General features: G+C 57.8%; 9 protein-coding genes across 16 annotated transcripts in view; 5 read left to right on the plus strand and 4 right to left on the minus strand.

Moving 5' to 3' along the window:
- Positions 1-4,287: 4,287 nt before the first annotated feature.
- On the minus strand, positions 4,288-14,017 carry PRCC (proline rich mitotic checkpoint control factor). Of its 3 annotated transcripts, none has more exons than XR_009420139.1 (8): positions 13,347-14,017; positions 11,898-11,945; positions 9,976-10,545; positions 8,645-8,740; positions 7,643-7,786; positions 7,321-7,386; positions 5,261-5,733; positions 4,288-4,667 (listed from the first exon to the last, which is right to left on the minus strand). XR_009420139.1 is itself a non-coding variant. In XM_059490447.1 (7 exons), exons 1-7 carry the CDS (start codon positions 13,794-13,796, stop codon positions 5,647-5,649), a joined length of 1,461 nt encoding a protein of 486 aa, XP_059346430.1. In that variant the 5' UTR covers positions 13,797-14,017; the 3' UTR covers positions 4,288-5,646. The 3 variants fall into 3 exon arrangements, 1 of the variants encoding a protein (XP_059346430.1); XR_009420138.1 differs by having other exon boundaries at positions 4,288-4,783; XM_059490447.1 differs by having other exon boundaries at positions 4,288-5,733.
- Positions 14,018-18,272: 4,255 nt separating this feature from the next.
- HDGF (heparin binding growth factor) lies at positions 18,273-27,155 on the plus strand. 2 transcript variants are annotated; one of them, XM_059490226.1, is made up of 6 exons: positions 18,273-18,559; positions 24,412-24,488; positions 24,574-24,712; positions 24,802-24,978; positions 26,602-26,772; positions 26,883-27,155. In XM_059490226.1, exons 1-6 carry the CDS (start codon positions 18,473-18,475, stop codon positions 26,907-26,909), a joined length of 678 nt encoding a protein of 225 aa, XP_059346209.1. In that variant the 5' UTR covers positions 18,273-18,472; the 3' UTR covers positions 26,910-27,155. The 2 variants fall into 2 exon arrangements, with proteins under 2 accessions (XP_059346209.1, XP_059346208.1); XM_059490225.1 differs by having other exon boundaries at positions 18,285-18,559; positions 26,602-26,792.
- Positions 27,156-28,404: 1,249 nt separating this feature from the next.
- On the plus strand, positions 28,405-31,239 carry MRPL24 (mitochondrial ribosomal protein L24). Its single transcript, XM_059490227.1, has 6 exons — positions 28,405-28,540; positions 29,438-29,628; positions 30,274-30,369; positions 30,460-30,563; positions 30,638-30,768; positions 30,857-31,239. The coding sequence occupies exons 2-6, from the start codon at positions 29,449-29,451 to the stop codon at positions 30,991-30,993; spliced, it is 648 nt and encodes a 215-aa protein (XP_059346210.1). The 5' UTR covers positions 28,405-28,540; positions 29,438-29,448; the 3' UTR covers positions 30,994-31,239.
- A 53-nt stretch (positions 31,240-31,292) lies between these two features.
- METTL25B (methyltransferase like 25B) lies at positions 31,293-34,568 on the minus strand. The gene is given in 8 exon segments (XM_059490223.1): positions 31,293-31,499; positions 31,573-31,760; positions 32,544-32,947; positions 32,949-33,239; positions 33,322-33,384; positions 33,456-33,743; positions 34,066-34,193; positions 34,420-34,568. Coding segments are annotated over 8 exon segments (1,599 nt in total). The 5' UTR covers positions 34,466-34,568; the 3' UTR covers positions 31,293-31,308.
- Positions 34,569-34,914: 346 nt separating this feature from the next.
- On the plus strand, positions 34,915-39,620 carry ISG20L2 (interferon stimulated exonuclease gene 20 like 2). The gene is made up of 4 exons (XM_059490224.1): positions 34,915-35,619; positions 37,498-37,698; positions 38,182-39,245; positions 39,329-39,620. Exons 1-3 carry the CDS (start codon positions 34,915-34,917, stop codon positions 38,293-38,295), a joined length of 1,020 nt encoding a protein of 339 aa, XP_059346207.1. The 3' UTR covers positions 38,296-39,245; positions 39,329-39,620.
- Positions 39,621-44,707: 5,087 nt separating this feature from the next.
- Positions 44,708-57,474, plus strand: CRABP2 (cellular retinoic acid binding protein 2). Of its 3 annotated transcripts, none has more exons than XM_059490427.1 (5): positions 44,708-44,836; positions 48,316-48,398; positions 51,891-52,075; positions 55,598-55,720; positions 56,944-57,474. In XM_059490427.1, exons 2-5 carry the CDS (start codon positions 48,329-48,331, stop codon positions 56,992-56,994), a joined length of 429 nt encoding a protein of 142 aa, XP_059346410.1. In that variant the 5' UTR covers positions 44,708-44,836; positions 48,316-48,328; the 3' UTR covers positions 56,995-57,474. The 3 variants fall into 3 exon arrangements, with proteins under 3 accessions (XP_059346410.1, XP_059346411.1, XP_059346412.1); XM_059490428.1 differs by having other exon boundaries at positions 44,775-44,841; XM_059490429.1 differs by lacking the exon at positions 44,708-44,836 and adding an exon at positions 44,855-44,870.
- A 7,170-nt stretch (positions 57,475-64,644) lies between these two features.
- On the minus strand, positions 64,645-69,660 carry LOC132084884 (dnaJ homolog subfamily A member 1-like). Of its 2 annotated transcripts, XM_059490165.1 has the most exons (8): positions 69,608-69,660; positions 68,254-68,406; positions 67,986-68,184; positions 66,642-66,746; positions 66,341-66,568; positions 66,032-66,262; positions 65,439-65,539; positions 64,645-65,344 (listed from the first exon to the last, which is right to left on the minus strand). In XM_059490165.1, exons 2-8 carry the CDS (start codon positions 68,383-68,385, stop codon positions 65,117-65,119), a joined length of 1,224 nt encoding a protein of 407 aa, XP_059346148.1. In that variant the 5' UTR covers positions 68,386-68,406; positions 69,608-69,660; the 3' UTR covers positions 64,645-65,116. The 2 variants fall into 2 exon arrangements, with proteins under 2 accessions (XP_059346148.1, XP_059346147.1); XM_059490164.1 differs by having other exon boundaries at positions 67,986-68,406; positions 69,608-69,650.
- Positions 69,661-84,489: 14,829 nt separating this feature from the next.
- NES (nestin) lies at positions 84,490-96,578 on the minus strand. Its single transcript, XM_059490072.1, has 4 exons — positions 95,747-96,578; positions 94,153-94,277; positions 93,016-93,089; positions 84,490-90,056 (listed from the first exon to the last, which is right to left on the minus strand). The coding sequence occupies exons 1-4, from the start codon at positions 96,566-96,568 to the stop codon at positions 84,490-84,492; spliced, it is 6,588 nt and encodes a 2,195-aa protein (XP_059346055.1). The 5' UTR covers positions 96,569-96,578.
- An 8,354-nt stretch (positions 96,579-104,932) lies between these two features.
- The window catches only part of BCAN (brevican), a 33,527-nt gene continuing 2,803 nt past the window's right edge, over positions 104,933-135,656 (plus strand). Inside the window, exons 1-14 of one of the 2 annotated variants that reach the window (XR_009420113.1) lie at positions 104,933-105,068; positions 113,153-113,245; positions 113,336-113,731; positions 115,576-115,750; positions 117,335-117,462; positions 119,201-119,494; positions 122,020-122,265; positions 123,225-123,341; positions 123,495-123,854; positions 127,481-127,588; positions 128,779-128,937; positions 131,906-131,988; positions 133,863-134,007; positions 135,356-135,538. Coding sequence is in view for 1 of the 2 variants with exons in the window: in XM_059490198.1 (XP_059346181.1) it covers positions 113,161-113,245; positions 113,336-113,731; positions 115,576-115,750; positions 117,335-117,462; positions 119,201-119,494; positions 122,020-122,265; positions 123,225-123,854; positions 127,481-127,588; positions 128,779-128,937; positions 131,906-131,988; positions 133,863-134,007; positions 135,356-135,538 (2,632 nt within the window). In the remaining variant the exon portion in view is untranslated. Of the gene's footprint in view, positions 105,069-113,152; positions 113,246-113,335; positions 113,732-115,575; positions 115,751-117,334; positions 117,463-119,200; positions 119,495-122,019; positions 122,266-123,224; positions 123,855-127,480; positions 127,589-128,778; positions 128,938-131,905; positions 131,989-133,862; positions 134,008-135,355; positions 135,539-135,656 lie in introns of both variants that reach the window. The other variant, XM_059490198.1, reaches the window with a different exon arrangement.

Here is a 135,656-nt window from a genome sequence, read left to right on the forward strand (position 1 = left end):
CAGAGAGATCCTGGGAGATCCTAACAGACCCTGAGAGGTCCTGGGAGATCCTGAGAGACCCTGAGAGGTCCTGAGAGACCCTAACAGACCCTGAGAGATTCTGAGAGTTCCTGGGAGACCCTGAGAGATCCTCTGAGAGCCCCTGAGAGGTCCTGAGAGAACCTGAGAGCCCTGAGAGACCCAGAGATATCCTGAGATCCATCGAGAGCCCCTGAGAGATCCTGAGAGACTCTGAGAGCTCTGAGAGAACCTGAGAGCCCTGAGAGCCCCTGAAAGATCCTGAGAGAACCTCTGAGAGAGATCTCTCTCTCAGGAGAGATCCTGAGAGCCCCGAGAGCCTCTGAGAGATCCTGAGAGACCCTGAAAGCTCCTGAGAGACCCTGAGAGCTCCTAAGAGAACTTGAGAGCCCTGAGAGATCCTGAGAGCCCCCGAGAGCCCCTGCACATTGAAATATTACCAATCTAGCTGGACAGGACGTGCTTGAGCTTGTCTGGCCCTTGGTGCCGAACCAAAAAGTGGCAAACTGTGGTGTTTCACCCCAGAGACACTTTGGGCTGGCTGGGTGCTGCAGTTGGCGCTTGGAGACAATTCCAGGCCTGCAGGAGCTCTGGTGATGGTGGGATGGATCTTCCCCCATAACAGGGTCTCTTCCTTGGGATGGATCTTCCCCCATAACAGGGTCTCTTCCTTCCTTATCTCTGCTGGACAAGCTTTAAGGTGATGGTGAAGGAAAGGAGTCGGTTCTGATGGAGGGTTGGGATCCAGAGCTTTATTCTCTGAATGCAGCACCAGCTCCAACAGAACTCCCTGAGCCCGTGGTTGCTGCACCTTTAACCCCAGGGAAGGGGCAGGGAGCCACCAAGCAGGGACAAAGGGACAAAGGACACCTGGATGGCCCAATGCCCTCCGAGGTTTGAATGTGCCAATCACTCGATTCCTTCTGGAATTCCAGGACTGACAGACAGCGCTGGGAGGGGGAAGGAGAAATGATTGATAAACCTGGCAGGGAATTATCAGGGGAGGGACCCGAGGGACACACAACACCTGCAGCCACCCGGAGGATTTTCCCAAGGGAAACCCAAGCATCACCAAAGCTGGGGTTGGCGAGCAGGAGCACGGAGCCAGCGCCCAGCTGGGTGTGCCCTGAGCACGCACCCATCCCGACAGCTCTCTGCTCTCCCCGCAGAAAGAGGAGCCCCGAGGGCGGCCACAGGGTGATGCTGCTCATTCCCCAGCGAGCCAAGCAGCGCCCACGCTCCCGGAGCACAGCCCCGTGTCCCTGGACACCCCCAGAGCCCAGGTAATGGGGCTGGGGGGATGGAGGCACTGACACGGGACAGGATGGGGCAGCGACACCCACTGCCAGCCCTCACCTGTGCCAGGGAGATAAAAACGGGCAGGAGAAATGGAGACACTGCACAAGGACAGGATGGGAGGGATGGGATGCAGTGACACCCACTCCCACCCTCACCTGTGCCAGGGAGGTAACGGGACAGGAGGAATGCAGTGACACCCACTGCCAGCCCTCACCTGTGCCAGGGAGATAAAAACGGGCAGGGAGGATGGAGGCACTACCCAAGGACAGAGGATGCAGTGACATCCACTCCCAGCCCTCCCCGAGGGAGATAACAGGGCAGGGGGATGCAGTGACAGCCATTCCCAGTCCCCATCTCCACCAGGGAGACAATGGGGCAGGGGGGTGAAGGCACTGCCCAAGAACAGGATGGGAGGGATGGGATGCAGAGGCAGCCACTGCCACCCTCACCTGTGCCAGGAGGGATGGAGGCACTGCCCAAGGACAGGATAGGAGGGGAGGGATGCAGTAACACCCACTCCCACCCTCACCTCCAGTCTGTCCCATCTCCTCCCAGGCTCCACCGTCTCTCCCTGCCAAGAGCAGCTCCCGGGGGGCTGCTCGGGGGCTGCAGAGCCCCTCCAGCAGCACCGCAGCCCCTGAAGCTCCCTATGCCCAGGTGCAGAGCCCCTCCCGCAGAGCCGCAGCCCCCGAGGCTCCCTACGCCCAGGTGCACAAGGAACCCGCCCGCCCCGAGCCCCCCGAGGCCAAGTACCAGCAGCTCATGTGCTTCCACGTCTACGCCGAGCCCCGCGAGGAGACGGACCCCAGCCCCATCAAACCCCAGGAGCCCATCCCAGGGGGACCCCCCAACCCTGAGGGACCCCCCATCCCCGAGGAGCCCATCCCGTTCTACGCCATGGCCCGCGGCTGGAGCCCTCGTGGCAGCCCCGAGGAGAACATCTACTCCGAGGTGGCTCTGGCTGGGCAGGGTGTGCCTGCCCGGCCCCCCAAAGCCCCCCAAAACGCTTTCTCCACGCTGCCCCCCAAAGGCCGGCCCCACCGGCGGCTGTTCCGCAGCGTTTCCAGCCAGGACTGCAGGAGGAGGCAGCACTCGGGGGCTCCCAGCAGGGACAGGGAGGACAGAGGAGCTCCCAGCACGGGCACACAGGTGGGTGCATCCCCAAGGCAGCTCCAGAGCTCAGCCCCAACACGAGTGAAAGCTCCTGGAGTCTGGGGGATCGGAGTTTGCTCCACACCAGGAGCACGGGGAACCTGCAATGGTTCGGGTTGGAAAGAAGCCCATCCTATCCCACCCTCTGCCAGGGGCAGGGACACCTTCCATGATGCTCCAAGCCCTGTCCAAGCTGGCCTGGAACACTTCCAGGAATGGGGCAACCACAGCTTTTCTGGGCAACTTGTGCCACGGCCTCATCACCCTTACAGAGAGGAATTCCTTCCCAATATCCCATCCATCCCTGCCCTCTGCACTGGGAAGAATTCCTTCCCAATATCCCACCTATCTCTGGCAGTAGGAGGCCATTCCTTCCCAATATCCCACCTAACCCTTCCCTCTAGCAGTGGGAAGAATTCCTTCCCAATATCCCACCTATCTCTGACATTGTGAAGAACTCCTTCCCAATATCCCACCTAACCCTTCCCTCTGGCACTGGGAAGAATTCCTTCCCAATATCCCACCTAACCCTTCCCTCTGGCACTGGGAAGAATTCCTTCCCAATATCCCACCTATCCCTGGCACTGGGAAGAATTCCTTCCCAATATCCCATCCAACCCTTCCCTCTGGCACTGGGAAGAATTCCTCCCCAAAATCCCGCCTATCCCTGGCAGCAAGAACCATTCCCCCTTATCCTGTCACTCCAATTCCCTACAAAAACTGAGTCCCTGTCCCAAAGCCAAGGGCTGGGAGGGTGAAACACCAACCCTGTGCTGTTTCCTGGCTCTCAATTCCCTCTCCCTGGGAATCCCCCAGGCTGTGCTGAGCCCGGAGCTGGAGCTGGATGACCCCGTGTACAGCAGGAGCACCCCCAGGGACCTGCAGCCCACGGCTGAGAATGTGTATGAGCAGCTGCCTGGGGACTGCTCCTAAACCACCTGGACAGCACCTGGATCCTTGCAGGAGCAACCCCAGCCTCCCCATCACTGCAGGAAGCCCTTAGCCCTGGGAGGAGCTCCAAAGCTGCTGTTGGCCCCAGCTGGCAGTGCCAACCTGCTCCTCCAGCTTCCCAACCCCGCTGGACAGCACAGGGGGAGCCTGGCCTTACCCATGAACACATTCCAAGAGACTTCTGGTAATAAAATGAGGGGAAAAGGCTGTTACAGGAAAAACAGGGATGATTTTGGCACAGTTGGTGCATGCACTTGGATATTAAATTGGCCAGAAACTGGAAAAAAGGCTACAGGTAAAACAGGGATGGGTTTGGCACTTGGATATTAAATTGGTCAGAAACTGCAGTGATGCCACACTGAACCTCCCCAAGCCCTGCCTGCTTCCTCAGCCACAAAATTTGGGATGACACCACTGTCCCAGGGCTGTCCTGTGGGGCACAAACCCTGGAGAGCCACAGTGGAGCTGGGCAGTGCCAGTGGTGCTCCCAGAACAGGGAGCCAGGATGGCCAAACCATGGCTTGGAGGGAAAAGGAGGGTTGGGGGATTGCAGCTGTTTTATCTCTGGGACAATTCACTTCTGACCTTTCAGAGACCTGAATTTTGTTGGTCTCAGAGGGCTGAAAGTGGAACAGGAGCCCTTGGAACTTCCCTTGGTGCTAAAGCCAAGCCATAACCCCAATGAGAAATGGAAAGGGGAACGTGGCAGCTCCAGCCCCCACAGTGCAAAATCCCCTGGTCAAGAGGGTACCTGGATGAGGATCTGAGCCCCTGGTGATGGAAACAGGGCTGGGTGGGTTCATTTAGAAATATATCCCTTCAGCAAATCTCTTCTGGGAGGATTTCACTGTACATACAAGATAGGAATAAATTACTCAACAGTAACTTTATTCTGATCATTCAAATACTCAAAACAGGCTCTGCAAAGTACTAAACATACAGGGAGCTAAACTAAAAAATGAGATTAGTTTAAAATGTTCTAAGAAAAGACTTCAGTCATGGGGGTTTGCCTGTTTTTAAGAGGTAACATGGGAGAAAAACCACCTCTTGGGAGTTCTTCTTACCAGAATAACAAATATTGGCCATTTGAGCCAAATAAAACCCAGATTGGTGGGAATATAAGTTAAATAACCAGGCCAGCTCTCTGCTCCCTTCAGCATCACCAAAGTGATGCCACAGATTTGGATCCATGGATTGGGCCAGCAGAGCTGCACAGGATTTGCAGTCGCATCACCTTGACAGAATTCCTTAAATAAAAATAAAAAAAAGGTTTGATTTGAAGAAATTAGGGCTGGGCAGTCTCCTCTTCCCAGCCAGGAGGGTAAAGTCAACACTTAATTGAAACAGAATTGATACAAACAAGCTGGAAAAAAAAAAAAAAAAAGATTACAGTTGGCAGCTCTCCTCTGTGTGTGCCCAGAGGAAAGTGCAGAGCTCAGCCCCAGGCAGCCACATGAGGGACATTCACTTTGATGAGTCTGAGAACAGCCTGGGGCAGGACAGGAGGCCTTGGGCTGGGGGAGAAGGAAAGAGGAGGCAAAAGGAAGGAAAATATACATGCACACATGGCTCAGGGTAACCCAAAGCCCTGAGTGTGCCAGGCAGAACCTCCCCTCCCTCCACGTGTGGTGCAGGTCAGGGGTGCCCCCTCAGCAGGGCTCAGCCTGTGGAGCCCAGAGCAAAAACACCCAATTAAAAACCAGGATATCAAAATTCTTCAAAATTATTGACATGAGAGGAGTGCTGGAGCAGCCCAGACATGAGGAAACAGCTGTGAGGACACCTTAAAGGTAAAGACCAAACTAAAAATTCCAAAGCCAGGCTTGCTCTTGGAACTCACCGTGTTTTAGAAAGGAAAACGACATTCTCAATGCACAGCAAGTCCAAGAGAGGAGCAAAGTGGGAACTGGGAGTTTATTGAGCCTCTGCTGAAGGGTCAGGAGGCCCAGCCTGTTCCCTCAGCACAGGAGCTGCAGCCTCACACCCAGCACGTTCCCCGTGGTGCCTCGGGACCGTCCTTGGCCGCTGGGAACCTTCCACATTTACAAGGAGGGAGGGGAAGGATTTACAGCTGGAGTTTCAGGACCTGCTTGCAATACCCCTTCTTCTGCCAGGCCAGGGAGTGCAGTGTCCTCCCAGCCCCGTGCTGGGGCCTGGCTGATCTCCAGGAGCCCAGCAGACCCCGGACACAGCAGGTGACAGCAGCCAAAAAGCAGGACAGATGTGTCAGAATCCGTACTTGGCTTGAGTCTGCCTTCTGCTGAGCTTGTTTTCAGACCATGTGTTTTTCAGTTCCAGCTCCCTCTCCTTGGCCTGCAGAGATGGAGAGGATGCTGTTAAACCCTCTGTGTTTCAGTGACTCAGCAGCATTCCTGCCTCATGTGGATTAGGGAGCCCTTCAGCCCAGAAGCCTCGTTACAGGGCTCTGCACAATCATCCTGACAGAAGCCTGGATTAATTGGGATGCACAGGCATTTCATTGATGCTGAAAAGCAGCTTCTCGTGGGGATGGGCTCAGCAGCCAAGCCCGGGGCAGAATCCAGGACAGGATCCCAGGGCCTCAGAACGTGCAGGGAGGGAAAAGCAAAGCTGAAAGCTCAGGACTGGGATCCCCTCAGCTGAAAACTCAGGACTGGGAGACCCTCAGATGAAAGATCAGGACTGGGAGACCCTCAGATGAAAGATCAGGACTGGGAGCCCCTCAGATGAAAGATCAGGACTAGGAGCCCCTCAGATTCAGTCCCGGGCCAGAATCCAGGGCAGGATCCCAGGGCCTCAGAACATGCAGGAAGGGCAAAGCAAAGCTGAAAGCTCAGGACTGGGAGACCCTCAGCCCAAAGCTCAGGATGGGAGCCCCTCAGATTGAGCCCCGGAGCAGAATCCAGAACAGGATCCCAAGGCCTCAGAACGTGCAGGAAGGGAAAAGCAAAGCTGAAATCTCAGGATTGGGATCCCCTCAGATGAAATCTCAGGACTGGGAGCCCCTCAGATTCAGTCCCGGGCCAGAATCCAGGGCAGGATCCCAGAGCCTCAGAACATGCAGGAAGGGCAAAGCAAAGCTGAAATCTCAGGACTGGGATCCCTTCAGCTGAAATCTCAGGACTGGGAGCTCCTCAGATGAAATCTCAGGACTGGGAGACCCTCAGCCCAAAGCTCAGGATGGGAGCCCCTCAGATTGAGCCCCGGAGCAGAATCCAGAACAGGATCCCAAGGCCTCAGAACGTGCAGGAAGGGAAAAGCAAAGCTGAAATCTCAGGATTGGGATCCCCTCAGATGAAATCTCAGGATTGGGATCCCCTCAGATGAAAGCTCAGGACTGGGAGCCCCTCAGATTCAGTCCCGGGCCAGAATCCAGGGCAGGATCCCAGAGCCTCAGAACATGCAGGAAGGGCAAAGCAAAGCTGAAATCTCAGGACTGGGATCCCTTCAGCTGAAATCTCAGGACTGGGAGCTCCTCAGATGAAATCTCAGGACTGGGAGACCCTCAGCCCAAAGCTCAGGATGGGAGCCCCTCAGATTGAGCCCCGGAGCAGAATCCAGAACAGGATCCCAAGGCCTCAGAACATGCAGGAAGGGAAAAGCAAAGCTGAAATCTCAGGACTGGGATCCCCTCAGATGAAATCTCAGGATTGGGATCCCCTCAGATGAAAGCTCAGGACTGGGAGCCCCTCAGATTCAGTCCCGGGCCAGAATCCAGGGCAGGATCCCAGAGCCTCAGAACGTGCAGGAAGGGCAAAGCAAAGCTGAAACCTCAGGATTGGGATCCCCTCAGGGCCAGGACTCACTTCTGACCCCATTGGGTGTCACCAGGGGGTTCTCAGGGCCAGCCCCTGGTCCCCAGCCTTGTGCTGCCCTGCAGTGCTGCTGGATCAGCTCACACAGCACAGGGAGGGCACTCACCTGGTGGATCAGGTATGTGATCTGGTGTTTTCTCCTCTGCTGTCCTGTGGGCTGATCTCCTTTTTTCTGGAAAAGCAGGAAGAGGTGAATTGTTCAGCCTGGAGAGGTGCCTGCACAGAGCCATCCCAAGCATTTGTTCCCCATTAAACTGCAGATTCCTGGGGCTGAAACACTTCCTGGCTGGCCCTCCCCACCCACATGCTGTGTTCTGAGGAACTCCTCTGCTCTCACATGTCATCATTTACCCTCCCTGGTGAGTGCCCAGCACCCAGCACAGCTCCAGCAGGATTTGGGCACTGAGCAGAGGCTCCCTCACCCTCACCTTGCTGAATGACTTCATGGTCTTCTCCTCTGTCAAGGATTTGGTCAGCCACTGCTGGGCCCCGCTCAGCTGGTCGTCACCTTTGATGTCCACAAAGTTGATCTCCTCCCTCCCACGATTCCTCTTGCCCTGCAGACGTTTGAACTGGAGGAAGAACACAAGAGCTGCAATTACACCCAGCACTGTCCTGACACCAGGCACAGCAAACACTTTTCCAGCTGGGGTTTTGATCTTTTGGAGATTTTCAGCGTGTTGTACATGAGAGTATCTAAAATTACTCAGCATCAAGGTTATAATTTCATTTTCCTATGCAGAAAGCAGCATTTGCTGCTGTTTCCAGACAGTGCCCATCCCTTGTGCTGGCATCTCCAAGCCTAGGGTTAGTTTGGGGCCTCTCATGACAAGAGATTGAGGAGCTGGAGCATGTCCAGAGAAGCAAGCAAAGCTGGGGAAGGGGCTGGAGCACCAGGAGAGGTTCAGCCTGGAGAAAAGGAGGCTCAGGGGGGACATTCTGGCTCTGCACAATTCCCTGACAGGAGGGGACAACCAGTGAGCTCTGCTCCCAGGGAACAGGGACAGGACAAGAGAAAATGGCCTCAAGTTGCGCCAGGGTTAGATGAGGTTGGATATAGGGAAAATTCCTCCACCCTGAGGGTTGTGCAGGCTGCAGTGGTGAAGTCCCCACCTCCAGAAGGATTTAAAAGCCACGTGGATGTGGCACTTGGGGACATGGTTTAGCGCTGGGTGATTGTCTTGGAGGCCTTTTCCAACCTCAACAATTGATTCTATTCTGTATTTATGGGCCTGCAGACCCAGCTGGAGCAGGACCCACACATGCCCACAACACAGCACGAGGCCCCCCAGAAAAACCACCCAGCCCAAAGCCCTGGAAACCCAGGCAGCGCTGGGGGGCAGGAGTGGGGCTGCCAAGAGGCTCCTGAGTTCTGGCAGAGCTCAAAGCCAAACTGCACAGGATCTGGGGACAGAAAATCGGGTGCCAACCGCTTCGTCGTCGATGAAGGAGGAGTCAGTGCTGGTCTCCTGTGGTGAGGCCTGGGCTGGTTCCACCTCAGGGTAGTACCCACTGCTGTAGTAATCCTGGCAGGGAAACAGGGAAATGGAAACCAGTTTGGCATGAGAGCAATCCTGGAGTGGCACCAGGCACAGACTGCCCAGTGGGCTGATTCCATCAGAGGGACAAAGCAACAAACACCCTGAGGGGCTTCTCACAAGGAGTGACAGGACAAGGGGAATGGCTTCCCACTGCCAGGATGGGATATTGGGAAGGAATTCTTCCCAATTCTGCCCTTGCAGTGAGGTCCTGGCACAAGCTGCCCAGAGTAGCTGTGGCTGCCCCATCCCTGGCAGGGCTCAATGCCAGGTTGGACAGGGCTTGGAGCAACCTGGGATAGTGGAAGGTTGGAACCCTGGGACTGGATGGGCTTTAAGGTCCTTTCCAACCCAAACTAGTCTGGGATTTATTAGAATTTATTAGAATTCTATTTACTATAATTCTATAAACTATAATTTTATTTATTAGAATTATTAGAAACAACCAGAGCTCAGACACCAGCTCCAGTGAGCCCTGACTATGCACCCTCACATGCAGGGCATTTTCACAGGAGTGCAGCTGTCAAACATCTGTCCAGCAAAGAACATCTGCAGCTCTCATGCTGTAGGAATCCCCTTGCGCCCAGTGCTGTGGCTCCCTGTGCCAGATAGCTTGGGCTAGATTCCCTGCCCTGAGCCCCAGGCACCTCACACAGGCTGCATTCCCTGCTCAGGTACCTCACACAGGCTGTATTCCCTGCTCAGGTACCTCACACAGGCTGCATTCCCTGCTCAGGTACCTCACATAGGCTGGATTCCCTGCTCAAGTACCTCACACAGGCTGTATTCCCTGCCCTGTGCCCCAGGCACCTCACACAGGCTGCATTCCCTGCTCAGGTACCTCACATAGGCTGGATTACCTGCTCTGTGTCCCAGGTATCTCCCAAGGGCTGCATTCCCTGCCCCAGGTATTTCACAAAAGCTGCATTCCCTGCCCTGTGCCCCAGGTACCTCACACAGGCTGCATTTCCTGCTCCATGTCCCAGGCACCTCACACAGGCTGCATCCTGTGTCCCAGGTATCTCACAAAGACTAAATTCCCTGCCCTGTGCCCCAGGCACCTCACACAGGCTGCATTCCCTGCCCAGTTTGCTCTAAGGACTGCATTCCCTGCCCAGGCACCCCACACAGGCTGCACTCCCAGCAGCAGCACCCAGTACCCAACTGGAACCACCCAGTCACCTCCTCAGAGCCCTCCCCTCCCCTCTGGCCAACAAACCCACCTGGTAGTACCCCCCAGGCTCTCCATAGGCAGAGGGGAACTGCCCATAGGGCTGGCTGCTGTAGTCCTCAGTGGCTTTGGGTGCCCAGCTGTGCTGAACTCCACTGGAGCCCACCCCTGTCTTGAACTCCAGCGGGGCGTTCGCGGCCGCGTCCTGGAACTGCGGCTGCGGCTCCGTGCCAGGGGGAGGCTCCTCCGAGCCCGGGTACAGGTAGGGCTCGGTGCCCACGGTGCCAGGCTCGCTCCTGTCCGACAAGGAGAAGTAGTTCTCTGGCTGCAGCTCCTCGTCGCTGTCCTCCTCCTCCTGGGTGATCTGCTTGGTCACCTGCAGCGCCGCGCTCTTGGCCGCCGCCTTGATGGCCGACGGGGATGGAGTGGTGGGCACGGCCGGCTTGGGCACGGCTTTGGGTTTGGAGGAAGAGCTGGGGGGCTTGGCAGGCTTGGAGTCAGAGGAGTTTTCTCCTGCTTTCCTGGAGAAGGCGTAGGGCAGGAGCAAGCGGTTGGTCTCTTTCACTGGCGTGTTTTTGGGCTGAGGGAGCAGAGCGGACAAGCCGGAGCCCTCGCTGCGTCCCTGGTGACGTCCATGCAGGACAAATGGATCAGAGAAAGGAGAGAGGGAGATTATTCACTCTTCACGACTTCCTGACAGTTATCCCACTCAATTCTAACACTTCTTGTGCGTTTCTCACTGCTTGGCCACTCTGAATACACTTCCTCTTTCACCAAGACTTAAACTGGTGAAAGTGCCTAAAGAAAGGACTTGAAAGCCACAGGATTTCAGGAATATCCCTAAAGCCACCAGGTGATCAGAGTGGATGATTTACACAAAGTGATCAGTGTGGACAAATGGATACCAGTAAGAAAAGAAGGAGATTATTCACTTTTCATGACTTCCTGACAATTATCCCCCCAATTCTAACACTTCTTGTGGGTTTCTCACTGCTTGGCCACTCTGAATACACTGCACAAAAAGCCAGGGGGATTCTGAGGGGAATTGTTGCAAATATCTGCCCAAGGTGATCAGTGTGGACAAATGGATACCAGTAAGAAAAGAGGGAGATTATTCACTTTTCATTACTTCCTTACAGTTATCCCACTCAATTCTAACACTTCTTGTGCGTTTCCCACTGCTTGGCCACTCTGCCAAACCATCAGGGTTTTGAAGGGAAATGTAAATGTTGCAAATATCTGCCCAATTCATAAATTAGTGCCTCTTTGGCCAAGACTTAAATTGGTGAAAGTGCCCAAAAGAAAGGACTTGAAAACCCACAGGATTTCAGGAATATTCCTAAAGGCATGAGGTAATCAGTGTGGAGAGTGTGGACAATTTACACAAGGTGATCAGTGTGGACAAATGGGTCCCAGAAAGAAAAGAGGGAGATTATTCACTTTTCATGACTTCCTGACAGTTATCCCCCTCAATTCTAACACTTCTTGTGGGTTTCTGAATGCTTGATCACTCTGAATACACTGTATAAAAAGCTAGGGAGATTCTGAAGGGAAATGTGAATGTTGCAAATATCTGCTCAATTCAAGTATCTGCCCAAGGTGATCAGTGTGGACAAATGGATCCCAGCAAGATAAGAGGCAGATTATTCACTTTTCATGACTTACTGCCAGTTATCCCCCCAATTCTAACACTTCTTGTGGGTTTCTCACTGCTTGGTCACTCTGAATACACTGCATAAAAAGCCAAGAGGATTCTGAAGAGAAATGTTGAAAATATCTGCCCAATTCCCAAATTAAAATGCCTCTTTCACCAAGACTTAAATAGGTGAAAGTGCTCAAAAGCAAGGACTTGAAAACCCACAGGATTTCAGGAATATCCCTAAAGCCATGAGATGATCAGAGTGGATGATTTGCACAAGCAGTCAAACACTTTTTCCCATGACAATTGTTTAACCAAGTGCCCTTGTTATTTACCTGAAGAGTATTTTTTTTCTTTGCTGGTTCATCTTCCTCTGAATCTGACTGAGAGAGAAAAACCAGAGCTCAGCATAACTTGAGACATCAAACTAAACAAGTCATGCTAATAAATCCCAGGAAAATAAACCCAAAGGGAGGGAAGAACTGCAGGTGCACAGCTGCAGGTCAGGGACAAACAACAACAGAGTTACTGGAGGGGAAGCACAAACCACACAAAGGATGCAAAGTTCCCTGCAGGGATACAGAGAATTGTTCCCAAAAATGCTGAAATTGCTAAATATCTGGTTAAAATTTGTGTGGAAAGCCTGGTTGGCAGCAGAAAAGGTATCTTTATCCTCTCCTCCTCTTTCTGTGACCCCCCCAAACACAGCACTGAGTTCATCTGGGCTCCCCCAAATGCTGCCAGGCCACTTTTCATGGACAATGTTTATAAATCCACCAGTCCCCATGGAAATTACCCCAGTTCAGCTCTTCCCACAGGCACAGGCACTCCTGTCACACCAAAACCAGTGACACAACCATCACCTCCACATGGCAACAGGCTGGGCTAGTGCAAGCTGTCCCTGCCTGTGGGCACTGTGAACAGGGTGAGTTTTAAGGGTCTCTTCCAACCCAAACCACTCCAGGACTCCAAATGCTGGTTTAGGTGAGATATTAGAGAAAAATTATTCTGTGAGGGTGGTGAGGGCCTGGCACAGGGTGCACAGAGAAGCTGTGGCTGCCCCTGGATCCCTAGAAGGGTTCCAGGCCAGGTTGGACAGGGCTTGGAGCAACCTGGGATAGTGGGAGGTGTCCCTGCCCATGGCAAGAGAGTGGGGCAAGACGGGAATTAAGGTCCCTTCCAACGAAACCATTCCATGACTCTGTGACAGTGCTGTCCCAAAGGAAATTCATCCTCTGTCCTCAGCAGTGGGGAGAGGATGAAACCTCATCAGCAGGGATCCCAACTTAAAAACCAGATGGAAATAGACCTGCCTTCCCCTGCTCTCACTGCCTGGGTTCACAAGCCTGCAAGGCACAGTAATTACAAAAAAAAATCCCACAAAATGAGAGGGAAATGGTCACCAAAAAGTTTAGAAGACGCCTGAAGCCTTTAGACAAATAAGCAATAAACTGGCTGAAAAATCCACCACCTGCACAGGAAACAAAAGATGGTTTTGGGCTACAACGCCCTTGCAGCTCCACATCATCAACTCGTTAACTCCAGGAATAAGAAGGGTGCAGATAATCTGGGTTTGGCTGCATTCTGATTATAAATAAGGTTTCTATATCAGTTTAATTCTGCAAAGCGCTTTAGCACTAGGGCAGGCAGCCAGGACAAATCTCCCCGAGGATGACACAACAATAGATCCCGGTACACCTCGGTGTGACAGAGCGAGGGAAGAGCCCCGCTGGGGGAGAAGTTTCACCCCCGAAGGGAAGGGCTCGGGTTCGATCCATACTCACATCCCCCTTGTGCAGCTCGGGCGCCGCGATCCGCACCGGCTCCGTCCTCTTCTTTGGCTTGGGGAGGCCCAAACCCGCCCCGGGGGAGGCAGCGGGGGGCGGGCCGAGGGGGGAGGCGGCGGTGCCCGCGTTCCTGGGGGGCGGCAGGAGGAGCCCCCTGGCCCGGGGGGGCTCCGTGGCCCCGTCCCCGCTGGCAGCCGGTTCTGGGGCGCTCTCGGTGCTGGCCTGGCCCGGCGGGGCGCTGCCGAAGCCGCTCAGGGTGGGCGGGGGGCCCATGAGGAAGGCCGGGGGTACCGCGGGGGCTCTGGGCGGGGGCAGCGCGGCGAAAAGCCCTCGGGATGAAGACTGCTCGGCTGTGGATGGAGGAGAGTCGGCGGCTTCCTCCTCCTCGCCCGCAGGCTCCTCGGCATCGCTGTCCTCCTCGCTGCTGGCGTAGGCCACGAGGGACATGGCCCCGGGGAGGGCGGCCCTTGGCGGGCAGCAGCCGCTACGCGAGGCCGGGGATCCACCCTCCGCGCTAGGCCGCGCCGCCGCCGCGCCTTCAGCGCCCGCAGCGGGGAAGAAGGGGCGGGCGGGGGCGAGGCTACGCCGCCATGGCGGCCCCTCCCCGTGCGGCAGCGGGGCCGCGGAGCGAGGCAAAGCGACGGCGGCGGCTCCGCGCTCCCGGTAATGGCTGCCGGCAGCGCCCCGCTGCCCGCGCTGCAGCCGCGCAGGACTACAACTCCCAGCGTGCACCGCGAGCAGCGATGTGCCCGCCTCCTTGTGTGCCCCGCCGCGAGGCATCACGGGAAATGTAGTCTGTGCTGCCACGCGGCGGGACCGGGACAAGGCCGCGTTGCCATCCTGCCCTCTTGGCACGGTTTGGGCACGATCGGTGCTGCCAGCCCCAGCAAAAGCCTGGCCAGGAGCTGGGTTATCCCCCTGGCACTTTGCGGATTTTTGGTTTGATGCTTTTGGCCTCCTTCTAGCTCGGTCTGGCCTTAAATAAAGTAATAAACCAGGCTGGAATTTGGGTCCCCAACACCCAGCAGAGCTACTGTAAAGTAGCAGCACCAAATAATTGTTATAGGTAATAAATGAAAAATCTGAATTATTATTATTATTATTATTATTATTATTATTATTATTATTATTATTATTATTATTATTAATAATAATAATAATAATAATAATAATAATAATAATAATAGTAGCCAAACAGAGATAAATGAGGAGTGTAGCCTGAACCCTGCGTGGTTTGGAGCACTGTGAAATCCAGCCCCGTCCCACCCCTCCTGGCCTGAGGAGTGTTAAAAATACAGAATTAAAAATAGGCATGGAGGCCTTGGGGAGCATGGGAGGATTCCAGGAGCTGGGATACACGAGTTCCATTTTCCTCCATGTAAAAAATGTGTATTTTGATTGGCTTTTCTCAAATATTAAAATGAATATTGTATGTGTTATGTTAGAAAGTTATGCTGTATTAATTTGCTTAAGTAGTGTGTTAAATATAGTTTTAGGTTATAACATAATGTTAAAATAGAAACTATGCTATGTAAAATACTTCTTGAAAGAGAAAAATAAAGTACACCAAAATAACAGCCACAAAACACTTATATCTTTAAAAAATATATTTATTGCTCCATTATTAGAAAAAACTAACTTCTTCCTACCTTGCTCAGCCCTAAAGACACTGTCAAGATTAAGAAGAAGTTAACACTGACCAAACAAAATCCTTTGTTTAAATAGAATTTATATATAATGTATGAAATGTATGAATATGCAACAAACTATTACTTTTAAAAGTTGATCCTCTGTTAACATGTGTCCTTTTTCAGGCTTATTTTACCCAAAAAAGGTACCTGAACTGTCCATAACTCTTTATTGTCTCATCATAACCCTAATTGTCCAAATTTTTATTACTCTAATTATATTTCTATTTTTATAACCCCTTTATTAAACTTTTCATATTTTAAAAACAAGTGCCTGGTGCTTTTCACAAATCCTCATTTCCCTGGGCCTTTGTCCATTTTTCCATAGCAGGTGGAGATTCCTGGGTTCTGTTCTCACCCCCAGAACAGGATCCTGCTGTGGATTATTTATTTGTTTTATTTGCAGCTCGTTAGGAGAAATTAAGCCAAGGAAAGCACAAGGAGATGGAAAAAAAAAGAGCCCAGCCCAGGAACCCCGACTGCCAGGGCAGGGTGGAGGTTCTGGTTTTAGAAAATTTAATCTGAATTTAAACTCAGGTTTGGTTGGGACAGCAGCACCCAGGTTTGGTGTGAAACAGGGACTAAAATGACAATTTAATCCCAATTTATTGGGACTAAGGTGACAATTTAATCCCAATTTATTGGGACTAAGGTGACAATTTAATCCCAAATTATTGAGACTAAGGTGACAATTTAAGCCCAATTTATTGGGACTAAAGTGACAATTTATTTAATCCAAATTTATTGAGATTAAAGTGAAAATTTATTTAATCCCAATTTACTGGGACTGAAGGTGACAAGTTATTTATTCCAAATGTACTGGGACTAAGGTGACAATTTATTTAATCCAAATTTATTGAGATTAAGGTGACAATTTATTTAATCCAAATTGATTGGGATTAAGGTGACAATTTATTTATTTATTCACAATTTATTGGGACTAAAGTGACAATTTATTTAATCCAAATTTATTGAGACTAAGGTGAAAATTTATTTAATCCCAATTTACTGGGACTGAAGGTGACAAGTTATTTATTCCAAATGTACTTGGACTAAGGTGACAATTTATTTAATCCAAATTTATTGAGATTAAGGTGACAATTTATTTAATCCAAATGTACTGGGACTGAAGGTGACAATTTATTTAATCCAAATGTACTGGAACTAAGGTGACAATTTATTTAATCCAAATTTATTGAGATTAAGGTGACTATTTAATCCCAATTTATTGGGACTGAAGGTAACAATTCATTTAATCCCAATTTATTGAGACTAAAGTGACAATTTATTTAATCCCATTTATTGAGATTAAGGTGAAAATTGATTTAATCCTGATTTATTGGGACTGAAGGTGACAATTTATTTACTCCAAATTTTAGGGATGCTGCTACACCAGGTTTACATCATTTTATGCTGGGTTTTCACTGGTTTTGCACATTTTGCACTGTTTTACACGGTTTCACCATGTATGTTGTTTTTTTACAGCAAAATTGACATCTTTACACTGTTTTTTTTACTGTGTCACATAGAGTTTGCACTGTTTTGCATTGGTTTAAAACCAGTTTTGAGCTGGTTTATATATCTTTATGCCAATTTTGCACTGGTTTACACAATTTTATGCCAGTTTTGCACTGTTTTACACCATTTTATGCCAGTTTTACACTGTTTTACATGGGTTTTACACCATTTTGGTGCTGTTTTACACTGGTTACTTACAGTGTTTTACACTCTTTTACACCTGTTTTTCACATTATAGTTTTGCACTGTTTTACATATTTTTTTACACCACTTTTAGTGCTGTTTTACAATGGTTATTTACACTGGTTATTTACAGTATTTTACACTGTTTTACACCTGTTTTTCACATTCTAATTTTTCACTGCTTTACACATTTTTACACCATTTTTGTGCTGTTTTACACTGGTTATTTACAATGCTTTACACTGTTTGACACCTGCCTTTCACATTCCAGTTTTGCACTGTTTTACACATTTTTTACACCATTTTTGTGCTGTTTTACACTCTTTTTGAACTGTTTTACACCTGTTTTTCCCATTACCATTTTACACTGTTTTACATGTTTTTTACACCATTTTTGTGCTGTTTTACACTGCTTATTTACAGTGTTTTACACTGTTTTACACCTGTTTTCCCCATTATAATTTTGCACTCTTTTACATGTTTTTTACACCATTTTGGTGCTGTTTTGCACTGCTTTTGCATTCTTACACTGGTTTTGCATGAGTTTAAAACCACTTTTGCACTGTTTTACACAATTGTGTGCCAGTTTTGCACTCTTTTACATGTTTTTTACACCATTTTGCTGTTTTAAACTGGTTATTTACAGTGTTTTGCACCTGTTTTTCCCATTATAGTTTTGCACTGCTTTAGGTATTTTTACACCATTTTTGTGCTGTTTTACAATGGTTATTTACAGTGTTTTACACTGTTTTACAGCTGCTTTTCACATTATAGTTTTGCACTGTTTTACATATTTTTACACCATTTTTAGTGCTGTTTTACACTGGTTATGCACTGTTTTACACCTGCTTTTCACCTTATAGTTTTACACTGTTTTACATGTTTCTTACACCATTTTTGTGCTGTTTTACACTAGTTATTAATGGTTTACACCTATTTTTCCCATTGCAGTTTTGCACTGCTCTACACATTATTTACACAAATTTTTGTCCTATTTCACCCTCTTTTTGCATGTCTTTACCCCCTTTTTCCTCTGTTTTCCATCCATTCTGCCTGCTCCAACACCCAACTCCCCTCGGTTCCACACCGAGCCCGTGGCCCTGCTGTCCCTCCCCGTCCCCTGGTGACACACCGCGGTTGGTGCCACCCGCAGCGGGCACATTTTGGGTATTTTGAGGTATTTTTGGGGCATTCTGAGGTATTTTTTCGAGTATTTTGAGGTATTTTTGGGGTGCCGGGAGCGCGCACGGCGCTGTGGGCGGGCGGTGCGTGAGCGCGCCCAGGCAGCGCTGCGAGCTCCGAGCGCATCCACCGGCAGCGGGAGGAGGAGGAGGAGGCGGAGGAGGAGGAGGAGGAAGGGGAAGGGTGGCCGGGGGGGTGGGGGGGGGTGGCCGAGGGAGGGAGCAATTGAATTTCAAACACAAACAACCGCATGGGGCTCGGGCCCTCCGCCGCTGCGCCGCGCCGCCGCTGACCCCGGCCCGCGGGGGCAGAGCAGCCGCTGCCTCTCCCCCTTCGCATTTGGGAGGGTTTTTTTTTTTTTTTTTTTTTTTTGCTGTTGTTGATTTTTTTTTTTTTTTTTTTTAGATTTTTTTATATTTATTTGGCTAATCCCCTGCCTGGCTGGGTTTTGCCTCCCAAAGTTCATCCGTAACCCCCCCTCCTCCCCTCCCCCACCCCCCCTTCCCCCCGCCCGCTCCCCCGGTCCCGGGAGGAGCCGCCAGCCCAGCCAAGATGTCCCGGTCCAACCGGCAGAAGGAATACAAATGCGGGGACCTGGTTTTCGCCAAGATGAAGGGTTACCCGCACTGGCCTGCCCGGGTAAGGAGCTGGGCATGGGGTGGGAGGGCGGTGGGACACCTCGGTGCTCTCCCGGTTCTCTCCCGGTGCTCCCCGTTGCATAACGCGGGGGGATGGGGCGCACCGGGGTCAGGCTGCCCCGGTGGAGCGGAGCGGCGGGGGAAGGGGGTGTCCGTACCGTGGGTCAGGCTCTGATTTCCCCCCGGATCTTCCACCGGGGCCGGGGTCCAACTTTGCCGGCTCCTTATGTAAGGCCGGGCCCGGCGGACTCGGGGGTTATTCGGTACCGAGGCTTGCGGAGGCGCTTTGGGACATTTCTTTGGGTTTTAAGGGGGGTTTCTTGTGTTGGAAACAACATCCCGGGCTCCCCCAGGGCCCTTTTTGTGCTGTTTATTCATTTCTCTCCCAGTGGAACGGAACGGGAGGGGGGGATCACGGGTGGAGACCGCGTGGCTTCTGGCACCGCGTGTGGGAGCGGGGACCCCCCGGTACCGGCAGCGGAGCACGAGGCTGGGCCAGCCCGGGGTGACCCCTCCATCCCCCGGTGCCGGTACCGGGGGGGGTCCCTGCTCCACGTGGGGCCGCTCCATGAACCCTTCCCGCTCATGGGAAGGGCGAGCTCGTCCCCTTTGCGCTTCACTGATGATTTTGGGGGGTTTCAACCAAACCGGCAGAGCCCCGAGCTTGTCCCCCCGGCTCTCGGTGGCCTCAGGGGTGCCACAGAGGTGGCAGTGCTTACGCCGGGAGTTTGGCTTTAGAAAATCGATAGAATTATTGAGGACTTAGGACGGGGGGAAGGGACCGGGGGGTTGCAGGCCCCACCATGTGCCAGCCCCGCCGGTGTCCCTTGAGGGTCCTGGGTGTCCTTAAAGGGGGTCATGAGCCCGGGACCCCCGCGATAAACCCCAAACCATGGGGCCCGTGGGCAGCTCTGGCTGCACAACACGGCGCTGGTTATTTTTAAGCGGTTGATGATGCAGTTTAAAATTTCCTTGGAGTGTTTTTCACCACCCCCCCCCCCCCCCCCCCCCCCCCACACACACACTCTCTCCCCTCACGGCCTTGCTGCAAAGGGCACCGGGGGCTGCCTGCAAACCCTAAAATGAGCGGAAAAAAGGACGGAATGGGGGCGATAGGGCTTTAAAGGCCGAGAATCCCTCCCCAGTGCCCCCCTTCCCCTGGCGGATTTGAATAACTTTTGTTTGGTTTGTCGGGTTCTGGCGGGGAGGCCGGGAGGGGGTTGGGAGCCGCTCGGATTTGGCACCGGCCCTCCCAACGCGCATTTGAAAGCGGCTTTGGGCGAGGAGGAGCCACAGAGAGGATCCCTGGGAGCTTCCACCCCGCCTGCTCTTCCTTCCCTCCCTTGGGGGGAAAAGCGATGCTGCCCCGGCTGATCCATCCTCCTGCAGCCCTCATCCATCCCAATGGGGTCCGGGGTGATGCCAGGTCGGGGCTTCAAAGCCTCGTGGGCTCAGCTCACACTCATCTCATTTCACGCCCCACTCATCTCATCATTTGACCCCCACCATCATTTTTAGGGCAGGCAGGGAACGGTTTTTTGTTTTTTTTTTTTCCCTCTCTCTCTGGTTGGGCTCCCCAAAGCCAAGGGGGTTTAGAAGCAGAGCCCTCCCCACCGTGACTAATCAGGCAGGGCTTGCCCGTGACTAATCAGGTGCTGTGATGAAACCTTAGCCAGCCACGCGTGGCGTTCCATGGGGTGTTTGTTTCCAACCAGGTGTGGCTGGAGCTCAGAGATAGGGCAAGAAATGGACGGGGGAGGGGTTGTTCCCTCCCTTTCTTCCCCTGGGATGGCACCTGGTGCCGTTCTCCAGCACCAGCAGCTCGGTGGAAAGCTCTCCCTGAGAGGGGCAGTGTTAAACAGGGGGGAAACTGAGGCACCAGAGTGGGAGATGAGTCGCTGGCACTGGAGGATGATGCTTGCCTCGCTTTTCCCCTCACCCCTTCTCTGCAGGGTCCCTTATGCCAGGCTCATTTTTGGTGCTTCCCTGCCAGATCTGCAGCCCCTTTTCATACGGAGCTCTGGGACAGCAGGGGAGCAGGGCGGGGGATGAGGCAGGAGCAGCACATGGGATCCTGGCACCCTTGACACCCCCTTGGCACCCCTGACATCTTCCCTGGCCCCTCTGACACCCCCCTGAAACCTCTGACATCCCCCTGGCACCTCTGGTACCCCTGACATCCCCCCGACACCCCTCTGACACCCTCCTTGGTACCCCTGGCACCCCCCTGGCGCCTCTGACACCCCCCTGACATCCCCCCTGGCACCCCTGGCATCCCTTTCCTGAGCATCTCCGTTCCCCTGGCTGTGCCATGGGGTCAGGATCCTTCTGGGCCATTCCCTCTGGAATTTGGTGCCTGTTGCCAGCCTGGTGCTGGGATGGGGCCCAGTGGTGCCCCCAGGGCTGAGGGGAGCACCTGGGTGGCACCCATGGGACTCAGGGGTGCCACCCAGTGCATGTGCCCCCCTCCCCCATGTGCTTCATGGACCGTGTGTGACCCACATGAGTTAATTCCATTAATTAATTAATTCCTGTGCCAGCCTTGTCCTGCAGGGGGGAAACTGAGGCAGGGAGGGCAGGGCAGGCTGATCCAGTGGAGCAGTGGCAAAGGTGAAGAAGAGCAGAGGTTGGGGGCAGAGTCCAGCTCAGGGGTTTGTGCCCGTCCCTCCCTCCCTTTGTGCCACGCTCCAGAGCTTGGGGACATTCCCAGCCCCTTTCAGACCCCTGGGCGCTGCCCCTGGGCTGTGGCACCGGTGCCATTGGCAGGGGGACAGCAATGGGCACCTGGACTTTACCCTGGCACTGCAGCCGTGTGTCCGTCTGCTGCCACAGTCCAGACAGACACAGGCTGTGACAAAGCCTATCATGGAGCAGTTTGGGCAGTGAGGGCTTTTTGGGTGGGTTTGCACTGTCTGCATTATCAGTGTCCCCAAAGGGGTGCCACCCTCCTGCCCTGTGTCCCCGCACCCCAAAATCCCTGCCTGGCCCTGCAGATAGAGCCCGCACATGCTGTGGGGGTGCAGGAGGTGCTGATAAAGGGCTGGGAGGGGTGGGCAGGGCTGGAATCCCACTGCCAGGGGGTCCCAGGTGTCCCATGGGGGGCTGGCAGGGGATCCCAGTGCCAGGGGGGTCCCAAGTGTCCCATGGGGGGCTGGCAGGGGATCCCAGTGCCAGGGGGGTCCCAGGTGTCCCATGGGGGGGCTGGCAGGGATGGGCTGGGCAGGGATCCCCACTGCCAGGGGGCCCCATTGCCACGGGGGTCCTGTCTGTCCCTTTGGGGGGCTGGCAGGGCTGGGCTGGGGATCCCATTGCCAGGGGGTCCCATTTGTTCCTTGGGGGGCTGGCAGGGCTGGATTGTGCAGGAAATCCCACTGCCAGGGGGTCCCAGCTGTCCCTTGGGGGGCTGTGCAGGGATTCCCACTGTCAGGGGGTCCCAGTTGTCCCATGGGCTGGGCAGGGGATCCCACTGGGCAGGGATTCCCATTGCCAGGGGGTCCCAGCTCCATGGAGCCCCTCAGTTCCTGAGCTGGGGACACGGTGACACGGCGCAGCCATCCTGGAGCTGCTGCCTTTCCTTGGGGAAGGAGATTTGGGAACTTGCTGGGGGATCTCCAGCAAGGTGCTGGCACTGCCAGGGGCTGTGGGGTGCCTGTGGGTCCCTGTCCAGGCCTGGCATGGGGAGGGTCTGTGTGCCAAGGCTGATGGCGCCTTTGGCACACTGTGACCTGCAGGAACGTGGCCTGGGGGAAGCTTCCCTGAGGGCTGGGCCGGGCCGGGCTGGTGGCCACCCCTCTGAGTCACATCATCCCCTCCTCCACCTTCGGTGCCACGGTGCCACGCAGGGATGGAGCTGCTGCTCCCAGCTGCCACCATGGGCCAGGGACCCTCTGGGAACTGTCCCTGCTCCTGGAGTGTCCCCTGGTAGCACTGGGGCATGGCAGTGCCAGGAGCCCCAGGGCTGTGGGTGGGAGCGCTTCAATAATCCTGAAACACCCCCTGGATCCTGGTGCAGGACCTGTGTGCTCCAAACCATGCTTGGGCAGTGGGGATGGCACAAAGGCACGTGCCACCCAGGAGTGGGCATCACACCGACCCTCCACCACATCCTGGTGCCCCTCCCAGTGCCCCATGCCCTCCATGTGCCCCAGGGCTGTGCCAGCACTGCCCCTCAGCACAGGGACGAGCATTGGTGCCATCCCCAGCTCTGTGAAGGAAACCAGGACAAACTCTTGGCCAGGTCCACCCTGGCCAGGAGTGGGACATCACAGTGACCCTCCACCACATCCTGGTGCCCCTCCCAGTGCCCCATGCCCTCCATATGCCCCAGGGCTGTGCCAGCTGTGCCTCTCAGCACAGCGTTAGTGCCGTTCCCAGTGTTGGTGCCATTCCCAGCTCTGTGTAGGAAATCAGGACAAACCCTTGGCCATGTCCACCCTGTGACACCACCCTGGCCAGGAGTGGGACATCACAGTGACTCCACCACATCCTGGTGCCCCTCCCAGTGCCCCATGCCCTCCGTGTGCCCCGGGGCTGTGTCAGCATTGCCCCTCAGCACTGGGACAACCATCAGTGCCATTCGCAGCTCTGTGTAGGAAACCAGGACAAACCCTTGGCCATTTCCACCCTGGCCAGGAGTGGGACATTACACTGACCCTCCACCACATCCCCAGTGCCCCAACCCCTCCATGTGCCCCAGGGCTGTGCCAGCACTGCCCCTCAGCCCAGGAACCAGCGTCAGTGCCATTCCCAGCTCTGTGAAGGAAACCGGGACACACTCTTGGCCAGGTCCACCCTGTCGCAGCACCCTGGCCTTGCTGGCTGGGGAAACTGAGGCTGGGCAAGCTGTGGGGGTCACAGTGACTGAGGGAAGGTTGTGCCATGAGTCAGCAGAGCACTGGGACAGGAGCTGGCACCCCGGCTGCCCGGTGACAGTGACGTGCTGGCGCCTGCCCCGAGACCCCCACCCGCATCCTCCTTCAGCTCCTTGCACCTCCCTTTGAGGTTTTCTCGGGGAATTTATGGCTGCTGGCTGCAGGGGGGGTTATTTTTAGCTGCTATAAAAAGCAGCCGGAGTTGCTGTCGCTCCCTTCCCGCTCGGCGCCTCGGGATTATTCACGCTCGGTGGAGCAGCACCTGCCTGGGGCTGGCACCGGCTGCTGCCTGACCCCAGAGCCCTGCCAGGCTGTCCCCTTGTCTGCTGACCCCCTTCTGGCCAGGCTGTCCCCCCCTGGCACCACAATCCCCGCGGCTGGCCCAGGATGGGGGCGATGCCTGTGGCACTGCCTGAATTTGCTGAGTGTGTCTGAGCTGGTCTAGATAAGAGATTAGGGGGGGAAAGGGTGGGAGAAGGGGAGCCCTGCTGGCCCCCACACCTGTGGGCACCCCTTGTTCTGCTGAGCACTTCAGCAGAACAATTTAATTGGGGAAATTCCCAATTAATTTTCTTTTCCTGAGCTGTGCCCATCCATAGGATGCTGGAGGGGATGTCCTGGGAACATCTGAGGAGCTGTGGCATCACTGGCAGCACCTAATTTTGCTGAGTGTGTCTGAGCTGGTCTAGAGTAGAGCTTGTGGGAGAAGGGGAGCCCTGCTGTCTCCCACCCCACACCTGTGGGCACCCCTTGTTCTGCTGAGCACTTCAGCAGAACAATTTAATTGGGGAAATTCCCAATTAATTTTTCTTTCCTGAGCTGTGCCCATCCATAGGACACTGGAGGGGATATCCTGGGGACATCTGAGGAGCCCCAGGGAATGTCCTGGGGACATCTGAGGAGCCCCAGGGAATGTCCTGGGGTCTGAGGAGCCTCAGGGGTCTCTGCCCTCTCCTCTCACCCCGTCCTTTGTGTCCCACAGATTGATGAGATGCCAGAAGCTGCAGTCAAATCCTCCTCCAATAAGTACCAAGTCTTCTTCTTCGGGACCCACGAAACGTGAGTGGGAGCTGGGGCTCACAGTGAGTTTAGGAGGGGTGAGACCCCCTCTACTCCCACCCCTCACTGGTTTCCCCTGGCACAGAGCATTCCTGGGCCCCAAAGACCTCTTCCCCTACGAGGAGTGCAAGGAGAAGTTTGGCAAACCCAACAAGCGGAAAGGCTTCAGCGAAGGTTTGTGGGAGATCGAGAACAACCCCACGGTCAAAGCCTCCGGTTACCAGGTGGGTCACGAGTTTGGGGGGCTCCATCCCAGCTCCCCCCACCTTTCCTCCCTCCTGGGAGCCCCCTGTGAACCCCTCCATGCCCACAGCCCACCCAGAAGAAGAGCTGCCCCGAGGCGGCCGAGCGGGAGCCCGAGGGGGACGGGGACAAGAAGGGCAACGCCGAGGGCAGCAGTGACGAGGAGGGGAAGCTGGTGATCGACGAGCAGAGCAAGGAGAAGAACGAGAAAGGAGGCAGCAAGAGGAAAGCTGAGGATGCTTTGGAGGTACTGGGGGTGCTGGGCAGGGCTGGGGATGTTGGGGACAAGGGTGGGGATGTTTGGGACGGGACAGAGGATGGGAATGTTTGGGATAGGGGCTGGGGATGTTTGGGGCTGGGGATGTTTGGGACAGGGGATAGGGATGTTGGGGACCAAGGCTGGAGATGTTGAGGACAGCGGTGGGGATGTTTGGGACAGGGGATGGGATGTTGGGGATTGGGATGTTTGGGACTGGGGATGGCTGGGACAGGGGATGGGGTTATTTGGGGACAGGGGATGGGGATGTTGGGGATGGGATGGAGATATTTGGGACAGGGGATGGGGATGTTGGGGACAAGGACTGGGGATGTTTGGAATAAGGGCTGGGCATGTTGGGGATGGCGCTGGGGATGTTGGGGAGAGGGGATGGGGAGGTTGAGGACAGGAGTGGGGATGTTGGGGACAGGGGATGTTGGGGACAGGGATTGGGATGGGATGTTTGGGACAGGGGATGGGATGGGATGTTTGGGAGAGGGGATGGGGATGTTGGGGACAGGGGCTGAGGGTGGGGACAGGGGATGGGGATGTTTGGGGATGGGCTGGGGACAGGAGATGTGATGGGATGTTTGGGAGAGGGGATGTTGGGACAGGGAGTGTTTGGGACAGGGGATGGGGATGTTTGGGATGGGAATGTTTGGGACAGGGGTGGGGATGAGGGTGGGGAGGTTGGGGACAGAGATGGAGATTTTTGGAACAGGGGACGGGCTGGGGATGTTTGGAATAAGGGCTGGGGAGGTTTGGGACAGGGGATGGGGATGGTGGGGACAGGAGTGGGGATGGTGGGGACAGGGGATGTTTGGGACAGGGATTGGGATGGGATGGTTGGGAGAGGGGACAGGGGATGTTGGGGACAGGGGCTGGGGATGTTTGGGACGGGACAGGAGATGGGATGTGTGGGATGGGGGATGTTGGGGACAGGATGTTTGGGACAGGGATTGGGATGGGATGGTTGGGAGAGGGGATGGGGGTGTTGGGGACAGGGGATGCTGGGGACAGGGAATGTTTGGGACGGGATGGGGATGTTTGGGATGGGGGATGTTTGGGACAGGGCTGGCGATGTTTGGGACAGGGATTGGAGATTTTTGGGACAGGGGATGGGGATGTTGGGGACAGGGGCTGGGGATATGTGGGGACTGGGGATGGGGATGTTGGGGATGGGATGGAGATAGTGGGGACAGGGGATGGGGGTGTTTGGGACAAGAACTGGGGATGTTTGGAATAAGGGCTGGGCATGTTGGGGAGAGGGGATGGGGAGGTTTGGGACAGGGGTGGGGATGTTTGAGACGGGGATTTTGGGGACAGGGGTGGGGATGTTGAGGATGGGCTGGGGATGTTTGGGACAGGGGATGTTGGGGATGGGGAATGTTTGGGATAGGGGATGCTGGGGACAGGGCTGGAGATGTTGGGAAGAGGGGTGGGGATGTTTGGGACAGGGGATGTTTGGGACAGGGATTGGGATGGGATGTTTGGGAGAGGAGATCGGAGTGTTGGGGACCTGGAATGTTTGGGACAGGGGATGGAGATTTTTTGGGACAGGGGCTGGGGATGTTTGGCACAGTGGCTGGGCTGACCCGATTTCCCCCCCCCCAGGACTCCCCCAAACGCCCCAAGGATGCAGAGGGGCAGGAAGGGGACAAGAAGGTGGCCAACGAAGAGGCTCCCAAGGAGGAGCCCAAAGCCAACCCAGGAGAGGGGGACAAGAACAGCGACGCCGCCGACACACCGGCCACCAACGAGGCCAAGCAGGAGGGCAAGGAGGAGGTCAGAGACCACAAGGAGAGGTGAGGGGGGTGCTCTGAGCCCTGTCCCCACAGCCCCCCGGTTTTGGGGGGTTCTGACAAGAGCCTGGCTCTGTTCTTGGCCCCTCACAGCCTGTAGTGGCTTCCCTGGCGAGCTGATCCTTCCCCCTGGCTCCTGGTGCTGCCCCACGCCGGCTCGTCGCGTCTGGAGCTCCAGACAAGGAAATTTCCAAAAGAAAACAAAAAAAACTACAAAAAAAAAAAGAAAAGAGAGGAATGCAGAGCAGCTGGGTCCTGCCCCTGAGCGCTCTGTGCCTGCCCTGCTGTGGGCACACGCTTTGTGTTGGCGATTCCTCGGGGCTGAGCTGTTGATTTGAAATAAAAGCGAATCTTGCCTTTTTAAAAGTGCTTGTGGGACCTGGGTGAGCCCCTGGAACCCCTGAATTGAGGGGGTTTGGGACCCTTTGGGGCTGCCAGAGCCTCTCTGGCAACACATGGATCACGGGGAGAGATGGGGAAGGGTTTGGAGGGAGCTGAAATAGGAATTGCAGAATCACAGAATGCCCTGAGCTGGGTGAGATACAAAAGGATCAACTCTTACTGCTGCCCTCAAAATCCCAGCATTGTCTAAACACTCCTTGACCTTTAGGATCATGGAATATCCTGGGCTGGGAGGGACCCACAGGGCTCAGTGAGCTCTGGCCTTGCACAGGACACCCCAAAATGTTCCCAATCCCAACCTCCTAGAGCACTGTCCAAGCACTCATATTTTATGCTGGAATACTGGAATATCCTGAGCAGGGAGGGACCTGTCAGGATAATCAGGTCTTGCTGTGGGCCGTGCACAGGACACGCCAAAATGCTCCCAATCCCAACCTGCTAGAGACTTGTCCAAGCACTCAGCTTTTATGCTGGAATAGTGGAATATCCTGAGCAGGAATAATCAGGATAATCGTGTCCTTCGTGCTCTGGACCCTGCACAGGACACCCCAAAATGCTCCCAATCCCAAAATCCTAGGGCCTTGTCCAAGCACTCATATTTTATGCTGGGATAGTGGAATATCCTGAGCAGGAAGGGACCCACAGGGTTCATTGAGCTCTGGCCCTGATCAGGACACCCCAAAATGCTCCCACTCCCAATGTCCTAGAGCCTTGTCCAAACACTCATATTTTATGCTGGAATAGTGGAATATCCTGAGCTGGGAGAGACCCACAGGGCTCAGTGAGCTCTGACCTTCCACAGGACACCCCAAAATGCTCCCACTCCCAATGTCCTAGAGCCTTGTCCAAACACTCATATTTTATGCTGGAATAGTGGAATATCTTGAGCAGGCATAATCAGGATAATCGAGTCTGGCTCTGGACACCCCAGAATCCCATCCTGTGCCCGAGGGCTGTGTCCAATTGCTCCGTGAGCTGTGTCAGGCTCGGGCCGTGACCGTCCTTGGCCGCTCTGTCCCACACGCACAGCCCGGCCTGGAGGGGCCGAACCGGGCCAAGGCTCCCTGCACAGAGGACAGCAGAGACCGTCCCCTGCTCCTGAACCAACGCCGAGGGCAGCGGCAGAAGATGGAGCCGTGACCGGACTACAGCTCCCGGCAGCCGCTCACCGTGGGCCGGGGCTGAGGGCCGGAGCGACATTGGGACTACAGCTCCCGGCGTGCCCCGCGCTAGGACCACAGCTCCCGGCGTGCCCCGCGCTAGGACTACAACTCCCGGCGTGCCTCGCGCCTCCGCAGCGCCGCGTCTTGGCCACGCCCCCGGAGCGCGGGAGCGGCGCGGCCCCTCAGGTGAGGGAGGTCGGGACCGGGACCCCCGAGGGGGCTCTGCGGGGCTGTGCTGGGGGAGTTTGATGGGGTTCGGGGCATTTTGGGGGCGGCCGGGGCTCAGCGGGTGTAGTTCCCGGCGGGGGGGAGGGGGAGTGTGCTCTACGGGTCCCCTTTGGGTGGTGGTGGGGCTTTGGGAGCCAGAGGGGTCATTGGGAGTCAGGGGGGGCTCTGGGAGTCAGGGGGGTCTTTGGGGTATCCATGGGGCCCTTCGGGTGTGGGGGAGACTCTGCCCGTGTCCCTCTCTGGGGGAATGAGCTCGGTGGGACCCCTGGGTGCTCCTCGCTGGGGTCTCTCCCCGTGTGTGGGGTGCCCGTGTTCCCCCCTCATCCTCACCAGGGCCAGGTGTGACCCCTCGGTTCTCCTCGGGGCGTGGGGGGCTCTGCAGGTCCCCTTTGGAAGGAGAGGGTGCTTTGCAGGACACTGGGGTCCCCTTTGGGTGTGGGGTGCCCTGTGGGATCCCTGGGTCCCTCTATGGGTGAGGGATGGCTGTCCAGTACCTGGGTCCCCTTTGGGGGCGTGGGGTGTGTGAGAGTCTGTGGGATCCCTGGGTCCCTCCATGGGTGAGGGATGGCTGTCCAGTACCTGGATCCCCTTTAGGGGCGTGGGGTGTGTGAGAGTCTGTGGGATCCCTGGGTCCCTCCATAGTTAAGGGATGGCTGTCCAGTACCTGGGTCCCCTTTGGGCTATGGGGATCTGTTTTGGGGGGGTGAGAATCTGTGGGATCGCATTTGTGGGGGGCTGCTCTGCCAGACGCTTCCCTCCCTTCAGAGTGGGCTCTGGGTGGGTTGGGGTGACTCTGCCGGACACATTGACCCTGGTGAGGATGAGGGGTGTCCCCAGAGCTCCCTGCCCTCCCAGCCCGCAGCACCATGCGTCTGTCGGTCCTGCTGAGCGCGGCACGGCCGCGGCTGCCCCCGGGCTACCGGCACGGCACGTGGCCCCCGGACTCCACCACCGCCCGGCTCCGCAACCCCCCGGGGCAGCGCCGCCGCAAGGTCTTCGTGGAACCCATCGCCAAGGACGACTGGAAGGTGTTCAAGGGTGACACGGTGAGGCCCCCCCCCGTGAAAAATGCATGATTGGCTTTTCGCAAATACTAAAATGGATATTGGATGTGTTGTGTTAGAAAGTAATGCTGTATTCGTTCTCTTAAGTACTGTGTTAAATGTAGTTTTAGGTTATAAAAAATGTTAAAATAGAAACGATGCTATGTAGGATACTTTTTTTAAAGAAGAGACTTGCAGTGAGATAGCAGCCACAGGACACTTAAATCTTTCAGAGAAAGAGAATTTATTGCCCTCTTATCAGCAGAAACTAACTTCTTCCCACCTCAAAGGCACTCTCAGGATTCAGAGGAAGAAGTTGACAATGACCAGACAGAATCCTGTGTTTGAATGGAATTTATGCATCGTGCATGAAGTGTATGAATATGCAACAGGCTGTTGTTTTTAAGAGTTAATCCTTTGTTAACGTGGGTCCTTTTTCAGGCTGGTGCTGCCCAGAAAAAGGTACCTGGTCATCCATAACTCTTTGTCTCTATTGTCTCATATTGCCCTAATTCAGTTTGTCCAAATTATTATTACTCTAAGTGCATTACTATTTTTATAACCATGTCATTACTATTAAACTTTTCAAATTTGAAAAACAAGTGACTGGCGTGTTTCACACACCTGTGCCCCTCTCCCCACCCGCAGGTGCAGGTGCTGGCCGGGAAGGACGCGGGGAAGCAGGGCTTGGTCAGCCAGGTGGTGCAAGCCCGCAACTGGGTGGTGGTGGAAGGACTGAACACGGTGAGGCCACAGCAGGGAGGGCTGCAGGAAGCCCTGGGGAGGCTGAGGTGGCCACAGGGCCATCAGTGACCCCACGGTGTCCCCTCACAGCACTATCGCTACGTCAACCGCACCGCCAAGTACTCGAGCACCTACATCGCCAGCGAGGCACCTCTGCTGCTCAGCCAGATCAGCCTGGTGGACCCTGAGGACCGGTAAAACCTGGGTGGGGGGCGCTGAGGGGTCCCCCACTTTGCTCCTGCCTGTCACCAACGCCGTGTGCCCGCAGGAAACCCACGGAGGTGGAGTGGAGGTTCACGGAGGAGGGCGAGCGCGTCCGCGTGTCGCTGCGCAGCGGCCGCATCCTGCCCGTGCCCCCGCAGCCACGCAAGGATGGCGTCGTGCCCGAGCAGTGGATCGGTGAGAGGGGTGCCACAGGGGGCTGGGAGCACGGGGAAGGGCACGCAGAGGGGACAGGAGGGTCAGCTTTGTCCCCCTGCCCGCACAGATGGCCCCAAGGACACGTCAAAGGAAGACGCGCTGGCCAAGACGTACCGGCCGTCGTTGAAGACCTTTGAGGAGGAGATCATGGATGCCATGGGCATTGTGGAGACACGAAGGGCCAAGAAATCCTACTGGTATTAACTGGGGGAGCTGGGAGCCCACTGAGGAAGGCCAAGAAATCCTCCTGGTATTAACTGGGAGAGCTAGGAGCCTAGAAATCCTTCTGGTATTAACTGGGAGACCTGGGAGCCCCCTGAGGAAGGCCTAGAAACCCTCCTGGTATTAAGTGGAGGAGCTGGAAACCTAGAAATCCTCCTGGTATTAACTGGGGGAGCTGGGAGCCCCCCAAGGTGGGCTCTGCAATAAACACCCCCTCCATTTGTTGTGTTTGCAGTGTGCGTTGCTTTTAGTGTGGCACCAACTCACAGCCAGCCCTGGAGTGTAAAAATCCTGGGTTTATTGGTGGTTCTGCCCCTCCCTGGGGGTCTCTGCTTCCTCCACATCCTCATCCTCGCTGCTGTGCCCATCCTCAGTGTCCCTGGCCAGCCCAGCCAGCGCTGTGGCCAGCGGGGTCCGTGCAGCCACCAGCACCAGGTTCCGTGGGGAGAACCTGGGGTTGAACAGGGGCACGAGGGCACAGTGGAAACCTGGGAAAAAGGAGAGCTGGGAGAACAGAGAGAGAGAGGAAACAGCAGGGGGAGGATCTGTGCCCATGCCCACCTTGCTCCCGCAGGTAGAGCAGCCGGTCCAGCAGGATCAGGGTCTCCACAAGGGGTGCCAGGAGCTGCCCCAGGGTGCAGAATGCCACCACCTTGTGCTGCTGCTCCAGCATGGCCCCCACAGCCACCGAGTCCAGTGGGACCCCCTCTGGGTCCAGTCCTGCCAGGGGCAGCCCCAGCTGGGCGTATCTGTCATGGAAAGGGGGCACGGGAGTGCCAGGCAGGGCTCCCCCAGCCCCAAACTCATGAGCAGGGGCCTAAAAGGGGGTTCCCCCCCTCCCCAATCTCACTGCAGGGTCAGGGACACAGGAGGTTGATCCCACTCCCCACTCATTAAGAGGGTCCCAAAAGGGAGTTGCCCCCTCCCCAAACTCATTGCAGGGTCAGGAGGAGACACAGGAGGTTGATCCCACTCCCATACTCATGAAGAGGGTCCCAAAAGGGGGTTCCCCATACCCAAACTGTTTCACTGCAGGGCCAGGAAGGGCGCAGGAGGTTGACACCACTCCCTACATATGAAGAGGGTCCCAAAAAGGGGATTCTCCCTCCCCAAACTCACAAGGAAAATTCCAGAAATGGGTCCTCCATCCCCCAACTCAGGGAGGCCCAGATCTCCTAGAAGGGGCTCATTGGTGCCCACCAGGGGATGCAGAAGGAGATCCCAATGCCCAGACCCACTGGTGCCCACCAGGGGATGCAGAAGGACATCCCCATGCCCAGACTCACTGGTGCCCACCAGGGGATGCAGAAGGAGCATTCCCCATGCCCAGACCCACTGGTGCCCACCAGGGGATGCAGAAAGAGCATTCCCCATGCCCAGACCCACTGGTGCCCACCAGGGGATGCAGAAGGACATCCCCATGCCCAGACCCACTGGTGCCCACCAGGGGATGCAGAAGGAGTATTCCCCATGCCCAGACTCACTGGTGCCCACCAGGGGATGCAGAAGGACATCCCCATGCCCAGACTCACTGTGTGAAGCTCAGGCTGTGTGCCTTCCTGCCAGGCTGCAGCCCCAGGTGCCTCTTGCCGGGCTCAGCGGCGCGGATCAGGCTCTCCAGCACGGCGCGGTAGCAGTGGGCACGCAGGTGGGCACTGCCCTCTCTCAGCCGTGCCTGGTACTCCTCCAGAGCGTGGCACGCCGCCTCCCGTGCCCGGTAGGACAGCTGGTGGCCCGGCAGTGCCACCACCGAGGTGCTCAGCGGGTACCCAAGGTGCTGCTGCTGCTGCTCTGGGGCGCTCGACAGCTTCATGTAGCAGCAGCCCACCAATGCCACGGCAGCCACGGCGGGGCTGCGGGCAAAGTGGCACAGCAGGGCAGGCCCGAGGTCCCCGCAGGCGTGCAGCCCTGTCACCAGCACCCTGTGCCCGTCCTCGCAGCCCCCCGGGGCCCCCCAAAGGGTTGCGGGCAGCAGGGCCAGCTCCCGGCGGGTCGGGGGGCAGCAGGAGCTCCCCCCAGGGGGCTGTGGGGTCCAGGCGGCCGGGGATGTGCTGGGGGGCACGGGGGGGGCACGGGGGGGCTCCCCTGTGTGCCAGGGCTCTGGGTTTGGCCAGCTCCTGCAGCAGCTCCTGGTCAAAGCGCTCGGCCAGGGCCGACAGGCGGGCATCGCTCTCCACGGCGGTGACCCTGAGCCCCAGGGCGAAGGACAGGAACCGGGACAGGTGGCCCTGGGGGGGACATGGGGGGGAAACAAGGGTCAGCTGGGCTGGGGGATCCCCAGGACCCCCCTCCCTGTCCCCCTGCTCTCACCTGCCCCGCTCCAACATCCACCACGTGCTCGCAGCCGGTGGCGCGGCTCAGCCTCCGCAGCAGCTGTGGGGAGAGCAGCTCTTAGGGGGCTCTTGGGGGGGCTGGGTGCTCAGGGCACGGCTCGGGGCACCCACCTTGCCCAGGCGCTGGATCTCGTGCTGCTTTTTGGGTTTGACGTGGCGGCGCAGCAGCGGGGGCAGGCGGCAGCTCTGGCACGGCGGGCGCGGGGCCGGTCCCGGGCAGCCCCGGGGGAAGGCCAGGGCACGGGCAGCGGCCCCGAATGCCAGCAGGGACAGCGGCCAGGCCGCCCCCGGGCTCCCCCGGCCCCCCAGGAACCCGGCCAGCTGCTCTGGGGTGGCACCGGCCAGGGCAGGCTGCCAGGACGGGGGCAGCTGGGACCACAGGTCCTCCGTGAAGAAATCCTGTGGGGACAGGGGGCAGCGTGGGGGGGACAGATTGGGGTCACAGGTTGGGGGGACACAGCTTGGAGAGGGCGCAGCCTAAGGGGACAGTTCAGGGGTCAGAGCTCAGGGGTCACAGCCTGAGGGACACAGCCCTGGGGGTCACAGCTCACTGGGCACAGCTCAGTGGGCACAGCCCAGGGGTCACAGCTCAGTGGGCACAACCCGGGCACGGCCCAGGGGGGTCACAGCTCAGTGGGCACAACCCGGGCACCGCTCAGTGGGTACAGCCCAGGGTCACAGCTCAGTGGGCACAGCCCGGGCACAGCTCCGGGACACTCACAATGACGAAGGCGTCGAGCAGGGGCCGGTAGAGGCTCAGCAGGCGGATGATGTCGGCGGCTCTGCGCTGCTCCGGGCTCTGCCATGGCGGCTCTGGGGCAGCACGGGGCGCGGCCGCCGTGGCGGCTCCTGGGGGACATCAGCAATGGGGGACATCAGCAATGGCACCCTGATGCCACCCTGGCACCCTGAGGCCACCCTGGTACTCTCACCCCTCCCCGGCTCTGCCCACGCCATTCAGCACCCATATGGCGTCACCGTGCAATGACGTCACTCACGAGTGCGCCCCGCCATTACGTTACGCAGCAGTGACACCACACCCCCTCCCACACCGAGTCGCCATGACATCGCTCACCCCCGGGCACCCGTGACGTCACCGGCCCGGCCGCCACACCGGGCATGTCGTCGCCGATGTTCTGTGACGTCGATCTGACGTCATCACACACGTCACGCAAACGTCGCGCGGCCGCGCGCGTGTCCCTCAGCGCCCGGCGCCGCCGAGTTCCCGCCGCGGCGCGTGCGGATGACGTCACTGCCGGGACCGGGCCGGCCGCGTGTTTCCCGGGAACTTCCGGTTCCGGGGGGCGGAGGTGAGCGCGGGTACGGGTGAAACCGGGGGACTCCGGTACCGGGGGTCGGGGATTGCCGGGGCCGGGGAGTCCCGAGGGTCGGGTATTGCCAGTACCGAGAGTCCCGGGGGTCGGAGATTCTCGGTACCAGGAGCTCCAGGGGTCGGGGTTTCCCGGTACCGGCGGTCCGGGAGTTCCCAGTGCCAGAAGTCCCGGGGGTGGGGTGTTGCCGGTCCCGGGGTTTCCGCTGACCCCCCTCTCCACCCCGCAGCGTCCCCGCCATGGACGATCTGATCCTCAACGTTGACTTCTCTGCCCCGGAGCGCCGCTCCAAGAAAGAACCGGGGAACCGAAAGCACCAGAGCTTCGTGCGGCGCCGCCGGGAGCTGGAGCGCCGCGGGGTCCTGCGGCAGAAACAGCTCCCGGCAGCGGCACCGGGAGCGCCCCGGCCGGGCCGGGCACGGCGTGGAGGGGCCAAACGCTGCCCCAAGGAGAACGGTGCTGCCACCACCTCCCGGTGCCCTCCGGTATCACAGAACGGCCCCAAGGACAAGGCTCGGGGGGCGCCACAGAACGGTGTCACCGGAGCCAAGGACGAGGCTCGGGGAGCAGCTCCTGCAGCACCCCCGGTATCCCAGAACGGCCCCACCGGTACCGGAGCCCCCACTCAGAGCAAGGCCAAGGCTCGGGGGGCGGCCCAGAACGGCCCCACCGGTACCGGAGCCAAGGCCAAGGCTCGGGGCGCTGGCACTGCCCCCCCGGCGCCCTCCAAGCTGGTGGCCCTGGACTGTGAGATGGTGGGCACGGGCCCCGGTGGGCGCACCAGCGCCCTGGCGCGCTGCAGCATCGTCACCTACGAGGGGGACGTGGTGTACGACCGGTACGTGCGGCCCGAGGCGGCCATCGTGGATTACCGGACCCGCTGGAGCGGCATCCGCCCACGGCACATGGCACAGGCCGTGCCCTTCCGCCGGGCACAGCAGCAGGTCAGCCTGCATGGCACACAGAGAGGGATGGGCACAGAGGGGGGGACATGTGGGGCTGGGCTTGGGGGACACGGGCATGTGGGGTATGGGGTGTGGGGGACAATCCCTGTGTGCCTGGGGACAATTTCTGTGTCCCACAGGGCAGGAGGGGACAATCCCTGTGACCCAGGGACAATCCCTGTATCCCACAGGGCAGGAGGGGACAATCCCTGTGCCCCACAGGGCAGGAGGGGGACAATCCCTGTGACCCAGGGACAATCCCTGTATCCCACAGGGCAGGAGGGGACAATCCCTGTGCCCCACAGGGCAGGAGGGGACAATCCCTGTGCCCCTAGGGACAATTTCTGTATCCCACAGGGCAGGAGGGGACAATCCCTGTGCCCCTGGGGACAATTTCTGTATCCCACAGGGCAGGAGAGGACAATCCCTGTGCCCCTGGGGACAATTTCTGTATCCCACAGGGCAGGAGGGGACAATCCCTGTGCCCCTGGGGACAATTTCTGTATCCCACAGGGCAGGAGGGGACAATCCCTGTGCCCCTAGGGACAATTTCTGTATCCCACAGGGCAGGAGGGGACAATCCCTGTGCCCCTAGGGACAATTTCTGTATCCCACAGGGCAGGAGGGGACAATCTCTGTGCTCCAGGGACAATCCCTGTGCCCCACAGGGCAGGAGGGGACAATCCCTGTGCCCTGGAGACGATCCCCACAGAGCAGCAGGGACAATGCCTGTGCCCCTGGGACAATCCCTGTGTCCCACATGGAAGTTGGGGACAGTGCCTGTGCCCTACAGGGCAGGACAGGGACAATGCCTGTGCCCAGGGGATAATCTCATGGCAGGGCAGGGGACAATCCCTGTGCCCCACAGTTCAGGAGGGGACAATCTTTGTGCCCCACAGGGCAGGGACAATCCCTGTGCCCCACAGGGCAGGGAGGGACAACCCCTGTGCCCCTTGTGCCCATAGGGCAGGCAGGGACAATCCCTGTGCCCTATAGGGCAGGTGGGGACAATCCCCAGAGGGCAGGACAGGGACAATCCCTGTACCCCTGGGGACAATCCCTGTGCCCCACAGGGCAGGTGGGGACAATCTCTATGCTCCAGGGACAATGGGGGCCTCTGGGGCACAGGGATTGTCCATGGGGCACAAGGATTGTCACCCCCTGCCCTGTGGGGGGAACAAGGATTGTCCCAGGGCCACAGGGTTTGTCCCATCCTGCCTCTGGGTCACAGGGATTGTCCCTGGGGCACAAGGATTGTCCCTTCCTGCCCTGTAGGGCACAGGGATTGTCCCTGCCCTGCCCTATGGGGCACAGGGATTGTCCCTGGGGCACAAGGATTATCTTCTCCTGCACTGTGGGGCACAGGGATTGTCCCAGGGGTACAGGGATTGTCTCTCCATTGCTCTGTGGGGCACAGGGATTGTCTCAGGGGTACAAGGATTGTCCCCACACTGCCCTATGGGGCACAGGGATTGTCCCTGGGGCACAAGGATTATCTTCTCCTGCACTGTGGGGCACAGGGATTGTCCCAGGGGTACAGGGATTGTCCCTCCATTGCTCTGTGGGGCACAGGGATTGTCTCAGGGGCACAGGGATTGTCCCTCCATTGCTCTGTGGGGCACAGGGATTGTCTCAGGGGCACAGGGATTGTCCCCACCTGCCCTGTGGGGCACAGGGATTGTCCTCCCTTGCCCTGTGAGGGGCACAGGGATTGTCCCTCCATTGCCCTATGGGGCACAGGGACTGTCCCCACACTGCACCACCCCCACTCATCCCCACAGCTCTGCCCCATGGGGCTGCCCCCATTCCTAGGGGGGTAGAAACTTCCCCCAGAGCGGGGCTGGCCCTGCTGGGCTCTCACCCTCCTCTCTCCTGCAGGTCCTGCAGATCCTTGCTGGCAAGGTGGTGGTGGGCCACGCCATCCACAACGACTTCAAGGCTCTGCATTACTGCCACCCCAAAGCCCTGACCAGGGACACGTCGCAGATCCCGCTGCTGAACCGCAGGGCTGGCTTCCCTGAGAACGTCAACATCTCCCTGAAACGCCTCACCAAGGCCCTGCTCAACCAGGACATCCAGGTACCCTGGGCAGCCCCTCACCACCCCAGGGGACAGTGGGGAGGGAGCGGGGGAGATCTGAGGCACCCTGAGGTCAGCCATGGCTGCCAGTCCTGGAGTGAGGCTGCCCCGTGCCTCAGTTTCCCTTTCCCTGTCAGCTCAACCCCTGTAGCCTTGGGAGGTTTTTTTCCCTTTATGCACATCCCACAGCTTTGTCTGCACCTCCCCAATTTTCTTTGTATCCCCAAATCTCCCTGTACCCCCCTAAGCTCCCTGCACCCCCCTAAGCTCCCCACATCCCCCCAAATCTGCCTGCATCCCCCTAAGCCCCCTGCACCCCCCAGAGCTTCCCGTACCCCCAAATCTTCCTGCACTCCTTAATCTCTGTACAACTTTCCACAGCTGCCTGCACTCCCTAATCTCTGTACATCCCCCCCAGTCTCTCCCAGTTGTGGCTGCCCCCCCAAACTGGGAGCTGTGGCCACTTTGTGTCTGTGCCCACAGGTGGGGAAAAGCGGCCACTCCTCGGTGGAAGATGCCCGAGCCACCATGGAGCTCTACAAGGTGGTGGAGCAGGAGTGGGAGCAGCACCTGCAGCAGAACCCCGAGCAGAAGTGACACCCTGGGGGCTCAGAGTGACACCCTGGGGGGCTCAGAGTGACACCCCTGGCCTCTGCGGGGGCTCAGAGTGACACGCCCAGTCTGGTGCTGCCTTTTTGGGGGTCCCACAGTGATGCCAATAGGGCTGGTCCTGCCTCTGAGGGGTCCCACAGTGACACCCCCAGCCTGGTCCTGCCTCTGGGGGGGGCTTAGAGTGACACCCCCAGCCTCTGGGGGGACCCAGAGTGACACCCCCAGCCTGGTCCTGCTTTTAGGGGGTCCCAGAGTGATGCCAACAGGGCTGGTCCTGCCCTGGGGGGGCTCAGAGTGACACCCCCAGCGTGGTCCTGCCTTTTGGGGGGACCCACAGTGATGCCAACAGGGCTGGTCATGCCTCTTGGGTGGGCTCAGAGTGACACCCCCAGCCTTTGGGGAGTCCCACAGTGACACCCCCGGCCCGGTCCTGCTTTTGGGAGGACCCACAGTGATGGCCTAGGCCTGGTCCTGCCTCTGGGGGGGCTCAGAGTGACACCCCGGGGGTCCCACAGTGACACCCCCAGCCCGGCCCTGCCCCTCGGGGCTCCCCTGAGGCGCTGCCGTGTCCGTGGCTGAGGAGGAGCCCGGTGCGATGTCCCTGTCCCCAGGCCTGTCGTGCCTTGTGCCGCTGTCCCCATGGCGAGGGCAGGGCCCGGGCCGGTGCCTTCCCCCCAAGGGGGGGTCCTCTCGGAATCTGCACCCCCAAAACGCTTTGGGGCTGCTGGAGAGACTTTGGGCGTGCTGAGCACACCGCCCCCATTGCTGGGGTGTGGGGAGTGGAGCAGGCTCCATCCTCCTCCCCAAACTACCTCTGTGAGCACCGGGAGCTGGCTCGGGGCTGCGGCTGGGATCGCATCCCTCTGCAAAATCCCTGCTCTGCTCCGGGAGGTGGGATCGCATCCCTCTGCAAAATCCCTGCTCTGCTCCGGGAGGTGGGATCGCATCCCTCTGCAAAATCCCTGCTTTGCTCCGGGAGGTGGGATCGCATCCCTCTGCAAAATCCCTGCTCCGGGAGGTGGGATCGCATCCCTCTGCAAAGTCCCTGCTCCGGGAGCCGCTTTAATTGGTGAAATTCCACTTTCCTCATCATCATGCAAGGCGCGGGATGAAGCCGGGCAGGGCGAGCAGCATCGCCCCATCCTGCCCGAGCCCCCCGCGCTGCCCCGGGGGTGACCTTGGGGGTCCCGGGGTGAATTCCCCCCGCGCTGCCCCGGGAACACCCGCGGAGGGCAGCCCGATCCTTGTCGGGAACCGCTTTGAACTGAAAGCTTTATGTGCAAAATCCTAATTAAAAAGAAATGATTGAAGAGCTCTTCCCTTGGCTGGCGGCGGGAGGAACCCCCGGCCCCGGTGGGCGGGAGCGGGGGGTCCCTTACCGGGCCATCACCCGGCCCCCTCCGCCATCTGCTCTTCCTCCACCTCCTCTTCCTGCCGGAGCCGAGCTGGCCCCTTCCCGACCCCCCCGAGCCCCGTTTTCTCCCCGGTGCCGCCGTTACCGGGAGCGGTGCCGGTGCCGAGCCCGCAGCCGCCCCCGCCGGGCTGGCCGCGGCCCCGAGCCCCCGCCGTGCGTCATTTTTTCCAGCTTTTCCTCGTGTTTACGTGGCTGAGCTTGGCTCGGGGCGCTGGAACCCGAGGGAGGCTTTTGGGGTACAGCAGGAGAGGCCATTGCTCATTTTTTGGGGGGATTTTGCTCTCCCCGCAATGCTGGGGGCCGAGCGTCCCACGGAGCTTGCGGGGTTTTGGGGGTTCATCTCACCCGGGTGGGGGTCGGAAAAGCTGTGCGAGCCCCAAAATGCGGCGGAAGGTGGGAGGGCGGAGGAGCAGGCGGGAGCCTTTGTGTCTGCGCTGGCTCCGGCGGTGATTAGGGGCTTTACAGCGGTTATAAATGGCCGGTCGTTAAAGGCCTTTATGGCCCTGGAAATGAGAAGCAGCCGGGCGGGCCCCAGCCCCCGGAGGGTGCGGGATGCGGGGCAGGGTCCGGGACATGGCTGTGATATCACCTTGGGGTCCCTCCGGATGGGGCTGGAACGGGGTGGGGGCTGCCGGGGCTGAGGAAGGGTCCCGGGGCTGGGCTGGATCAGGGTCTGGGGCCAGGGCAGGGTCCTGGGGCTGAAGAAGGGTCCAGAATCAGGGCAGGGTCCTGGGGCTGAGGAAGGGTCCAGAATCAGGGCAGGGTCCTGGAGCTGAGGAAGGGTCCAGAATCAGGGCAGGGTCCTGGAGTTGGGTAAAGGTCCAGTACCAGGGCAGGGTCCTGGAACTGAGGGTCCCAGACCAGGGCAGAGTCCTGGAGCTGAATAAGGGTCCTGGGGTTAAGGGTTTGGAACTGGGGCAGGGTCCTGGAGCTGGGTAGGGGTCCTGAAGCTGAATAAGGGTCCAAAACCAGGCCAGGGTCCTGGAGCTGAGTGAGGGTCCTGGAGCTGAGTGAGGGTCCAGAACCAGGGCATGGTCCAGGAGCTGAGTGAGGGTCCAGAACCAGGGCAGGGTCCTGGAGCTGGGTAGGGGTCCCAGGGCTGGGCTGGATCAGGGTCTGGGTCCTGGAGCTGAGGAAGGGTCCAGAACCAAGGCAGGGTCCTGGAGCTGGGTAGGGGTCCTCGACCAGGGCAGGGTCCTGGAGCTGAGGAGGGGTCCTGGAGCTGAATAAGGGTTCTGGAGTTAAGGGTTTGGAACCAGGGCAGGGGTTCTGGAGCTGAGGAAGGGTCCAGGGTTGGGCTGGATGAGGGTCCAGGGCCCAGGCAGCGTCCTGCAGCTGAGGAAGGGTCCAGATCCAGGACAGAGTCCTGGAGCTGAGGAGGGGTCCTGGAGCTGAGCACGGCTCCCAGCCCAGGGCAGGGTTCTGGCCCAGGGCGGTGTCCTGTAGCTGAGTGAGGGTCCCAGCCCAGGGCAGGGTCTGGAACCAGGGCAGAGTCCTGGAGCTGAGCACAGCTCCCAGCCCAGGGCAGGTCCTGGATCTGAGGAGGGGTCCTGGAGCTGAGCACGGCTCCCAGCCCGGGTCAGGCTCCCAGCCCGGGCGAGGGTTTGGAACCAGGGCAGGGTCCTGGAGCTGAGCACGGCTCCCAGCCCGGGCCAGGGTTTGGAACCAGGGCAGGGTCCTGGAGCTGAGCACGGCTCCCAGCCCGGGCCAGGGTTTGGAACCAGGGCAGGGTCCTGGAGCTGAGCACGGCTCCCAGCCCGGGCCAGGGTTTGGAACCAGGGCAGGGTCCTGGAGCTGAGCACGGCTCCCAGCCCGGGCCAGGCTCCCATCCCGGGCCAGCCCCCGCTGGCGCCGCCCAGCAGAGCTCCGGGGCGCGTGTGCTCCGTCCCGCCGCACAGCCGGGGGTCGCAGCGGCCGCGGGGCCGGGCCGGGCCCGCTCTCGCCGTCCAGCTGTGTTTCCAGCTGTGTCTCATTTCCGCAGCGGCCGTGGCCAGAGGCGGGGGGTGGGGGCCGCGTCCCGCCAGCTGCCGAACATTTGTGGGGACGTGGGGAGGGGACGGCGGTGACCTGCCCTTGCTCAGGCTTCACCCCGCACACGGAGGAGCCCGCCGCGTTCTCTCCCAAATTGGGGTGACCCCAAACAGCTTCAGCTCCTTTATGGGGTGGGGGTACCCGACAGCCCCTCCCAGCGCTGAGGAGGGGGAAGCATCCCCAAGCACCCCCCGATCCTCCCAGGAGGGGCTCTGGGGCACCGACAGCATTTTGGGGGGGGGGGTCCCAGAGCAGCGATGGAGCCCAGCCCGTGCTAGGGGGGGTTGCACTGGGGATTTCTGCGGTTTGCGAGGATTTCTGCCGGGAAAAGGGGGGTGGACGGTGCCGGATGTTTCCGCAGGCTGAGCCAGCTGCGGCTGCTGCTGCTGCTGCCCTGGCACCGGCACAGGGACTCCGTGCCCTTCCCGGGGGTGGCCGCCGCTCCGGAGGGGTTGTTTGGGGCCAGGCCTTCACCGGCGTGCGAGAGAGGGAGGGAGAGGAGGGTGCGGTGCGAAGGCTTCGTCCGCCCTTCCCGGCACAATCCCTTCCAGATGTGCGGCTGGCGCTCCCACCCCGCTGGGTGATGGCACCCAGTACGGGGTCCCTGGGGGTTTGCAGGCAGATCCCACCCCAAACCCGCCACCCACTCACCCCGGAATGGAGATGATTTTATTTCCCCCCCTAGAATAGAGATGATTTCCCCCCCCCCCCCCCGCTGGAATGGAGATGATTTTTTTCCTCCCCCTAGAATGGACATGATTTTTCCCCCCTAGAATGTAGATGATTTTTTTTCCCTCCTCCAGAATAGACATGATTATTTCCCCCCCTAAAATGGAGATAATTTCTCCCCCTCCCTCGGAATGGAGATGATTTTTCCTCCTGGAATAAAGATGATTTTTTCCCCCTTGAAATGGAGATTATTTCTCCCACCCCTGGAATAAAGATTATTTTCCCCCCCCAATGGAGATGATTTTTTCCCCCTAGAATGGAGATTATTTTTGTTTCCCCCTTGGAATACAGATTATTTCCCCTCCCCTGGAATGGAGACGTTTTTCCCCCTTGGAATGGAGATGATTCTTTTCCCCCCTGGAATAAAGATGATTTTTTTCCCCCCCTGAAATAGAGATGATTTTCCCCCCTGCTGGAATAGAGATGATTTTTCCCCCTTGAAATGGAGATGATTTTTTCCCCCTAGAATGGAGATTATTTTTTTTTTCCCCCTGGAATAGAGATGATTTTTTCCCCCCTAGAATGGAAATTATTTTTTTCCCCTCTGAAATGGAGATGATTCTTTTCCCCCCCGGAATGGAGATTATTTTTTTTTCCCCTAGAAATGGAGATGATTTTTTCTCCCCCCCTGAAATGGAGATGATTTTTTTCCCCCTTGAAATGGAGATGATTTTTGTTTCCCCCCTGGAATGGAGATTATATTTTTTCCCCCCTTGAAATGGAGATGATTTTTTCCCCCTAGAATGGAGATTATTTTTTTTTTCCCCCCTAGAATGGAAATTATTTTTTTCCCCTCTGAAATGGAGATGATTCTTTTCCCCCCCGGAATGGAGATTATTTTTTTTTCCCCTAGAAATGGAGATGATTTTTTCTCCCCCCCTGAAATGGAGATGATTTTTTTCCCCCTTGAAATGGAGATGATTTTTGTTTCCCCCCTGGAATGGAGATTATATTTTTTCCCCCCTTGGAATGGAGATGATTTTTCCCCCCTAAAATGGAGATGATTTTTGTTCCCCCCCCCTAGAATAGAGATAATTTTCCCCCCCTGGAATGGAGATGATTTTTTTTCCCCTGGAATGGAGATGACTTTTTTCCCCCTGGAATGGAGATTATTTCCCCCCCCCCCTCCTGAAACAGAGAAGATTTTTTTTCTCCCCCTTGGAACACAGATTATTTTTCCCCCCTTGAAATGGAGATGACATTTTTTCCCCATGAAATGGACATGATTTTCGTTCCCCCCCCCCCTTGGAATAGAGATTATTTTTCCCCCCTTGAAACGGAGATTACATTTTTCCCCCATGGAATGGACATGATTTTCGTTCCCCCCCTAGAATAGAGATTATTTTCCCCCCCTAGAATGGACATGATTTTGGTTCCCCCCCCAGAACAGAGATTATTTTTCCCCCCTTGAAATGGAGATGACATTTTTCCCCCCATGGAATGGACATGATTTTCGTTCCCCCCCCTAGAATAATTTTCCCCCCCTGGAATGGAGATGATTTTTTTTCCCCTGGAATGGAGATGACATTTTTCCCCCATGAAATGGACATGATTTTGGTTCCCCCCCCCAGAACAGAGATTATTTTTCCCCCCTTGAAATGGAGATGACATTTTTCACCCATGGAATGGAGATGATTTTCGTTCCCCCCCCTAGAATAATTTTCCCCCCCTGGAATGGAGATGATTTTTTTCCCCCTGGAATGGAGATGACATTTTTCCCCCATGAAATGGAGATGATTTTCGTTCCCCCCCCTAGAATAGAGATTATTTTTCCCCCCTTGAAATGGAGATGACATTTTTCCCCCATGAAATGGACATGATTTTCGTCCCCCCCCCCATTAGAACAGAGATTATTTTCCCCCCCTTGAAATGGAGATTATGACTTCCCCCAGATTTTGAGCAAACCCCAGCCACTCCACACGGGGGGGAGGCCTCTCCTGCACCTCCGGAGTGACAGATTCGGGGTGCAGCACCCCCTCCCCAGCCCGTCCGTCTGTCTGTCCGTGCCGGAGCCCGGTGAGCAATCCTGTTCTCCAGGGGATTAGGGATGGGCAAGCCGCGACTTGGCCCCAACCGGAGCTTCTGGGGGGACGTGACCACGAGCAGGGGGGGGCTCTGTGAAACCTTTGCACCCTAAATCACTGAAGATTTCCTCTCTCCTTCCATCCCGGAGCTCCTGCTCAACCAGAAACGCCACTTCTGGCTTTTCTTGCCCAGAAGCGGCCCCGAGGCACAGCCTGACCTTCCCAGGGTGGAGAAAGCTCGGAAAAAAAATCCCTCGGAGGGAGAGGGGGATCCACCTGCCCCTGGCAGCTCCAGCGAGCGCTGACCCGGCCGGGCCTTCGGAGTGAGGTTTGGTGGGAGTTCTGAATTTTTGTGGGAGTTTGTGAGTTTATATCTGAATTTTTTGTGGGAGATTTTGAGTTTTTGTGTGAATTTTTTTGTGTGAGATTTTGAGTTTTTGTGTGAATTTTTGTGTGAGTTTTTGCGTGAGTTTGTGAGTTTATATGTGAATTTTTTGTGTGAGACTGTGAGTTTATATGTGAATTTTTTGTGTGTGTTTTGGTGTGAGTTTTGAATTTTTGTGTGAGCTGTTGTGTGAGTTTGTGAGTTTATGTGTGAATTTTTTGTGTGTGTTTTGGTGTGAGTTTTGAATTTTTGTGTGAGTTTTTGCGTGAGTTTATATGTGAATTTTTTGTGTGAGTCTGTGAGTTTATGTGTGAATTTTTTGTGTGAGATTTTGAGTTTTTGTGTGAATTTTTGTGTGAGTTTTTGCGTGAGTTTGTGAGTTTATATGTGAATTTTTTGTGTGAGTCTGTGAGTTTATATGTGAATTTTTTGTGTTTTTGCGTGAGTGTGTGAGTTTATATGTGAATTTTTTGTGTTAGTCTGTGAGTTTATATGTGAATTTTTTGCGTGTGTTTTGGTGTGGGTTTTGAATTTTTGTGTGAGTTTATATGTGAATTTTTTGTGTGAGATTTTGAGTTTTTGTGTGAATTTTTGTGTGAGTTTTTGCGTGAGTTTGTGAGTTTATATGTGAATTTTTTGTGGGAGTCTGTGAGTTTATATGTGAATTTTTTGCGTGAGTTTTTGAGTTTATATGTGAATTTTTTGTGTGAGTTTTTGCGTGAGTTTTTGTGTGAATTTTTGTGTGAGTTTGTGTGCGAATTTTCTGTGAGTTTGGGAGTGTTTTTGTGAGTTTGAGTGTGAATTTTTTGTGAGTTTTTTGTGAGTTTGTGACTTTATATGTGAATTTTTGTGTGAGTTTTTTGAGTTTATGTCTGAATTTTTCTGTGAGTTTGGGAGTTTTTGTGTGAGTTTTTGTGTGAGTTTTTGCGTGAGTTTGTGAGTTTATATGTGAATTTTTTGTGTGAGTTTTTGTGTGAGTTTGTGAGTTTATATGTGAATTTTTGTGTGAGTTCTTGTGTCAGTTTTTGATTTTATGTGTGAATTTTTGTGTGAGTTTATATGTGAATTTTTGTGTGAGTTTTTGTGTGAGTTTGTGTGCGAATTTTCTGTGAGTTTGGGAGTGTTTCTGTGAGTTTGAGTGTGAATTTTTTGTGAGTTTTTTGTGAGTTTGTGACTTTATATGTGAATTTTTGTGTGAGTTTTTTGAGTTTATGTCTGAATTTTTCTGTGAGTTTGGGAGTTTTTGTGTGAGTTTTTGTGTGAGTTTTTGTGTGAGTTTTTGTGTGAGTTTTTGTGTGAGTTTTTGTGTGAGTTTTTGTGTGAGTTTTTGTGTGAGTTTTTGTGTGAGTTTTTGTGTGAGTTTGTGTGTGAGTTTGTGTGCGAATTTTCTGTGAGTTTGGGAGTGTTTCTGTGAGTTTGAGTGTGAATTTTTGTGTGAGCTTTTGTGTGAGTTTGTGAGTTTATATGTGAATTTTGTGTGAGTTTGTGCGTGAATTTTTGTACGTTTTGTGTGAGTTTGTGAGTTTATATGTGAATTTTTGTGTGAGTTTTTTGAGTTTCGTGTGTGAATTTTTTTGGTGAGTTTTTGAGTTTGTGTCTGAGTTTTTTTGTGAGTTTGTATGAGTTTATATGTGATATTTTCTGTGAGTTTGGGAGTGTTTTTGTGCGAGTTTGTGCGTGATGTTGAGGCTGGCAAAGTCGAGGATCAAACCCACGTGTGCACAAGTGAGCACAGGCACCCACACGTGCCCGTGCCAGCGTCACACAGCTGTGAAACACGCGTGCCCTGGGCACACTCGGGGGGTGCAGACAGATTTGGGGGTACAGACACATTTGGGGGTACAGGCAGATTTTGGGGTACAGCCAGATTTTGGGGTACAGACATATTTGGGGGGTACAGACACATTTGGGGGTACAGGCAGATTTTGGGGTACAGACATATTTTGGGGTACAGGCAGATTTTGGGGTACAGGCAGATTTGGGGGGTACAGGCAGATTTGGGGGTACAGACAGATTTTGGGGTACAGGCACATTTGGGGGGTACAGACACATTTGGGGTACAGACAGATTTTGGGGTACAGACAGATTTTGGGGAGTACAGACAGATTTGGGGGTACAGACACATTTGGGGGGTACAGGCAGATTTTGGGGTACAGGCAGATTTTGGGGTACAGACAGATTTTGAGGAAAAGACATATTTGGGGGGTACAGACAGATTTTGGGGTACAGGCAGATTTGGGGGTACAGCCAGATTTGGGGGTATAGGCAGATTTTGGGGTACAGGCACATTTGGGGGGTACAGACACATTTGGGGGTACAGACACATTTGGGGGTATAGGCAGATTTTGGGGTACAGACAGATTTTGGGGGTACAGACATACTTGGGGAGATACAAGCAGGTTTGGGGGGGTACTGACAGATTTGAGGGGGTACAGAGAGATTTGGGGGGGTATAGGCAGATTTGGGGGGGATGCAAGCAGATTTGGGGGGGGTAGAGGCAAATTTGGGGGGTAGAGGCAGATTTAGAGGGGGTGCAGGACGTTTGGGAGGGTCCAGACAGATTTGAGGGGTACAGACAGATTTTGGGGGGTACAGGCAGATTTGCAGGGGTAGAGGCAGCTTGGGGGGTACAGACAGATTTTGGGGGGTACAGACAGATTTGAGGGGTGCGGGCGGATTTAGGGGGGATACAGGCAGATTTGGAGGGTGGAGACAGATTTGGGGGCTACAAGCAGATTCGGGGGTGCAGGCGGCTTGGAGGGGTACAGACAGATTTGGGGGGTACAGACAGATTTGGGGGTGCAGCACATGTGGGGTGCAGACAGATTTGGGGGGATACAGGCAGATTTGGGGGTTATGGGCAGATTTGGGGGTGCAGACAGATTTGAGGGGTGCGGGCAGATTTAGGGGGGGATACAGGCAGATTTGGGGGTACAGACAGATTTGGGGGTGCAGCACATGTGGGGTGCGGGCAGATTTAGGGGGGATACAGGCAGATTTGGGGGTTATGGGCAGATTTGGGGGTGCAGACAGATTTGGGGGGATGCTGGCGATCGAGGGGCACCAGGGAGGTGCCCCAGCCTGGGCAGCCGATCAGGGTACGGATCTCGGGGGGATTTGGGGGGCACGGACAGAGCTCCAGCCAGCACCTACACCCCCAAACCGGGGCGGGGGGCTCGGCCTGGGCTCTCCCCCTCCTCAGGTGAGCGCGGAGCCCCCAAACCGGGGCCGGGGCCGAGGGGGGTGGGACCAGCCCGGCGATAAAACGGCGCGGGCGGGACGGCACGGACGGACAGACAGACGGAGCGAGCGGGCGAGCGGCCGTGCCGGTACCGAGGGAGCCCTCGGAGCGCTCATTCCCCTCCCTGTGCCCACCCCGTGCCCACCCCGTGCCCTCTCTGTGCCCTCCCTGTGCCCCCCAGCTTGGCAGCCGCGATGCCCAACTTCTCCGGCAACTGGAAGATGAAGAGCTCGGAGAACTTCGAGGAGCTGCTGAAGGCTCTGGGTGAGTGGATCCCCCAATCCTCGGGGCTCACTGGGGCTGGGGTCCGGGGGGTTCCCCCCATTTTCCCCCCATTTCCCCCATCTCCAAACCCTTTTGCAGCCCGGCGGTGCCCGGAGCCGCCGTGTGCCGCGGGGATCCCTTTTGCTCCCCCTTTTCCCCGAGCTCTGACGCTCGGTGCCCGCTGAGGAGTCACAGGCACCACCCCGAGGGATCCCCCACCCCTTTCCTGCCTCAGTTTCCCCACCCTGGTGCTCCCCTCCGCCCCCCACCCCAAAATCTCCCGCGGGTTCACCTGTGCCCCCCCCCCCCCCCCCATTTTGTGGACAACCAAACCACCCCGAGCAGGACCCATTTTGTGGGGGTTTTGTGAGGATTTTGTGGGGTTTTTTGGGGTCCCGCTCTCCCCTTTCTCATCTCAGCCCCGTGGCAGAGCCGAGGGTGGGTGGGGAGAGCCAGAACTCACGGTGGGGGGGCTGGAATTTTGGGGGGGTCCCCGGGGTTTTGCGCAGGATCAAATCCATCTCCCCCCCTCCTCCTCCTGACCCGCTCCTCGCCAGCCCCGGAGCAGAAATATTTTCCAGGTTAGGGGATACGGAACGAATATTTCAGGATAATTATCACTTTCTTGGGTTTCACTCCCGATCCCCCGGCTCTGCCCTGGCCCCGCTGATGGAACCGGCTCGGGGAAACCTCGGCAGGAAAATAAATCTGCCAAAAAAAAAACCCCCCCCGGAACCCTCCTGCTTTCCCACGGCGCAAATGGGGGCTCCCATTGGGGTGCAGGCAGATTTAGGGGGGGTAGAGGCAGATTTGGAGGGGGTACAGACAGATTTAGGGGGGGTAGAGGCAGATTTGGGGGGGGTACAGACAGATTTAGGGGGGGTAGAGGCAGATTTGGGGGGGGTACAGACAGATTTAGGGGGGGTAGAGGCAGATTTAGGGGGGTAGAGGCAGATTTGGAGGGGTAGAGGCAGATTTGGGGTGGTAAAGGCAAATTTGGTGGGATACAGAAAGATTTAGGGGGGTACAGGCAGATTTGGGGTGATAAAGGCAGATTTTGGGGGGTACAGAAAGATTTAGGGGGGTACAGGCAGATTTGGGGAGGGGTAGAGGCAGATTTGGGGGGATACAGGCAGATTTTGAGGGGATACAGGCAGATTTGGGGGGTACAAACAGATTTTGGGGGAATAGAGGCAGATTTAGGGGGGATACAGACAGATTTGCAGGGGTACAGACAGATTTTGGGGGGATACAGGCAGATTTGCAGGGGTACAAACAGATTTGGGGGTTATAGGCAGATTTGGGGGGGTAGAGACAGATTTGGGGGGAATAAAGGCAGATTTGGGAGGGTACAGACAGATTTGGGGGGGTGCAGACAGATTTAGGGGGGATACAGGCAAATTTAGGGACGATAAAGGCAGATTTGGGGGGTACAGACCCCAGCCGCCCCCCCAGCCGTGGTTTTGCTCCCTTTGGGGGCTGTTTGTGCCCCCCCACCCCCATTACCATCATTTGGGGGGCCGTGTTTGGGGTCTCCGGTGTGAATCCACCCTGGGGGTGTTGTGGGGGGATTTGTCCCGTCCCATTTTGTGGGGGGGGGTCGGGTCCTCCCCCCCTTTGTGCGGGGACCCTCTCAGGGAGGTGACACGGGAACAATGTCCCCAAAGAGCCCCCCGGTGACAGCCGGGCCGTGATGGATGAGCGGGGACAAAGCCGCAGCTGCCGAGGGGGGAAGGCGGGAGCCCCGGGGGGGTCACACGGGTCACACCGAGCGCAGGGGCCCTTGTCCCCGCTGTCACCCCCGTGCCTTCCCCGGGGCGCATCCGGCGCCGCCGCCGCCCCCTCCGCAGGTAACGAGAGCCAGATGTGGCCAGATGTGGCCCTGGGGCGGGGGGGGGGGGCTCGGCTGTCCCTCCCCTCCCTCCTTGGGCTGCCTGGAGCCACCTGCGGCCCTCGCTGTGCCCTGGGAGGTGGCACTGCAGAGTGCGGGGCTGACCCGCGGTCACCGGGTGCCGCTGTGCCCACCTGGGTCACTGGGCATGATCGGTGCCACTCCCCGGGTAACTGGGCACTCTCAGTGCCACCGTGCCCTCCCCCTGGGTCACCGGGTACCACCATGTTCCCCTTGATCACCGGGCACTCTCAGTGCCACTGCATCCCCTGATCACCGGGCACCACCATGTCCCCCTTGGGTCGCTGGGCACCACCGTGTTCCCCTGGTCACCGGGCACCACCATGTCCCCCTCGGGTCACTGGGCACCACCGTGTTCCACTGGTCACCGGGCACCACCGTGTTCCCCTGGTCACTGGGCACCACCATGTCCCCCTCGGGTCACTGGGCACCACTGCTCCTCTTGGGTCACTGGGCACCACCGTATTCCCCTGGTCACCGGGCACCACCGTATTCCCCTGGTCACCGGGCACCACCATGTCCCCCTCAGGTCACTGGGCACCACCGTGTTCCCCTGGTCACTGGGCACCACCGCTCCCCTTGGGTCACTGGGCACTGCTTGGTGCCACCACTCTCCTTGGCTCACCGGACACCACCATGCCTCCCCCGGGTCACTGGGCACACTCAGTGACTCTTGGTCACTGGGCACCACCCTGCCCTCCGGGTCACTGGGCACTCTCAGTGCCACCCCTCGCGCTTCCCCCGGGTGACTGTGCCCTCTTGGTGCCACTGTGCCCCCTCAGTCACCGTCCCTCTCAGTGGCACCATGCTCCTCAGTCACTGTGCCCTCTCGGTGCCACTGTGCCCCCTCAGTCACCGTCCCTCTCAGTGGCACCATGCCCCTCAGTCACTGTGCCCTCTCAGTGGCACCGTGCCCCTGGTCACCGTGCCCTCTCGGTGTCACTGTGCCCCCTGTCACCATGCCCTCTCAGTGTCACTGTGCCCTGGGTGACTGTGCCCTCTCAGTGTTACCATGCCCCTTGATCACCGTGCCCTCTCAGTGTCACCGTGCCCCCTCAGTCACCGTGCCCTCTCGGTGCCACTCCACGCGTGACCGTGCCCTCTCAGTGTCACCGTGCCCTGGGTGACTGTGCCCCCTCGGTGTCACCATGCCCCTGGTCACCGTGCCCTCTCGGTGTCACCATGCCCCTGGTCACTGTGCCCTCTCGGTGTCACCCTGCCCTCTCGGTGTCACCATGCCCCTGGTCACTGTGCCCTCTCGGTGTCACCATGCCCTCTCGGTGTCACCATGCCCCTCGGTCACCGTGCCCTCTCGGTGCCACCGTGCCCCTGGTCACTGTGTCCTCTCAGTGTCACCATGCCCTCTCAGTGTCACCATGCCCCTGGTCACCGTGCCCTCTCGGTGTCACCATGCCCCTGGTCACTGTGCCCTCTCGGTGTCACCATGCCCTCTCAGTGTCACCATGCCCTCTCAGTGTCACCGTGCCCCTGGTCACTGTGCCCTCTCAGTGTCACCATGCCCTCTCGGTGTCACCATGCCCCTGGTCACCGTGCCCCCTCGGTGTCACCGTGCCCCCCAGGCGTGAACGTGATGCTGAGGAAGATCGCGGTGGCGGCGGCGGCCAAGCCGGCGGTGGAGATCCGGCAGGACGGGGACGGCGAGAGCTTCTACATCCGCACGTGCACCCCCGTGCGCACCACCGAGATCCGCTTCAGGGTCGGGGAGGAGTTCGAGGAGCAGACGGTGGACGGGCGGCCCTGCAAGGTGGGGCTGGCACGGGGGCACAGCGGGGAGAGGGGGAGTGGGTGTGAGAGTGAGTGTGAGCGTGGGTGTGAGAGTGTGAGTGAGAGAGTGGGTGTGGGTATGGGTGTGAGAGGGTGAAAGTGTGTGTGTGAGTGTGTGAGTGAGTGCAGGTGTGTGAGAATGTGTGAGAGTGGGAAACAGTGTGAGAGTGTGAGACTGTGTGATGTGTCACTGGGTGAGTGAGAGTGAGTGTGTGAGTGTGAGAGTATGAGTGTGTGCATGAGAGAGTGTGAGTGAGAGTGTGAGAGTGTGTGTATGAGAGTGAGTGCAGGTGTGTGAGAGTGGGAGACAATGTGTGAGTGTGAGATTGTGTCACTGTGAGTGAGAGTGAGTGTGGGAGTGTGTGTGTGAGAGTGTGAGAGTGAGTGCAGGTGTGTGAGAGTGGGAGACTGTGTGATGTGTCACTGAGTGAGTGTGACAGTGTGAGTGGGTGTGAGTGAGTGTGTGAGTGTGAGATTGTGTCACTGTGAGTGAGAGTGTGAGAGTGTGTGAGAGTGAGAGTGGGAGACAGTGTGAGTGTGAGATTGTGTGAGTGTGAGATTGTGTGATGTGTCACTGGGTGAGTGAGAGTGAGTGTGAGAGTGGGTGTGAGTGTGAGAGTGAGAGTGTGAAAGTGTGTGTGAGTTTGAGAGTGAGATTGTGTGATGTGTCACTGTGTGAGTGAGAGTGAGTGTGTGAGTGTGAGAGGGTGTGAGTGTGAGAGAGTGTGAAAGTGTGTGTGAGTGTGAGAGTGTGTGAGAGTGAGTGCAGGTGTGTGAGAATGTGTGAGAGTGGGAGACAGTGTGAGTGTGAGATTGTGTGATGTGTCACTGTGTGAGTGAGACAGTGTGTGCATGAGAGAGTGTGTGAGACTGTGTGTGAGGGTGTGTGAGTGTGAGTAAGGGTGTGAGTGGGTGAAAGTCTGTGAGAGTGGGTGTGAGAGTGAGTGTGAGAGTGAGTGTGAGAGTGAGTGTAAATGAGTGTGAGAGACAGTGTATGAGTGTGAGGGTGTGTGAGAGTGGGAGTGAGTCTGAGTGTGAGAGTGTGTGCGAGAGTGTGATGTGTCAGTGTAAGAGTGTGTGTGAAAGTGAGTGTGAGAGTTTGAGAGTGTGTGTGTCTATGTGTGAGCATGAAAGTGTGGGTGTGTGTGACTGTGTGTGGGGGTGTGTAAGTGTGAATAAGAGTGTGAGACAGTGTGAGTGTGTCTGTGTGAGAGTGTGTCTGTGTGTGAGTGTGTCTGTGTGAGACTGAGTGTGAATACGGGTGTGAGTGTGTGTGTGAGTGTGAAACTGTATGAGGGTGTGGGTGTGACTGTGCATGTGTGAGACTGAGTGTGAGAGTGTGTGTCAGTGTGGGTGTGTCTGAGTGTGAGAGTGTGTCTGTGTGTAAGTATGACTGTGTGTGTGAGACTGAGTGTGAGACTGTGAGTGTGACTGTGTGATTGTGATTGTGTGTCTGCATGTGTGAGTGAGTGCGTCTGAGTGACTGTGTGACTGTGTGTGTCAGTGTGTGTGTGAATGTGGGTGTGACTGTGTGTGACTGTGTGTATCAGTGTGGGTGTGACTGTGTGTGACTGTGTGTGAATGTGGGTGTGTCTGTGTGTGCCTGTGTGTGACTGTGTGTGTCAGTGTGTGTGTGAATGTGAGTGTGTGTGTGTCTGTGTATGGCTGTGTGTGTCTGAATGTGAGTGTCTGTGTGTCTGTGTATGGCTGTGTGTGCCTGTGTATGACTGTGTGTGTGTATGACTGTGTGTGACTGTGTGTGAGTGTGTGTGTGACTGTGTGTATCTCTGTGTGTGTGACCGTGTGTGAATGTGAGTGTGAGAGAGTTTGTGGGTGTGACTGTGTGTATGAATGTGACTCTGTGTGTGTGTGCATGTGAGTGTGTCAGTCTGAGTGTCAGTGTGATTGTGTGACTGTGTGTGACTCTGTGTGTGTGAGTGTCAGTGTGACTGTGTCTGTCTGTCTGTGTGCGTGTCTGTCTGTGCACAAATGCCTTTCTCCCCGCAGCTGCTTCCCCTGCTCCTGCAGCCCAACCTCTCCTTGTGCCCCCCCGGCCTTTCCTGGGTCCCCCAATCCCCTCCTGCACCCCCATCCTGCCCTGGGTCCCCCAACCCCTTCCCAGTGACCCCAACCCCTCATTGCACCCTCCATCCCCTCCCTGTGCCCCCAACCCCGTTCCCTGTGCCATCATCCCCTTGTTGTGCCCCTCAACCCTTCTCTGTGCCCCCAATCCCTCATTGTACCCCTCAACCCCTTCCTTGTGCCATCATCCCCTCGTTGTGCCCCTCAGCCTCTTCCCCGTGCCCCTCAACCCCTTCCCCGTGCCCCCTAACCCCTGTTGTGCCCCCATCCCCTTCCCTGTTCCCCCAAACCTTTCCCTGTACCCCAAACCCCTCATTGTGCCCCTCATCCCCTTGTTGTGCCACCCAACCCTTTCCCTGTGCCCCCAACCCCCCATTGTGCCCCTCATCCCCTTCCCTGTTCCCCCCTCCATGCCATCAACCCCTTTCCTCTGCCATCATCCTCTCGTTGTGCCCCTCATCCCCTCTCTGTGCCCCTCAACCCCTTACCTGTGCCCCCATCCCCTCTCTGTGCCCCCAAACCCCTTCCCTGCCAACCCCTTACCTGTGCCCCCAATCCCTCATTGTGCCCTCATCCCCTCCCTGTGCCCCCAATGCCCCATTGTGCCCCTTAACCTCTCCCCATGCCCCTCAACCCCTTTCCTGTGCCCCCCATCCCCTTCCCTGTGCCATCAACCCCTCATGGTGCCCCTCATCCCCTCACTGTGCCACTCAACCCTTCCCTGTGCCCCCAACCCCTGTTTTGCCCCCATCTCCTTCCCCGTGCCCCCAGCCCCTTCCCTGCCAACCTCTCACTGTGCCCCTCAATCTCTCCCTGTGCCCCCAACCCCTCCCTGTGCCCCCAACCCCTCATTGTGCCCCTCAATCTCTCCCTGTGCCCCCAACCCCCTTTCCTGTGCCAGCATCCCCTCCCTGTGCCCCTGACCTCCTCGTGCCCTCCAGCCCCAGTTGTGCCCCCATCCCCTCTTTGTGCCCCCAACCCTTTCCCTGCCAACCTCTTCCCTGTGCCATCAACCTCTCCCTGTGCCACTCTGCCCCCCGTTGTGCCCCTCAACCTCTCCCTGTGCCCCCAACCCCTTCCTGTGCCCCCAACCCCTTCCCTGTGCCATCAACCTCTCCCTGTGCCCCTCAGCCCCCCATTGTGCCCCTCATCCCCTCCTCGTGCCCCTCAACCTCTCCCTGTGCCCTCAACCCCTTCCCTGTTCCCCCAACCCCTCATTGTGCCCCCAACCCCTTCCTGTGCCCCCAACCCCTCATTGTAGCCCCCATTGTGCCCCCATCCCCTCCCTGTGCCCCCCTGATGCCCAGTGCCCCCACACCCCCCTGGCACAGGGACAAATGCCCCATTCTGCCCCCGGGGTGGGCAGGAGGTGCCCGGGGGTGCCCACACGCCCCCCAATCGCTGCCCCCCGTGCCCGCAGAGCCTGGCCAGGTGGGAGGATGAGAACAAGAACAAGATGGTGTGCGAGCAGCGCCTGCTCAAGGGAGACGGGCCCAGGACGGGCTGGTCCCGGGAGATGAGCAACGATGGGGAGCTCATCCTGGTGAGGGGAACAACGGGGAACCGGGACTAACCGGGGCCAAACGGGACTAACCGGGACCAACCGGGACTAACCAGGGCCAACCGGGACTAACCAGGGCCAACCGGGGCTTGGGGGCAGCGCTGCCTGCTGGGAATTCCTTCAGAGCCGGGATGGGGACAGGAGGGGGGGAATGGGGACAGGAGGGGACAGGAACGCACTGGGCTGGGGACAGGACTGGGTGGATGGGGACAGGAGAGGGGGAAAGGGGACAAGAGGGGATAGATGGGGACAGGAGGGGATGGATGGGGACAGGAATGTGTTGGGATGGGGACAGGAGGGGATGGATGGGGACAGGAGGGGATGGATGGGGACAGGAATGTGTTGGGATGGGGACAGGAGGGGGCTGGAATGGGACAGGACAGGGGGAAAGGGGACAGAAGGGGCAGATGGGGACAAGAGGGGGTGGATGGGACAGGAGGAGCTGGGATGGGGACAGGAGGGGGCAAATGGGGCAGGAGGGCGTGGATGGGGACAGGAGGGGACAGTTAGGGACAGGAGGGGGTGGATGGGGACAGGAGAAGGGGAAAGGGGACAGGAGCACACTGGGATTGGGCAGTAGGGGCTGGGATGGGACAGGAGAAGGTGGATGGGGACAGGAAGGGGTGGGAAGGGGACAGGAGGAGGGGAATGGGGACAGGAGGGGGCAAATGGGACAGGAGGGGGAGAATGGGGACAGAAGGGGCCGGGATGGGGACAGGAGAGGGGCAAAGGGACAGGAGGGGAAGAATGGGGGCAAGAGCAGGGGAAAGGGGACAGGAAGGGCTGAGATGGGGACAGGAGGGGATGGATGGGGACAGCGTGGGTGGAGGGGGACAGGAGAGGGGGAAAGGGGACAAGAGGGGATAGATGGGGACAGGAATGTGTTGGGATGGGGACACGAGGGGATGGATGGGACAGGAGAAGGGGAAAGGGGGCAGGAGGGGGCGGATGGGACAGGAGGGGGCAGATGGGACAGGAACCCACTGGGATGGGGACAGGAGGGGTGGATGGGACAGGAGGGGACAGGAGAGGGTGGATGGGGACAGGAGGGGCCAGATGGGACAGGAGGAGCTGGGATGGGGACAGGAGGGGGAAAGGGGACAGGAAGAGGAGAATGGGGGCAGGAGGGGGTGGATGGGGACAGGATGGGGACACGGGGGGGCACATCCACATCCACACCTGTGACCGCCCCCCTCTCCCCGCAGACCATGACGGCCGATGACGTTGTGTGCACCCGGGTGTACATTCGGGAGTGACCCCCCCGCTCAGTGACCCCTCGCCACATCCCCCCTCCCCTCCCCGCGTCCCCACAGCCCCCTGCGCTGCTCCCCTGCCACAGGGCGGGTGTTGCATCCCCGAACCCCCTTTTCTGGGGGGTCACACACACCCGCATTTCCCTCCCCGTGCAGGGCGGGGTTCTCGGGGCCAGCAGAAGCTCCCGGCCCGTCCTGGCCCCGCTCTGCTCTCGGGGCTGGCTCGGTGCCGGCTGCGGCGGGGGGTAACGCGGCCCCTCCCTGCCTTTGGGGCTGCTTCCAGCTGCTTTGGCTTCTGCTGGGCTGCTCTTGGTTCCCGCAGCCCCCAGCCCTGCCCCGCCGCCCCTCCCCAGTATTTATTTGTGAATATGGTACAGATGGGGACAGCGAACCCCCCCAGCCTGGGGCAGCGCCGGATCCCAGCCGCCTCCCCTTCCCTCTGTTCTTTCGTCCATTTTTCAATAAATGTCCTGTGACCCCTCCCCAGGGGCATCCCTGACTCTCCTCCTGCCCCATTGGCACACAGATCCCACACCCTGGGGGCTCTGGATCCCACATCCCAAATTCTGCACCCCAAATCCTGCAGTCTGAATCTGACACCTCGGATCCTCCACGCCATATCCCACACTCCAGATCCCAAAGCCTGGATTCCACACTCCAAATCCCACACCCTGCATCCTGCACCCCAGATCCCACAGTCTGAATCTGACACCCCAGATTCTGCACCCCAAATCCCAGTCTGAATCTGACACCCCAGATTCTGCACCCCAAATCCCAGTCTGAATCTGACACCCCAGATTCTGCACCCCAAATCCCACAGTCTGGATCTGACACCCCAGATTCTGCACCCCAGATCCCACAGTCTGAATCTGACACCCCAGATTCTGCACTCCAAATCCCACAGTCTGAATCTGACACCCCAGATTCTGCACCCCAAATCCCAGTCTGAATCTGACACCCCAGATTCTGCACTCCAAATCCCACAGTCTGAATCTGACACCCCAGATTCTGCACCTCAAATCCCACAGTCTGGATCTGACACCCCAGATTCTGCACCCCAGATCCCACAGTCTGAATCTGACACCCCAGATTCTGCACTCCAGATCCCACAGTCTGAATCTGACACCCCAGATTCTGCACCCCAAATCCCACAGTCTGGATCCCACACCCTGCATCCTGCACCCCAAATCCCACATTCCAGATTCCACATCCCGGACTGTGCACCCCAAATCCCACAGTCTGGATCCCACACCCTGCATCCTGCACCCCAAATCCCACATTCCAGATTCCACATCCCTGATTCTGCACCCCAAATCCCGCAGTCTGAATCTGACACCTCGGATTTTGCACTCCACATCCTGCGGTCTGAATCTCACATGCTGGATTGCACATCCCAGATTTCTACACACCAGATACCACACCCCAGATCTTTCACCCTGGATTCTGCACCCCAAATCCCACAGTCTGAATCCTGTACCCCAAATCCTGCAGTCTGAGTCCCACATGCTGGATTCCACACCCCAGATTTCCACACCCCAGATTTCTACACACTGGATACCACACCCCAGATCTTTCACCTCGGATTCTGCACCCCAAATGCCACATCCCACATTCTGTGCTCTAGATCTGCAGCCTGCATCCAACATCCTAGATTCTGTACCCCAAATCCTGCAGTCTGAGTCCCACACCCTTCATCCTGCACCCCAAGTCCCACATTCCAGATTCCACACCCTGGATTCTGCACCCCAGATTCCACAGTCTGAATCTGACAACTTGGATCCTCCACCCCATATCCCACACCACAAATCTCACACTCCAAATCCCACACTCCAGATTCCACACCCTGGATTCTGCACCCCAAATCCCACAGTCTGAATCCGACACCTCGGATTTTGCACCCCAAATCCTGCAGTCTGAGTCCCACACGCTGGATTCCACACCCCGGATTTCCACACCCCAGATTTCTACACACTAGATACCACACCCCAGATCTTTCACCTTGGATTCTGCACCCCAAATCCCACACTCCAGATCTCACACCCCAAATCCCACACCCAGGATTCTGCACCCCAGATTTCCACACCCCAGATCTTTCACCCTGGATTCTGCACCCAGATCCCACACCCCAAATCCCACAGCTCAGATCCCACACCCTGGATCCTTCTCCCTGGATCCCACACTCCAGATCCCACACCTCAGATTCTGCACCCCAGATTTCCTCACTCCAGATCCCACACACTGGATCTTTCACCCTGGATTCTGCACCCCAAATTCCACACCCCAAATCCCACACTTCAGATCCTTCTCCCCACATCACACACCCTGGATTCTGCACCCAAGATCCCACACTCCATAGCTCGCACCCCAAATCTCACACCCCAGATCCCACCCCCCAAATCCTACACTTCAGATCCCACACTCCAGATCCTACACCCCAGATTCTGCACTCCAGATCCCACACCCCAAATCTCACCCCCCAAATACCACATTCCAGATCCCACACCCCAAATCCCACACCCCAGATCCTTCCCCCTGGATCCCACACCCCAAATCTCACCCCCCAAATCCCACACTCCACATCTCGCACCCCAAATCCCACACTCTAGATCCCACATCCCAAATCCCACACCCCAGATCCTTCCCCTTGGATCCCACACCCCAAATCCCACACCCCAAATCCCACAGCTCAGATCCCACACTCCAGATCCCACAGCCTGGATCCTTCCCTCTGGATCCCACACCCAAATCCCACACTTCAGATCGTTCTCCCCACATCACACACCCCGGATTCTGCACCCAAGATCCCACGCTCCATAGCTCGCACCCCAAATCTCACACTCCAGATCCCACACCCCAAATCCCACACTCCAGATCCTTCTCCCCACATCACACACCCCAGATTCTGCACCCAAGATCCCACACTCCATAGCTCACACCCCAAATCTCACACTCCAGACGCCGCACCCCAAATCTCACACCCCAGATCCCACCCCCAAATCCTACACTTCAGATCCCACACTCCAGATCCTACACCCCAGATTCTGCACCCCAGATCCCACACCCCAAATCTCACCCCCCAAATACCACACTCCAGATCCCACCCCCCAAATCCCACACCCCAGATCCTTGCCCCTGGATCCCACCCCCCAAATCCCACACTCCACATCTCGCACCCCAAATCCCACACCCCAAATCCCACACCCCAGATCCTTCCCCTTGGATCCCACACCCCAAATCCCACAGCTCAGATCCCACACTCCAGATCCCACACCCTGGATCCTTCTCCCTGGATCCCACACTCCAGATCCCACACCCCAGATTCTGCACCCCAGATCCCACGCCCCAAATCTCACCCCCCAAATACCACACTGCAGATCCCACACCCCAAATCCCACACTCCAGGTGCTTCCCCCTGGATCCCACCCCCCAAATCCCACACCCCACATCTGGCACCCCAAATCCCACACCCAGATCCTGCCCCCCACAACCTCTGTGGGGCCATTGCGCAAGGGGCCGGGGGCGAGGGCGGCAGCGGGGTTGGCACATCTCGCGTGGGAAGCGGGTGGTGGCACCGGGGTGACTGTGGGGTGACCCTGGGGTGACTGTGGGGTGACCATGGCTGATTGTGGGGCAGGGAGGGCGGTGTGGGGCCGGGGCTTTGTGCTCTACCCCAGCTCTCAGCATGAGACCCCAATCCGGGCTGGGGTGGGGGAGCCGGGGGCACCCCCTGGGTTTGTTCTGTGGTTTGTTAATTACCGGGCTGGCCGCTAATTGCTCTGCATGGGATTGGAGTTAATTAGCCCGGGACAACGGGGCTGAGCTGGGGGTTCAGGGAGGATCGGGGTGCAGGGTCGGGATTCAGGGAGGATCGGGGTGCAGCACTGCCCTGCCTCGAGCTTTGGGGTGCTGCTCCTGCCCCCCGTTCCCTGCCCAGCTCGGCTCCCCCAGACCGGGCCGGGACCCCTCTGGGGCACTGCCCCCCTCCCGAGGGGCAGTTGGGGGGCGCCGCCCCACCGAGCGCTGATGGGGGGAAGGAGAAAGGAGCCGGGGCTCGGTGTTGTGATGGGGGGATGGAGAAAGGAGCCGGGGCTCGGTGTTGTGATGGGGGGATGGAGAAAGGAGCCGGGGCTCGGTGTTGTGATGAGGGGAAGGAGAAAGGAGCCGGGGCTCGGTGTTGTGATGGGGGGAAGGAGAAAGGAGCCGGGGCTCGGTGTTGTGATGGGGGGATGGAGAAAGGAGCCGGCGCTCGGTGTGTGATGGGGGGAAGGAGAAGGGAGCCGGGGCTCGGTGTTGTCATGGGGGGATGGAGAATGGAGCCGGGGCTCGCTGTTGGCCTCACCCCCACGGCCGGGCTGTGCTCCCGCACCCCGGGAGCCCGTCCAGGAGCAGCGAGGGTGGAATTACACCTTCCCTGGGGAGGAGGAGGAGGAGGAGGGGGAGGAAGGCTCCGGTATCTCCAGGTGGACGCTTGGCAGGCGCCCATCACCCCTGGCGCCGTTCCCAGGGCCGTGTCCCGCCTCTGCCGGGGGTCCCGGCCCCCTCCCCACTTCACCCCCCGAGACCCCGGGAGCCGCCGGTAATGGAATCCAGCCGTGCCCCCCGCCCCCGCCGGAGGAATCTCCGCTTTCCCCGGAGCCCCGGGGACGGCTCCGCTTCGCCTCGGCCTGGGGGAGCTCTGGGGGGGCTCCGGGACTCCCAGAAATGGGGGGAGAGGGGGGCTGGGGCTGCCTGCGCTCCCCCCACAGCGGCCCGGGGGTCCCGGGGGGTCCCTGGAGGAAAGCGCCCCCTCCCCGGAGCTCGGCTGCTCTCGGAACAAAAGCGAATTGCGGAGCTGGGGCGGAGGGGCCGTGGGTGAGTGACCCCAAAACTGCTCCGGGGGGCTGAGCCCCCCTCCCGCAGCTCTGCCTGGGTGGTGTCGCGGTCCCGGCGCCGCTAATCCGGCACTAATCCCGCCCGGTGACCCCGCTGCCCCCCGGGCTGGGCAGGGGGCCGGGCTGGCCCCTCGCCTTTCATGTGCGGAGACAAAGCGGGCAATGAATGCGCGACCCTGGGGGGCCCCGGCCCCTCACCCCGGAATTTTTCCCGGGCATTTTTCTGGAAGCTGAGCTTGGGATGGGTGTGGGGGAACCGCGTTTGTCTCATCCGTGCGGGGAGGGGGCTTCGGTCTGCCTGAATACGGGCGGGGGGGGGGTCGCTGGGATGTCCCTAAAGGGGACAGAGGGACAGGGGTGTCCCTAAAGGGGACAGAGGGACAGGGGGACAGGACAAGGGTGTCCCTAAAAGGGACAAGGGGACAGGACAGAAGTGTCCCTATAGGGGACAGAGGGACAGGACAGGGGTGTCCCTACAGGGGACAGGACAGGGGTGTCCTTACAGGGCATAGGGGGACAGGGCAGGGGTGTCCCTGAAGGGGACAGAGGGACAGGACAGGGGTGTCTTAAAGGGACAGACAGACACACAGGCATGGGGGGCATCCAGCCCTGGTGACGCTGGGGATGAGGTAGAGGAGGGAGGCTGAGCTGGAGGAACAATCCCCCCCAGTCACCCCCACACCCCCCAGGCTGGCTCTGCCCAGCTCAGAGCCCACCCTGGATGGTCCAGGTTGGCACCTTGGCATCCCCCACACCCCAAAATGTCCTGAGTGACAGAGGAGTTGGGGACATGGAGGTGCCAGCCCCAGGGGCATCTCTCAGCTGCCCTGCTCTCCAGAGGGCTCTCTGGCTGTGTGACAACTTGGGGACCCTGCTCGGTGCCTGGCACGGCTGGGGCACCACGCAGCCATGGTGCCAGGTGCCCAGGTGGGCTCTGACACATGGCCCCTGTGCCCAGCGTGGCAGGAGGGTGTCCCCATGGCTCGGGGCAGCAGGGACAATGCTGCCTGGGTGGCTCAGGGAGGAGCCCCGGGGGACAGGGACTGTCACTGTCACCGCCCGCGCTCAGCCCTCCCTGTGCCCGCCGGGCCGGGGCTGGGCAGGAGCTCCCCCCTTCTCCCCTCGGCTGGCGGCCGGCCAGCATTGTTCTCCTTGCCTCCTCCTCCTCCTCCTCCCCCCCTGCAGCTGCAGCTGGCGCCGGAGCTTTCCTGGGTTCCAGGGGAGGGAGGGAGCTCCAACCCCAACCCCACAGAGCCCCCCCGGCCTGGGCTCTCCTGGGCAGGGCTGGGGGGTTTCACCCCCCTCCCACTGCAGAGGGGAGCCTGGTCCAGCACGTGGAGGGGGCAGGGGGTGTCTGGGATGCAGTTGCCCCCCATAGCAGGGAAATTTCTGGGGGAGGGGTCCTCCTTATCAGCTCAGTAACCCAGCTCTGTGCCGTGGCTGCAATCACCCACAGGGTGAGTGCAGGGTTGAAGCCATTTGGGGTGAATCTGCCTCTGTTTGGGGTCTCCAGGGATGCTGGGATGATACAGAGGGTCCAGAAGGGCTCTGGAAGGGACAAGGACACAGAGAGGGACTGGGGTGTGCACACAGGGGACAAGGGGGGCTGCAGGGCTGGCACAGGGGGGAGGGAATGGGACAGACCCCTCCCCAGCCAGGCCTGGGGTCTGCAGCAGGAGGAGCAGCCGGGGCAGGGAAGGCAGCAGCCGGAGCCGGTTGGGTAAGGATGGGGAAACTGAGGCACGCCCGAGATCAAAGCGGGGCAGAGTCACTGCCCTGGGGCTAATGCTGCCCCACGCTCAACCCCACACCCTGCCCCATGTTCAACCCCACAGCCTGCCCCATACACAGCCCCATGTTCAACCCCACACCCTGCCCCAAGCTCAACCCCACACCCTGCCCCATACACAGCCCCATGCTCAACCCCATAACCTGCCCCACACCCTGTCCCAGGCTTACCCCACACCCTGCCCCACGTTCGACCCCACAGCCTGCCCCATGTTCAACCCCACACTCAACCCCACAGCCTGTCCCACACCCTGCCCCACAATCAACCCCATACCCTTCCCCAGGCTCAACCCCATAACCTGCCCCACACACTGTCCCACAGTATGCCCCTGGCTAAACCCCACACCCTGCCCCATGTTCAACACCACAGCCTGTCCCACACCCAACCCCATAACCTGCCCCACACCCTGTCCCATGTTCAACCCCACACCTGCCCCATGCTCAGCCCCACACATTGCTCAACCCTATAACCTGCCCCACACACTGTCCCAGGCTCTGTCCCATGTTCAACCCCACACTCTGTCCCAGGCTTAACCCCACATCCTGCCCCACAAACTGTCCCATGTTCAACCCCACAGCCTGTCCCACACCCAACCCCATAACCTGCCCCACACATTGTCCCATGTTCAACCCCACACCCTGTCCCACACTCAACCCTGCACCCTTCCCCAGGCTCACCCCATAACCTGTCCCATGCTCAGCCCCACACATTGTCCCATGCTCAACCCCATACCCCGCCCCACACTCTGTCTCACACTCAACCCCACACACTCCCATGTTTAGTCCCACACCCTGCCCCATGTTCAACCCCACACCCTGCCCCACAGTGTGCCCCAGGCTCAACCCCATAACCTGCCCCACACCCTGTCCCACAGCATGCCCAGGCTCAACCCCACACACCGAGTTGGGATTCGCATTTAATGCCAAGTACAAAGTCACCACCCCCCTCATCTCCGCCCCCCCACAAAAAAAAAAAAAAAAGAAAAAGAAAAACTTCTAAAATTCTTCCAAAAATAAATTAAAGGAAAGGGACGGGTCCCCCCCAACCCCTCCTGTCCTGTGCAAAGAGAAAAGAGCCACCCCCTCTGCATCCCAGGCCTGAGCCAGGCTCCAGTAAGGAAAGAAACGGGCGAAGCAAGGAGCTGGGGGCCCGGGCAGCAGGTCCCCAGGGCGGGGGTGGGACTGGGGCACTTCCCCTGCTCCCCACACTGCAGATGGGGAAACTGAGGCAGGGGCAGCGGGTACCCCCTGTGTTACTGCTCCAATCCAGCAGCGGCAGCTGGAGCCCACCCCGCGCCCCCCATGGCAGGGCAGGGGGCTCACCCGGCAGGGCAGGGGGGCTCTGCCGGCTCCGTGGGGCCGGGGAAGGTGAAGTGCTGTCGGAAAGGCGCCCTATATACATCCCTGAAGGTGGCAGCCCCTCCCCTGCCCCGCCTGCGCCCCGCCTGCTCCCGGGCCCCACCCCGCTATGAGGTCTGGCACTGCACATGCTGCCTCATCCCGTCCTCGAAATCATCCTCGTGATAAGCTTCCCCCGCGTAGGGCCGCCGGCCCGGCCCGCTGTGAGCCGTGTAATCGCTGAGCTCCACCTCCTCCGTGTCCTCCGTGGCCATCACCTCCTCCTGCGGCGGGAAGAAGCCCTGCAGCTGCCGCAGGCGGTCGGTGGGGAGCCAGCCCGGCTCGGGGAACTTCACCTGAGGGCACACAGAGGAGCAGCTTCACCTGTAAAGCAGCTCGGGAAGGTCGCAGGTGGGAGATGTGGAGTCTCAGCATCCTGCCCCAGCTCACCTCGAACTGCAGGATGAGTTTTCCTTTCTGGAAGGGGCTCCTGTAGACGGGCATGCCCTCGTTGGGGATGCACTTCAGGTCCCCAGGTCGGATCACATCACCTGAGAAACAGAGATGAGGGTGACCCCGCTGGTGTGATGTACTGGTCTCCTTGAGCTAGGTCTTATAAATTCTTGGAGATTTATCACACCCAAGATAGCTCAGCTACTTTAGAAGGCATAAAATCAGCAGGATGGCTTCCTTGGTAGTGTTGGGAAGGCAAAATAACAAAACTCTTTACATAGAAAAGCAGAGTCAGGTGCAAGAGACCCTAAAACACTTCACCAAAGTGATTATTTCCCTTGTTCTCTTCTTTTTCTACTAAATTGCTTAGGTGGGACTTTCAGCTCCTGTCCAACTGGCCATCGTTAAGTTTGAGGTGAAATCCCCCGCGGAGGTGGCGACACCTCTCATGAGCTGTCTTTTTACCTAATTGAGGAGATAAACTGGGCTTTTCTCCTTTTCAAGGAGACAAAGGACAGTTTTGCCACTCCATCAACAGGGGGCACATCCCTGTGGTGCTGTGCCCCTCCCAGGTGCTGAGTGCCCCTCACCTGGCGGGGAGGACACGAGCAGGGTGCGGTTGTCCAGGGTGTGGATCACCTGCCTGCACCCACACAGGGCGTCTGCCAGGCTGATCTCCCTCCTGACAATCAGGTCGTCACCGCTGCGCCGGAAAACAGGATGTTCCTTCTGATCCAGCACGATGATGATGTCCCCGGGCTCCAGGCCGGGCACCTGGTCCCCTTCCTCGTGGAAGGTGATTTTCTGCCCGTCCTTCATGCCTGAGAGGGGGGTGAAGGAGGCTCAGAGCCCGTGTGGCGCTCTGGGGTGACCCCCCCGTGCAGGCAGCCGTGCCTCACCTTTATCCAGGTGCACGCTGAGGATTTTCTTCTCCCGCACCACCTTGCGGCCGTTGCAGGTGAGGCAGCAGTCGCGGGGCCGGATCCACTCGCCCTGGCCCTGGCACTGCGAGCACACGGTCTGGATCTGCTGGATCATGCTGGGCCCCAGCTGGTGGATGCGAACCTCCATGCCCGAGCCGTGGCACTTGGGGCACCTCCTCTGGGCGCCCTCCCGCACCCCGCAGCCTGTGCCAGGGGGGGCAGGGGGTCAGATATTGGCTTAGGGGGTGCTGGGGCGGCCCCTCGGCCCCTCACTCACCTCCACACTTGCGGCAGATGATGTTTTTCTGCAGGGACAGCTTCCGTGTGGAGCCGTTGTACAGATCCTCCAGCGACACGGAGAGCTGGTGCACCACTGTCTTCCCTGGGCATGGGGAAAGCCTGGCTCAGCACCAGCCTTGTGCCAGCCCCAGACAGGCACTGGGCACTGCTCAGGCTCACCGGGTGAGCCAGCCCTGCTCCTTCCTCAAGGACACAGCAGGGACAGCTTCACTCCAAGCCTGGATGCCACCCCGGGGCAGTGCCGGGTCCCCAGCGTGGGCAGGGCACGGCTCCCACCCCGGGGCTCTCAGCCACCCCCAGCTGCTCCAGATGACTCCCTCGGCCTCCTAATTGCCCTGCAATTAACTCCTGCCATCTCAGCAAGAAGCCGGCAGAGTCACCGTGTCCCTGTGACCCAGGCCCGAGTCACCGGGCTGGCCCCGCGTCCCTGCTGCCACCCCGGGGCTGCTGCGGTGACTCAGCCCAGCCCCGGGGCCGGGGACGGCGGGGGAAAGCCGGGACAGGGACAGGGAAGGGCCCTTTGAAGAGAAAGTAATGAGGGTGGTGAGGAGCTGCAGCAGGCTGTGCCGCAGGGGCAGAGATGGCCTGGGGAGCCTGGCTGGATCCCTGAGCCAGTGCCATGCTGGGCACCAGCCTCTGTGACCCCCTGAGCCAGTGCCATGCTGGGGACCAGCCTCTGTGACCCCCTGAGCCAGTGCCATGCTGGGGACCAGGCTCCTGTCACCCTGAGCCAGTGCCATGCTGGGCACCAGCCTCTGTGACCCCCTGAATCAATGTCACACTGCATTTGGGTGCCAGTCCTTTCCCAGTCATGCTTCCCAGCAGTCCCTTGTCCTCCAAACCAGTGCTGTGGTGGGCACCAGCCCCATCCCACCAAGAGGTCCCAGCAGGTTTGTCACCTCCTCACCAGGCTGGGCACCAGCCCCATCCCACCAAAAGGTCCCAGCAAGTTTGTCACCTCCTGTCACCTCACAGTGCTCCCACCAAGAGGTGCCAGCAGGTTTGTCACCTCCTTATGGTGCTGATCACCAACCCCCTCCCACCAAAATGTCCCAGCAAGTTTGTCACCTCTTCATGGTACTGGGCACCAGCCCCCTCCCACCAAAAGGTCCCAACAGGGTTGTCACCTTTTGAGTGACCATCATGCTCCAGACCCTGAGTGACCATCATGCTCCAGACCCAAAAGGTCCCAGCAGGCTGTCACCTCCTATCATCTCCTCCCATCAAGAGGTGCCAGCAGAGTTGTCACCTCCTCATGGTGCTGGCCACCCTCCCACCCACCCCAAGGTCACCAGCAAGTCCCTCATTCCTCACCCCTCACCTCTCCTGTCTGCCCGGCCTCGCATCCTCACTCCCCCTCCAAAGAAGAGGTCGAAGATGTCCATGGGGGAGCCGAAGCCGCCGCCTCCCCCGCGGCCCCCCAGGCCTCCCTCCTTCATGGCTCGCTCTCCTCCGCGGTCGTACAGCGCCCGTTTGTGGGCGTCCGACAGCACCTCGTAGGCCTGCGAGATCTGCTTGAACTGGGGAGGGCACAGAGGGGTCAGCTGGGCATGGGGGGCTCGGGGAGGGGCCGGGGGGGCCGCACGTACCCGCTCGCCCTCGCTGGGGTTCTTGTCGGGGTGGTAGCGCAGTGCCAGGCGCCGGTACGCCCGCTTGATCTCGTCCAGGCTGGCGCCCGGCCGCACGCCCAGCAGGTCGTAGTAACCCGTCTCCTTCACCATCTTCCCGGCTGCTGTGATGTGCTGGGACAGGACAGGGCTGTGAGCGTGGCGCTGCCAGCCAGCCGGAGCTCTGAGCGACCCCAAAACCCCGCTGGGTGAGCCCTGCTGGCTCCTTGCCTCAGTTTCCCCGCAGTGGGACACGGGGTGGTGACAACAACGCGACAGCCAGACCCCACAGAGGGCTCCTGCAAACGGACCCCAAATCCCGTCCCCCCAAAACGCTTTGATCCCTGCTCTCCCTCTACACAGCCCTGCCTCAGTTTCCCCACAGTGTGACAGAGTGGTGACAACAACCCCACACAGAACTGCTGCAAGGGGACCCCAAGTCCCGTCCCCCAAAATGCTTTGATCCCTGGTGTCCCTCAATTACAGCGGGTGACACGGGATGTCCGAACCGCTGCCACCGGGGACAGCCGGGCACCACACGGTGGTCCGGCAGTGAGGGGCGGGCTCGGAGGTGCCCGGTGGCCCCCCGGGCCGTGTGTCACAGCCGATAAGCCCCGCGTGGGGTGGGGACACGTTTATCTTGCGACACGGGGAGCGCTCGGGAAAATAACCCCGGCTTCCCACTCCGGACCGGGTCCCCGGGACCGCAGCGGGGTCTGTTCACCGGGGCCGGTCCGGTCCAAGGCGGGATCCCCTTGGCTGGAGCGGGATCTGTCCCCCGTGACCCCCGGGGCCGGTTCGTCCCAAGGCGGGATCCCCTTGCCTGGAGCGGGGTTTGTCCTCCCGGGCCGGTTCGTCGCAAGGTGGGATCCCCTTGCCTGGAGCGGGGTCTGTCCCCCGTGTCCCCCGGGGCCGGTTCGTCCCAAGGCGGGATCCCCTTGCCTGGAGCGGGGTCTGTCCCCCGTGTCCCCCGGGGCCGGGCCCCTCAGGCCGGGTCGCTCCAGCCCAGCAGCCCCGTGAGGGGCGGTTCGGCCCCTCAGGTCGCGCACCGAGCAGAGGTGACACGGTGACAGCCCGTCCACAGGCCGGGAGGCCCCCACACCTCGCACCGGAGCGGCGGAGCGGACCCGAACCCGGTACTCCCGGAGGAGGGGTCGTCTCAGAGCCCCCCCGGAGCCCTGCAGGCCCTCAGGGCACCGCGAGCAGCCGCCTCAGGGCTGTGCGGGCCGGGCTCGCCGCTGACACGGGCGGGGCGGGGGTCGCAGGGAGGTTGGGGAGGTCCCGGGGGGCTCCGGGGGTCGCGGCGGGGTCCCGGGGCCGCCCCCCCCTCACTCACCGCCGCCGCCGCTCCGCCGCCGTCTCCGAACTCTCTGGAAGCCGCCGCAATGACCCCGCCCCCTCCGCGCCGCACGCCGCGCCCATTGGTGGAAACGCCCTCCTGCGCCCGCCCATCGCCCTGCGGGCGCGGCGCTGATTGGCTGTAGGGGCGGTGCTTGCCCGCTCGGGAGGCGGGACGCCGCTTCGCATTGCGATTGGCTGAGACAGCGGCTGGGTGTTGACTCCTTGTCTCTCATTGGCTGGGAGCGGGTGGCCAATCAGAGGGGAGAGTGGGGAATGCAGGTGCGGGCGCGTCCGGCAGGGGGCGCGCGGGGCTCGCGGAGGGCGGGGCAATGGGCGGGGCCAAGGCAGTGGGCGGGGCTAAGAAGGCGTGGTTATGTACCGGGCATTGCAGTGGGCGTGGCAGTGGGCGTGGCAGTGGGCGTGGCCTGGGTGGGGGGACATGGGGGTGACCCTGGGGGAGTTTTGGGGTGCTGGGATGGGGACACCGGGAGTTCTGGGGGTGCTCAGGGGTCTCAGGGGAGGCTGGAGGGGCTCCCAGGGGTTTTGGGCGTCCCAGGGGCTGTTCTGGGGATCCTGGATGGTCCCAGGTGGGTCCTGAGGAGGATCCTGGGGGTCCCGGATGGTCCCAGGGGGGTCCTGAGGAGGATCCTGGAGGTCCCGGATGGTCCCAGGGGGGTCCTGAGGAGGATCCTGGGGGTCCCGGATGGTCCCAGGGGGTCCTGAGGAGGATCCTGGGGGTCCCAGTGAGTGTAACCAGGGGAAGGAATCACGGGGGGCTCCCAGGGTGTCCCTGGCAGTCCCAGGTTCCTTCTTGGGGTGCTCCCAGGGGGGTCCCCGCATCTCTGGGGGGTCCTAAAGGGGTGATGGGGGAGCCTGGGGAGCTCCCAGCGAGGGTGGGGGCCCATGGGGGTCTCTGCTCTCCCCCCCCGTGCCCTGGGGGTGCCCAGCAGAGCCTTTCTGGGGGTTCCTGGTTGTGCTCCCCTTCCCCAAATGGGGTTTGTTGGCAGGAGGAGGGGGGGCAAGAATGGGGAGGGGTCTGAGGGATGAATTGAGGGGGTCTGAACTGGGGGTGAAGGGGGCAGAACTGGGGGCTGGGGTCTCTTAAGGGGTCAGAACTGGGGGTCTGGGGTCTGAACTGGGGGCTGGGATCTGGCCAGGGGTCAGAACTGGGGGGCTGGGGTCTGAACTAGGGGGTGGGGTTTGAACCAGGGGTCAGTAATGGGGTCTGGGCTCTCTCCAGGAGTCACAATTGGAGGTCTGGGGTCTTTCCAGGGGACAGAATTGGGGCTGGGGTCCATACAGAGGGCAGAACTGGGGGCTGGCCAGGGGTCAGAACTGGGGGTGTAACTAGGGGGCAGAATTGGGGGCTGGGGTCTCTCCAGGGCTCAGAATTGGGGGGCTGGAGTCTAACCAGGGGGCAAAACTGGGGTCTGGGGTCGTGCCAGGGATCAGAACTGGGGTCTGGGCTTGGAACTGGGGGGCTGAGGTATGTCCAGGGGGTCTGGGGTCTCTCCAGGGTTTGGGACCCCCTGTTCCCTTTGTCCCCAACCAGGGGGGACAGTGAGGGGGGGTCAGGGTCTCTCCTCCAGCCCCCCGCCCCCCCCAAAGGCTGCTCAGGCATTTCTGGTGCCCCCCGAGCCCCCACTGTGGCCTCAGGCCGGGCTGGGGTCTGACCAGGGACCCTGGGGAGGAGGAGGAGGGGGAGGAGGAGGAGGAGGAAGGTTCCAGAGGTTCTGGTGGGCTTTGGGGGTGCTGGGATCCCCTCCCCGCGCTCCAGCCCAGCCCTGCTGCCCCCCCAGCCAGGCTGGGCCCCTCTGGGCTCCGGGGGGGTTCAGGGTGGGCTGGGGGGTCCTGCAGGGATCAATCCCCCCCCCCTCGGTGTAACCCAAGCCCTGCAGCAGCTGCTGCCCCACAGGAGCCCCGGGGCAGCTGGGCCCGGAATGCCGGAGAATTCCAGCCTGAGGAGGTGCCCCGGGGCACTGGGAGGGCCCCCGAACTGGGAATGGGGGCTCTGGACTGGGAATGGGGCTCTGGACTGGGAATGGGGGCTCTGAACTGGGAATGGGGCTCTGGACTGGGAATGGGGGCTCTGGACTGGGAATGGGGGCTCTGAACTGGGAATGGGGGCTCTGAACTGGGAATGGGGGGTCTAAACTGGGAGGGGCCCCCAAACTGGGAATGGGGCCCTGAACTGGGAGTGGGGCTCTGGACTGGGAATGGGGGCTCTGAACTGGGAATGGGGCTCTGGACTGGGAATGGGGGCTCTGAACTGGGAATGGGGATTCTAAACTGGGAATGGGGGCTCTGGACTGGGAATGGGGCCCTGAACTGGGAATGGGGCTCTGAACTGGAAATGGGGGGGTCTGGACTGGGAATGGGGGCCCTGAACTGGGAGGGGCCCCCAAACTGGGGATGGGGGCTCTGGACTGGGAATGGAGGCTCTGAACTGGGAATGGGGGGTCTGAACTGGGAATGGGGGCTCTGAACTGGGAATGGGGGCTGTGAACTGGGAGTGGGGGGCTCTGGACTGGGAATGGGGTCTCTAAACTGGGAATGGGGTTTCTAAACCGGGAATGTAATTTCTAAACTGGAAATGGGGTCTCTGAACTGGGAATGGGGGCTCTGGACTGGGAATGGGGGGTGTGGACTGGGAATGGGGCTCTGAACTGGGAGGGGCCCCCAAACTGGGAATGGGGACTCTGAACTGGGAATGGGGGTCTGAACTGGGAATGGGGGCTCTGGACTGGGAATGGGATTTCTAAACTGGGAATGGAATTTCTAAACTGGGAATGGGGTCCCTAAACTGGGAATGGAGTTTCTAAACTGGAAATGGGGTTTTGAAAGTGGGAATGGGGCTCCTAAACTGGGCACATGGTTCCCAAATGGGGAGTGGGGCCTCAGAACTGGGAATGGGCTCCCCAAACTGGGAGTGGGGTTTCTAAACTGGGAATGGGGTCTCTGAACAGGGAATGGAATTTCTAAACTGGGAATGGAATTTCTAAATTGGGAATGGGGTTTCTAAACCGGGAATGGGGTTTCTAAACTGGGAACGGGGTCCTTAAAGTGGGAATGGAGTTCCTAAACTGGGCACACGGTTCCCAAATGGGGAGTGGGCTCTCTGAACTGAGAGTGGGGTCTCTGAACTGGGAGTGGGGTCTCTGAACTGGGAATGGGAATTCTAAACTGGGAATGGGGTCTCTGAACAGGGAATGGGGTTTCTAAACTGAGAATGGGGTTTCTAAACTGGGAGTGGGGGTCCTTAAACTGGGAATGGGGTCTCTGAACTGGGAATTGAGTCCTCAAACTGGGAATGGAGGCTCCAAACTGGGAATGGAGCCCCCAAACCGGGAATGGAGCCCCCAAAGTGGGAATGAGCCCCAAAGTGGGAATGAGCCCCCAGCCCCGCTGCTGGGCATGAGGGGCTGGAGCCAAGGGCCCTTCCTGTCCCCTCTTGTCCCTTCCTGTCCCCTCCTGTCCCTCCCAGCTGGATCCGGTGGCCAGCGGTGACTCAGGGCTGGCTGCTGTCACATCCTGTCCCCAGCACGTGCCCCTGCCTGGCACCGTGCCCCCCAAACCTCCCCTGGGCACCGGGAGCGGGTTTGGCCCAGGGCTCAGGGCCAGCCCTGGGTGGGGACACAGCCCTGGGTGGGGGGACACAGCCCCACTGTCCCCGTGCCACCTGTGCTTGTCCAGCTGTGCTGAGTCACCCCCACGCTCGCTGTGCCCACCCCTGATGTGCCCCAAAATCAGGGGGGGCTCTGGGGGGGCTCCTCCTCTCCCCACCCTCGGCTGTGGCTGGGCCTTGGCAGGCTGGGTAAGAAGGGAAACTGAGGCACGGTGCTGGTGTGTGGGAGCTGGATGGGGTTTCTCCCTAGCCCGTGTGCCCATGTGCCACACCCCATGTGCCACAACCCATATGACCCTGTGCCACACCCGTGTGCCACACCCCAGGTGCCACACCCCATATGCCACACCTGATATGCTCCTGTGCCACACCCATGTGCCACACCCCATATGCTCCTGTGCCACACCATGTGCCACACCCCATATGCCACAACCCATATGACCCTGTGCCACACCCTTGTGCCACACCCCAGGTGCCACAACCCATATGCCACACCCGATATGACCCTGTGCCACACCCATGTGCCACACCCCATATGCTCCTGTGCCACACCATGTGCCACACCCATGTGCCACACCCCATATGGTCCTGTGCCACACCCATGTGCCACACCCATGTGTCACACCCCATATGCTCCTGTGCCACACCCATGTGCCACACCCATGTGCCACACCCCATGTGCCACACCCCATATGATCCTGTGCCACACCCATGTGCCACACCCCATATGCTCCTGTGCCACACCCATGTGCCACACCCATATGATCCTGTGCCACACCCATGTGCCACACCCCATATGATCCTGTGCCACACCCATGTGCCACACCCCATATGCTCCTGTGCCACACCCATGTGCCACACCCCATGTGCCACACCCCATATGCTCCTGTGCCACACCCATGTGCCACACCCCATGTGCCACACCTCGTGCCTGTGTGCCACACCTGTGACCCTGTGCCCCTGTGCCACACCCATGTGCCACACCCTGTGCTCTCCTGTGCCACACCCTGTGCCCGTTTGCCACACCCCATGTGCCTGTGCCACCCCAGTGTCCCTTTTGCCAATCCCGTGTCCCTGTGCCACACCCTGTGTCTGTGTCCCACATTCTGTGTCCCTGTGCCACACCCCGTGTGCTCCCGTGCCACACCCATGTGCCACACCTATGTCTGTGTGCCACACCCCATGCCCCTGTGCCACACCCCATGTGCTCCTGCGCCACCCCCTGTGTCCCTGTGCCACACCCCGTGTGCTCCTGTGCCAATCCTGTCTCTGTGCCACACCCCGTGTACCACACCCCTCGTCCCTGTGCCACACCCAGTGTCCCTGTGCCACATCCTGTGTGCCACACCCCATGCGTCCCTCTGCCACCCCCCGGGTTCTCTTGTTCCAAACCCATGTGCCACCCCCAGTGTCCCTGTGCCACACTCTGTGTTCCCCTGTGCCACCCCTGTGTCCTTGTGCCACAGCCATGTGCCACACCTATGTCCCTGTGCCACACCTATGTCCCTGTGCCACACCCCATGTGCCACACCCCCGTGCCACAACCGTGTCCCTGTGTCACATCCCGTGTGTACCTGTGTCACACCTCATGTCCCTGTGCCACGCCCCGTGTGCCACACCCAGTGTGTCCCTGTGCCAATTCTGTGTCCCTGTGCCACCCCTCCCGCGTGGTCCTGTGCCACACCTGTGTGCCATCCCCCTTGTCCCTGTGTGCCACACCCCTGTGCCACACCCAGTGCCCACGTGCCAATCCCATGTGTCCCACATTCTGTGTCCCTGTGCCACCCCAGGGGCAATCATCACTCCAGGATCGGGGGAACGTTGCCCCAGGGGGGATTTGTGCCCCCAGGAATGGAAACACCAACCTGGGAGTGGGAAGGCACCCCCAGGAATTGGGGGGTATCACTCTGGGGGTGCATCCCCCATCAAGCGGGGTGCACTGTCCCATCAATCGGAATGCATCACCCAGGAATCGGGGTGCCCTGTCTCAGAAATTGGGGTGTATTGTCCCCAGGCATCGGGGTGCATCACCCCAGGAATTTGGGTACATCACCCCAAGGGATTGGGGTGCATTGTCCCAGAAATCGGGGTGCATCACCCAGAAATCGGGGTGCATTGTCCCAGAAATCGGGGTGCATCACTCCGGGGGTGCATCACTCCAGGAATCGGGGTGCATCACCCAGAAATCGGGGTGCAGTGCCCCGGGGATCGGGGTGCATCACTCTGGGGGTGCATCACCCAGCAATCGGGGTGTCCTGTCCCATCAATCGGGGTGCATCCCCCATCAATCGGGGTGCAGTGTCCCAGCAATCGGCGTACATCATCCAGAAATCGAGGTGCGCTGTCCCAGAAATCAGGGTGCACTGTCCCAGAGGGATGCATCACCCATCAATCGAGGTGCCCTGTCCCATCTATCGGGGTGCACTGTCCCGGTCATTGGGGTGCATCACTCCGGGGATGCATCCCCCATCAATTGGGGTGCCCTGTCCCATCAGTCGGGGTGCATCCCCCATATATCGGGGTGCATCCCCATCAGTCGGGGTCCATCCCCACCAATCGGGGTCCATCCCCCATCAGTCGGGGTCCATCCCCATCAATCGGGGTCCATCCCCACCCATCAGGGTCCATCCCCACCAATCGGGGTCCATCCCCATCAATCGGGGTCCATCCCCACCCATCAGGGTCCATCCCCCACCAATCGGGGTCCATCCCCCATCAATCGGGGTCCATCCCCCACCAATCGGGGTCCATCCCCCATCAATCGGGGTCCATCCCCCATCAATTGGGGTCCATCCTCCACCAATCGGGGTCCATCCCCCATCAATCGGGGTCCATCCCCCATCAATCGGGGTGCATCCCCTATCAATTGGGGTCCATCCCCATCAATCGGGGTCCATCCCCCATCAATTGGGGTCCATCCCCCATCAATCGGGGTCCATCCCCACCCATCGGGGTCCATCCCCCACCAATCGGGGTCCATCCCCACCAATCGGGGTCCATCCCCATCAATCGGGGTGCATCCCCTATCAATTGGGGTCCATCTCCATCAATCGGGGTCCGTCCCCATCAGTCGGGGTCCATCCCCATCAATCGGGGTCCATCCCCATCAATCGGGGTCCATCCCCCATCAATCGGGGCCCATCCCCCACCAATCGGGGTCCATCCTCCATCAATCGGGGTCCATCCCCCATATATCAGGGTGCATCCCCATCAATTGGGGTCCATCTCCATCAATCGGGGTCCGTCCCCATCAGTCGGGGTGCATCCCCATCAATCGGGGTCCATCCCCACCAATCGGGGTCCATCTGCACCAATCGGGGTGCATCCCCCATCAATCGGGGTCCATCCCCACCAATCGGGGTCCATCCCCATCAATCGGGGTCCATCCCCATCAGTCGGGGTCCATCCCCATCAATCGGGGTGCATCCCCATCAATCGGGGTCCATCCCCCATTAACCGGGGTCCATCCCCCATATATCGGGGTGCATCCCCATCAATCGGGGTCCATCCCCCATATATCGGGGTGCATCCCCCATCCACCCCGGTGCCCTGTCCCGTCTCCATCCCCCTCCCGCCGCTGACGGACGGCTCCAGACGCGCATTCCCGGCGCGGTTGCCCCGGGCTCGGCCCCGGGCAGCACCGGCCCCACCCGGGGCTGGCAGCAGCTGCCGCCGATCGGGGGCACGGCCGAGGCTGCGGGGTCACGGCCCGGCAGCTGGGCCGGCCCCCCGAGCCCCCCGAGCCCCCCGAGCCCCCCGAGCCCCCCGAGCCGATCGCAGCCGCCCGGAGCTATTCCCGGCTCTGACCCGGTGAAGGGCGGGCAGGGAGGGGACCCAGCCGGCTCTCGGTGTGCCACGGGAGGGGACAACGCTGTGGGAGTGGGGATGTCACCCTGGGGTCACGCACAGAGCCCTGCTCTGCTCTCCAATTGGGATTTTGGGGTGCTGTCACTATAGGATGTGAAACGAGCGCACACATTGCTGTTTTCAAGGCAAAAAAAGAGAGAAATTTAATGCTGACTCCAGCATTTATAGATTTCTAAAAGTGACAGGGGATTGGAGGGTGACAGGGCCACCTCTCCAATGACACTGGACAATCCAACAGTTCAATAAATTTCTCTTCTATAAAAAAATACAAAACAATGAGTTATTTACAAGAAGTGTGCGAGAAAGTTCCTTACGAGAAAGTAAACATCAGAAAGCTTAGAAAATGTTAAAAAATCAGTGCAACAGGAGGTGGCACGGGAGGGGACAGTGCTGTGGGGAGTGGGGATGTCACCCTGGGGTCACACAGAGCCATACTCTACTCTCCCATTGGGATTTTGGGATGCTGTCACTAACACGAGTGCACACATTGCTCTTTTCAAGGCAAAAAAGAGAGAAATTTAATGCTAACTCCAGCATTTATAGATTTCTAAAAGTGACAGTGGATTGGAGGGAGACAGTGCCACAAAATCCAACAGTCCATCAAGTTTCTCTCCTTCTATAATGCAAAACAATAATTTATTTACAGAAAGTGTGTGAGAGAGTTCATTACAAGAATGTAAACGTCCAAAAGATCAGAAAATCTTAAAAAATCAGAGCAACAGGGTCCCTATTATAAGGATTGTGTTTATTAACATTGTCCCTATTAACAGGATTGTCCCTGTTACAGCAGCTTCTTCAAGCCAGGTCTAATGAGCTCTTGGAGGTTTATAACACACCCAAGATAGCTCAGCTACCCTTGGAGGCATAAAAATCAGCAGGAAGGCTTCAGCTGCAGTGCTGGAAACAAAAATGTTTAATAAAAAGCAAAATAACAAACAGAAAAATCAAGGTAAGCGCCAGAGGTTCTTGCTCTTAGTGAAACACCTTACAGAAGTCATTAATTTCTTTGTTCACATCCTTTTCTAGTTAATTGAGATTTATTTCATCCAGGTGAGAATATTTGGCTTCTGTTTAATTAGCTGTCTTTAAATTTGAACAAAGATTTATATAAGTTTAAATTTATTAAAAAATGTATAAATTTGAAGAAAATTTGAAGTCCCCTAAGTCCTACGAGGTGTCTTTTCACTTAAACGGAAGAGAGAAACTTCTGAGCTTCTTTCAAATGCTCAAATCTCAGCCCTGATTGGTTTGACCACAAAAAAACTCACTTCCTTTTCAAACCAGGACATTTTTTTTTTTTTTTTGAAGGAACAAAGGATAATTTCATCCCTCCATCCACAAGGAGCTCACTCCCACCGCGCATCCCCCTCGGCTCTGGCAGCCCCAATTTTGGGGAGGGGGCAGCGGGGGCCGCCCGAGCCCCTCCCGCTGTATTTTTAGCCCTTTCCTTATAAGGTTCCCACGAGTTTTGGGAGCTGGGAGAGGGATGAAGTCATGGCTGAGGTCATCCTCTCGCTCACCCCACAGGGAGCTTTTTGTGCGGGCTCCATTGAAATGCCCCGGCCCAGGCGGGCAGGAAACAAAGCCCTGCCCTGGCTGGCGGGGGGCCAGGCTGCGGGGGGGCTCCAGGGGCTCTCAAAGCAGCAATTGGCAGCTCAGCCCCCTCAGGACCCCCCCTTTGCACGCTGCTGTTCGCTGGGTGTGAGCGGGGTTTGAGTGCAGGGCGCTTGGATTGCTCTTTGCAGCCCCCCCCAAATCAGCGTGGTCCCCAAAATCTGCCTGTGTGCACCCAGTGGGTGCTGCCCTGATGGGGTCTGATGGGATTTGGGGACAGGGGATTGAGTCATGGGGTGACCCAGGCACCCGTGTCCCCCCCAGAGTCATGTTTGGTCCCCCCAGAGTCATGTTTGGTCCCCCCAGGGTTGAGTTTGGTCCCCCAGAGTTGTGTTTGGTGCCCCAGAGTTGTGTTTTGTCCCCCAAGGGTCATGTTTGGTACCCCCAGGGTCATGTTTGGTACCCCTTGGATCATGTTTGATCCCCCCAGGATTGAGTTTGGTCCCCCAGGGTTGAGTTTGGTCCCCCCAAGGTCACATTTGGTCTCCCCAGGGTTGGGTTTGGTCCCCCCAGGGTTGAGTTTGGTCCCCTAGAGTTGTGTTTTGTCCCCCAAGGGTCATGTTTGGTACCCCCAGGGTCATGTTTGGTACCCCTTGGATCATGTTTGATCCCCCCAGGGTTGTGTTTGGTCTCCCCAGGGTTGTGTTTGGTACCCCCAGAGTTGTGTTTGGTCCCCCCGAGGTCACATTTGGTCCCCCCAGGGTCATTTTGGTCCCCCCAGGGTCATTTTGGTCCCCCCAGGGACATGTTTGGTCCCCCCAGGGTTGAGTTTGGTCCCCCAAGGGTCACATTTGGTCTCCCCAGAGTTGTGTTTGGTCCCCCCAGGGTTGAGTTTGGTACCCCTTGGATCATGCTTGGTCTCCCAGGGTTGTGTTTGGTCCCTCCAGGGTCATTTTGGTCCCCCAGAGTTGTGTTTTGTCCCCCAAGGGTCACATTTGGTCCCCCCAGGGTCATATTTGGTCCCCACAGGGTCATGTTTGGTCCCCCCAGGGTCACATTTGGTCCCCCCAGGGTCACATTTGGTCCCCCCCGGGTCGTGTTTGGTCCCCCCAGGGTCATGTTTGGTCCCCCCCGGGTCGTGCTTGGTCACCCCAGGGTCATGTTTGGTCCCCCAGGGTCACATTTGGTCCCCCCAGGGTCATGTTTGGTCCCCTCAGGGTTTTGTTGAGTCCCCCGGGGTGGTATTTGGTGCCCACAGGTATTTGGTCCCCCCAGGGTCACCTTTGGTCCTGTTGTGGTCACACAGTGCTGGGGGACAGCCCAGGTCCCACTGGGAACACTCCTGATCCCACTGAGGACACGCTTGATCCCATGAGGGACATCCTTCATCGCACAGGGAACGGGTTGGGTCACATCAGGGACACCCTCTGTCCTGTTGGGGACACATTTGGTCCCACCAGTGACACCTTGCTTCTGCTGGGACACGTTCAGTCCCTTTGGGGACACCCTCTGTCCTGCTGGGGACACTCTCGGTGCTGTTGGGGACATTTTCGCTCCTGTTGGGGACACTTGGTCCTATCGAGGACACCCTCAGTCCTGTTGGGGTCACCCTCAGTCCTGTTGGGGACATTCTAAGTCCCTTTGGGGACATTCTCAGTCCTGTTGGGGACACTCTCAGTCCTGTTGGGGACATTTTCAATCCCTTTGGGGACATTCTCAGTCCTGTTGGGGACACTCTCGGTGGTGTTGGGGACACATTCAGTCCCACCATGACACCCTTCTCCTGCTGGGACATGCTCAATCCCTTTGGGGACACTCTCAGTGCTGGTGGGGACACTCTCTGTCCTGTTGGGGACATTTTCAATCCCTTTGGGGACATTCTCAGTTCTGTTGGGGACACCCTCTGTCCTGTTTGGGACATTTTTGCTCCTGTTGGGGACACTCTTGGTGCTTTTGGGGACACCTCTGTCCTGTTGGGGACACTCTCAGTCCTGCTGGGGACATTCTCGGTCCTGTTGGGGACACTCTCAGTCTCGTTGGGGCCACTCTCAATCCCTTTGGGGACACTCTCTGTCCTGTTGTGGACACTCTGGGCCCCTTTGGGGACATTCTTGGTCTTGTTGGGGACACTTTCACTCCTATTGGGGACACTTTTGCTCCTGTTGGGGACACTCTTGGTGCTTTTGGGGACACCTCTGTTCTGTTGGGGACACTCTTGGTCCCGTTGGGGACATTTTTGCTCCTGTTGGGGACACTCTCAGTCCTGTTGGGGACACTCTCAGTCTCGTTGTGGCCACTCTCTATCCTGTTGGGGACACCTCTGTCCTGTTGTGGACACTCTCGGCCCCTTTGGGGACATTCTTGGTCTTGTTGGGGACACTTTCACTCCTGTTGGGGACATTTTTGCTCCTGTTGGGGACGCTCTTGGTGCTTTTAGGGGACACCTCTGTCCTGTTGGGGACACTCTTGGTACTTTTGGGACACCTCTGTCCTGTTGGGGACACTCTCGGTGCCGTTGGGGACATTTTCGCTCCTGTTGGGGACACTCTCGGTGCTGTTGGGGACATTTTCGCTCCTGTTGGGGACACTCTCGGTGCCGTTCCCTCAAAGACCCGGGCAATGTCCCCCATCCCCCCGGCTGCCTCCGAGCTTTCAGCGCTTCCTCCCCTCCTCCTCCTCCTCCTCCTGCTGCCGTGGGAGGAAGGCGCTCCCCTCCCCCGCCATCTGCGCCCCCCGATCGCTGTCAGCGCCGCAGGAATGCGGATTCATTTCGCCAGGAATGTCACCCCCCGCACGGCCCGAGCCGTCTCCTCCTCCTCCTCATCCTCCACCCCCTCCCCGGGACCCCCCCAGCTTTGGGGACCCCTCGGGGGGCGCTCGGGGGGCGCCGCTGCCGGGCCGTGAGATGGAACGCAGGCTCGGCGCCTGATTAAACTCATCAGAAGGGGATTTTATTTTTTTTATTTATTTATTTTTTTAATCTTAGGGTGTTTGGATCCGTTGGAGTTTCACCTTAAAAGGAATCTGTCGCCTTCAGCAGAGGAGGGGGCCGGGGGTTTTTTCGGGGGTTTCTCGGGGGGAGGAAGGCAGCTCGATGTCGGCTTCTTATCGCTCCTGGCTCTGAGCATCCCTGGGCACGGGAAGCCCCGAGCTAAATCGGGCACAGGGCGATGCTGAGCACCCCCGTGGGTGCCAGCCATGCCAGGGCCAGCCGAGTCACCGTGTGCCCTGTCCGGCTGTGACTCAGCCCTTTGCCAGGCATAAAGGAGCTCGTTCTTCCAGCCGAGCGCTGATTTATGCACCTCTCCCCACGCCCGGCTGCACAACGGGGCGATTGAGCCCCTCGCAGCCCCCCTGTGCCCACCGCCCTCTGGTTAGGGGGGTGCCCACGGGGTTCTGGTGGCTCCCAGGGCCGGGATGTGCGGGTGGTTCAGTGGGCACGGTGCCCACATCGAGCTCGGGGCACTGCCAGGCTGGGCTGGGTTGGCATCCCGGCCGCTGCTGTTGGCAGGCCAGGAGGAAACCGGGGGAATTCATGGGCAGCAGCGAGCCTTGAGAGGTGTCTGAGGAACTCCGGGGTGGGGGAGCAGCCCCTCGAGGGGTGACAGGGGTCTGGGGGTCGGGGAGCATCGCACGGGGATGGGGTCTGAAAGCCCAGGGGGCTGCATCACCATAAGAATGGGTGAAAATCCTTCTGGGGGCTGCATCAGCCTGGGAATGGGGGAGAATCCTCCTGGGGTGTCACCCTGGGAATGGGGGAGAATCCTCCTGGGGTGTCACCCTGGGAATGGGGAGAATCCTCCTGGGGTGTCACCCTGGGAATGGGGAGAATCCTCCTGGGGTGTCACCCTGGGAATGGGGGAGAATCCTCCTGGGGTGTCACCCTGGGAATGGGGAGAATCCTCCTGGGGTGTCACCCTGGGAATGGGGGAGAATCCTCCTGGGGTGTCACCCTGGGAATGGGGGAAGCTCCTCCTGGAGGCATTGCCTTGGGGGCTGCATCATCCTGGGGGCTCCATCGCCCTGGGAATGGGGGAACCTTCTCCTGGGGGCATTGCCTTGAGGGCTGAATTGTCCCTGGGGGCTGCATCACCCTGGGAATGGAGGAGCATCCCCCTGGGAGCATTGCTCGGGGGTCTGCAGCACCCTGGGAATGGGGGGAAAACCCTCCTGAGGGCATTGCCCTGGGGGGCTGCATCGTCCTGGGCGCTCCATCACCCTGGAAATGGAGGAACGCCCCACTGAGGGCATCGTCCTGGGGGCTGCAGCACTCTGGGAATGGAAGAGAAACATCTTGGGGCCTGCAGCACTCTGGGAATGGGAGAAGACCCTCCTGGGGCCATTGCCCTGGGGGGCTGCATCTTCCTGGAGGCTCCATCACCCTGGGAATGGGGGAACATCCCCCTTGGGGCATCACCCTGGGAATGGGGGAACATCCCCCTGGGGATTGCATCACCCTGGGAATGGAGGAAAATCCTCGTGGGGGCATCACCCTGGGAATGGGGGGATATGCCCTGGAGGCATTGTCCCGGGGGGCTGCATTGTCCTGGGGGCTGCATCACCCTGGGAATGGGGGAGCATCCCCCTTGGGGTATCACCCTGGGAATGGGGGAACATCCCCGTGGGGATTGCATCAGCCTGGGAATGGGGGAGCATCCTCCTGGGAGCATCACCCTGGGATCTGCACCACCCTGGGAATGGAGCAACATCTCCCGGGGACATTGTCCTGTGGGGGCTGCACCATCCTGGCACTGGAGGAGCATCCTGGGGTGGCAAACAGGTTACAAACCCTGCCCACCCTCTGCCACCCTCCCTCCATCAGCTCCTGGTTGAGCTCCAGCGCCTGCTCAACCATTTCCATAGCCCTGGGGGGCTGCACCACCCCAGGGATGGTGGCCACGAAGCTCCAGGGCTGTGCATTGTCCCAGAGATGGGGCAGCACCATCCCACCCACCCTGCAGCCACGTCCTGCCCCCAGGATCCCCACCAGGGCACCATCCCAGCCCCAACCAGCCTGGAGGTGCCACCCCCCCATCAGTGCCCTGCCCCAGAGTGAGGAGAGCCAGTCCTGAGGGGAGGATGAGGCTTTATTAAATTAATTTTGGGTACATCCAGCGTGGCTCAGCCCCCAGGGTCAGGCTGGGGAGCCTGGGGTGATGTACCCCAAAATGCCGAGTTCCAGGGTGCAGTTTAGGGGTATCCCTAACCTCCAGCTGGCCATCCTGGAGGATTTGGAGAGGCAATCTTGCAGGGAATGAGGAAACACAGAGTTTAAATTAAATACAGCGGAGCAACCCACCCAGAAGGAAACTCAAAATGAAGCAAGGATCCCAGAGCAAACCTGAGAATTTGGGTGGGCTGTGAGGGTGCAACAGAACTTGGTGGTTCTTCACTCTGAGAAAGGGTGCAAAAAATCCACACAAACATGTAAAAAACTCAGGGTCAGCCTGGGGTGATGTAGCCCAAAATGCTGAGTCCGAGGTTGCAGTTTGGGGGAGTCCCTAAGGTCCAGCTGGACATCCTGGAGGAATTGGAGAGGGAATCTTGCAGGGAATGGGGAAACACTGAGTTTAAATTAAATAGCAGGAGGGTTCCTGCAGGCAACCCACGCAGGAGGAAACTCAAAATGAAGCAAGGATCCCAGAGCAAACATGAGAATTTGGGTGGGCTGTGAGACAACAAAGCTTGGTGGTTCTTCACTCTGAAAAAGGGGTGCAAAAAATCCACACAAACACGTGAAAAACCCACGGGGAGACGGGGAAGCATCAGGACAGGGTGGGATGAGGGGGAACAATGGGGTCCTGGCAGGAAGGAGCCACCAGAAGGTTCTGTCACTCGTCCCCCGAGGAGCAGGGCTGCTGCTGGGCTGTGAGGCTCAGGACATCCTCGCCCAGAGCAGGGGACGCGGGGCTCAGCTGCTTCCCCCTGAGGCTGCCATCCCCCAGCTTGGTGGCACTGCCATCCCCCAGCTTGGTGGCACTGCCATCCCCCAGCTTGGTGGCGCTGCCATCCCCAGGGCTGGGTATCTGCGCTGGCACCACCCCCGAGGGCTCCGAGGGGGTTTCCTGTGCCGGGGCCGTGCTGGAGGTGCCGTTCAGCAGCTCCTCGGTGAACTCGGGCAGCTCCTCCGGGCTGGGCGGGCGGCGCAGCCCGTTGTGAGCCCGGAGCTCACCCTCCGGGGCCTCCTGCACCGTGGGCTCCTCCTCGCTGGAGGAGGACAAGGAGGAGCCTTCCTCCTCATCCCGGGACAGCTCGGGGTCTTCCTCTGCATCCCGGGGCAGTTTGGGGTGTTCCGCTGCATCCCGGCAGAACTCGGGGTGTTCCTCTGCATCCCGGGAGAGTTTGGAGCCTTCCTCTGCATCCCAGGGGAGCTCAGAGTCTTCCTCTGCATCCTTGGACAGCTGAGAACCCTCCCGAGCATCCCGGGAGAGTTTGGAGCCTTCTTCTGCATCCCGGGACAGCTCAGAGCCTTCCTCTCCATCCTGGGAGAACTCGGGGTCTTCCTCTGCATCCCTGGGGAGTTTGGGGTGTTCCTCCGCATCCTGGGGGAGCTTGGGGTGTTCCTCTGCATCCCGGGAGAGCTTGGAGCCTTCTTCTGCATCCCGGGGCAGCTCGGGGTGTTTTCCTGCATCCCGGGACAGCTCTGAGCCTTCCTCCTCATCTCGGGACAGCTCGGGACCTTCCTCTGCCTCTTGAGAGAGTTTGGAGTCTTCTTCTGCATCCCAGGGGAGCTCGGGGTGTTCCTCTGCATCCTGTGAGAACTCGGGGTGTTCCTCTGCATCCCGGGAGAGCTGAGAGTGTTCTTCTGCATCCTGGGAGAGCTCGGGGCCTTCCTCTGCATCCCGGGAGAGTTTGGAGCCTTCCTCTGCATCCCAGGGGAGCTCAGAGCCTTCCTCTGCATCCTTGGAGAGTTGAGAACCTTCCCGAGCATCCCGGGAGAGTTTGGAGTCTTCTTCTGCATCCTGGGAGAGCTGAGAGCCTTCTTCTGCATCCTGGGAGAGCTTGGGGTGTTCCTCTGCATCCTGGGACAGATCAGAGCCTTCCTCTGCATCCCGGGACACCTCAGGGTCTTCCTCTGCATGCCGGGAGAGTTCAGGGCGTTCTCCTCCATCCCAGGACAGCTCTCTCGTGCCAGGACCCTGCCCAGCCTCTGCCACCCTCTCGCCCATCAGCTCCTGGTTGAACTCCAGCGCCTGCTCAACGATTTCCAGAATCCCCGAGGCTTCCATGATCTCCACGGGCAGCTCGGCTGTGTCAGGGATGTCTGGGGTCACCTCTGGAGAACCTCCCTGCCCCAGGCTCCCACTGCCCAGGGCTCCCTCCTCCTCCGTGCCTGGCTGCTCTTCCAGGGGCTGCTCTGCTCCATCAGGCCCTGCCTGGGCCTGGAGCTCTGCTCTGGCCTTGCTTGGGTCATGGGGAGCCGTGCTGGGCTCATCCTCATCCTCATCTTCCTCCTCCTCCTGCCCTGCCAGCCCCGGGGTCCTGGCATCCCCCTCCAGCTCAGCTGTGCTGCGGAGCTCCTCATGTGGATCTTCTGGGTGCTCTGGTCCCTGCCACGCTGTGGCACCCTGGGCTGGCTCACCAGAACCTCCTGATGATGGTCCCACCACCCCACGGCAGTTTGGATCTTCTTCTGGGCCTTCCTCCAGCTCAGCAGTGCCCTCCTCATCCTCTGGCACCTCAGGTTCCTCAGTGGGCACCTCCATACCATCATCTAGATCAGCAGCCAGATCTTCTGGGTGCTCTTCTGCAGAGCCTGTGGCACCCTGGGCTGGCTCACCAGAACCTCCTGATGATGGTTCCACCACCCCCACGGAGCTGGGGTCTTCTTCTGGGCCTTCCTCCAGCTCAGCTGTGCTGCGGAGCTCCTCATGTGGATCTTCTGGGTGCTCTGGTCCCTGCCACGCTGTGGCACCCTGGGCTGGCTCACCAGAACCTCCTGATGATGGTCCCACCACCCCAAAGCAGCTGGGGTCTTCTTCTGGGCCTTCCTCCAGCTCAGCAGTGCCCTCCTCATCCTCTGGCACCTCAGGTTCCTCAGTGGGCACCTCCATACCATCATCTAGATCAGCAGCCAGATCTTCTGGGTGCTCTTCTGCAGAGCCTGTGGCACCCTGGGCTGGCTCACCAGAACCTCCTGATGATGGTTCCACCACCCCCACGGAGCTGGGGTCTTCTTCTGGGCCTTCCTCCAGCTCAGCTGTGCTGCGGAGCTCCTCATGTGGATCTTCTGGGTTCTCTGGTCCCTGCCACACTGTGGCACCCTGGGCTGACTCACCAGAACCTCCTGATGATGGTCCCACCACCCCAAAGCAGCTGGGGTCTTCTTCTGGGCCTTCCTCCAGCTCAGCAGTGCCCTCCTCATCCTCGGGCACCTCAGTGGGCACCTCCATACCCTCATCTGCTCCTGCAGCCAGCACCTCCAGGTGCTCTGTGCCCTCCTCTGGCCCTGCAGATGCTTCCCCAGGAGCCCCCAGACCATCTTGGCCGCCTTCAGCTGCGTCCACTTGAATTTCTTCAAAGTCCTCGGGGATCTCGGCTTCCTCTGAGCTGGACACCTCTTGGCTGGGAGCAGAGACCATGAAATAGCCTTCCTCTTCTTCAGCCTCCTCTTCTGGCACGCTGGCAGTTGGTGGCTGGTCCCTCCCTTGGCCCTGCTGGGCTGTGGCACACACGGGAGCTGTGCCCGTGGTGTCCTTGCCCTCTGGAGGGTCTGGGCTGGGTGTGCCCATCAGCATCTCCTCCTGGTAGAGGTGCAGGGGGGTGCTGTCGGGCAGGGTGTCCTCCAGCTCCACCCTCCTGCCCGTGCCCACTGCCAGCTCTGGGGTTCTTGGGGTCTCCTCCAGTGCCCCCTCACCTGGCACCTGCCCAGGTGCCACCAGCCCTGAGCTCTCCAATTCTGGGGCCTCTGTGTCTCTGGGGGTCTCCTCCAGTGCCCACTCAGCACTGGCACCTGGCACTTGCCCCAGTGCCACCAGCTCTGCCAGCTCTGGATCTCTGGTGGCTTCCTCCAATGCCCACTCGCTGTTCTCACCTGGCACCTGCCCTGGTGCCACCAGCTCTGAGCTCTCCAGCTCTGCCAGCTCTGTGTCTCTGGGGGTCTCCTCTAATGCCCACTCAGTGCTGGCACCTGGCACCTGCCCCAGCTCCCCTGGAGCCTCTGCCAGCTCCTGGCTGTGCCCAGGGGCACCAGGAGGGGTTGGCACAGGCTGTGCCACGCTGCCCAGCTGTGCCAGCTCAGCCTGTGCCAGCGCCTGCTGCTGCCTCATCTCCTGCCTCCTGGCATCTCCTTCGTCATCCTCCTGGGCCTCCTCCAGCTCTGCTGGCCCTGTGCCACCTCTCTGCTCCCTTTCCAGCCTTCCTGCACTGCTCAGCGTGCCACCTGCCCAGGCTGGCTGTCCTGGTCCCTCAGTGTCCCCTGCTGTCACCTCCCAGGGCTCTTGGGCACTGCCATGGTCACCCTCCTGTGCCCAGGGCTCCTCTCCCGGCTCCAGCTCCTCCTGTTCCTCCTCCTCTCCTTCCTGCAGCTCCTCAGGCTCCTCTGGGGCTCTGCTGTCCCCCTCCAGGGTCTCACCTGCCTCTCCAGCCCCATGGTCTTCTCCTGCCCCATGGTCTTCTCCTATCTTGGAGCCTTCTCCTTCCCCAAGATCTTCTCCTGCCCCAAGAAATTCTGCCCCAAGATCTTCTCCTGCCTCAGAGCCTTCTCCTATCTTGGAGCCTTCTCCTTCCCCAAGATCTTCTCCTGCCCCAAGAAATTCTGCCCCAAGATCTTCTCCTGCCTCAGAGCATTCTCCTATCTTGGAGCCTTCTCCTGCCCCAAGATCTTCTCCCGCCCCATGCTCTTCTCCTGGCTTGCAGTCTTCTCGTGCCTCATGGTCTCCTGCCCCAAGAACTTCTGCCTCAGAGCCTTCTCCTGCCCCAAGATCTTCTGCCCCAATAACTTCTCCTGCCCCATGGACTTCTCCTGCCCCAAAATCTTCTCCTGTCCCAGAGTCTTCTCCTGCCTCAAGATATTCTGCCCCAAGATCTTCTCCTGCCTCATGGTCTCCTGCCCCAAGATCTTCTCCTGCTCCACGGTCTTCTCCTGCCATGGGGTCCTGTCCCACCCCGTGATCCTCCTCTCCCAGCACCTCCCTGCTGGCCTCTCCCTTTTCCCCCTCCCCATCTCCCCCTCTGCCTGTCCCCTCCCCTGCCCCAGCATCTCCTCCAGCTCCCGTGGGAGGCTCCTCTGCTGGGATGGCCTCAGGGGCACCTGAGGGCTCCTGCTCCGGGCACAGCTCCTGCTCCCTTCCCTGCTCTGCAGCCAGGTCCACCTCACACCTGGGCATTTTGTGCTGCTCAGCCCTTTCCTGCCCTGCATCAGCAAAGTCCTGCTCCAGGTGACCTTCTGTGGGCAGAGCCAGGTGGCTTTGAACGAGGACAGCACCAGCAGCTTCCACTTCTCTGTGGGGACATTTCTCCTCTTGCACATCTGTTCCTTCCTGCTGGACATCTCCCTTCTCCTCCTCCTCATCCTCGGAGGGGTGTGAAGGCTCTGTGCTGGGGGTTTGTGTCCTTTGCTCCTCTGGCTTTTCCCAGCTGCTCTCTGTCTGCCCAGGCAGATCCTCATCCCCTTCCTGGGCCTCCATTTCTGCATCCCTTGGGCTCAGCACAGCAGGGACCTCTTCCTCTTCCTCTTCTTCCTCTTCCTCCCATGCTCCCAGATCTTCCTGGCTCCCCAAGGGAGGGTCCACGCTTGGTGGGGATGGAGCTGTGTCCTGCAGGGTGCTGCTCTCCTTAGCCAGCCCCTGGAGCATCACCTCCCCAACCTTCTCCTCATCCTCAGATCCCTCCTGCCCTTCCCCAGGCCCCTCTGGCACAGCCTTGGTGGGGAAAACAGGGCTGGGAGCACGGACATCCCACGTGGAGCTGGCTGTGGGCTCCTCTTGGGGCTGAGCATCATCTCCCATCTCCTTGAGGGCGTCCTCCAGTGCCTCGCTGACCAGCTGGGCCGGGTACTGCAGCCTGTGGGCATCTCCCAGGGGCTGCAGGCTGGCACTGCCACTGTCCCCAGAGGCTCTGGGCAGGGCACACTCCATCCCTGGGCTCATTGCTGCCTCATCTCCTCCTGGCCAGGCTGGACCTTCCACCCCAGAGCTCTCCTGCTCGGGGGAGAGGGCAAGGGAGGCTCTGCCTGCCTGGGGTGGGCTGGGTGTGAGAGCCCCCAGCCCCCTCACCCTGCTGGTGGCACTGCCATGGAGGGCTGGGGTGATTTCCTGGAGCTCCCTGGTGCTTTGGGGTGTCAGGGTGGCACTTTGGGGGTGTTTGGTCACCCTGGGGAAGGGGGTGCAGGGCAGCACCCGCCTGGCCTCGGGGCTCGCTGGCGATGCTTTGCTGCCGCTCAGCTCCAGTTTGAGATCTGAAAAGAGCAAGGAGGAACCGTGAGCCTCTCCCAGCCCTGCCCTGGCTCCCTCTCAATGCCCCCTCTCCTATTTTTAACCAGCTCCTTCTTGGAAAGTGGGAAATTCCTCCCTCCCGATGCTGCTGCTCCCGGGGGATTCGTGCCCAGCTGTCGCAGACATCTTTTATGAAAAATCCTGTCCTTAGGATTTTTTCTCCTGAGAAGCTGGGAGGCCTCAGGAACAAAATGTAAACAGTGATTATCTGCTGCTGTGGAATGCAACAGGTGCATCTGTGATTAGCCCATGTTGATTGTTTCTAATTAATGGCCAATCACAGTCAGCTAGCTCAGACTCTCTGTCCCAGCCACAAACCTTTGTTATCATTCTTTCTTTTCCTATTCTTAGCCAGCCTGCTGATGAAATCCTTTCTTCTATTCTTTTAGTATAGTTTTAATATGAAATATATAATAAAATAATAAATCAAGCCCTCTGAAACATGGAGTCAGATCCTCATCTCTTCCCTCATCCCCTATGAACTCCATCACACCCAGCTGCAGCCACAAGTGTGCAGGTGACAAAGCTTTCCTTGGGATTTTCATTTTTTTTTTTGTTTGGTTTGTTTTGAGGAAAAAGGAAATGCTCAGCTTGTTAGCACAGCCCTCCGTCCTGTGCTGCCCTTCCCATGAAAGGAAGGGAATTAAAAACGAGGCAAAGGAGCAGATAAGGCTGGTGAAGGAGCAGATAAGGCTTATCTGGGCTGTGAGCCCCGTGCCAAGAGCCCCCCGGACGCTGTTCACACCTTCCTATCGCTGCCAGGAAAATGCAGGGAAATGTGTCCGAATCCACATTTAAACACATTTAAACTCTCCCCAGGAAAATGCAGGGAAATGTGTCTGAATCCACATTTAAACACATTTAAACTCCCCCCAGGAAAATGCAGGGAAATGTGTCTGAATCCACATTTAAACACATTTAAACTCTCCCCAGGAAAATGCAGGGAAATGTGTCTGAATCCACATTTAAACACATTTAAACTCCCCCCAGGAAAATGCAGGGAAATGTGTCTGAATCCACATTTAAACACATTTAAACTCCCCCCAGGAAAATGCAGGGAAATGTGTCCGAATCCACATTTAAACACATTTAAACTCCCCCCAGGAAAATGCAGGGAAATGTGTCTGAATCCACATTTAAACACATTTAAACTCCCCCCAGGAAAATGCAGGGAAATGTGTCTGAATCCACATTTAAACACATTTAAACTCCCCCCAGGAAAATGCAGGGAAATGTGTCCGAATCCACATTTAAAAATATCTAACCTCTCCAGGAAAATGTGTCTGAATCCACATTTAAACACATCTAACCTCCCCAGGAACATGTGGCTAAATCCACATTTAAACACATGCAAACTTCCCCAGGAAAATGTGTCTAAATCCACATTTAAACACATGTAACCTCCCCCAGGAAAATGTGTCCAAATTCACATTTAACCTCTCCAGGAAAATGCAGGGAAATGTGTCTGAATCCACGTTTAAACACATCTAACCCCCACCAGGAAAATGTGTCCAAATTCACATTTAAACCCCCCAGGAAAATGCAGGGAAATGTGTCTAAATCCACATTTACACACATTTGAACCCCTCCCCAGGAAAATGTGTGTAAATCCACATCTAACCCTCCCCAAGAAAATGTGTCTGAATCCACATTTAAATGCATTTAAACCTCCCCAGAAAAACGCAGGGAAATGTGCCTAAATTCACATTTAAACACATTTAAGCCCCCCAGGAAAAGGTGCCTAAATCCACATTTAAACACATCTGACCCCCACCAGGAAAAATTGTCTGAATCCACATTTAAACCCATTTAACTCCCCAGGAAAAGGTGCCTAAATCCACATTTAAACCCATTTAACCCTTCAGGAAAAGGCGCCTAAATCCACATTTAAACCCATTTAACCCCCCCAGGAAAAGGCGCCTAAATCCACATTTAAACCCAATTTAACTCCCCAGGAGAAGGTGCCTAAATCCAAATTTAAAGACATCCGACCCCCATCAGGAAAATTTGTCTGAATCCACATTTAAACACATTTAACTCCCCCAGGAAAAGGTGCCTAAATCCACATTTAAACCCATTTAACCCTTCAGGAAAAGGCGCCTAAATCCACATTTAAACCCATTTAACCTTTCAGGAAAAGGTGCCTAAATCCACATTTAAACCCATTTAACTCCCCAGGAGAAGGTGCCTGAATCCACATTTAAACACATCTGACCCCCACCAGGAAAAATTGTCTGAATCCACATTTAAACTCATTTAATTCCCCAGAAAAAGGTGCCTAAATCCACATTTAAACCCATTTAAGCCCCCTCAGGAAAAGGTGCCTAAATCCACATTTGAACCCATTTAACCCTTCAGGAGAAGGTGCCTAAATCCACATTTAAACCCATTAACCCCCCCCCCCCCCAGGAAAATTTGTCTAAATCCACATTTAAATCCATTTAACCCTTCAGGAAAAGGTGCCTAAATCCACATTTAAACCCATTTAACCCCCCAAGGAAAAGGTGCCTAAATCCATATTTAAACCCATTTATGCCCTCCAGGAAAAGGTGTCTAAATCCACATTTAAACACATCTGACCCCCACCAGGAAAAATTGTCTGAATCCACATTTAAACCCATTTAACTCCCCCAGGAAAAGGTGCCTAAATCCACATTTAAACCCATTTAACCCTTCAGGAAAAGGTGCCTAAATCCACATTTAAACCCATTTAACCCTTCAGGAAAAGGTGCCTAAATCCATATTTAAACCCATTTATGCCCTCCAGGAAAAGGTGCCTAAATCCACATTTAAACCCATTTAACCCTTCAGGAAAAGGTGCCTAAATCCACATTTAAACCCATTTAAGCCTTCAGGAAAAGGTGCCTAAATCCACATTTAAACCCATTTAACCCCCCAGGGGTGGCACCGGGGGTCCCTTACCTCTCAGCCCGTTTGTCACCCTGAATTCCCCGGCGGGCACCTGCAGGCGGCTGCTCTCGGCTTCCAGCAGCGTCCTGGGGGAGAGCAGAGGGGCTGGGGGTGCTGCAGGGGGGTCCCTGGGCACCCCGGCGTGGGGAAACTGAGGCACGGCTGCCTGTGATGCTATGGACACAGGGCGGGTAAACTGAGGCACGGCTGGTTCCGCTGCTCTGGGCACAGAGGGCATCAGGGTGGGTAAACTGAGGCACGGCTGCCTGTGCTGTTCTGGACAGTGTCAGGGTGGGTAAACTGAGGCACAGCTGCTTCTGCTGCTATGGACACAGGGGGCATCAGGGTGGGTAAACTGAGGCATGGCTGCCTGTGCTGCTCTGGTGCTCTGAACACAGGGTGTGAGGGTGGGTAAACTGAGGCACGGCCGGATGTGCTTCTATGGACACAGGGCATCAGGGTGGGTAAACTGAGGCACGGGAGTTGTGCTGCTCTGGACACAGGGCAGGTAAACTGAGGCACGGGTGCTTGAGGTGCTCTGGACACAGGGCGGGTAAACTGAGGCACGGCTGGTTCTGCTGGACACAGGGCAGGTAAACTGAGGCACGGCCGGTTCCGCTGCTATGACCCAGGTTATCAGGACAGGTAAACTGAGGCACGGCTGCATGTGCTGCTCTGGACACAGGGCAGGTAAACTGAGGCACGGCTGCTTCTGCTGGACACAGAGTGGGGAAACTGAGGCACGGCTGGTTCTGCTGCTCTGGACAGTGTCAGGGCAGGTAAACTGAGGCATGGCTGGTTCTGCTGCTCTGGACACAGGGTGGGGAAACTGAGGCACGGCTGGATGTGCTGCTCTGGACACAGGGCGGGTAAACTGAGGCACGGCCGGTTCCGCCGCCCTGGCACGGCTCGCTGCGGAGCCCGAAGGAGCCCCCCTGGCTGCCGTGCCCCCTGCCCTCCCCCCGCGGCCCGGATTAGTGTCCCCGCACGGTGACATCACGCTCGGCCGCGCAGGGCCAGCCCCATTCTCATGCTAATCGTGCCCACGGCCCCTCTGTGCGGGGCCATCTGGAAGGAAGGGCCGCTCGGGGGGCACGGGGCCGTCCCTGCGGTGCCACCTGTGCCCACCTGTGCCCAGCCGGGGCTCACCTGTAGGTCGCCACTTCCAGGCTCAGGGACATCTTGAGGTGCATCAGCTGCTGCCTGTCCTCCAGCACCCGCGCGATCTGCACCCGCAGGCTCTGCTGCTCCTGCTCCAGGGCCTCCATGGCCAGCTGTGGGCACCACAGGGGGGTCAGGGGGCGGTCAGGGTCACCCCCAGCCCTGGCGGAGCCCCCCTGGTCCCTGCGGGGTTCGGGATCCCCGCAGGATGCTCAGGGATGAGCCCGGAGCTCAATTTAGCACCGGGGGCTGAGGATGGGGGAGAAGAGCAGGGGATGGGATGAGGGAGGAAAGGCCGGGCTGATCGGGAAAGAAACAACTCCATGGCTCTGCTGCTCCTGCTCCAGGGCCTCCGTGGCCAGCTGTGGCACCACAGGGGGGGTCAGGGTCACCCCCAGCCCTGCCTGAGTCCCCCTGAGCCCTGCGGGATTCGGGATCCCCGCAGGATGCTCAAGGATGAGCCTGGAGTTCATTTTAGCACCGGGGGCTGCGGATGGGGGAGAAAAGGGAGGAAAGGCTGGGCTGATTCATGGCCAGGTGGAAAAGAAACAACTTCATGGGCAGCTGCAGGCACCACAGGGGGGGTCACGGTCACCCCCGGCCCTTCCTGACCTCCACCGGTCCCCGCGGGGTTCGGGATCCCCGCAGGATGCTCAGCGATGAGCCCGGAGCTCATTTTAGCACCAGGGGCTGAGGATGAGGGAAATGAGCAGGGCTGAAAGGGGACTGGAAGAGGGAGGAAAGGCCGGGCTGATTCACAGCGAGGGAAAGAACCAACTCCATGGGCACGGTCACCCCCAGCCCTGGCCGAACCCCGCGGACCTGGGCAGGGCTTGGTGGCTCCGCTGATCCCCGCAGGATGCTCAGGGATGAGCCCCGGAGCTCATTTTAGCCCCGGGGGCTGAGGATGAGGGACATGAGCAGGGCTGAAAGGGGACGGGAAGAGGGAGGAAAGGCCGGGCTGATTCACAGCCAGCGTGGGAAAGAAATAACTTTCATTAGAGCAGCGGAGGCGGCGGCATCCTCTGCCCCGGGACACCCAGGGCTGCTCCCAGCAGCTGGAACAAAGGGAGACCCTTCCCCGGGCGGTGGTGACGCCGCTCCCGGTATTTCCAGCCCGTTCCGCCTCCTCCTCCCTGCGCTGAATGGCTTTTGCAGCTGTCGGGTCGCAGCTGCAGCGAACTCGGAGGGAGTTTTTGGGAGTTTGTCCTTCCCGCACACCGGGGGCTGCGGCTGCCCCGGGATCCGCACCCCGAACGCGGGCAGGGGGCTGGGGGAGCCCCCGGTGGCTGCTGCTGCTCCGCTGCAGTTTGGTGACCCCGGGTCTCTGTTGTCCCCAGGGACAGAGATGTCCCCAAGCCGCTCTGAGATGTCCCCGAGCCGCTTTGCTCTTCCTCCTGCCCTCCCCAGCTTCCTCTGAGCTCATCCAGGGCTGCCTCTCTCCCTTCCCTGGGGCTTGCTCGCTCTGTTCGCCTCCCCCCCATCCATCTCTCGCATCTCTTTGCTCAGGGTCGTGCCCTGTGTGCCCACCCAGCACCCCCAGCCCCTCCGCTGTCCCCTCCCCTGGGGATTTTTCACTCGCCTGGAACTTTTCCGCCTCCCCGCGCTGCTCCTGCCACTGCCGCGCCAGGCTCTCCTCCAGCATCTCCTTGCGAGCTTTGAGCCCCGCCAGGTCCTTCTCCAGGTGCTGCAGCTGCAGCTGGCTCTGCTGGTTGTCCTCCACCGCCTTCCACAGGTTCTCCTTGGCCTGGCACAGGGAACCTTCCAGCTGAGCCACCTCTGCCTTGTAGGTCTCCACCGCCCCTTTCCAGATCTCCGAGAGCCTCTTGGAGTAATCCTCCACCTCCACGGGCTGCAGGGCCACGGGGGCACAGCGGAAACTCTCCAGGCTGTGCGAGAAAGTGGCGATCTCCTGGTCCAGCCCCGCTTTCTCCTCCTCGTGCACCTCCAGCAGGGCTTCCACCTCCTTCTCCAGCTGCGCGGCTCTCTCCTTGAGCCAGATCTGCGCTCTCCTCTCCTCCTCCAGCTCCTTCCTGCTCAAGGACAGCTCCTTCTTGGCTGCTTCTCGGGCTGCCTGCTCCTTCTGGCACCTGCTTCTCACCTGCTGCACCTCCTCGTAGAGGTTGTCCCTGGCCAGCTCGGCCGTGCATTTGTCCCTGAAGGCGACATCCAGCGCATCCCGCAGCGCTCGCAGCTCCTCCTCGTACTTGGCCCTCCACGATTCCCCCGCCCGGCCGCTCTTGCTGCTCTGGATTTCAGCTCGCAGCGCCTCGTTCTCCTCCTCCAGGAACTTCACGCGGGCCAGGTAGGCCTCCAGGCGCTTGTTGAGGTCCCACATCTGCAGCGATTCCTCTCCCAGGGCTCTGGGCCCCGCCAAACTCTCCGTGCTCAGCATGGCCATCATGGGAGGATGAGGAGGGGAGAAGCGGAGCGGGGAAGGCGGGGAGGGAAGCAGAGAGTGCCGGCGAGCAGCGGGGAGCGCAGCTATTCATACCCTGCCTGCCGAGTGGGAGGCCCCCGAGACCCGGACGAGCAGCCGCATTTAACCCTTGCACAGCCGAGCCCACGTGGGCTCCACGCTGGGCTCGGATTTCCCGGCCATGAGGAAGAGCATGGTGCCGCTTCCCACTTCCAAGCCCTCAATCAGGAGGGTGATTTGAGGGCTTGGATCCTCTCCCTAAAGCCCGAGGGCCGTGCCAGGGAGCTGGAGGGCTGCCCTGGGGCTCGGCGAGGAGTTTGGGAGGTGTCCAAGGGCGCTTGGCAGATGCCCAGCCCGGCTGCATCATCCCTCGGTGGTGGCTTGTGTTGGGGAAGATGAAACAGGAAAGCCTTATAAATATGATTGTCTGGCAAAAAAAAAATTTTTTTTGAGAATATAGAAACTATAAGTGAGATTGAAATTAAAGCAAGCTTTGAGATCCTTTAATTACTGAACACCTGGAAAACAATGGTGTGGCTGGACTGAAGGTGATCCCCTTTTGATGGAACAACACCCTCTGCTTGCAGACAGCTCCAAGGCTCAGAGCAGACCCTGCCAGCTTGGCAGAAGGGTTCCAAAGAGGAGTTTTTAGGGTTTAAAACTACTCCAAAGAGGAATTTTTGGGGTTTCCACAGAGCAGTTTTTAGGCTTAGCAGAAGAGGTGCAAAGAGGAGTTTTTAGGGTTTTAAATGCAACACAGTATGGTGATGTAATGATTCTTACAGGCTGTATGGAAATGCTATAGGATTTGTATCTTGTACTGGATTGGTTAGTGAGAATTAGAATATTCAGCATGGAAGATTTATGGTATTGTAACGGGAACTTCACTCTCTTATCCTTTTTACTCTCTTACCCTTTTACTCTTGTGTGCTTTTACACTCTTACCCTCTTATCCTCTCACCCTCTCTACCCCTCTCTTCTCTCAGTCCTGCTCTGAGCTGTGGCTGGGCCCTGCACTTGGCCCTTTGCAATGAACCCCAAATCCCAGCAGGGCCCTGCACCCAGGCCCTTTGCAATAAACCCCAAATTCCACGCCCTGGCTTCAGAGATCTCTCTTCTTTCTCCATCCTACAGGCTTGTGAGCCCCGTGCTCCCCCAAAACTCAGGGGGCTCGGAGCCCCAGAGGAGGCCCCGGAGGGTCTCACAGCCCCTTGATATAGATATATATCAAAGTTCATGTTGGGTCTGATAAATCTTTGCCTGAGAAATGTTCCATTGGAACTTTGTCTTTCAATAAATAAACTCCTTTTTTTTTTTTTTTTTTTTTTTTTTTTTTTGTGGAAAATGAGAGGAAAAAAAAATGAAGAAAGGATAAAGTTGAGTTCTAATTCCAAACATCTGTATTAATTCAGACGCTTTGGATTTACAGATAATTCAGGTAGTTCCACCATCATCTTCAAGTAAGAAATAAAATAAAGAGACAAAGAGACAATAACAATATAAATAACATAAAAAGAAATCATTAAAAACCACCCCTTTTGAGTTCCTGTTCAAATCAATAATCAAAAATATTGGTTCCCTGTCCTAACTTCAGAGAACCTGGTAATTTTTGTTAGGATTTGTATTTTTGATTCTATGACAAGTTAAAAGACCAGATTCCTTAAAAGTCTCTGAAGCTTCATGAAACACAGAGAACATTTATTTCTTTGATCCATTGGCACATTTCTCTCACAGCCCTGGCGAGGTGATGGCTGCACTGAGGACATCTCTGGGCAGGTCCCTGCATCCATCCTATGGAAATCCCTCTGCAGAGCATCCAGCTGTGCCCAGCTGTGTCCAGCTGTGATCTTCCCTCTTCTCCAGATGTGCAAGAGCCCAACGGGAGCAGCTTCTCCGAAACTTGGTTTCCGTCAGAGCTTCCACTGACGGGGTCCAGCAGTCCCGGTTGAATATTTCTAATATTTATATTTTTTTTTGTTTTTCTCTCTTTATTTACCCTAGATGACTTCTCTGGGGGAAGGGCAGCGCGCTGGCGAGGGGCGGAGATTCACAATTTCAAACTCTGAGGTTTTTGGCGAACAAAAGGAGCAGAGAAATGAGGAGAATATCGCTGGGGGAGAGACTTGCCAGCATTTTCTCCCTGGAGACGGTGATTTTTCCCACCGGGAGGGTCCTCAGCAGGGCAAGGAGGACAGGAATGTCTCTTCCCTACAGGGACAGGCTTCTGGAAAAACAAGCAACAAGACAAGCAACAGTCCCCTCTGCTGGCAAAGCATCTCCAGCATCGTCCGGGGGCTGCTGGGGACAGGAGAGCAGCAGCAGCAGCAGCCCCAGGAGGGTCATGGTTGTCCCCTGGGAGGGTCGGGGTTATCCCTGGTGCCTGGAGCGGGGATGGAAAGGGGATGAGCCGGCTCGGGGGTCCCCAAGGGCATCATCAACTTTCCGGCTCATCTCCGGCCAGACATCCTGTCTGGCTCCTCGGCCCGGCTCTGGTTTGCCTCTCACAGCCAAGATTGGAACGCTGTTAAGGAGCCCAGGGAGGGCTGAGGTTGGAGGATCGATCTGGGGTCTCGCTGAGGTGATGCCGTGTGCTTGTCGCAGATGTCTTCTATGGAAAATCCTTTCTTCGGGATTTTTCCTCCTGAGAAGCTGAAAGGCCTCAGGAACAAAATGTAAATAATTATTGTCTGCTGCTGTGGAATGCAACAGGTGCATCTGGGATTGGTCTCATGTGGTTGTTTCTAATTAATGGCCAATCACAGTCAGCTGGCTTGGACAGAGAGCCCGAGACACAAGCCTTTGTTATCATTCTTTCTTTTTCTATTCTTAGCTAGCCTGCTGATGAAATCCTTTCTTCTATTCTTGTAGTGCAGTTTTAAGATAATATATATAGTAAATTTATAAATCAAGCCTTCTGAAACATGGAGTCAGATCCTCGTCTCTTCCCCAATCTGAAAACCCCTGTGAACACTGTCACACATGTTTTTATCTTCCTCCTCCTCATTTCCCATAGCACATCTGCTCCAGGGCTGCCCTTCCTCGCTGCCTGCCTGCTCCCACTTTCCTCCTCTTCCCACCTGGCATGTCCAGGAGCCCCCAAAACTGCTGCAAAAAGGCTCCCATTGCTCATGGCGGGGAAGGAGTGAGAAATTCCTTCCTCCCTGGCCTTATCACCCTCTTCCTCCTCCTCCTGCCTTTTGGGGTGCCTGGCCCCTCTGTCTGAGCCAGCAGCAGGGTTCAGCAGGATGGGCCAAACCCTGCAGCCCAGGGAGGGCTCAGGATACCCCAGGATGGGGATTTTGTTGTCCCTGGGGGATGTCTGAGCTCAGGATGCCCCAGGATGAAGATGTTGGTGTCCTTGGGGGATGTCTGAGCTCAGGATACCCCAGGATGGGGATTTTGGTGCCCCTGAGGATGTTTGAGTTCAGGATGCCTCAGCATGGGGTTTTTTGTGTCCCTGGGGGATGTCTGAGCTCAGGATACCCCAGGATGGGGATGACTGGATCCCTGGGGGATATCTGAGCTCAGGATACCCCAGGATGGAGATGTTGGTGCCCTTGGGGGATATTTGAGTTCAGGATCCCCAGGATAGGGATGCCCCTGTCACTGGGAGATGTTTGAGTTCAGGATGCCCCAGGATGGGGATGTTGGTGTCCCTGGGGGATGCTGGGGATCAGGGTGCCCCAGGATGGGAATGTCCCTGTCCCTGGGGAATATTTGAGCTCAGGATACCCCAGGATGAGGATGTTGGTTGTCCCTGGGGAATGGGATGTCTGTTCCCCTGAGAGGTTCTTGGGGTCAGAACCCCCTGGGAACAGGATGTTTGTCCCTGTGGAGTGCTCAGGTGGCCATTCAGCAGTGGCACAGCTTTGTAGGAATGTGCTCTTTGTTGGTAAAGTGACAAAACTAACTTTTGTTCCTTTTTGTTCCTTGTTTTTGTTCCTTTTGTTCCTTTAAAAAGGAAAGAAGCCCAGAAGTTTCTATTTTTGATTAGGTGAAAAAGGCATCTCATAGGACTGGGGGACTTCAAACTTCAGGATAGCTAATTGGACAGGAGCTAAAAATTTTGTTTGGGCAATTTACTAGAAAAAGAAGAGAACAAAGAAAGTAATTGCTTTTGTGAGGTGTTTTACTAGGGGCAGGAGGGCTTCTTGTACTTGGATTGGTTTTTCTCTGTAAAGAGTTTGTTATTTTGCCTTTTTAATAAAACCTTTTTGTTCCCAGCACTGCCACAGAAGCCATTTTGCTGATTTGATGCCTCCTAAGGTAGCTGAGATATCTTGGGTGTGAAATAGATCTCCAAGAGATTATGAGACTCCTGTTCCTGGATTTGTGGGGGTGGCAGTCTGGGGGTGCCCTGCAGTCCCAGGTGGAAGCTGGCGTGTGCCTGGCACGGGGCGCATGGCACAGGGTGCATGGCACGGGCTGGGACGTGACTCTGAGCAGGGCTGGAGGAGCAGGGGGAGGAGGAGGAAGCACAGCTGGGCACTGAGGTCCTTCCAGCCTGAACACAGCTGGGGCTGGGGGGGCTGGGTGTGCCTGTGGGGGTCCCCCGTGCCTTTCCATGCCCTGGCTGATGGAGAGGGCTGAGCCAGAGCACCTCCAGAGCTGCAGGAAGGGATGGGGATCCTCTGGGGTGTCCCCTGCTCCTGCCTGCTCTTCTTCCTTCCCTCCTGCCCTCTTCTCTCCCTTCTTTCCTGCCCCTTCCAGCAGCTGGGTGTCCTGTGGGGGTCTCCTGTGCCTTTCCATGCCCTGGCTGCTGGGATTGGGCTGCTTGGCTGGGGGGGCTGAGCCCCAGCATCTGCAGAGCTGCAGGAATGGATGGGGATCCTCTGGGGGGTCTAACAGGGGCTGTGCCCTGCTCCTGCCCACTCCTCTCCTGTAAGAGCCAAGATGAGAGATGCAGGACTCCAGGCAGCTCTCCAAAATGCAGTTTATTGTATTCAAGGTGTCACAGCAGTCCAGGGTCATGGGTGACAGAGCTGCGCCTACAGCTGTCAGCTCCAAAAGACCCATGTCCCTCATTCAGGCTCTTACTGATGGTGCCCCACGTTGGGCGCCACTGTTTGAGCCAAAATGAGAGATGTGGGACTCCAGGGGCTCTTCAAAATGCAGTTTATTGTATCCAAGGTGTTACAGCAGTCCAGGGTCGTGGGTGACAGAGCTGTGCCTACAACTGTCAGATCCAGAAGACCCATGTCCCTCATTCAGGCTCTTGCTGATGGTGTCCCACGTTGGGCACCTCCTGGGCTGGGACTGGGGAGTTCTGCCCCACAAAGTGCAGTTCTGTGGGTGGTGCCCATTGGGGCAGGATGGCACCCCATGGGCTGGGACTGGAGAGCCCTGTGCCACAGCCCTGTGCCACACAGTTCTGTGGGTGGTGCCCATCTGGAGCGGGATGGCACCTCATGGGCTGGGATTGGGGAGATGGAGCTGGGGCAGCCCTGGGGGTTCAGCCCTGAATGTCCCAGTGCCCGTCCTGGCATGGCTGTGGGCACCGTGTGTGAGCGTGAGAGTGAGAGTGAGTGTCCAGCCCTGTGGTGTGAGAGTGAGAGTGAGTGAGTGAGTGAGTGAGTGAGTGAGTGTGTCCAGCACTGTGAGTGTGTGAGTGTCCAAGCAGTGCGGTGTGAGAGTGAGTGTGAGTGTGATTGTCCAGCCCTGTGAGTGTGAGTGTCCAACCCCATGGTGTGAGTGTGAATGCCCACCCCCATGCTGTGAGTGTGTGTCAATGTCCAGACCCATGCTGCGAGTGTGAGTGTGTGTGCAAGTGTGTGAGTGTGAGTGTCCAGCCCTGTGCTGTGTGAATGTGAGTGTGAGTTCTCAGCCCCGTGCTGTGAGTGAGTGTGAGTGTCAATGTCTAGCCCCATGCTGAGTGTGAGTGTGAGTGCCTAGCCCCATGCTGTGAGTGTGTGAATATGAGTGTGAGTGTGATTCCCATCCCCATGCTGTGAGTGTGAATGTGAGTGTGATTCCCACCCCGTGCTGTGAGAGTGTGAATGTGAGTGTGTGTGTGAATGATTCCCATCCCTATGCTGTGAGTGTGAGTGTGATTCCCATCCCATGCTGTCAGTGTGAGTGTGAGTGTGTGAGTGTAAGTGTGAGTGTGATTCCCATCCCATCCTGTCAGTGTGAGTGTGAGTGTGATTCCCATCCTGTGCTGTGAGTGTGAGTGTGTGTGAGTGTGAGTGATTCCCATCCCAGTGCTGTGTGAGTGAGTGTGATTCCCATCCCGTGCTGTGTGAGTGTGAGTGTGTGATTCTCACCCCCTGCTGTGAGTGTGTGTGAGCGTGAGTGAGTGTGATTCCCATCCCCGTGCTGTGAGTGTGAGTGTGTGTAAGTGTGAGTGTGATTCCCATGCCTGTGCTGTGACTGTGTGTGTGAGTGTGAGTGTGATTCCCATCCCGTGCTGTGATGTCACTGTGAATGTGAGTGTGATTCCCATCCCTGTGCTGCGAGTGTGAGTGTGAGTGTGATTCCCATCCCCGTGCTGCGAGTGTGAGTGTGAGTGTGAGTGCAATTCCCATCCCCGTGCTGCGAGTGTGAGTGTAATTCCCACCCCGCGCTGTGAGTGTGAGTGCAATTTCCATCCCCACGCTGTGTGTGTGTGTGAGTGTGAGTGTGAGTGTGTGAGTGTGATTCCCATCCCTGTGCTGCGAGTGTGAGTGTGAGTGTGAGTGCAATTCCATCCCCGCGCTGTGAGTGTGAGTGTGTGAGTGTGAGTGTGAGTGTGTGAGTGTGATTCCCATTCCCGTGCTGCGAGTGTGAGTGTGAGTGCAATTCCATCCCCGCGCTGTGAGTGTGAGTGTGTGAGTGTGAGTGTGAGTGTGTGAGTGTGATTCCCATTCCCGTGCTGCGAGTGTGAGTGTGAGTGTAATTCCCACCCCGCGCTGTGAGTGTGAGTGTGAGTGCAATTCCCATCCTGCGCTGTGAGTGTGAATGTGTGAGTGTCAGTGTATGAGTGTGAGTGTGAGTGCAATTCCCATCCCGCGCTGTGAGTGTGAGTGTGTGAGTGTGAAGTGTGTGAGTGTGAGTGTGAGTGCAATTCCCATCACCCCCTGGCCATTCCCCCCTCCCCGGAGCTGCAGCGCTGCCGGTGCCGCCTCTGCCGCCCGCAATTACTTCCCAGGGTGCCAAATGATTAATTCAGCTCAGGAGCGGAGCTGAGGCTTTCTGCAAACTCACCCGAGCAATTCCCTGGCAGCTCCGCGCCGCCCCCCCGGCCGGGGAATGCTCCGTGCCAGGCAAACTTTCGGCGAGATCTGCTTTAAAAAACCCTCGGTGCCAGCTGGGTGCTGCCCCTTTGCCAGCGGGCTGTGCCAGCTGCCCACCAGACCCCACCGGTGCCCAGGTCCCCAAAATTCCTGCAGGACTGAGGATTTGAGGCATTGCAGCCTAAAGATGCATCAATGATCCTGGCCCTGCCGCAGATGCGGGTAAACTGAGGCACTGCGAGTGCTGTGCTGTGCTGTGCCAGCTCGGCTCTGGCTGCTCCCACAACCAAAGGGGTTCGTGGATGTCCCTGAGAGGGGTTTGTGGTGTCCCTTAGAGGGGTTTGTGATGTCCCTTAGAGGGGTTTGTGGATGTCCCTTAAAGGGGTTTGTGGATGTCCCTTAAAGGGGTTTGTGATGTCCCTTAGAGGGGTTTGTGGATGTCCCTTAAAGGGGTTTGTGGTGTCCCTTAGAGGGGTTTGTGGTGTCCCTTAAAGGGGTTTGTGATGTCCCTTAGAGGGGTTTGTGGTGTCCCTTAGAGGGGTTTGTGATGTCCCTTAGAGGGGTTTGTGGATGTCCCTTAAAGGGGTTTGTGATGTCCCTCAGAGGGGTTTGTGATGTCCCTCAGAGGGGTTTGTGGGGGCTGGCAAAGCCCTCGGACTCCTCCACCCACCTCGGCCCCGCAGCAAAAGGGGTTTTACATGACAAAGCCTCTGCTGGATACCGGGACCCCCGCCCGCCGCCCCCTTCCCATCCAGCCGAAGCTGCCAAATCCCAGGAATCGCCACCCCAAGGGCATTCCCGAGCCACGGAGGGGTCTGTGGGGAGGACACCCCCATTCTCTGCTCCCCAATTCTGCTGCATCGGGTTAACACCGGGCTGAGCATCCTCCTCATCCTCCTCATCCTCCTCATTCTCCTCTCGTGCGGGCTTTGCCAGCTGCCAGGAGGGAGGGACGGGGAGGGACGAGCAGCCTGCCAACACGGTAGTATCTTTTTTTTTTTTTTTTCCTTCTCCTTCTTAATTAGGGGAAGGAATAAATATAAAAGGAGGAGGGAAAGGGGAAGGGAAAAAAAGCAAAAAAAAAAAAAAAAAGCGGAGTGGAGGACACGGACACACACACACACACAGAAGGCTCTTTTCTCGGTGCCTGCACTTATGCCTGGTGCAGCTCCGTGCCAGCCCTGCTGCCGAACTGCCCGCGCTGCCCCGGAGGAGCCGCAGCTCAGCCGCACGCCGGGCCCCGGGGCCGGGGCTGCGGCCCCGCACCGAGCCAGGTGAGCTGGGGGTACCGGGGGTACCGGGGCTGCGGCCCCGCACCGAGCCAGGTGAGCTGGGGGGATACCGGGGAACCCCGGGATCTGCGAGATTCCCCGGTATCTGCGGTGCCCCCGGGATTGGTGCCCCCGGAATTGATGCCCACAGGATCTGCGGTGCCCCCGGGATCCGCGGTGCCCCGAGATTGGTGCCCCGGAATTGGTGCCCACAGGATCTGCGGTGCCCCCGGGATTGGTGCCGCGGGATCTGCGGTGCCCCGGGATCTGCGGTGCCCCCGGGATTGCTGCCCCGGGATTGGTGCCCACAGGATCTGCGGTGCCCCCGAGATCTGCGCTTTCCATCCCGGTCTCGCCTTTCATTCAGCTCCGCACAGAAAGCGAAACGAGAGCCGGGCTGGCTCAGCTCAGAGGTTTCCCCGGGGTTTTTCCCCTCGCACCGTCCTGCCCTGCAGCGGGGGGGGGGCTCGGGTGGCTTTGTCCTTGTCCCCGAGGTTTCTGGAGGGGGCGGCTCCGCAGCGCCGGGGGCACAGCGGGGGCTGGGGGGGTTCTGCCAACTTGGGAGGAGAAAGGAGTTTGGTGCTGCCCGGCTGCTGCAGCCTGGAGCCCAGCTTAGAGCCCAGCCTGGAACCCAGCCTAGAGCCCAGCCCAGCCTAAAGCCCAGCCCAGCGCAGCAGCAGGGCTCCAAGGTGTTGGGCACAAAGGGCATTTTCGGGGCTGTTTCCTCAGGAACCCCGTTTTGGGAGAGTGGCTAGGAGTCCGGGATGGGGTTGGTGTGTTCCGTTTGTCCTGCACAGTCCCTGCTCCGTGTCCCAAGGAGGCTGCAGCAGTGCAGAGGGAAACTGAGGCACGGAGCCGGGCAGGGATCAGGCTCCCCCAGCTCCTTCCCGTTCGTGTCGCTGGGCTGAGCTAGGGGCAAAGCTGTCGGGTCTGGAACGGGCTGAGGCCGAGCCCAAAGTTTGGGACTTTGGGATGGTTTTCCCTGTCCTCCCCCAGCTCTCTCTGCTGGGAGGCAGGAGGGGGCAAGAAGTGAAATATTTCGGGATTTTCACGGCTTTTTCCAACCCACCAGCCCCGCTGTGAACCCCAGACCCGCCGCGGGTGTCTCGGGGAGGGGGAATTTTCCCGCTGCCCTTTTCCTCTCCCGCAGCCGGAACATTTCACCCCCAGGGTGAAGGGGCTGCCCTTGAGCATCCCTGCCAGGGACCTCTGCCCCTGTCACTTCTCCGGGCTCAGCCCACCCCAGAACCTGTTGCTCTTCCTCCTGGCTGCACTTGGGGTGGGAGAATCCCCCCTGTGCTCATCCCGGAGCCTTTTGCACGGCAGGGAGAGGCTGAGCTGGATATTTTAGAGCTGTTTTTCAGGGAATGGTTTAAACTGGGAGCTGGGGTGAGGTTGTGCTGGGAGGGGGGGACATGCGAGTTTGGGAGGCGCTGAAATCAGGGACCCGCACACTACTGCTCCACCCCGTGCCTCAGTTTCCCCAGCAGAGCCCCGGGAAGGCGGGGGTGGGTGTGCAAACCTTCCACGTGTGCGTGTGACACACTTAGCCAGGGCTACACGTGCCGGGGTGTCCCTGGCGGCTCCTGCGGGCTCTGCTCGCCCCCCGCCCCTCCGAACCTCCCCCGGGACCCTCCCCGCGCTCTCCCCCGCACAAGGAGCCCCTTTCTTCGGGGGGCTCGGGCTCCTGGCAGCTGCAGGGACCCCCCCCCCCCCTCCCCACCTCCTTCCGGCCTTTCAGCTCTGCCAGCTCCGCTGCCAGGAGCCCTCCGGGCGCTCCCGGGGTTGGCACCGCCTGGCACGGCCCCGCTCCCCCCGGGGACCCCTCTGGGGGTGGGCACGGATCCTGGGGGTTTGGGGGCAGGGGTGGGCACGGATCCTGGGGGTTTGCAGCTCCCGGGGGACGGACACGGAGGGGACAGGAGAAACGGCAGCCGGGACAGCGGGTCCGTGCCCGTGCCCGTGCCCGTGCGGCAGCGGCGTGTCCGGAGCCCTTTGCCGGTGGGGACGGGGCTGGAGCAGGGCCAGGCTGTGCCGGAGGCTGCTGACTCATTCTGCAGCTGAGCATCCCTGGAAAGGCACCGCTCTGCTCCCTCCTCCTCCTCCTGCTCCGGATCGCTGCGGGCTGGCAGGGCACCTTGGGAGCGGCGTGAGCAGCATCACGTGGAGGGACAGGAGAAAACTCCTCTGGAGATGAAAAGGGAGAGGAGAAAAACCCCTCCGGAGATGAAAAGGGACATCCACAAGTCCCTCTAAGGGACATCCACAAACCCCTCTCTGGAGATGAAAAGGGACATCCACAAACCCTTCTAAGGGACATCCACAAACTCCTCTCTGGAGATGAAAAGGGACATCACAAATCTCTCTAAGGGACATCCACAAACCCCTCTCTGGATGAAAAGGGACATCCACAAACCCCTCTAAGGGACATGATAACCCCCCCCCTCCGGAGATAAAAGGGGACATCACAAACTCTTCTAAGGGACATCACAAACCCTCTCAGGGACATCCACAAACCCCTTTAAGGGACCTCCACAAACCCTTTTAAGGGACATCACAAACCCCTCTAAGGGACATCATAAACCCACCCCTGGAGATAAAAGGAGACATCCACAAACTCTTCTAAGGGACATCCCCAAACCCCTCTAAAGGACATCCTCAAACTCCTCTCTGGAGATGAAAAGGGACATCCACAAACCCTCTAAGGGACATCACAAACCCCTCTAAGGGACATCCACAAACTCCTCTAAGGGACACCACAAACCCCTCTAAGGGACACCACAAACTCCTCTAAGGGACATCCACAAACCCCTCTAAGGGACATCCACAAACCCCTTTAAGGGACACCACAAACCCCTCTCAGGGACACCACAAACCCCTCTAAGGGACATCACAAACCCCTTTAAGGGACACCACAAACCCCTCTAAGGGACATCACAAACCCTCTCAGGGACACCACAAACCCCTCTAAGGGACACCACAAACCCCTTTAAGGGACATCACAAACCCCTTTAAGGGACACCACAAACCCCTCTCAGGGACACCACAAACCCCTCTAAGGGACATCACAAACCCTCTCAGGGACACCACAAACCCCTCTAAGGGACACCACAAACCCCTTTAAGGGACATCACAAACCCCTTTAAGGGACACCACAAACCCCTTTAAGGGACACCACAAACCCCTTTAAGGGACATCCACAAACCCCTCTCAGGGACACCACAAACCCCTCTAAGGGACATCACAAACCCCTCTAAGGGACACCACAAACCCCTTTAAGGGACATCACAAACCCTCTCAGGGACACCACAAACCCCTCTCAGGGACACCACAAACCCCTCTCAGGGACATCACAAACCCTCTCAGGGACACCCACAGGCACAGCTCCTGTGCTGAGCCCTGGCCCAGGTGCAGCAGCCCCAGGTGCTGCAGGTGCCACGTTCAAGGAGCCAGCTCTGAAAGCAGGGCCGAGCTCAGGGGAGAAAGGAGGAGCAGCGCTGTCCCAAAATAGATCCCAGCTCCATTTTCCACCTGGTTTCCCACAGAAATGGAGGTTAGCCGGCCCTGCCACGTGCCTGCCCGTGTGTCTGTCTGAGCCCGGCAGCTCCTGAGCTCTGAGGTCTCTGAGCCTCACGAGTTGCTGACATTATAATTATTCAACATTTTTTGGCTGCTCTTCCCTAGTCCTGCTCTCAGCTTTTCCCTCAGAATTTGTGGGTTGAAGGATTTTCCATTTGTGGCAAACAGGAAAGATACCCAGCGCAAAAACCCAACGCCAAACCCCAAAGTCTGAGAGTCTCTGCTCATGGGGCAGGGTGAAACTGCCTTTAACCCTTTCCACACCCCATTCCCAGTGCCAGCACACACTCAGGGATGGGCACAGGAGGAGGGCAGCCACTCCAGCTTACCCAATTCCTGTGGAATTTTATCTCTTGGATTTCCTCCCCGGGATTTCAGGGCCGATGTCCGCGCCACCCCGGCGCCTTGGGGAAGGGAAGAAAAGGTGCCAGTGACAAAAGCCTGCCTTGCCTGGCTGCCCAGGGGGTGGCACCAGCCCCCGGGCTGGAGCCTGGCCACGGCTGCCACGCAGGAGGGTTTTGTCCCTCACACAGAGCCATGGGGCTGCATTCAAAATATCTGTCTGGAGCACAGACAGCTCCTGCCTTGGCCCTGGCACCGCTGGGCAGCCCAGCTTTGGCTGCCCCTGCTGGGAAGGGGATGTCTGTGGTCTGCACTGGATGGTTGATGCCCATGGGATGTGGTGCCAGGGGAGTTTTGTTGGTGTCGGGAGCTGTGCATGCACAGTGCCCGGTGCTGCGGGCTGTGTACCCGTGGGGTGCGGTGTCAGGGCTGTGCACCCACGGTGTGGTGCCAGGGATGTACATCCATGGTGTGTGGTGCCAGGGGCTGTGTACCCATGGTGTATATCTGTGGTGCCAGGGTTGTACATCCATGGTGTGTGGTGCCAGGGGCTGTGTACCCATGGTGTATATCTGTGGTGCCAGGGATGTACATCCATGGTGTGTGGTGCCAGGGGCTGTGTACTCACAGTGTGCAGTGCCAGGGAATGTATATTTGTGGTTCTGGGTGTTGTGTGTCCATGGTGTGTGGTGCCAGGGTTGTACATCCATGGTGTGTGGTGCCAGGGGCTGTGTACCCATGGCGTATATCTGTGGTGCCAGGGATGTATATCTGTGGTTCCAGGGGATGTACATCCATGGTGTGTGGTGCCAGGGGCTGTGTACCCATGGTGTATATCTGTGGTGCCAGGGATGTACACCCATGGTGTGTGGTGCCAGGGGCTGTGTACCCATGGTGTATATCTGTGGTGCCAGGGATGTACATCCATGGTGTTTGGTGCCAGGGGCTGTGTACTCACAGTGTGCAGTGCCAGGGAATGTATATTTGTGGTTCTGGGTGTTGTGTGTCCATGGTGTGTGGTGCCAGGGTTGTACATCCATGGTGTGTGGTGCCAGGGGCTGTGTACCCATGGCGTATATCTGTGGTGCCAGGGATGTATATCTGTGGTTCCAGGGGATGTACATCCATGGTGTGTGGTGCCAGGGGCTGTGTACTCACAGTGTGCAGTGCCAGGGAATGTATATTTGTGGTTCTGGGTGTTGTGTGTCCATGGTGTGTGGTGCCAGGGTTGTACATCCATGGTGCCAGGGCTGTGCATCCATGGTGTGTGCTGCCAGGGGCTCTGCACCCACAGTGTGTGGTGCCAGGACTGTATCACCATGGCTCCAGGGGCTGCCCATCCGTGGTGTGTGGTGCCAGGGTTCCAGGGGCTGTGGATCCATGGTGTCTGGTGCCAGGGATGTATATCTGTGGTTCCAGGGATTATACATCCACGGGGTGTGGTGCCAGGGGCTGTGTACCCATGGTGTGTGGTGCCAGGGATGTACAGCCATGGCTCCAGGGGCTGTGTACCAACGGTGTGTGGTGCCTGGGGCTGTGTACCCATGGTGTGTGGTGCCAGGGCTGTACATCCATAGTGCCAGGGGCTGTGTACCCATGTTGTGTGGTGCCAGGGATGTACGTCTGTGGTTCCAGGGATTGTACATCCATGGGGTGTAGTGCCAGGACTGTATACCCATGGTGTGTGGTGCCAGGGCTGCCCATCCATGGTGTGTGGTGCCAGGGGCTGTACACCCATAGTGCCAGGGGCTGTGTACCCATGGTGTGTGGTGCCAGGGCTGTACATCCATGGTGTGTGGTGCCAGGGGCTGTACATCCATGGTGTGTGGTGCCAGGGAATGTATATTTGTGGTTCCAGGGGCTGTGTGCCCACGGTGTACACTGCCAGGGTTATATGTCCGTGGTGTGAAATGCCAGGGCTGTATGACCATGGTTCCAGGGGCTGCCCATCCACGGTGTGTGGTGCCAGGGGCTGCCCATCCATGGTGTGTGGTGCCAGGGGCTGTGTACCCATGGTGTGTGGTGCCAGGGAATGTATATTTGTGGTTCCAGGGGCTGTGTGCCCACGGTGTACACTGCCAGGGTTATATGTCCGTGGTGTGAAATGCCAGGGCTGTATGACCATGGTTCCAGGGGCTGCCCATCCATGGTGTGTGGTGCCAGGGTTCTAGGGGATGTGTGTCCACAGTGTGTGGTGCCAGGGCTGGATTCACAGCCTCTCCCAGAGCAGGGTTCCCCTGGGCACACTCTGGGAACACAGCTTGAGGAGGGACACAGGTGACAGGGCAGCATGCTGTCAGTCTGTCCCTGCAGCCAGAGCCTGGGCATGGCCTGAGCTGCTCCTGTGGCTGCTGAAATCAACACAGCGCAAAGAGCTCATAAATTACAAATCAGCTCAGAGCCTCGGGCTGCTCGGTTCCCTGGCAATGGCACGATGCATCCCTGGCACGGGAGGCTGAGGAGCCACAAGGAGCCTCTGCAGAGGGGTCAGGGGTATGGAGCAGTGCACCAGGCAGGGACATTTCCCCACATTGCCAGCATCAGCCTCCTCTCTGGATGGCTGCAAGAGCAGCAAGACTGCAAGGACGTCCAGAGCCCCCCATGATGTTCTTATCATGATGTTCTTATCACCCCCTGTGCTGCCCACAGGGCTCTCCTCTCAGCAAGGACACCCAGAGCCCCCCATAATGTCCTTATCATCCCCTGTGCTGCTCCCCAGAGAGGGCTGGGTGATGCCAGTGCTGGCCACGGGGCTCTCTCTCAGCGCTGGTGCCCACCCCACCGGTGGCAGCCCTTTGTGCCAGGCAGCCTGGGGGAGGCACGGGACATAAAGGCTGCTTTGGGCAGCCTCGCTTTTCCCAGCCCGCGCACGGGGAGCCTCCGGCGTGAGCTGAATGGCAAAGGAGCCGTCCTGCTCCTTCCCTCCCCCCTGCCCCGGGCTCTGTGTGTGCTCTGGGCTGTCCCCCCCTGCTCGCTGAGCTCAGCTCCCTCCTCGAGCCCCCCCCGGCAGGGCAGGCGTGCATGAGGGCATGCACACGCGTGTGCACACCTGCAGTGTGCCCTGCCCGATCCCTGAGCTCCCTCAGCACCTCCTTCCTCACCAAACCCTCCCCGAGCTTTCTCACGGTGGCACCACGGGCACACGGCCCTGGCGCTGGCATCGCCTCCCTGCCCGCTGCAGCCAGGGCTTGGGCTGGCACCATCTGTGCTCGGCAGGCCAGGCTGGGCTCTGCTGTCCCCAGGGGAGGTCAGAGGGGCTGGATGGCACCCAGTGGCTCCCAGCCAATGCTCCTGGTTGGTCATGCTGTCTTCTTCCTCTCATAACCCACGGCACCTTCCCTTCCCTTCCCTTCCCTTCCCTTCCCTTCCCTTCCCTTCCCTTCCCTTCCCTTCCCTTCCCTTCCCTTCCCTTCCCTTCCCTTCCCTTCCCTTCCCTTCCCTTCCCTTCCCTTCCCTTCCCTTCCCTTCCCTTCCCTTCCCTTCCCTTCCCTTCCCTTCCCTTCCCTTCCCTTCCCTTCCCTTCCCTTCCCTTCCCTTCCCTTCCCAAAACTTCCCTTCCCAAAACTTCCCTTCCCTTCCCAAAACTTCCCAAAACTTCCCAAAACTTCCCTTCCCTTCCCAAAACTTCCCTTCCCTTCCCTTCCCAAAACTTCCCTTCCCAAAACTTCCCTTCCCAAAACTTCCCTTCCCTTCCCTTCCCAAAACTTCCCTTCCCAAAACTTCCCTTCCCAAAACTTCCCTTCCCAAAAATTCCCAAAACTTCCCTTCCCTTCCCAAAACTTCCCTTCCCAAAACTTCCCTTCCCAAAACTTCCCTTCCCTTCCCAAAACTTCCCTTCCCAAAACTTCCCAAAACTTCCCTTCCCTTCCCAAAACTTCCCTTCCCTTCCCAAAACTTCCCTTCCCAAAACTTCCCTTCCCAAAACTTCCCTTCCCTTCCCTTCCCAAAACTTCCCTTCCCAAAACTTCCCTTCCCAAAACTTCCCTTCCCTTCCCAAAACTTCCCTTCCCAAAACTTCCCTTCCCTCTGTGCCCCAATTCCACATCCATCACCCCACGCCCCCCCAGGTTCTTCCAAGCCACCTCCCCTCCTGCAGGGATGGGAGATTTTTGGTGCTTTTATGGATTCTGAGCACATCTGGGTGGTTTTTTCTCCCCCCTTTGCAGGGCAGAGCATGGCCCCAGCCCTCCCCCTGGTGCTGCTCTGGCTGTGTGTCCCCACGGCGCTCCTGGAGGTGTTTGGCCCTGGAGATGGCACAGGTAACTCAGCACCCCATTGGTGCCCTAGCGAGGATCTCGGGGGGCTCCTCACACCAATCCTGCTCACATCTCCTCTCTTCTCCCACCCAGAGGACCCCAAGGCTCTGCAGGTGTCCATGCCACGGCACCCAGCGCTGGAGGCCGTGCTGGCAGGAGATGTCACCATCCCCTGCCTCATCACCTACCTTGGCCCCCAGCCCACCACCGCCAGCACCGGCGGCCGCCGCGCCGTCCTGGGCACACCCCGGGTGAAGTGGACCTTCATCTCTGAGGGCAGGGAGGTGGAGATCCTGGTAGCTCGCGGGGACAGGGTGAAGGTGAGCGAGGACTATCGGCTGCGCGCCTCCCTGCCCATCTTCCACCAGCGCTACACCAACGCCTCGCTGCTGCTCACCGAGCTGCGCCCCAACGACTCGGGCATCTACCGCTGCGACGTGCAGCACGGCATCGAGGACGGCCACGACATCCTCCACGTCAAAGTCAAAGGTGCCTCAGGGTGGGCAGAGGTGGCATTCGGGGCAGCTTGGGGCCGTCTCCTGGCTCGGCAAACGCTGCCCTGGGTAGTGTAGCAGGACGATCTCCAGCAGGGGAATAATGTGCAATGACTCTAGCGATTTCAGAAGGCCGAACAATTGCTTTATTAAGCAATTGTTTATTAGTTTATTAAACAATTGCTTAAATGAGGACGGCCACGACATCCTCCATGTCAAAGTCAAAGGTACCACAGGGTGGGCAGAGGTGGCACTGGGGGCAGCCAGAGGCCCTCTCCTGGCTTGGCAAATGCTGCCCTGGGTGTTGTAGCAGGATGACCCCCAGCATGGGAATAACATGCAATGACTAGTGATTTCAGAAGGCTGAACAATTGCTTTATTAAGCAATTGTTTATTAAATAATTTCTTTATTATACAATTGTTCATTAAATAATTACTTTATAAGCAATTGTTTATTAGTTTATTAAATAATTTCTTTATTATACAATTGTTCATTAAATAATTACTTTATAAGCAATTAGTTTATTAGTTTATTAAATAATTGCTTTATTAAGCAATTGTTCATTAAATAATTGTTTTATAAGCATATGTTTATTAAATAATTGCTTTATAAGCAATTAGTTTCTTAGTTGATTAAATACCTGCTTTATTAGGCAATTGTTTATTAACTAATTGCTTTATGTTAGTTTATAAACCAAATGCTTTATAAGATATTTTATTATACTACACTCAAACTGTATTATACTTTGCTATACTATACTATAAGCTTTATAATAAACTTTATTAGTTTATGAAGCAATTGCTTTATTAAGCAACTAGTTTATTAACTAAATGCTTTATATTAGTTTATTAAGCAATTAGTTTATTAAATAATTGCTGTATAAGCTATTATAACTGTATTATACTACACTCAAACTATACTATACTTTGTTATACTATACTATAAGCTTTATAATAAACTTTATTAGTTTATTAAACAATTGCTTTATAAGCAATTAGTTTATTGGTTTATTAAGTAATCGCTTTAGTAAGCAATTAGTTTATTAACTAAATGCTTTATATTAGTTTATTAACCAATTGCTTTATAAACTATTATAACTATATTCTACTACACAAACTATACTATGCTATACTATGCTATAGTAAATTATAAGCTTTATAATAAACTTTATTAGTTTATTAAATAATTGCTTTATTAAGCAATTGTTTATGGACCAATTGCTTTATAAGCAATTAGTTTATTAGTTTATTAAACAATTGTTTTTTAAGCAATTAGCTTATTAACTAAATGCTTTATATTAGTTTATTAAGCAATTAGTTTATTAACAAATTGCTTTATATTAGTTTATTACGCAATTAGTTTATTAACTAATTGCTTTATAAGCTATTATAACTGTATTATACTGTACTGAAACTGTACTATACTATTACTATTACTATACTATCCTATACTATACTATAATATTACTATTACTATTATTATACTATACTATACTATACTATACTATACATACTATACTAATACTAAAAAACTCCCCGTGGCTCTTTTTCAACAATCACAACACAGCTTTGACCTAATTGGTCAATCAATCCAAACAACCATCACCAGTGTCTAATTAACAAACCCCTTCCTGTACACAAGCCCCATAACACATTCCGCGTGTGCCAAACAACAGGAGCAGCACGTAGAGATAAGAATTGTTTTCATTCCCTTCCCTGAGCTCTCTCACTGGGAAATCCTGGGAAGGATTTCTCTGTGAAGGGAGCTGCAGCAAACCCTAGGTGCATTTGTGGGGGGCTGCCATGAAGCCCCTTGCCCACATCCGTGTGTGCCCGCAGGGGTGGTGTTCCACTACCGGGAGGGCTCCATGCGCTACGCCTACACCTTCTCCGAGGCGCAGGAGGCTTGTGCCAGGATCGGTGCCAGCATCGCCACCCCCGAGCAGCTCTACGCCGCCTACCTGGGGGGCTACGAGCAGTGTGACGCCGGCTGGATCGCCGACCAGACCGTCAGGTGGGCATCTGTGCCTCGCCCTGTTGTGGTTTGCTTTTGGGCCTTGATTGTTTAATTTTAATGTGTTAGATTTTTCTATGTTAGAAAAACGGTTCGTTCCATACCCCCCTGTTCAGTTTCCCAAAGGGTTCTTCCCTGAGTTGTTTACCCCATATTTTTCCCTTATATCAATCCCCATGTCAATCTCCTCCACCCCTCTTGAGCACGTTCCCAAACTCTACCCTGTCAATCCTCTAAACCCATCCCCTACAGCTTGTCAGTGATGGTTTTTTACACCCCTTTAGCCAGAAAGTTCTGCATCAGTGATGCTGTTTCCCTTCACCCATTTGCTAATTATCTATTCACTCCTCCCTCCTTCTTCCTCATTGGTGTTAGGTTGATGTGAGCCCACCCCATGTGTGGTGGTGTTCACAGGAGTCCCAGGATGAGGGAAGAGATTAAAATCTTGACTCCATGTTTCAGAAGGCTGATTTATTATTTTATTATATATATTATATGTTATGTTATGTTACGTTATGTTATATCAATCATATCGTATCACATTAAAAGGATATATTAAAATTATGCTAAAAGAAGAGAAGAAAGGATTTTATCAGAAGGCTAGCAAGGAATAGAAAGGAATGATAATAAAATCTTGTGACGGACCAGCGAGTCTGAGACAGCTGGACTGTGATTGGCCATTAATTAGAAACAACCACATGAGACCAATCACAGATGCACCTGTTGCATTCCACAGCAGCAGATAATCATTGTTTTTCTTTTCCTCTGAGGCTTCTCAGGAGAAAAAATCCTGGCAAAAGGATTTTTCATAAAATATGTCTGCGACACCCATGCTCCTCCTTGCTGTCTCCTGATTGGTTTGCAGGCAGTCTCCTCCCCTGGACTGCCCCCCTTTATAAACTGTTGTAATCCTGTTGTCGGTGCTCTTCTGTGTGTGCTCCCTTTGAGTTTGTTTGGCTGTAGCACATCTGTGTGTGCTCCCCTGGAATTTGATTGGTTGTAACACATCTGTGTGTGCTCCCCTGGAGTTTGTTTGGCTGTAACACATCTGTGTGTGCTCCCCTGGAGTTTGTTTGGCTGTAACACATCTGTGTGTGCTCCCCTGGAGTTTGTTTGGTTGTAACACCTCTGTGTGTGCTCCCCTGGAGTTTGTTTGGTTGTAACACATCTGTGTGTGCCCCCTCAGTGTTTGTTTGGTTGTAACACATCTGTGTGTGCTCTCTGAGTTTGTTTGGTTGTAACACCTCTGTGTGTGCTCCCCTGGAGTTTGTTTGGTTGTAACACCTCTGTGTGTGCTCCCCTGGAGTTTGTTTGGTTGTAACACCTTGGCACTGCTCTCTTGGAGTTTGTTTGGCTGTAACACATCTGTGTGTGCTCTCTCCGAGTTTGTTTGATTGTAACACCTCTGTGTGTGCTCCCTTGGAGTTTGTTTGATTGTAACCCATATGTGTGTGCTCCCTTGGAGTTTGTTTGGTTGTGACACCTTGGCACTGCTCCCTCGGAGTTTGTTTGGTTGTAACACCTTGGCACTGCTCCCACCCGTTCCCCAGGGAGTCAGCAGCTCCCCTGTGCTCTCTGCCCCAGGTACCCCATCCAGACCCCCCGTGAGGCCTGTTATGGAGACATGAACGGCTTCCCAGGGGTGAGGAACTACGGCGTGGTGGACCCTGAGGACATGTATGACGTGTACTGCTACGCTGAGGACCTGCCAGGTGCCCGTGGTGCCACCTTCTTGCCCTCCTCTGCTTTTGCTCCCATGCTAACTTGCCCCTGTAACCCGTTGTGAACCCAAGTGAAAAGCTGCAGGTGCTGTCTTTGGGTGTGGGAACCTGCTGTGTGTTTCCTAAAGCATTCCTGGTTCATTTTGGGCTGGTGTGGGGTTCTGTCCCTGGCAGCAGGCAGTGCCCAGGCTGGGCTGTGCCCGCAGTGATGTGCCCCAGACCAGCAGCACGCTGGGTTGGGTGGTTTGGGTTTGGTTGTGTGTGTGCTGTGCTTTGCAGGAGGAGCAGGGCTGAAGATCCTGCCTGGCTCTGTGTGCCTGGGGGTGGCTGGTCCCTCCTTTTGGGGTCCCCACTGGTGGTGGCAGCTGCTCTGGGGCTGGTTGGTGCCGGGGGTGAGGGACAGGGAGGCAGGGGCAGCTGTGGGGTTGGTTCATGCTGTGCTTTGGGGCAGTGGTCCCCAGCCCTCCTGAGCATGAAGCCTCACCCAGGTGCTCGCTGGGCTTGCAGGTGTCCTCAGAAATGTCCCACACGTGGATTGCTCAGTGCAGGGCATGCTCCTGCTCCTCTGCAATCCCATTCAGGGCCGCTTCAAAGTCTCAGCTCTGTTTGCAAGGGCAGGGATCAATCCCACGTGGCGCGAGAGCTCCAGATGTGCCTGCACTCTGGCTCTCTGTGCATGGGCAGGGAGGCAGGCAGGGATGAAGGCAGGGAGGCAGGCAGGGATGAAGGCAGGGATGCAGGGAAGCACTCAGGAAGGCGGGGAAGCAGGCAGGGAGGCAGAGAGGGAAGCAGGAAAGCAGGCAAGGAAGCAGAAAGGCAGGCAGGGATGCAGGGAAGCACTCAGGGAAACACTCAGGAAGGCGGGGAAGCAGGCAGGGAGGCAGAGAGGGAAGCAGGAAAGCAGGCAAGGAAGCAGGAAGGCAGGCAGGGATGCAGGCAGGGATGCAGAGATGGATGCAGGGATGCAGGCAGGGAAGCACTCAGGCAGGGATGCAGGCAGGAGGGCAGGGATACAGGCAGGGATGAAGGGAAGCAGGTAGGAATGCAGGCTGGGACGCAGGCAGGGATGCAGGGATGCAAGCAGGGAAGCACTCAGGAGGGGCAGGGATGCAGGCAGGGATGAAGCGATGCAGGCAGGGATGCAGGCAGGGATGCAGGGATGCAGGCAGGGAGGCAAGCAAGAAGGCAGGAAGGGATGCAGGGCAGGGAATCAGGTAAGCAGGCAGGGATGCGAGGATGCAGGCAGGGATGCAGGGAAGCAGTCATGGATGCAGAGATGGATGCAGGGATGCAGGCAGGGAAGCACTCAGGAAGGCAGGGATGCAGGCAGGGATGCAGGCAGGGAATCAGGCAGGGAATCACTCAGGAAGGCAGGGATGCAGGCAGGGATGCAGGCAGGGAATCAGGCAGGGAATCACTCAGGAAGGCAGGGATGCAGGCAGGGATGCAGGCAGGGAATCAGGCAGGGAATCACTCAGGAAGGCAGGGATGCAGCGATGCAGGCAGGGATGCAGGCAGGAAGGCAGGGAAGCAGGCAGAGAAGCAGGCATGGATGCAGGGATGCAGGCAGGGATGCAGCCCTCCTCCAGCCCCCGTTCTTCCTCCACACACCGCATTCTCCATCTCCACACCCTCTCCTGGGCTCATGCCGAGAGCGGACCCGCCGAGGGGCCTCCCTCCGCCCTTCCCAGCCCCATCTCTAACCCCCCTCTCCCTCCTCTCTCCCCAGGTGAGATCTTTCTGGAGACATCCCCGGCCAGGTTCACCCTGGAGGAGGCTGCGCAGCGCTGCCGGGCTCTGGGCGCCGAGCTGGCGAGCCCTGGCCAGCTGTACGCCGCCTGGAACGCGGGGCTGGACGCCTGCAGCCCCGGCTGGCTGGCCGATGGCAGCGTCCGCTACCCCATCGTCACCCCCCGGGAGCGCTGCGGAGGGGCTCTGCCCGGCGTCAAAACCATCTTCCTGTTCCGCAACCAGACGGGATTCCCCGATGCCCAGAGCAGATACGATGCGTACTGCTTCCGAGGTAAACAGGGGCACCCCCGGCAGGGATGGGTGGGAGGGTCCCCCCGGGTTGGGGTACGGGTTGTGCTGGGGTCCCTGGGTGCTCTCGGTGCTGCTGCTGCGCTGTCGGGGCAGGGCAGGGGTGTTTGACACCGGCTGAAGCTGCTGTGCTAGGACAGGGGTGCCCTGCATGCTGGTAGAGCTGAGAGGGGAGGCGTAACCTGCATGTCCTGACACTGCATGCTGACACCTCGATGCTCTGCACGGTCCTGACACTGCATGTGACAGCTCTCCATAGGGCAGGGACGCTCTGCAGGGTCCCAGAATTGCATGCTGACCCCTCTCCATAGGGCAGGGACGCTCTGAGGTTCTGAGAATTGCATGCTGACAGCTCTTGGTACAGCAGGGATGCTCTGCAGGGTCCCAGCAGTGCATGGTGACACTTCTCAGTAGGTCAGGGATGCTCTGAGGGTCCCAGAATCACATGCTGACCCCTCTCCATAGGGCAGGGATGCTCTGCACAGTCCTGACACTGCATGCTGACAGCTCTCAGTAGGTCAGGGATGCTCTGAGGGTCCCAGCCCTCTTCATAGGGCAGGGATGCTCTGCAGGGTCCTGACACTATGTTGTGACAGCTCTCAGTACTGCAGGGATGCTCTGCAGGGCTCCAGCAGTGCATGCTGACCCCTCTCCATAGGGCAGGGATACTCTGAGGGTCCCAGAATTGCATGCTGACAGCTCTCAGTACTGCAGGGATGCTCTGCAGGGCTCCAGCAGTACATGCTGACCCCTCTCCATAGGGCAGGGATGCTCTGCACAGTCCTGACACTGTGTGCTGACAGTTCTTCATAGGGTAGGGATGCTCTGAGGGTCCCAGCAGTGCATGCTGACAGCTCTTGGTACAGCAGGAATACTCTGCAGGGTCCCAGAATGACATGCTGACCCCTCGCCATAGGGCAGGGATGCTCTGCAGGGTCCTGACACTGTGAGCTGACAGCTCTCAGTACTGCAGGGATGCTCTGTGGGGTCCCAGCAGCGCATGCTGACCCCTCTCAGTACTGCAGGGATCCTCTGAGGGTCCCAGCAATGCATGTGACAGCTCTCCATAGGGCAGGGATGCTCTGCAGGCTCCTGACATTGTGTGCTGACAGCTCTTTATAGGGTAGGGATACTCTGCAGGGTCCCAGAATTGCATGCTGACCCCTCTCAGTAAGGCAGGCATGCTCTGCATGGCTCCAGCAGTGCATGCTGACAGCTCTCAGTACTGCAGGAATACTCTGAGGGTCCCAGAATTACATGCTCACCCCTCTCCATAGGGCAGGGATGCTCTGAGCGTTCCAGAAGTGCATGCTGACAGCTCTCAACGCAGCAGGGATGCTCTGAGGGTCCCAGCAGTGCATGCTGACAGCTCTCAATGCAGCAGGGATGCTCTGAGGGTCCCAGAAGTGCATGCTGACAGCTCTCAACACTGCAGGGATGCTCTGCAGGGTCCCAGCAGTGCATGCTGACAGCTCTCAATGCAGCAGGGATGCTCTGCAGGGTCCCAGCAGTGCATGCTGACAGCTCTCAACGCTGCAGGGATGCTCTGCAGGGTCCCAGCAGTGCATGCTGACAGCTCTCAACGCTGCAGGGATGCTCTGCAGGGTCCCAGCAGTGCATGCTGACAGCTCTCAATGCAGCAGGGATGCTCTGCAGGGTCCCAGCAGTGCATGCAGACACGCTGTGGCAGAGGAGGGTGGCCCTGCATGTCCTTGGTGCCAGTTCACTGTGACAGACCAGGGGTGTCCTGCATGGCACCATCACTGTGCGTGGGCTCTGTGGGCACAGCTCCAGGAGGGTTCATCCCCCAGGGCTGCAGGCCCGGGGGGCATCCTGGGCCCTGGGGCTGTGGGGCACAGCCTGCCAGGCTGGTTTGGGGTGATGCTGGGCAGCAAGGAGACCTGTGGGGAGCAGCAAGGTGAGCAGTGAGGCAGGACACAGGGATAAGGGGCACAGAGGGATCAGAGCTGTCCCTGCACTCCTCCTGCCTGACCCCACATCTCTGTGTCTCTGCTCAGGGCCATGGGGGCTCCCAGTGTGGGGATGCTGAGCATCTCTGCGCCTCAGTTTCCCCATCTCTCTGGCTTAGGCAGGATGGAGCCGTGCCATGACTCCACCACCCCTGTAACCCACTAACCCCCCATGCATGTCTGCCCTCCCCGGGGTGGGGATGGGGGTGCAGAGGAGGATCCCCACAGCGAGGGGAATGCACGGTTTAGGATCTGGCCCCACCATGTGCTGCTGAGCCCCACTGCTCCTGCTGGGGCTGGTGGCACTGCCAGCTCTGGTGGCACTGCCAGCTCCTGCTGGGGCTGGTGGCACTGCCAGCTCTGGTGGCACTGCCTGGGAGGGCCTGATCCTCCCCCTGCTGACCCCATCTAGAAGGGGAAGGGGAGGCTGAGGAGAGCTGGGGTGCCAAGGCTCCAGGCCTGCTGTGGGGTGCGCTCATCTCTGAGCGCTGCGGAGCCAGGACAGGGCAGTAATATCCCACTTTCTTTCTGCCCACAGAAGGGACAAACTCTTTCCCTGAGGCTGCAGGAAAATACCAAGGCCAAGAGCCCGAGGAGAATCTCCTCCAGGAGATTGTCACAGTGGCAGAAAAGCTGGAGGAGCTGCAGCTGCCCCGAGCGCCCGTGGAGCTCGAGTCGCGAGGGGCCATTTACGCCGTGCCCCTCTTTGAGGACCCTGACCTGGGCAAGCCAAGCCAGACCCCTGGAGACACCCTGGGGCCACTAGCTACCTCTGTGTCCTCAGGTCACCCCATCCCCGCCTCCCCTTTCCCCACAGCCCCGGCCAGCCCCGAGGCAGGTCCTGTTTCAGCTGGGGAGCTCATCCCTGCCCAGGAGCACGGGGGACAGTGGTGGCTGGCACGGTGGTGCCAGGGCTGGGCACAGAGCAGCCACAGATGGTGCCCAGGTCACCCCAGCTGTCCCCGTCCTTCCTCATGGATGGGGCACCGGAGTGTTGGTGTAGGGCAGCGCAGGGACAAAGGGACATCAGCGTGTCCCAGCATGCAGGGCAGTGCTGGAGCGGGGATTGGCAGCACCAGGAGCTGCAGGAGGGGGCTGGCAGCTGGAGGGGCACCAGGCGAGGGGCAGCGGTGAGGGCAGAGCTCGGGCAGCCGCGCCCTGCGGAGGGGACAGGGGACAGCGTCACACGGGCTCGGGGCCACTCCCACCTGCCCGCACAGCTTTGTGCCCGCGGGATGGGCAGAGCTGGCAGTGCCCGCGGGATGGGCAGCCTGGCAGTGCCTGCAGGGTGGGCACCGTTGGCAGTGCCCGCAGCCCTGAGCTCTGGCTGGCAGTGCCCGCAGGATGGGCAGAGCTGTCAGTGCCCGCAGAGAGGGCAGTGCCCGTAGAGTGGGCAACGCCCGCAGGATGGGCAGTGCCAGCAGTGCCCTTAGGGTGGGCAGAGCTGGCAGTGCCCGCAGGGTGGGCACCTCTGACAGTGCCCGCAGCCCTGGGCTCTGGCTGGATGCCCGCAGGGTGGGCACCGCTGGCAGTGCCCGCAGAATGGGCAGAGCTGGCAGTGCCCGCAGGGTGGACAGTGCCCTTAGGGTGGGCAGAGCTGGCGGTGCCCGCAGGTTGGGCAGAACTAGCAGTGCCCGCAGGGTGGGCAGCGCCCACAGGGTGGGCACCGCTGGCAGTGCCCGCAGTGCCCTGTGCCCTGGCTGGCTGCCGGCCCTCACTGCCTTTCCGCCTTGCCCTTTGCAGAGGAGCCGCAGGGAGCAGCGCCGGGCAGAGCTGGCAGCGCATCCCCGGAGCGCCCGGCCGGAGGGCGGCACCGCGGGCACCCCACGGAGCCGGAGGGACCCACGGCTGCCCCCGCAGGTGACACGGAGCCTCCCGAGGGCTTTCCTCGCCCTCCCACACAGCGCCCGGACCCTCCACGGGACGCCTTGGGGCGGCCGGGCGGCCCTGCCACCCCCGGGCCACCCGGGCACCGAGTGCCATCGCCAACCGGTGCCAATTCCGCCACCTCAGAGAGCCGAGAAGGCGCTGGGAGCCCTCGCCGCGGGCACAAATCCGGCGGGGCCAGCACCCCGTTTTCCGGGGCTGAGGACGCCGAGCTCTCCGGAGATGTCGGGGAGAGCCCCGGCGTGTCCCCGCTGCCCCCCGCGCCCCCGCAGGAGGACGGAGAGGAGCACTCGGGGGCCGTGTGGTTCCCCTCGCCCGCAGCGACTCCGTGGCTGCCCCGCAGCAGCGCCGCACCGGCCCCGGGCACGCAGCGAGGGATGCCCGCTGCACCTTCCGAGGAGGAGGATGAGGAGGATGAGGAGGAGGAAGAGCATCCCTCCGTTGGCACCGTGGAGGGCTTCCTTACGGCCGTTCCGGGAGAAGCAGGTGGGACCCGCAGGGATGGCCTCAGCTCTCCCCGTCCTGGCACCTCGGGGGTGGTGGTGCCAGGGACCCCCAGCTCGGCCGTGCCCCTGCCCGCCGTGCCCACCGAGCGGGCCAGCGTCGGGGCGGGCGCCTGCTCTGCCCGGCGTCCCTGCCGTGCCAGCCTTGCCCTCGGGGCAGCCGTGCTGGCCGCTCTGTGGCACTAGAGATAGGCGACACCTTTCCTTCACTGCTGCCCTCTGTCTGTCTGTCTGTCTGTCCGTCCGTGTCTCCTCTCTCTCTCTCTCTCTCTCAGCTGGGTAAGGGAAGGTTCCAGGTCTGGAGAAGCACATATTTGTCAAACAAATTGGTCTGATCTCTGCACGCACTTTAAATCTCTTCTACTTCTGTGAAGTGTTTTAATGACTGTTTCCATGAAAAAGCCCCGATAAGCGAAAGGCGGCCCCAGCCCCTGCTCTGACTAACCGTGGTACTAATAAAGGGAATTAATTAAAAGCTTTGTAGAACAAGCATCTCGGCGAGCTCTTCCCTTCGTCCTTGCGCCTCTCCCACTGACAACTAATCCCTGCCCCCGGCCCTGCCCTGCCCTGCCCGGGAATGGGGTGGAAGGGACCCCTTGGTGGGGGGTTTGGGAGGGCTGGGGCTGCTTTGCACCCTCCATGTGCCCCCAGGACTGACCCTGCACTGCCCAGGACTGACCCTGCACTGCCCAGGACTGACCCTGCACTGACCAGGGGCTGCTTTTCCCCCTCCTTGAGCCCCCCAGGACCGACCCTGCACTGCCCTGGGAGGGTTGGGGCTGCTTTTCCCCCTCCATATCACCCCCCAGGACTGACCAGGGGCTGCTTTTCCCCCTCCCTGTCCCCCCCAGGACTGACCAGGGGCTGCTTTTCCCCCTCCCTGTCCCCCCCCAGGACTGACCAGGGGCTGCTTTTCCCCCTCCCTGCCCCCCCAGGACTGACCCTGCCCTGCCCTGGGAGGGGGGTGAGGGCTGGATGCTGCATGGCATGAGCAGGGGGACACACGGGGGACACAGAGCCCCACCAAGACCACCCTGTCTTGTGCAGCTCTCCCTAAAATCACTGCAGATCCTTCGGGCCACATCCCCCAGGGGCTGGGATGGGTGAGCAGAGGCACCACGAGCTGCTGTGGGTGGGTGGGGGTCACCCCTGGGGTGATGCCAGCTCTGATGCCCATCCCAGTGCCAATCCCCTACCCCATCCCGCTCCTTGCAGCACAGGGCACCATGTGGGGTCCCTGCCCTCCCTCCCCAAGGCATAACAAGAACACACACAGGGCTTAAGAAATACCCTGAATTAGGAATTCCATTTGCATCCACAGCCTGGCAGCCTCCAGCTCTGTGATTTCCTCCCAAAATTCTGAGTTCCCACTCTCCTCCTGCATTGTGAGAGGCAGACAGAGAGGGCAGTGCCCAGCCCAGCCCAAGGGCACCAGGGAGGCTCTGTGCAGGGTGCCCAGACCCCGTGGCATGGCTGCCCTTGCCTTGGCAAGGAGAGATGCCCAGGAGGAGCCAGTCATGGGACATTTTGGGCCACCCATCCTGTGCCATGCCTGGCTCTGCTGGGGATGGATGGGCTGCACAGGGAGCCACCAGCACTTCATGGGGAGGGTGAGGGTGGCAGCATTGTCCTTGTCACAAACCCAGGACCATAAAACAGGGCGTGATTGGGCTGGAATGGGTCAAGGACTCTGAGCAGCAGCCGTTCATCACACTGAGCTGGGAGCACACGCTGTGCTCCGCGTTCATTAATGACCAGAACGGGCTCCTGGGGCAGTGCTGGCTGAGTTACCAGCCTTGGCCAGGCTGCAGGTGACACCAGAAGGACAGGACAAGGACACGGGGCTGGGATGTGCCAAAGGCTTTATGGTCTGTGCCTCCCTCCCAAAACGCTGCATCAGCCAGGGAACAGCAGGAAATGGTGTGGTTGTATTCACAGTGGTCTGGGGATGAGGGAAGAGACGAGGATCTGACTCCATGTTTCAGCAGGCTTAATTTATTATTTTAATAAATTATATTAGTATACATTATATTAATAATTATATTAATATATTATATATATTATATTAATATATATTTACATATTACATTTAGACTATACTAAAAGAATAGAAGAAAGGATTTCATCAGAAGGCTGGCTAAGAATAGAAAAAGAAAGAATGATGACAAAAGCTTGTGTCTCAGACAGAGTCCAAGCCAGCTAACTGTGATTGGCCATTAATTAGAAACAACCACATGAGACCAATCCCAGATGCACCTGTTGCATTCCACAGCAGCAGATAATAATTGTTAACATTTTGTTCCTGAGGCCTCCCAGCTTCTCAGCAGGAAAAAATCCCAAGGAAAGGATTTTTCATAAAAGATGTCTGCCCCAAGCTGGGCAGAGGGAGTGGGGCAGGGGCTGGTGTGGCAATGAGCCCTGGGAGATAAGAGCATCCAGCTCTGAAGGAAAGGGAGATAAGAGCATCCATCTCTCACCTCTGTGCTCCAGGGGAGGCCAAAACCCCAGGTGTGGCCAGCTCTGGGCCAGGGATGCTGGGCTGTGCACACCCAGAGGTGGACGGGAGGTGTGGAATTGCTCCAGGCACCTCCTGGTGCACCTGAGAGCCTCACCTGGCCCAGAGCTGGTGGCCCCAGAGGCAGCTCAGAGCCCTGCTTGCTGTGGGACACTGCAGGGGTGAGGATGTTGAGTCAGGGATGGAAAGAAAACTCCACTCTTGAGGAGGATCAGAAGGCTTTGTTTAATGAGAGTAGAGGGTCTTTAATAATGGGACTCTCTAAGGTGGTTGGCCTCAAATTAGAAACATCTCACACTATTGGTGAGCTCAAAATTAGAAATATTTAATTGGTCTGTAATTAGCAACATCTCACACTATTGGTGAACTCAAAATGAGAAACATCTGATTGGCTTCACAGTAGAAACATCTCACACTTTATTGGTGAGCTCAAAATCAGAAAAATCTAATTGGTCTGAAAGGAGAAACATCTCAAATTATTGGTGAGCTCAAAATTAGACACATCTAATTGGTCTGTAATTAGCAACATATCACATTATTGGTGAGCTCAAAATGAGAAACATCTGATTGGTCTCAAAGTAGAAACATCTCACTTTATTGGTGAGCTCAAAATGAGCAATGTCTAATTGGTCTGAAAGCAGAAGCATCTCACATTATTAGTGAGCTAAAAATCAGAAACATTTAATATCTAATAAATATCAGAAAAATCTAATTGGCTTCAAAGCAATGAGACACATCTAATTGGTCTGAGAGCAGAAACATCCCACACTATCGGTGAGCTCAAAATTGGAAATATCTAATTGGCCTCAAATTACAAACATCTCCCACTATTGGTGAGCTCAAAATTAGAATTATCTAATTGGCCTCAAAGTAGAAACATCCCACACTATCAGTGCCCATGAAGAACACACAGTGGAGAGCCACAACTCCAACCGATGCTGACAGAAACAGATAATAATTGTTCGAGTTCTTTCCTCTACAATTCCCAGGCTCAGGCTGGCAGAAATCCTCTGAGCTGAGGATGCCCAGGTGGCACTGCTGGGCACCGGGGAGGTGCTGAGCCCTGTGGTGAGCACGGCTGCTGTCCCTTGCAGGTGGCTGTGTCCCCAACCCCTGCCTGAACGGAGGCACCTGCGTGGAGGACGGCGCCCAGCTCACCTGTCTGTGCCTGCCCGGCTACGGGGGCAGCAGCTGTGAGAGACGTGAGTGCCCCGGTGCCAGCCTGGCCATGGGTGCCAGCCTGGCCATGTGAGTGCCCCGGTGCCAGCCTGGCCATGGGTGCCAGCCTGGCCATGTGAGTGTCCTGGTGCCAGCCTGGCCATGGGTGCCAGCCTGGCCTGTGAGTGCCCCGGTGCCAGCCTGGCCATGTGAGTGCCCCGGTGCCAGCCTGGCCATGGGTGCCAGCCTGGCCATGTGAGTGCCCTGGTGCCAGCCTGGCCATGGGTGTCAGCCTGGCCTGTGAGTGCCCTGGTGTCACCCTGGCCATGTGAGTGCCAGCCTGGCTATGTGAGTGCCCCGGTGCGAGCCTGGCCTGTGAGTGCCATCCTGGCCATGTGAATGCCCTGGTGCCACCCTGGCCATGTGAGTGCCACCCTGGCCTCTGAGTGCCATGGGTGCCACCCTGGTCATGGGTGCCAGCCTGGCCATGAGAGTACCATGGGTGCCACCGTGGCCTGTGAGTGCCACCCTGGCCTCTGAGTGCCATGGGTGCCACCCTGGCCATGTGAGTCCCCTGGGTGACCATGTGAATGCCCTGGTGCCACCCTGGCATGTGAGTCCCCTGGGTGCCCATGTGAGTGCCATGGGTGCCACCCTGGCCTCTGAGTGCCATGGGTGCCACCCTGGCCATGTGAGTGCCACCGTGGCCTGTGAGTGCCACCCTGGCCATGTAAGTGCCCTGGTGCCATCCTGGCCATGTGAGTCCCCTGGGTGCCCATGTGAATGCCCTGGTGCCACCCTGGCCATGTGAGTCCCCTGGGTGCCCATGTGAGTGCCATAGGTGCCACCCTGGCTATGTGAGTGCCCTGGTGCCAGCCTGGCCATGGGTGCCAGCCTGGCCTGTGAGTGCCACCCTGGCCATGTGAGTGCTCTTGGTGCCACCATGGCTATATGAGTGCCCTGGTTCCACCCTGGCTATGTGAGTCCCCTGGGTGCCCATGTGAGTGCCCTGGATGCCATGTGAGTGTCATGGGTGCCACCCTGGCCATGTAAGTGCCCTGGTGCCACCCTGGCTATGTGAGTCCCCTGGGTGCCCATGTGAGTGCCCTGGTGCCCCCCTGGCCACGCTGCCCAGCTCCCAGCAGCCCGGCGGGCACACAGGAGGGGCGATGAGGAGTTTGGGGTGAGGTGGGCTCCCTGCTCACCCTCTGCCCTCTCCCCTGGCACGGCTCAGCCCTGAGGAGCTGCAGCCCGGGCTGGGACAGCTTCCAGGGCTCCTGCTACCGACACTTCTCCACCCGGAGGAGCTGGGAGGACGCCGAGAGCCAGTGCAGGCACCACGGGGGGCACCTGGCCACCATCCTGACCCCCGAGGAGCAGGACTTCATCAACGGTACGTGACACTGCTGCTGTGTGACACTGCTGTCCCCTCCCTGCTGCCGCTGTGTGACACTGCTGTCCCCTCCCTGCTGCCGAGCCCTGCAGGGCTGCGAGTTGACAGGAGGTGGAGCCCGGCCCTGCAGGGATGGATGGACACACAGACAGACAGACAGACAGACAGGCCAGAACAGGGATGGTGCATGCAGAGACGTGGGAGCAGACAGGTTCAGCCCTGAAATGTGTCCGGAGATGGGAACAGAGTGGGGAAAGGGCTCTGGGGCACCTGAGGGGGCTCAGGGGGGGCTTAGGGGGGACCTTCTCACTTTTTACAGGGTGGAGTCACTTGGGGGTCGGGCTCTGGAGTGTCCAGGGATGGGAACAGAGTGGGGAAGGGGCTCAGGAGCACCTGAGGCAGCTCAGAGGGGGCTCAACCTGGAGAAAATGAGGCTCAGGGGGGACATTCTCCCTTTTTACAAAGTGGAGTCACTTGGGGGTCCGGCTCTGGAGAATGTCCAGGAATGGGAACAGAGCTGGGGAAGGGGTTCTGGAGCACCTGAGGGAGCTTAGGTGGGACTCAAGGGGGACCTTTTCACTTTCAATAGTTCCCTGACAGGAAGGTGGAGTCACTTGGGGGTCAGAGAGTGTCCAGGGATGGGAACAGAGTGGGGAAGGGGCTCTGGAGCTCCTGAGGGATGTGGGGAGAGCTCAGCCTGGAGAAAAGGAGGCTCAGGGGGCACCTTCTCACTTTTTACAGGATGGAGTCACTTGGGGGTTGGGGTCTGGAGAATGTCCAGGGAAGGGAACAGAGTGGGGAAGGGGCTCAGGAGCACCTGAGAGAGTTTAGGTGGGACTCAAGGGGGACCTTTTCAGTTTCCAGAGTTCCCTGACAGGAAGGTGGAGTCACTTGGGGGTCAGAGAGTGTCCAGGAATGGGAACAGAGCTGGGGAAGGGGCTCTGGAACTCCTGAGGGAGCTCAGAGGGGGCTCAACCTGGAGAAAATGAGGCTCAGGGGGGACATTCTCCCTTTTTACAAGGTGGAATCTCTTGGGGGTCCGGCTCTGCTCCCAGGGAAAAAGGCTCAGGAGCAGGAGAAGCAGCACCAGGGCAGGGTTAGGTTGGATATTGAGAACGTTCCTCCATGGAGATGCTGCCTGTGGCTGAAGGGGTTTAGGAGACCTGTGGATGTGGCACTTGGGGACAGAGGTGCCCCTGGCTGTGGGGGATGGCTGGGCTCGATGATCTTGTCCCTTTTCCAACAAAATCCCACAGTCCAGTGATGGGTGGGCAGAGCGGCAGAGGGGTGGGTGTGTAAATTTGAAAATTGGGTGTAAATGTGAAGGCAAAGCCAGGACCTGCCTGAAATCAGCCTTGGAGGGATGGGGGAAGGCAGAGCAGGGGAGAAGTGCTGTGGGAACAGGACAGGGAGCAAAGAACCTGAAGGAACTGAGGGCGGAGGAGGAGGAAGGGGCAGGAGAGACCTCACAGGGACACCAAGGGACACAAAGGGACACAAAGGGACACAAAGGGACTGGCTGGACCTGAAAGGGGACTGGGAGAGCCAGGTGGGGACAGGTGCAGACAGGTGGGGACCTGCAGGGACAGGTGGGGACTGGCAGGGCAAGGTGGGGACCAGCTGAACCAGGTGGGGACAGGCAGGGACAGGTGGGGACCGGGGGGGACAGGCGAGGACCTGCAGGGACAGGTGGGACTGGCATAGCCAGGTAGGGACCTGCAGGGAGAGGTGGGGACAGGCAGGGACAGGCGGGGACAAGTGGAAACCTGCAGGGACAGGTGGAGACCAACAGAACCGGGTGGGGACAGGTGGGGACCTGCAGGGACAGGTGGGGACTGGCAGGGACAGATGGGGACAGGAGGGGACAGGCATGGACAGGTGAGGACTGGCGTGGACAGGTGGAGACCAGCAGAACCAGGTGGGGACCTGCAGGACAGGTGGGGACTGGCAGGGCAAGGTGGGGACTGGCATAGCCAGGTGGGGACCAGGAGGGCAAGGTGGGAACCTGCAGGGACAGGTGGGGACTGGTGGGGACAAGTGGAAACTTGCAGGGACAGGTGGAGACCAGCAGAACCGGGTGGGGACAGGTGGGGACAGGTGGGGACCGGCAGGGCAAAAGTGAGGACCTACAGGGACAGGTGGGGACCCGAAAGGACAGGCGAGAACCTGCAAGGACAGGTGGTGACTGGCAGGGCAAGGTGGGGACTGGCATAGCCAGGTAGGGACCTGCAGGGAGAGGTGGGGACAGGCGGGGACAAGTGGAAACCTGCAGGGACAGGTGGAGACCAGCAGAACCGGGTGGGGACAGGTGGGGACCTGCAGGGACAGGTAGGGACTGGCAGGGCGGGGTGGGGACTTACAGGGACAGGTGGGGACCTGCAGGGACAGGTGGGGACAGGTGGGGACAGGTGGGGACAGGTGGGGACGGGCGGGTCCCGGGCTCTGCCGCCCTCTCCCGGCCGGTCCTGTCCCGCCTCCCCGGGGCTCAGGGGCAAAGGGGTTCCCCGATGTCCCTTGGGGGTGTCCCCAAACCTCCCAGCACCTTCCTGCTGCAGGACGAGGGATACCCCCAGGTCCCAAATCCCCCTGAGCGCGGCCCTTCAGCCCCCTCCTGACACCTGGCTGTGTCCCTGTCCCCACCACGCCCCATGTCCCCCAGGGGCCCTTCAGTCCCCTCCTGACAGGTGGCACCAGGCTGTGTCCATGTCCCCAACACACCAAATGTCCCCCAGCAGCCCTTCAGCCCCTCCTGATGGTGGCACCTGGCTGTGTCCCTGTCCCCAACATCCCCTGAGTCCCCCAATATCCCTTCAGCCCCCTCCTGAAGGTGGCACCTGGCTGTGTCCCTGTCCCCACCACGCCCCGTGTACCCTAGGTGCCCTCCAGCCCCCTCCTGACACACCTGTGTGTGTCCTTGCGTCCCACACCTGGCTGTGTCCCTGTCCCCAACACCCCCCGTGTCCCCCAGACCAGTACAGGGAGTACCAGTGGATCGGCCTCAACGACCGCACCATCGAGGGCGATTTCCAGTGGTCTGACGGGAGCCCCTTGGTAAGTGGGGCTGCCAAGCCCTGGGTGCCCTCACAGGGCGGGCACCACCAGCCTGGCACCTCCTTATCCTCCCCCCCAACTCGGGTTTTGAGGCTCCCAAGCAGGAGCTGCCTGCCTCACCTGGCTGAGCATCCCCACTCCTAGCTAAGCTGACAAACCCTCGCTCCAACAGCAAACCTCATAGCACGACTGGCTGTTGTAATCACACTTTACAACTGATCTGCCTTCACAATTATCCTAACAGGAGCTGCAATCCTACTTATTGCCTCTTTCACCCTATACAATCCACCTTATTGCCTCATACACCCTATGCATGCTCATAATGACACAACATGTCACAGACATCTTTTCTGAAAAATCCTTTCCCTAGAAAGCTGAGAGGCCTCAGGAACAGAATATAAACATTGATTATCTGCTGCTGTGGAATGCAACAAGTAGATTTTTGATTGGTCTCATGTTGGTTGTTTCTAATTAATGGCCAATCACAGCCTGGCTGGCTCAGACAGAGAGCCCGAGTCACAAACCTTTGTTATCATTCCTTCCTATTCTATTCTTAGCCAGCCTTCTGATGAAATCCTTTCTTCTATTCTTTTAGTATAGTTTTAATATAATAAATATCATAAAATAATAAATCAAGCCTTCTGAAACATGGAGTCAGATCCTCATCTCTTCCCTCAACCTGAGACTCCGGTGAACACGGTCACACCGAGGCACTGTCCCATCCCACATCACATCAGTCCAAAACTCCTCCACACCAGAACATCTCCTCATAGCCCTAAATATAATCCCCATAATGCTCCTAATCCTCAAACCCGAACTAATCTCTGGTATCCCCATATGCAAGTACAGTTTCAACCAGAACATTAGACTCTAAAAAATAGAAGTTAAACCCTTCTTACCGGCCAAGGAGAGGTAAAACCAGTGAGAACTGCTAACTCTTGTATCTGAGTATAAAACCTCAGTCTCCTTACTTTCCAAGGATAATAGTAACACAGTGGTTTTAGGAGCCGCTCATCTTGATGCAGGTCCAAGTGAAAGTCATGGACCTCTCACTAGTCCTAAATACATTCATGCTGTGAAAAACGCCAATCACTTGTTTTTAAAATTCGAAAAGTTTAATAGTAGTAAAATGGTTATAAAAATAGTAATACAATTAGAGTAATAACAATTTGGACAATTTTAATTAGGACAATATGAGACAATAGAGACAAAGAGTTATGGATGTCCGGGTACCTTTTTCTGGGCAGCACAAGCTCGAAAAAGGATCCCCGTTAACAAAGGATTAACCCTTAAAACCAACAGCCTGTTGCATATTCATACACCTCATACATGATGCATAAATTCCATTCAAACACAGAATTCTGTCTGGTCATCATCAACTTCTTCCTCTGAATCCTGACAGCACCTTTGAGGCGGGAAGAAGTTCGTTTCTTCTGATAATGAGCAATAAATTCTCTTTCTCTGACAGATTCAGGTGTCCTGTGGCTGCTATCTTGCTGCAAGTCCTTTCTTTAAAAAAAGTATCCTACATAGCATAGTTTCTATTTTAACAATTTTTATAACCTAAAACTATAGCACACTACTTAAGAGAATTAATACAGCATTACTTCCTAACACAACACATATAATATTCACTTCAATATTTGCAAAAAGCCAATGATAAAATACATGCATTTTTCACAATACTCTTAACCCTCTCCACCTCCATCCTATTTCCACTTCTATCCAAGAACAACCCCAGGGAGCCACACCTGGGCTTTGCCATGGAGGTGGCACCTCTGTCCCAGTGGGGGTGGCACTGCCAGGATGCTGCCCCCACACCTGCAGGGTGTGCTGGATGCCCCCTGCACCCCCTGTGCCCCCTGTGCCCACAGCTCTACGAGAACTGGCACCCTGGGCAGCCTGACAGCTATTTCCTCTCGGGGGAGAACTGCGTGGTCATCGTGTGGCACGACGGTGGGCAATGGAGTGATGTGCCCTGCAATTACCACCTGTCCTACACCTGCAAGATGGGGCTGGGTAAGCTGGGCTGAACCCTGATTTGTGGGAGCAAGCAAACTGCACGATTTTTGTGAAATTGTAAAGTTGTAAATTTGTGACATTTGTAAATTTGTGAAAGTTGTATGTTCATTACAGCGATTATTAGGATGGTTCCCCTTAAAATGACATGAGTGCCTCTGGGAATTCCAGATCCTTTTTTAGCTCCCTCTCAAATCCACATGCAAACAATTGCACAACTGGTCATAATTTCATTGTTTCACAAGTTCACAGTAGGTTCATACATATTCATTTTTACAAATTTTGCATGACATTTGCGCTAATTTTTCTTTATCAACAAGAATTCCTGGGTCAGGTTGCCCTGCTCTGTCTGCCCTTCCCTTTAATCTCTGTCCTTCACTGAAGCAGTTTCTTAGAGCATTGATTTTCAGGAGAACAGGCAGTCAGATTAAACAGCAATGTTTGCAAGCTACAGAGCTAACTTAAAGATGTACATTTCACCTCAATCAAAATAGATTTCTGGAAAATTTCCACTCTGTCTTACCCCCACCCCGAGGAGGGGGTTTGCTACCACCTCCACAGCGGGGAAACGAGTCCTGGGCATGGGGCCCTCAGCCTGTTTGGGCTTTCTGGGGCTTGCTCCGGGCTGGGGGGGCTTTACTGCAATTCCCCCTTTTTAGGCTCTGGGATGGGGGAGGGCTTTACCCCTGTTTGGGCTTTCAGGGCTGGGGGGGCTTTACTCCCATTTGGGTTCCGAGATGGGGGGGTTTTACTCCTGTTTGGGCTTTCTGGGCTGGGAAATGCTATGTTCCTGTGTGGGCTCCAAGCTGGGGGGGCTTTATTGCAATTCCCCTGTTTGTGCTCCGGGCTGGGGGGGGGCTTTACTGCAATGTCCTTGTTGGGGCTCCAAGCTGGGGGGGCTTTACCCCTGTTAGGGCTCCAGGCTGGAGGAGCTTTACCCCCGTTTGGGCTTTCTGGGCTGGGGGGGCTTTATTGCAATGTCCTCATTTGGGCTTTCGGGGCTGAGGGGCCTTTACTGCAATTCCCCCTTTTTGAACTCTGGGCTGGGGGGGGCTTTACTGCAATGCCCTGTATGGGTTGTCTGAGCTGGGGGGGCTTTATTGCAATGCCCCCACTTGGGCTCTGAGCTAGAGGGGGGCTTTACCCCCATTTGGGCTCCGAGCTGGGGAGGTTTTACCCCCGTTTGTGCTTTTTGGGCTGGGGGGGCTTTACTGCAATGCCCCTGTTGGGGCTCGGGGCTAGGGGGGACTTTATCCCCCTTTGGGCTTTCTGGGCTGGGAAATGCAATGTTCCTGTTTGTGCTCCGGGCTGGGGGGGGCTTTACTACAATGACCCCCCATCCTTGCAGTGCAGTGTGGGCCCCCCCCTGCCCTCATCAACGCCCGAGCCTTCGGCAGAGCCAAGCAGCGCTACGAGATCGGCTCCACCACCCGCTACCGCTGCCGGCCCGGGCTCGCCCCGCGGCGCTCGCCCATCATCCGCTGCCGCGAGGATGGCACCTGGGAGCCCCCCCAGCTTTCCTGCCGGCCTGGTGAGTGCTGAGCCCCCCACTGAACCCCCCATCTCGGGTTGTGTTGACAGTTGCTGCCCCGAGATGTTGTCTCGGTTTTGGAAAGACAGGAGTCTGCTAAGGAAGGCAGGAGGCTCCC

The sequence above is a fragment of the Ammospiza nelsoni genome, chromosome 28 (assembly GCF_027579445.1).
Source record: "Ammospiza nelsoni isolate bAmmNel1 chromosome 28, bAmmNel1.pri, whole genome shotgun sequence".
NCBI classification, from domain to species: Eukaryota; Metazoa; Chordata; class Aves; order Passeriformes; family Passerellidae; genus Ammospiza; species Ammospiza nelsoni.

Bases quoted from the DNA above. Each gene is read 5' to 3' on its own strand.
- PRCC (XM_059490447.1), bottom strand. From the start codon at position 13,796: ATGTCCCTCGTGGCCTACGCCAGCAGCGAGGAGGACAGCGATGCCGAG. The intron at 11,946-13,346 runs GTGAGTATGGAT...TTTCTCTCTCAG, and splicing joins CCGAGCTGCACAAGGGGGAT to TCAGATTCAGAGGAAGATGA. The intron at 8,741-9,975 runs GTGGGTTTGTTG...TTTCCCTGCCAG, and splicing joins AGCCTGGGGGGTACTACCAG to GATTACTACAGCAGTGGGTA.
- HDGF (XM_059490226.1), top strand. From the start codon at position 18,473: ATGTCCCGGTCCAACCGGCAGAAGGAATACAAATGCGGGGACCTGGTT. The intron at 18,560-24,411 runs GTAAGGAGCTGG...TGTGTCCCACAG, and splicing joins ACCCGCACTGGCCTGCCCGG to ATTGATGAGATGCCAGAAGC. The intron at 26,773-26,882 runs GTCAGAGACCAC...GGCCCCTCACAG, and splicing joins AGCAGGAGGGCAAGGAGGAG to CCTGTAGTGGCTTCCCTGGC.
- MRPL24 (XM_059490227.1), top strand. From the start codon at position 29,449: ATGCGTCTGTCGGTCCTGCTGAGCGCGGCACGGCCGCGGCTGCCCCCG. The intron at 29,629-30,273 runs GTGAGGCCCCCC...CCCCACCCGCAG, and splicing joins AGGTGTTCAAGGGTGACACG to GTGCAGGTGCTGGCCGGGAA. The intron at 30,564-30,637 runs GTAAAACCTGGG...GTGTGCCCGCAG, and splicing joins CTGGTGGACCCTGAGGACCG to GAAACCCACGGAGGTGGAGT.
- ISG20L2 (XM_059490224.1), top strand. From the start codon at position 34,915: ATGGACGATCTGATCCTCAACGTTGACTTCTCTGCCCCGGAGCGCCGC. The intron at 35,620-37,497 runs GTCAGCCTGCAT...TCTCTCCTGCAG, and splicing joins TCCGCCGGGCACAGCAGCAG to GTCCTGCAGATCCTTGCTGG. The intron at 37,699-38,181 runs GTACCCTGGGCA...CTGTGCCCACAG, and splicing joins TGCTCAACCAGGACATCCAG to GTGGGGAAAAGCGGCCACTC.
- CRABP2 (XM_059490427.1), top strand. From the start codon at position 48,329: ATGCCCAACTTCTCCGGCAACTGGAAGATGAAGAGCTCGGAGAACTTC. The intron at 52,076-55,597 runs GTGGGGCTGGCA...CCGTGCCCGCAG, and splicing joins TGGACGGGCGGCCCTGCAAG to AGCCTGGCCAGGTGGGAGGA. The intron at 55,721-56,943 runs GTGAGGGGAACA...CTCTCCCCGCAG, and splicing joins ACGATGGGGAGCTCATCCTG to ACCATGACGGCCGATGACGT.
- LOC132084884 (XM_059490164.1), bottom strand. From the start codon at position 68,385: ATGGTGAAGGAGACGGGTTACTACGACCTGCTGGGCGTGCGGCCGGGC. The intron at 65,540-66,031 runs GTGAGGGGCACT...TCTGTTTCTCAG, and splicing joins GCTCGTGTCCTCCCCGCCAG to GTGATGTGATCCGACCTGGG. The intron at 65,345-65,438 runs GTGAGCTGGGGC...GTGTGCCCTCAG, and splicing joins AACTCATCCTGCAGTTCGAG to GTGAAGTTCCCCGAGCCGGG.
- NES (XM_059490072.1), bottom strand. From the start codon at position 96,568: ATGATGGCCATGCTGAGCACGGAGAGTTTGGCGGGGCCCAGAGCCCTG. The intron at 93,090-94,152 runs GTGAGCCCCGGC...GCTCTCCCCCAG, and splicing joins CTGGAAGTGGCGACCTACAG to GACGCTGCTGGAAGCCGAGA. The intron at 90,057-93,015 runs GTAAGGGACCCC...TGCTCTTTTCAG, and splicing joins GGTGACAAACGGGCTGAGAG to ATCTCAAACTGGAGCTGAGC.